This window comes from Durio zibethinus, chromosome 9, assembly GCF_047325235.1.
Source record: "Durio zibethinus cultivar Kanyao isolate XHJ-2024 chromosome 9, ASM4732523v1, whole genome shotgun sequence".
Classification (NCBI taxonomy): domain Eukaryota; kingdom Viridiplantae; phylum Streptophyta; class Magnoliopsida; order Malvales; family Malvaceae; genus Durio; species Durio zibethinus.
In genome coordinates this window covers 18,886,842-19,017,428 of record NC_143170.1, presented here as the reverse complement: position 1 = coordinate 19,017,428, position 130,587 = coordinate 18,886,842, and the positions used below count along the sequence as shown (strand labels likewise).

Here is a 130,587-nt window from a genome sequence, read left to right as displayed (position 1 = left end):
CTAGCATCACTAACATATGTATTCATCCATGCATCATAATGTGACACGTCAATACATACATTCATACATTTTTTATGCATTCATTCGTTCATGCATATAGGATTCTTAAAAAAAGTTAGATTAGTAACATGAGCATCCTAATTATGGTACATAAGGTTCATGGATAGCTTGATACTTTAAGAATCCTATTTAAACAACCCACTATCAATATAATACTAAAGCTTGAGCTAGACAAATGGAATAGAAAAATGCAAATCATATGGAAAAAATAGAGAAAGCCTAAGAAAAACATGAGGGGGAGTTAAGGAAAATTTTAAAAGCCCTAAATAAGTTGAACAAAGGGAAGGCCATAGAAGAATATGCTAGCCAGTAGGACCATCCATCACAAGATGTGGCTAACCCTCTATACCCTCCTAGTTATGGACTGCATCAAGCCCAGTCCAAACAAGATGCACCATCATAGTAGGTCACATACCCTATAAGGTATACATACACCAGAATGCCATTGGCTTCAAACTTAAGGCATTACCAGAGTTATGTAAATCCTATCTTTACTAAGAAGGTAGTAGAATCAATACCAGTCGCTAACTTGGATGATCCAAAAAAGAAAGAGAAGCCAAGGCTAAATGTGGTAGAGACTTTAGAGGGTTCAAAAGCTAAATAGAATATGAACTTGTTAGAGGAGAAATTATGAGCAATTGAGGGAATCAGTTTTTATGGTTCCATGGATGCTGTTGGGCTTTATTTAGTCTCAGATGTTGTTATTCCTCAAAATTTTAAAGTTTTAGAGTTTGAGAAATATGATGGTACAAAGTTTCCATTAACTCATGTTACCATATACTGTCGAAAAATTGCTACCATACTAGTGATGAAAAGCCATTGATGTTTGTAGTCCAAGATAGCCTTACTAGTTCTAGGACAAAATGGTATGTCTAGCTTGATTAATCATGCATTCACTCTTTGAAGGAGCTAGCCAGTGACTTTATCAATCAGTACTAGCATATTAGTGATTTGGCTCCAGATTGCCTCTCGTTGCAAAACATGAAGAAAAAGGTCACCAAGTCCTTTAAAGAGTATCCCTAAAGGTGGAGAGATGTAGCTGCCCAAGTTCAGCTATTTTTTACTAAAAAAAGGACTATGGTGCTATTTGTAAGTACTCTAAAATCTCTTTACTATGAAAAGATGATAGGGAATGCAATAAAGAACTTCACTGATATGGTGATTTTAGGAGAGATTATTAAAAATGCTATCAAGAGTGGCAAGCTTTAGCAAGAAGAGATCCCCAGCACTAAAAAAGGATGGTTGCCTAAAAAGAAAGAAATCAAAGCCCAAGCTATGAATTTCGAAGGGTAACAATTTAAAGCTATTCTTCTTATCTGCACCTATTCATCCTGCTTATTACCCCACAGTTAATGGTTGCAAGCCCCTTACCAACCGTATCCATAACTAGCTTACCCATAAGCCTACCAACCAACCTTTCAAATACCTGCATATAGGTCTAGTTATATCACTACATCAGCTTTAAGGCCTAACAACCAAGCAAGCGGTTTAAAGAGATCATGGAACAACCAAAAAAAAGGCCCACATTAATCCTATCCCCATGACTTGCACTGGATATTCCTAAAACTAGTTAAGAACGACTTGGTATCTTCAATTATTCTAGAACCATTAAAGTCACCCTATCTCAAATAGCATGATGCTAAAGTCACATGTGATTACCATAATAGGAATGTGGATCACTCTATAAAAATTTGCCCTTATTTCAAGCACATGGTGCAAAGTTTGATCTAAAAATGCTTGGTGGGCTTTGACGAATCAAGGGGGTCAAATGTCTTAACCCATCCCCTGATCACACAAAGGCATAATTTTGAAAAGGACAAAGATGTTAAGGTTGATTGGAAGTTGCTTATCATTTTAGGATTTCTTTTAGAATAATGTTAGGATATCTATATGCAATAAGATTTCATTTTTTATTATTTTAATAAAAGGTAAGTTGATGCATTTCATCACATTTACTCTTTCATTCAAACCATTATTCCATGCTTTGTTTTTTCCATTTCTTTTTATTCTCATTCTTAAATTCCAAATGATGAATGTTTAGACAATGATAACAATAATTCTAGGATTTAATTTCAGAAACTCATTCGCATTGAAAAAGTTCAATTTGTGGAGACCATTTAAGCAAAAGTAGTAAGCTGCTAGTAGATGTAAAATAGATATATCTTGAAGATATGCAATCATTTGTAATGATCTATGAGTTTGTCTTTGTTCAATAAATGGTTTTCAAAGAAAGCATTCATGTTTAAGATGAAAAATGATAGTTTTTCTTTTACCATTCATAAAATCATCCATTGTTACCCTTTTTGAGCCTATCATGGTTTTCTTTCTAAAAAACCCTAACCAAGGATCACTCTCCATATTGGGGGGTAAATTTTTGGAAAAACATACTTGACAAAGGAAAAGGCAAAAGATTGCAAAAGGTCTCAAAGATATAGTAAAAAAAAAAAAACCCTTTTAGACAAAAAAAAGCCTCAAATGATTTGGGGCAAAGTAATAAAATTCCTTTTGTGAGAAATAAAATAAATTAAAAAAGAAAGAAAAGTATTGAAATGATGTGGAATGGGGCAATGTGCTAAGTTAAATCAAATAATGAGTAATGATCCTTTGGTTTAAACCCTTTAAACATATGTTTTGAGCCTATTTTATCCTTTTCTTTCTTGACCACTCACCATAGCCTATATTACAACCCTTAAAAGTCAATTTGATTAAATGTGAATACTCGGATTGAATGATCATGTATTAAGCTAAGGCATGCTTGTAATGAAATCATGCTATGTTCTCATATTTTAAAGATTGATATATAGGAGATATCGATAATAGATGAAGTAAAAAATTTGAAAAATGAAAAATAATGAAAAATAAAAAAAATGAAAAAGTAAAAAAACTGAAATGTGGAAAAAAAAAAAGAGAAAGAAGACTCAAATTGAAAACCTGAAAAGGCAATTTAAATAGAAAAACATTTGAGCTAAGAGTTGGATGGACAGTTCAATACATGGAAGATCAATGTCATTTGAAGATCCCCTGAAGCTAGGGTAAAGTTTGATAAGTTTAAAATGATTTTGAAAGTCAATGGAATGAGTTTTTGAAAAAGAACTTTGGATTAATGTTAAGAATTGTTTCAATATTATTATGTCATTCACATACTTATCCCAATGACATACTATGAATTTATTCCTTCGCCTATTTGTTTTTATGCTAGACTCATTCTTATAATGATTAGCTTTCCCCCTAATCACCTTGCACTCTCTTATTATTGCATCCTTAGAATAAATCAAGGAAATATATGATTGCATTATATTTGTCAATAATTGAAATGATAATGAATGAATGATAATGTTGATAAAAGATTTCTGCATTCCTTTAAAAAGAAATCCAGAATGTTAGGGGCAAAAAAAATGAAAACTGGAAGAAAATTGAGATGAAAATATGATGAATATGGTAATGGATTAGTTGACATAACTTATGTGTTATGATCAGATGATGGAAATAATGTGGCTTAATGGATGGAATTTGTTTTGAAATTGTTAGTGCTAAGAAACTGAAAAGGGAAAATATGAGATGGTGGAGTCTTGAGATCTATTTTACCATAATTAATTAGAATTTCATGATATTAATGTTAGTGACATCTGCATTACATGCATTGCATTTGCATTGTTATTTGAACAATACATGTATATAATTTGGTGAATAATTGAATCTTGGTTGGCCATGCATTTGCATCATGTAAGGAACATTTGAATCATGGTTTAAAGTATGGCATTTGCATTATTATGAGAATCAAGACTGTTGCATTTGCATCATTAAGAAAACATTTGCTTCATTATCATGACATTCTTTATATACAAAATTTTGACTTTGATGAAAGAATGAGAATTTTCATGACAATAATTTTGAACTTTTTGAGGAAAGCTTTTTAAGATAAGGTTGGGAATCCTTGAATTGAAAAATGTTTTATGAGAAAAACATTTAGAATTTTAAAGTTGTGAAGCCTTTTAAAATAGCATTATTAATGTTAAAAATAATGTGAATCTTTAAAGTTTTAAATGAGAATCTTTAAGAAATTTTAGAGAAGAATCTTTCAATTTTGAATAAGAGTCTTTAAGAAGTTTTAAGTGAGAATTTTTTCTTTAAGTTTTAAATGGAAATCTTGAAAATTTGTGTGAATCTCCAAAATTTTTAAATCTAAATCTTTGAAGTATCGGATGTGAATCACCAAAAGCTTTTGAATGAGAAGCTATGAAATTTTGGATACAAACCCTTAAATTTTTTGAATAAGAACCTTTGAATTTAGATGTGAAACTCTAAAATTTATCAAATGTGAATCTTTGAACTCAAATGAGAAGATATGGAATTTTGTGAATCTGAATTTTTGTGAATCTTTGAACTAAACTTTGATGTGAATTGCTTAAATGCAAAATTGAAAATCTTGCAAATCTGAGTTCTAACAAATCTCTAAATTAAACTTTGGATTTGAATCTCTCAAGTGTGAATCTAAGTTCTTGCAAATCTTTGTGCCTTGCAAACCTAGAAATTTTTGTGAAATTGAGTTTTTGTGAATCTAAAATTTTGTGAATCAAATTCTTGCAAAACTAAAATCTTGAGAATTTAAATTGTTGCGAAACTGAAATTCTTGTGAATCTTTAATGTTTTTGAATTTGAAAATTTTTGCAGAACTAAAAATTCTTATGAATTTGAAAGTCTTACAAATCTTTGAACCTTGCGAATCTATGAATTACAAACCTTTGAATTTCAAAATGGTTATTCTTTGAACTTAAATTGTAAATATTTGAGCTTCTACCCATATTACTAATTGTTAGATTGTGAAGTTCTTGAATATTTCAAATTACAAATGTTTAGAGTTTCAAGATTTTGTAATTGTTGTTAAGCTACACCCGGACGTAATGGATACCTATATCTTTGCACAAGTCTTGTTTCATAGAAAATGTGCAAAGAGGGGAATTGTGGACACCCCATTTTGTCCAAGTTTAAAATTCATTTATCATTTCAAAAAAAAAAAAGAATCATAATTGGCTAGAAGATTGACTGGTGATGAGGTTGAGTTGAACTACTGTCCTAAGATGTTAAGTTAATTTGAATGGAAAGGATTTTTATTTAGTTTCAATCTGGTGAAAGGATAAACAAGATTTGAAGATTTTAATCACAGGCAAAACTCTATTCAAGTGAGGGAACTCTATTATAAAAGGACATGCAAGCACACACAGGAGAAAATGGTGAACAAAAATAGGCAATACACAAAGATAACCACCAGCAGTCGTTTGCTGAGACCACCCACCATCATTTCATCTTTTCTCTCTCCTAAGACCACTATCCTTATCTCTACTTCTATACTACACCAGTATAAGCCAAAAATCCAAATTGAACCCTATAATCCAATTCCACAACATTAAATTCACCAAAAGAATAATATACACAATGAAAAAGGTAGTAACTTTGATTTAAAAGGCCACCACAAGCTATCGAGTAATTGAGTCCCCATTAACACTGTGGTAGTGAGATAGCTACATTGCAAGCACTATGAAACCCTCCACTATCAACACCAAGACCTACTACTATTACCGATTTCTCATCAAATAAGTGCCTTCTATTAGTAAGCACAACCAACACAGTGATTGTCAAGAAACATACAAAGAAACCAAGCATTAGAAAAATAGCCATGATACATAGAAAGCACAATCAGTAACAATAAAAAGAGAGATTTTTTTCTTAGTGGCAGTATCGATGATAGTTTACAGTGGCCTAAGATTTTTAAGATCAAAAATAGTGAAAGTGTAGAATGGAGGAAGTTGAGCAACATACCTAATGAATGGTGAGATTAGACAATGAAAAAAGGTTAAAAAGGTGGTGAAATCTTATGATTTTGACTTCAGATCTAAGACATTAGAGGCTGAGTTTCAAAATCTTAAGCCACTTTTTTTTAACATCTTATGATTTCAAAATCAAAATCTTATGATTTTGCCAAGCCGCTCCAACCAGTTCGTGGGTTTATAGCCGAGCCGAGATATCAGTCAAGCCAAGCTTTTTTTTTTTGGTATTTTCTTTTCATTTTCATTTATTTATTTAATTTGTTTACTTGATTTTGAAATGTTTTACATGATTAAATTTCTGGAAGAATTAAAGGAAGTTATTTTAGAAAATATAATTATAAAAAATATAAAATAAAACTTTAATAAATTTTTGAAATGAATTAAAAATAATCCAATGATGAGATTCTTAAAAATTAGAAATGGTAAATTTTCTAAGAAATCTCTTGGAGAGGAATTTCTCTATATTTTACCCAAATGGTAGAATAATTTAGATGAAGTTTTAGTAAAATTGTATTCTTTTCCAAAGAAAAAAATTAAAAATTAAAAGAAAAACTTAAAAATTTGGTTGAAAATATTTGGCAATTACTAAAGGATGAAATCTTTAGAAAAATCACAAATGGTTGAATTTTAAGGATTTCTAGGTGAACAATTTTTTTTCTAAATTCAACCTAAATGGTAGAAGAATTTAGGGTAGACTAAAAAAATAATTGTCATATTATTTCCTTTCCAAAAATTAAGAAACTAACAAGAGATTAGATTCTAAATAGATCTAAATGGTGAAAAGTTTAAAAATAAATTAAAAATAAAAATAAATCCCAAGGATGAAATTCTTAATAGTCACAAATGGATGATTATTTAAGAGATTTTTAGGTGAGGAAATATCTCTAATTTAAGACCAAATGGTGGAAGAATTAGATGTATTTCCAATATAAATAAAAATGATTTAGCTTTCCAACAATGGAGCCTCTTTAAGAAAACAAATAAGATTTTTGAATACTCTCAAGGTGAGAAAGTATTTTTAAGAGTTCTACCAGATTGATGGAGAATCTAAAAGTTGTTTCCAATATCAAATTTAAGACCATTAGAACTATAAATTTTTAGGATAATTTAAAATTAAATCATATCGTCTTTTACCATGGGCATTATAGGGGTATTATAACCTTTCATAAATGTAATCAAACTCTAAATCGAGTTCTGTTCAGAAGCTCAAAACCTGTTCTTTAGGGACCCTTAGTCAAACTTAGGAGCTCTTTAAAAGGATAGATTCATTAGTTGACCAATCATAACTAGATAAAAGATTGGTGGCAACTCTTTAGTTCATTTCTAGCTATAGGTCTATAGATCTATACGTTATAGCACCATTCATCCCTAACCCCAGAAGGTTATTATGTAAAAAAAATGAAGTGAGAGGACTTTATGGGTGTAAGGGGAAGGGATGAATCAAAGTGACAAAAGGCTGAATCTTAGTGGATCATGGTAGCAAGGCCACTCAACCACTTACAATACCACTCAACTGAGAATGGTTGGGGTCGATAGGCCTCGTATCATGCTTTTGCATTGAACCATGAGGTTAGATGATAGCATTCACTATAACCTCAATTTCCTCTCATTGGGCCTATTCAATCAATAACCAAAGATCATGAAATGGTGTTATGTAGGAGGGGCACCATTGAGCCTAAGAGATGAGTAGACTAGCAAGTAGGCATACTACTAAACCCTTGTGGCCAATCGATAGAGGTGCACAGTGGGTAGATAGCACACTGAGTTCCATAAACTAGGTTGAGCATGATGTTGGGTGTCCATCATGCTTGTAGGTAGCCTAAAATGAGGCTAAGGGCTGTGGCCTTGAGATATGAGTTTTATAGGATGAGATGCACCTAGTATGGCTTTGGGTTGGCTGCTGACTAACAATTTTGTTGTGCCTTTAGGTTTGAAGCATGAGAACTTGCATAAGATGAAGCAACATGGTGTTGGGTTCTCACCATGCCAGAATGAGATAATATTATGTGAACTAGGGCAATGCACCCTTATGAGAAAGGCAGTTTTAAGCTAGGAAGAGCTCATTAGTATATGGCTTAAAGGATCTATATCGAGCTATCCATGGAGAAATGGACTCGAGAAGGGAAGACCTCAACTATGAGTAGTCTTAAAGCAACATGGATGCATGGTTTTGGTCTAAGAAACATGCATCCCATGACATCTAGCATGTGCTGATGGTGTTTGAGGTAACTGTCCATAGAAAAAGCTAGCATATGCCTATAGTGTTCGAGTTAACTACCCACACCAAGGGCCATCTTCTACCAATGCTTATTAAGACATGTGCTCACACTTGGTCCAAATTGTACTGATGTTAATCGAGGTATGTACCTTCATTAAGGGCAAGCATATGCTGATGGTGGTCAAGGCAAGTGCCCATACTAAAGGCCAGCCTGTGCTGATGGTGGTCGAGGCAAGTGCTTATACCAAAGGCCAACTTATGCTGATTATGGTTGAGGTGTGCGCCCACACCATACACTAGCATGTGCCAATGATGGTCAAGGCCTTGGCTGAAGTTTGATTCTAGGCCCCAATGCATATGATAAGCTGGGGCATGTGCTAGTGCTATATTGTTTTACCGAGAACTTGATCGAAGGCATTAGGGGTTCCAAGATTAGGGAAGGGGCTGAGGGGTTTGTGCACATCATGTGTGATGGGTGCTAGTCCTTAGACCTTATATTGGCCTCTTATCCCCTAAGGAACCTTGACAACTTACACCCCCTTAAAGAGCATAAAAGCTTTTATAGGTACGTAACTAGTTGACATTCAAATGTCTGAAATAGGGATGCTTTTTCCAAAATGCCACAAAATCTTCTACACTTTGATTTTTCAGTTGAATTTTTTTACGGATGTCAACAAAAATACAAGGATCAAGTATACCAAATTTGGGGCCAAAACCCCTTCTAAAAAAATTTAAAAAATCATGAACCATAAAAAAAGTCTAAAAATCATGAAAAATAGAAATCAAATCATCTTGCCATGAAACTTCACATGAAGGCTTAGGAGTTACTCTTTTACCCGTAAATGCAATATAGGCATTGGGTTCAGCAATAATGATATCCCTCAACATACCAAAACTCGCGATCACTCCACCAATAGTAGGAGATGTAAGAATTGATACATAAAATAACTTTTTATTTGATTGATAATCATATAAAGCAGAAGATATTTTAGCCATTTGCATCAAGCTCAAACTTCCTTCTTACATGCATGCTCCTCCGAAAGCACACACTAGAATAAGAGGCAAAAAATTATTAGTAGCATATTCGATCAAACGGGTGATTTTCTTGCCTACTGCGGATCCCATACTACCTTTCATAAACTGAAAATCCATAACCCTGATTGCTATAGGAATACCATTTAGTTGACCCGTACCTATTTGAATAGCCTCAGTTAATCCTGTCTCTCTTTGATAAGAATCAAGATGATCTTTATAGGGCCCTTCATCATACTTAAACGGATCAGAATCAATACCATCTTCGTCATACTCAAACGGATTAGAATCAATACCATCTTCGTCATACAAAAATGGATCAGAATCAATACCATATTTATTTTTGTCAAACTGAAATGGATCATAATCAATACCATCTTTATCTTTATCTTTGTCAAACTGAACTTTATCTTTGTCATGCTGAACTTTATCTTTGTCATATTGAAATGGATCAGAATCAATACCATCTTTATCTTCATCAAACTTAACTTTATCTGTCATACTGAACTTTATCTTTGTCATACTGAACTTTATCTTTGTCATATTGAACTTTATCTTCGTCATACTAAAATGGATCATAATCAATACCACTTTTATCTTTGTTAAACTAAAATGGATCATAATCAATACCATCTTTATCTTTATCTTTGTCAAATTGAACTTTATCTTTGTCATACTGAACTTTATCTTCATCATACTGAACTTTATCTTCATCATACTAAAATGGATCAAAATCAATACCATCTATATAAGGCTCTTCTTGGTCAGACTGAAATGGATCATAATCAATACCATCTTCGTCAGAACCATCTTCGTCAGCTTCATCAGAACCATCTTCGTCAGACTAAAATGGATCATAATCAATACCATCTTCATCAAACTGAAATGGATCATAATCAATACCATCTTCGTTATACTGAAATTCAATGAGATCCAGAGAGATCATGTCTTCATCCATAGGATCCCAAGTACTTGGATCAATCAAAAGTTCGATTCTATCTGAACTACTCATTTTCAAATGATATCCACAGTATTGACAAATATTCATTTTTGGCTTAAGAAATTTCTTATAATTTAATCCATAACAATCTTCATCTTCGCATAGAACCCACAAATGCTTGAAATCTTTAGGCCTTTCTAAATCATTACCATTTGCGCAACTTTCTTTTAGAGTTAAACTATTGCCTTCACTACTATTTCCACCTTCAACACAAATGTAACCATAAATGCAATTATAAATATAACTATCATTGTAATTGTCACTACCACTTAAAATGGAACTATCAACATAGGTTTGAGAACGAAGATAAGAGTTAATACAACTCTTAATGTGATTATTCCAACTATAGTTAGTATCATACAAGTTAAAATCATAGTGGGGATCGTCATTGTCAATCTCAAAAATTTGATTTTCACTATTAAAATATAGAGACTAATTATCCTAATTACTATCATTATCTTGATTACTATCCCTAATTGAAACCCTAATTCGGGTGTCATCAGAAATGAAATTTTGAATGTCTTTGACGCCAACTAAATGATCAACCTTACTATAATAACTAGAGCTGTCACTACAGCCATTAATGTTTTTATCCATATCATTTCTAACCGGGTCTTCGTTTACACTAGTATTTTCAATAGGACCAAGGCTATCCATTGATTTACTTAGCCCACATTTGTATTCTAATTCCCCCTTAGACAAGATCAAATTGAACCATAATTTTTCCTTAGAGTTTTCTTGCCTCTATTTAGATGTAAAGTATAATAGATGAATAGTTATTTGATGAAAAAAAAATCATTTATTTCCTATCGGAATACGCATAGTGGATACAATCATTAAACTAATAATGAGTGAATATTGAAGTAAAGGATTCTCGTTTGTGAGAACCTGGAGTATCAATTCATTATATATGATATATGATACTTTACTTTTTTCTTTTCAATTAGAAATAGCGATTTCCCTATGTTGTGTAAAATTCACACTGAAAAAATTGAAAAAAGAAAATTTTCTCCTATCAAGAACCTTTTTCATAAAATCTCGTCTACTAATACAATAAGTTTCTATTCCAACACAGAACGAATAAGATAGAAAAGAATACACCAATCTTAAGGATCCATACATAGGATTAATTATGGACCCAAGAAAAAATTTAAGTTGTGTTTAATCTTTTATTTTTGTATTTAAGATCTTGTATATCTAGATAAAAATATATCTATCCAAAATATAGACAATGGGATCAGCTCAATCCTTTTAGTAAAAGATTGGGCCGAGTTTAATTGAAATGCAACAAACCAACAGTAATTACTAGATTACAAAGTATCTATTGCTTTGAATTCAAATTTTATTTATCTAAAGTATCCATTGCTTCGAATTCAAATTTGATCTCCTTCCATACTTCACAAGCAGTAGCTAGTTCCATACTCAATTTGCCAGCCTCGTGGATAATTTCATTACCCTGGTGGGCAAGGTCACGTCCCTCATTACGAGCTTTTACACATGCTTCTAAAGCTACTTGATTAGCTATGGCACCTGGTGCATTTCCCCAAGGGTGTCCTAAAGTTCCTCCACCGAATTATAGTATGAAATCATCTCCAAAGATCTCGGTCAAAGCAGGCATATGCCAAACGTGAATACCCCCTAAAGCTACGGGCAGAACACCTGGTATAGAAACCCAATCTTAAGTGAAATAAATACCACGGCTTCGATCTTTTTCAATAAAACCATCACGTAGTAAATCAACAAAGCCCAAAGTTATGTCCCTTTCTCCTTCAAGTTTACCTACTACTATACCAGCATAAATATGATCTCTACCAGACAGACGTAAAGCTTTAGCTAGTACATGAAAGTGCATACCATGATTCTTCTGTCTATCAATAACTGCGTGCATTGCGTGATGGATGTGAAAAAGTAGACCATTATCTCGACAATAATGAGCCAAGCTAGTATTTGCAGTGAACCCACCTGTTAAGTAGTCATGCATTACGATGGGAACTCCCAATTCTCTGGTAAATATGGCCCTTTTAATCATTTCTTCACATGTACCCGCTGTAGCATTCAAGTAATGCCTTTGATTTCACCTATTTCAGCCTGTGCTTTAAAAATCGCTTCGGCACAAAATAAGAAACAGTCTCTCCAACGCATAAATGGTTGGGAGTTCACATTCTCATCATCTTTGGTAAAATCAAGTCCACCACGTAGACATTCATAAACTGCTCTACCATAGTTCTTAGTGGATAACCCTAATTTAAGTTTAATAGTACATCCTAATAGGGGGAGACCGTACTTGTTCAATTTATCTCTTTCAACTTGGATGCCATGAGGCAGGCTTTAGAAAGTTTTAGTATAAGCATAAGGGATTTGCAGATCTTTTAGACCTAGAACACGCAGGGCTTTGAACCTAAATACATTACCCATAATGGAAGTAAACATGTTAGTAATAGAACCTTCTTCAAAAAGGTCTAAGGGGTAAGCTACATAACATATATATTGATTTTCTTCTCCAGCAATGGGCTCAATATGGTAGCATCGCCCTTTGTAATGATCAAGGCTGGTAAGCCTATCGGTCCACACGGTTGTCCATGTACCAGTAGAAGATTCAGCAGCTACTGCTACCCCTGCTTCCTCGGGCGGAACTCCGGGTTGAGGAGTTACTTGGAAGGCTGCCAAGATATCAATATCTTTGACTTCATATTCATGAGTATAATAAGTCAATTTATACTCTTTAACACCAGCTTTGAATCCAACACTTGCTTTAGTCTCTGTTTATGGTGACATAAGCCCCTCCCTACAACTTATGAATTGAAAATTTTTGTAACAACAAGGTCTGCTCACCATAAATTAGGAGTTAATGAAACCTTTTTGAAGAAATCTTTCAAAAAATTATCAACTAATCTGAAAGGTTCCTTATTAGACCATGGTATTTGATTCACCAAATACATCATTATTCTATATTCTTTCATATGTATGGCGCAACCCAATTCGTGTTTTTCAAGTTTAGAATTCCTTACTTTTTTTTTGAATCGAAATGAAAATGAAATAAATGAAATAGAAATATTATGAATATATAATTATAAATATAAAATATATAAATTCAATAATAAGTCAATAGTCAATAATAAGATAATACTATAATAATATAAATTCAATAATAAGTCAATAGTCAATAATAATCAATAATAAGATGATAAGAAATAATATAAATTCAATAATAAGAAATAAGAAAGAATAAGAAATAAGAAATTCAGTCTTGACAGTAATATATGTTGTATATGTAAATCCTAGATGTGAAAATATGATGTGAAAATATGCATAATTCGTTTATGAAATGAAAAAAAAGGAATATAGATGGAAAAAGGGGGGATAGGTTGGACGTAAAAAAAAATCGATATGCTAAAATAAAATACGAAATGAAATAAGGCAATAGAAATAAGGAATCATAAATAGAGTTCGGGTTTGAATTCCATAGATAATATGGATGGTATTGCCTATAATGATAGACAAAGATAGAAAAATGAAGGACTCTCTCAAAATTGTTATTTATTTATCCACTTGATATTTTGCAAATAGGTTGGTTGAACTTAAAAATTCCTTCATTGAATAAGGAAACAATCCAATTGAATTGCATTCAATTGGATGGTACCAACGAAATCGAGTGCTAATCCCCATTTTTTATTGAATTAACCGATCAACTTGCTGTCGAAGATTTTTTTTATTAGAAAATATTTGAAAAAAAAATTGACATATTTCACTTTATTTTATTATGAGAATAAATCCTACTACTTCTGTTCCTGGAGTTTCCATGCTTGAAAAAGAAAATCTAGGACGTATTTCTCAAATCATCAATCCAGTACTAGATGTAGCCTTTCCCCCAGGCAAAATGCCTAATATTTACAACGAGATCCGAAGTATTTGTCTTATTGGGTAGAATGCCTTTCGTTGTGGGTTATCAACCCATCCTTAGTACCGAAATGGGTTCTTTACAAGAAAGAATTACTTCTACCAAGGAAGGATCCATAACTTCTATTCAAGCAGTTTATGTACCCATGGATGATTTGACCGACCCTGCCCCTGCCACAACATTTGCGCATTTAGATGCTAATACCGCACTATCAAGAGGATTAGCTGCCTAAGGTATCTATCTAGCGGTAGATCCTTTAGACTCAACGTCAACTATGCTTCAACCTCGAATCGTTGGAAAGGAACATTATGAAACTGCGCAAAGGGTTAAGCAAACCTTACAACATTACAAAGAACTTCAGGACATTATAGCTATCCTTGGGTTGGATGAAGTGTCCAAAGAGGATCGCTTAACCGTAGCAAGAGCGTGAAAATTTGAGCATTTCTTATCACAACCCTTTTTTGTAGCGAAAGTATTTACTGGTTCCTCGGGGAAATATGTTGGCCTAGCAGAAACAATTAGAGGATTTCAATTGATCTTTTTCGAAGAATTAGACGGTCTTCCTGAACAGGCTTTTTATTTGGTAGGTAACATCGATGAAGCTACTGCGAAGGCTACGAACTTAGAAATGGAGAGCAAATTGAAAAAATGACCTTAAATCTTTGTATACTTACCCATAATCGAATTGTTTTGGATTCAGAAGTAAAAGAAATCATTTTATCTACTAATAGCGGAGAAATTGGCGTATTACCAAATCACGCGCCTATTGCCACAGTTGTAGATATAGGTATTTTGAGAATACGCCTTAACGACAAATGGTTAACGATGGCTCTGATGGATGGTTTTGCTAGAATAGTCAATAATGAAATCACTATTTTTGGAAAGGATGCGGAAAAGGGTAGTGACATTGATCCACAAGAAGCTCAACAAGCTCTTGAAATAGCGGAAGCTAACTTGAGGAAAGCTGAAGGCAAGAGGCAAACAATTGAGGCAAATCTAGCTCTCAGATGGGCTAGGACATGAGTAAACGCTATCAACGTGATTTCATAACTAGTTGGTTAATCGAAAGAATTTTCGTATAAACAGAACTTTCGTTTCTACATCCCATTTTGATTCTGCTGATTAAATAGAATCAAATACAATCAAAAGTGAAATAGTGAAATCAAATTTTGATCTAACGAAAAATTTGAAAATTGAAAACGAAAATAGAATAGGATGAAAAAGATAAAAAATAAATAAAAGAAAGTGGGTAGAAAAACTTATTAGACACCGGGATCAATGGTATCTAATAAGTTCTACCTACTATTGGATTTGAACCAATGACTCCCGCCGTATGAAAGCAATACTCTAACCACTGAGTTAAGTAGGTCATTTATTATCATAAGGAATCATAAAGAGAAAGAAAAGGGACCTATCACATCGATGGATTATAAATCCGATATTACTTCTAAGCAATACCAATCAAACCAACCAAAAAGGTATGATTATGATGTTGGATCATGTAATATTCATCTTAACAAGAAATTATCTAAATAATATGATAAAATATGTATCACAAACACAAGGGCTATAGCTCAGTTAGGTAGAGCACCTCATTTACATGTGGGCCAATGTTTTTCAAGGGAGTCTATCATGCAATAAAAAAAAATTGATCCTTTTGAGAAATCGATGTCTTACTCTATTACTTTGAAGGAACAAAACAAGAGAACAATAGCCTGACAAATGGTTCGGTTCGATTCGGGTGCCGTTTAGGTAGGAGCAGGATTCGAATAACCTATCATTGATTTGAGCTATTGATAGGGCGAATACCCAATTTATTCAATGCTAGGCATAATGAGTATAAGGACCTCAAAAATTCTCTTTTTGTCCTATGAATCTTAAGGTGTATGAAGTTTCATCTTTGATTTTTTAATCAGGATGATAGAGACTTCATTTAACTTAGGTTGATCTAGGCCAGAAGTAGACCTACGTCAAGATAAACTTTTCCTTTTTTGAAACACTTTGATAGTACTCCTGTATCAGTAATGAATCAGAGCACATGGAACCATCTTTTTTTTTTCTAAGAGAAAAAATATATATGAAAAATATATATATGGTAGACTAACTGATATTTCTATCAGTTAATGAAAGAGCCCAGTATGTGCTAATGGTGGTCAAAGCATGTGTCAAGACCAAAGGCCAACATGTCCCAATGGTGGTTGAGGCATGAGCATGTGCCATAATTGGCAGGCTGGTCCTAGCCTAAGGGTTCTTTTTGAGTCAAAGAGTAATTCCAGTTCTAGCAAGATAGATTTTGACAACTAGGTGGACCATTCTTTAAGGCATACTAGAGGTGTAGGTCATGAGGAACTAGCCCAAAATAGTTGGTAGTGATCAAGACTCTAGTGACTAAGGCATGGCATTCAGGTTTGGCAAAATTGAGCCAAGCCTTAGTGCAGGTATTGGTGAGCACTTAAGTAAATTTACAAGCCATAAAAATGCATTGGCATGGCAAAAATATAAAGATGTTCCTAAACCCATCTATTACCCGATCATGGTGTGTATTATGCACGATTTGGTCTTAGGATAGCCACGTGTGGTATGCAGCCCAGCATGTGTCGATGGTGTTTAAGAGAATTGCCTACATAAAAGGCCAGAATGTACCGATGGTGGTCAAAACATGTGTCAAGACCAAGGGCTAACATGTCTTGATGGTGGTTGAGGCATGTGTTTGTGTCATGGTCCACAGGTTGGTCCACGCATAAGGGTTCTCTTTGAGTCAAGAAATAATTCTAATTCTAGTGGGAAAGGATCTGACTGCTAGAAGGATAAGGCCATAAGGCCTAATAGAGGCCCAAGTCATAGGGCACTAACCTAGAATGGTGGTGCAATGTCATAGGCAGCGCGTTCCTTGTGCCAAAACCACACATCTGCATTGCACTAGGACTATTCTTAGTTGAGATCAACCTTTTTCAAGTCCATTTTTCCTTGGATAGATCATTACTGATCCTTTAAGCTACGTACTAATGAGTTCTTCCATGTGCTGACCTCGTAAGGTCACACTTATCATTCCCAAACTTGATATGGAGAAAACCAACTCCCATCATCTCATTAGCCTACAATTCTCAAGGTGGTCCTAAGCACCCATCTTTACCTATAGGCATCAAGGTTCCAAGCACCGACCCATCTTACTCATAAAGGTGCACTACCTAGTTCTTATGTTATTATCCCATTCTAGCATGGTGAAAATCCAACACTATGCCCGAATGCATCATATGAAAGCTTTTATGCCTAGAACCTAAAGGTACAACTCCAATGCTGGTCAATAGCCAACCCAAAGCCACACTAGGCTCATCTTGTCCCATAAAACTCATATCTCAGGGCCTCAGGCCTTAGCCTCATTCTAGGCTACCTTTACGCATGGTAGACACTCGACATCATGCCTATGCCACCTCAAGAACTTGGATGTGCTACCTCGCTCTAGCACACCTTTATCAATTGGCCATAAGGGTCTAACAGCAAGCCTGCCTACTAGCTTACTCATCTTTTAGGCTTAATGGTGCCTTTCCTACACAAACACCATCTCATGATCCTTGGTTATTAATCAAATCGGCTAAAGGAGGGGAAACCAAGGAGCATAGTGAATATTATCATCTAACCCTATGGTTTAACATAAAGGCATGATGCAAGGCCTACTAGTCCTAACTGTCCTTGAGTTTATGATGACCCAATGAGACACCATGCCATACTTATGACCTGACGATGTCCGCTCACCTAGACACCACATGTGCCTAGGAGTAGCTCACTATAGACTAGCCAAGCCTCTGTTTGCCTGCTAGCCAAAGGGGTGGTGGAGAGGTGACACCATTCATTCCTTATAAAGAGTGTAAGAGATTTCCTAGCCATCCTACCAAAAATTGTAAAACTATTTAAAATGGGGACACTTTTCTTCCCAACCATCTAAATGCCTTTCTTCCCTCAACTCAGGGCCTAATGACCTTACTCTTAGTCATCATAATTCTCAAATTTAGCTTGTTACTCTACCAACCCACTCGATAGTGCCCGTGTATAGCTTCAACTAACAATATTTGACTAGCTACCTAGCTCTAAGGCACCTGCTCATTGGCTTGCACTTATCTGTGCACCTTTGAGAACTAGGGCACACACTACCTATACACTCCATCAACATCATGTTTCAAGGCTTACATTGCTCATGCACTACTCTAGGACTATTGTCTTTACCATAAGGCCTTAATCACTACTTAGTTTAGGATCAGTCATTGTAGGACCAAGGCACACCAAGGCTTAACCATAACATATGGGTAGTGATTAAGACTCTAGAAGCTCAAGCATAATGTTTATGTTTGGCGAAATTGAGCCATTCTAAGTGCGGGCACTGGTAAGCGATAAGATGAATTGATAAGCTAAAAAAATGGCATTGGCATGGAAAAAATATGAAGATATGCCTGAACCCACCAACTACATGGCCCCGACTAAGGATATCCATGCATGGAAAAAATATGAAGATATGCTTGAACCCACCAACTACATGGCTCCGACCAAGGATATCCATGCAAGCCAACGTGTGTCGATGGTGTTCGAGGGAATTGCTCACACAAAGGGCCACCATATGCCAATGGTGGTCAAAGCACATGCTGAGACAAAGCGCCAACTGTCTCGATGGTGGTTGAGGCATGTGCATGTGTCATGATCAGCAAGCTGGTCTAGGCCCAAGGGTTCTTTTTGAGTCGAGGAACAATTTCAATTCTAATAGGACAGAGTTCGTCTATAAAAAGGACTAGGCCTTAAAGCCTACTGGAAGCTGAGGTCATAAGGAACTAGCCCAAAATAGTGGTTCAAGCAGTGATAAAGACTCTAGAGGCTTAGACATAGTGTTTAAGTTTGGGAAAATTAAGCTAGTGCTAGATACAAGCGCTGGTGAGCACTTATATGAAGTTACAAACCATAAAATGGCATTGGCATGGTAGAAATATAAAAATGTGGTTGAACCCACCTACTGCATAGTGATGGTGCACATTGTGCATGGCCTAGGCCAAGGATACCCGTGCATGATGTGTGACCTAGCATGTGCTAATGGTGTTTGAAGAAACTGCCTCTATAAAGGGCCAGCATGTGTCGATAGTGGTCAAAGCATATGCTAAGACAAGGGCTAACATCTCCTGACAGTGGCCAAGGCATGTACATGTGTCATGATCCATAAGCTGGTATAAGCTTAGGGGTGAGTTAAGGAACAATTCCAGTTATAAGAGAACAAGATCTGATGATAGGTGGACTAGGCCTACTAGAGGCCAAGGTCATGAGGAACTTGCCCAAAATAGTGGTATGGGTAGTGATCAAGACTCTAGAGACTTAGGTGAGGTGTTCAAATTTGGTAAAATTAAGCTAGGCCTAGGTACAAATACAGGTGAGAGATGCATAGGCACACAGTCAAACCCAAGTGTAGACATTAATGATTGAGGTGTGGGTGCATAGTCAAACTTAAGCACCCAACTCAAGGCCCAACGACCTTACTCTTGGTCATCATAATTCTTAGATTCAGCTCGTTGCTCCACCAACCTGCTCGAGGGTGCTTGTGTATAACTTCGACTGACAGCATCTGATTGGCTACCTAGCTCCAAAGCACTTACCCACTGGCTTCCACTTGCCTATGCACCTTTGGGAACTAGGGCACGCACTACCCATACACTTCATCAACATCATGTTTTAGGGCTTACATTGCTCATACACTACTCTAGGACTATTGCCCAATCATAAGGCCTCAATCGCTGCTTAGCTCAGGGTTAGCCATTGTAGGACTAAGGCACACCAGGGCCTGACCATGACATATGGATAATGATTAAGATTTAAAAAGCTCAAGCATAGTGTTCAGGTTTAGAGAAATTGAGCCAAGCCTAGGTGTAGGCACTGGTAAGCGATGAAATGAATTGATAAGCCAAAAAAATGGCATTGGTATGAAAAAAATATAAAGATGTGCCTGAACCCACCAACTACACAGCCCTAACCCAGGATACCCATGCATGGTGCACAAGCTAGCATGTGTCAATGGTGTTCAAGGGAATTGCACACACAAAAGGCCACCATGTGCCAATGGTGCTCAAAGCACATGCTTAGACAAAGGGCCAACATGTCTTGATGGTGGTCGAGGAATGTGCATGTGTCATGGTCCGCAAGCTAGTCCAAGCCCAAGGGTTCTCTTTGAGTCAAAGATTAGTTTCAATTCTAATGGGATAGAGTTTGACTACAAAGAGGACCAAGCGATGAGGCTTACTGAAAGCCCAACTCATAGGGAACTAGCCTAGAATAATGGTTCAAGCAATGATAAAGAATCTAGAGGCTTAAGCACAGTGTTCAAGTTTGGCAAAATTAAGCTAGTCTTAGATGTAGGCATTAGTGAGCACTTATATGAATTTACAAGCCATAAAAATGGCATTGGCATGGCAAAAATATAAAAATGTGCCTAAACCCACCTATTGCCCAGTCATGGCACACATTGTGCATGGCATAGGCCTTGGATACTCATGCATGGTGTATGACCCAGCATATGATGATGGTGTTTGAACGAATTGCTTGCACAAAAGACCAGCATGTGTCGATGGTAGTCGAAGCATGTGCTAAGACCAAAGGCCAACATGTCCTAATGGTGGTCGAGGCATGTGCATATGTCATGGTCTACAAGCTTGTACAAGCTTAAGGGTTTTCTTTGAGTCAAGGAATAGTTCTAGTTCTAACAAGACAAGATCTGACAGCAAGTGGACTAGGCCTTTTAGAGGCTAAGGTCATGAGGAACTAGCCTAAAATAGTGGTATGGGTAGGGATCAAGACTTTAGAGACTCAGGCAAGGTGTTCAGGTTCAGTAGAATTGAGCTAAACCTAGGTGCAAATGCAAGTGAGAGATGCATAGGCACATGATCAGACCTAGGTGTGGACACTAATGATTGAGGTGTTGACACATGGTCAAACTCAAGTGTGAACATGCCTGAACATAATCTCGGGAGGGTTAGATTCATAGGCTTCTAAAAGGCCTAGTACTATAGCACAATGTTTGACAAGCTAGAATTATACTGAGCACCTAAGTTTCGTAGGTTAACTTAGGCAGACAGAGTTAATTCTTTATTTAAGGCTGCATGGAGTTTGTCTTAAGTTCAGAGCCCATGACACATGCATTGAGTGCCATTTGGTGTTGATGGCAATCATGGGGTAGACAAATGCCTTGGGTGGGAAGGTCATAATACACATACTACACCAAGTGCCAACATCTACCAAAAATGTTTCTAAGGCAACAACCCACCTTAAGTGCTAGCATCTGCTAAAGAGGTTTCCAAGGCAACAATCTTCACCAAAGGCCAACTTATGCCGACAGTGGTCAAGGTAAGTGCCCATACCAAGTGCTAGCATCTAACGATGGTGTTCGAGGTAACATCCCAAACCAATGGGCTAAATAGTGTTTGAGGCAACAATAGGTTAGCATCTGCCAATGGTGTTGGATGCGATTGCTCATAGGAATCAAGGGTTGGTGCTATCAATGGCATGTAGGTAGAACTGATCCAAGGGCCAGTGTATGCAAATGGAGTTTGAGGGAAGTGCCTAAACCAAGGGTAAGCCCATCCCAATAACAATTGCCAAGGGCATTTAGTTGTTGTTTACTTGGATGCTCGAGAGTGGGATGTCATCCCCTGATCAAATCGGTTATAATGGAGAACACCATTCATCCCTAACCCCAGAGGTATGCAATGTAAAAAAATGAAGTGAGAGGACTTTGGTGGGTGTAGAGAGGGAGGGATGAATGAAATCGACAACGGGCTAAATCTTAGTGGATCATGGCGACAATGCCACTCTGCCACCTACAGTACCCCATCAGATATTTAAGTCATCTGTAAAGGATTCTACCCATTGCTCGCTGGGAATTAAGCTCTAAGAAGGCTTGTACTGCTTATCCTTTTGGGGGTAGTACCTATGAAATGTGCCCTTAAGGGCCATGGGCCCCTACTATGGGTTAGCAATTAGGAGATGAGTATGTGCCTCACTTCTAGCCCATATTCTAACTTAGAGGCATTCAATCATGATCTAATGTATAGTAGCTTTTTGCCATGGCTTTTCAACCAAGCGCGATGACCAATTATGCAAATCAATAGTTCCTCTCGTATTAGGTTGAATTACTATTGTGACCTACCATCAATAGGGTAAAACTAACTTGTCTCATGATGGTCTAAACCTAGCACACGTTCCCTATTGGTGGGTGAACAATCCAACACTTGGTGAATTTTGCTTCACAATGATAAGAAGTGCTAACATCAAAGGATGAAAAAGCAATGTTGCTAGGAATGCTTGGCTTTTACAAGCTAGTTATCCTTGCGATAATTTTTTGACACCTTTAGCTTCAAATTCTGAAGGTCTAAAAGATCAATAGGCCATGCTTTTATGGTTCATATTTGTATTGGAAATTAGAAACAAATGAACTTTTACCCATTTATTCCACATTAGATTTTTATTCTCATTGAGCTCATCTTAGGGCACTTGCATTATCTTTTAATAGATGTGTTACCCTAACTAAACTCTCCACCTAACAATGTCTTTCACTCAGATCAATCGATCGAAGCCAGCCCTGGGTCTAAAAATAGGGTTTTGCCTTGCCTCTTATTCAGGGAATAAGCAAAATAATGTTAAAAGTAGTGATATTTTAATTTTGCTCTAGGACTCCCACTTATCCTATAGCTCTCAAGTCATTTCATAAAGTCAAACTAGAGTCAAGCTTAATAAGGTCTTCTTTCCCTATTGATTCTACCAAGCTCATTCCTTTGGTTATAGTTTTGCTAGATAGTAGATAGGGATAATGAGAATCTCATTAATCTATTCATGCATGTCACTAATTTAGATGATGAGGCATTTGGCTAATTTAAGAGAGTCATTGTTATTTTTACTATTTACCTAAGCTTGGTTGAATTTCTTCACTTTGACATTTAGATCACTGCACAAAAATCACATTGCATGAGCATTTGTAAGAACCATCACAATGCTTTGTTTTAATTAAATAATTAGATTGCCCCCATCCATACCAATTTTGAGTTGACTATTCATTACCTAAGGAAGGCCCCTTAGGGAGCCTGTGGAGACCTATACCGAACTTATAAGGTATTGTCCACTTTGACCCAAAGGTCTTATAATTTTGCCCTAAAAAAGGTCCCTTAGAAGTTGGGGTTTAGATCTTTACAAATATATCATATCATATCCATACATTTTTTCAATGTGGAATTGCTACGTTACAATCTCCCCACCTTTAAAGCTTAATGTCCTTCTCAAGCCAAGTCTAACCATAGGACCAAGATCACACTAGACATTGAGATTCTAGAGGTGGCTCCCTACCATGTAGCAGTTAGTGACACCTATGATGTAGCACTTACTTCTCGCTGACTAGTGACCACTCTAATACCATTTGTGGAGACCTACACCTAACTTGCAAGGTATTTTTTACTTTGACCTAAATATTTTATGGTCTACCCCTACAAAAGGTGCCTCATAAGTTTGGGTTTAGATCTCTACATATAAATCATATCATATCCATACATTATTCCAAAGTGGGATTGGGGTATTACAAAGCTGTTTCTAGTTTATCCCTCGACTAGCACATGATGACCCACTCTCACCACTGAAAGAACTCGAGTAGTGCATTGACAGTTGATGGGTTTGTGACTGGTACCCTCGTGCTTAACCCTAAAAGCGAATTCTTTTCCTGCCAATTTCCCTTGCCTACATTTTTCCATCGACCAGAAGCTATTCACCTTGGAAACCTAATACGGTTATAAGTATGACCAGGCATGGATGGTACTCAGTCCTTCTGATTTCAAAGGCCACTAGGGATGAACCAAACACCATGCGACATGTGTTGCTCTTTTAGTCACTGGACCCTTCCTTCAGTTGAGCCATTTTCGAGGTAGGCAAACCATTAAACAAAAAGAAAACTCTTCTTGAGGCCTCCGCCTATGTCTCTAAACTCCCTAACATTGCCATCAGCTGTTGTATCCTAGTTCAAGAATTTTAACCTAATTCCCTTTTGAAGCTTGCACTAGATGCACTATCGGATTGATTTCCCCTATCTCTTGGGATTGACTAACCCTTGTCCAAGTGCCGTTCACATGGAACCTTTCCCCTATTTAGCCTTCAAAGTTCTCATTTGAATATTTGCTACTATCACCAAGATCTGTATCGATAGTCGCTTCACCCAAGCTCATGCCTTGATTTTGCTATGATTGTTATATCCTTTACTCATCAAGGCCTGCCTTTACCCCTATGGTCAAGAATAGGTCATGCACTTAAGTGCCAACCATTTTTAGGGCCAGTTGTTTGGTAGGTAAGTTGTTACACACTCCTTAGTAGATTTTGACTTCCATGACTATCGCCTTGCTATCTTAATTCACCAACACTTTTTATAGGTTCTAGGTTAGTGTGCAGTTGGGCACCATAACTTGACTTTTGGTTCATCCTACATTACCAATTTTGCTTACCAAAAATGACCCACTCAGAGTTTTTGATTTTGTGGCATGGCTCAACGAAGCAGCTGCACCATCCTACCTATTTAAAGTTTGAGAATAGGTTAAGGGCATTGTGCCCCTTATACCTCTAATCATTGCCTTTACCTAATAAAACTCACTAAGTACTCTAGTTATCCTAAGGGAAACTTTGGAAAGAACCAGTTACTAGAGAGTTTAATTAGTTATTTGCCCCTATACCCTAGTTAAACGAATAATTTGCATACCAGTATTGTTAAGGGCCTCCACAAGAATTTCCTTTGGCTTTGCCCTGCACAGGCATAGTTCACCATATTTTGAATCCTGATAAGCATGCTCACACTTAAACCTTTCTTAAAAGATCAAGGTCAATCGGTGGTGCACCCATAAAGGATCCCACCAATTAGCTTTTTTACACCTTACGGGTGTTTTTTAGCCCATTGACTTGCACACATGTCAGACTCCTTGGTTTGTGTTTCAAGACGGGCCAAATAAAGAGCCTACTGGTAAAATTGAGAGCACAAAGGTGTCAAGGCTTGCCAAGATAGCACATGATGCATTCCATGATCATGAAGATAACAACTATATTAACATATCAAAAACCCGAGCTTGGTCCACTACCATGACTTGTATTAGTCTATGCCCCAAATCGATTAACAGACTAGCTCTCACTATTGCATATTTGATCGACGTGCATCACTAGCCCCTATTTGCTTCCCTCCCAACAATTTCAAGCACGCTTTTACTTTCTTTTCAAAGTCTTTTTCATCTTTCCCTTGTAGTACTTGTTCGTATTATTCTCTCACTCGTATTTAGCTTGAGATGGAATTTATCACTTGATTAGGGCTGTATTCCCAAATAACCTAACTCATAAACAATGCTTTATGGTGCAATAAGGTCCGAGCACATTGGGGCTCTCACCCTATCTAGCACCCCTTTCCAGGGGACTTGGGCCCAATCTACCATTGAGGATGTTTCTACATAATACAATTTAGATGTTGAGGTGCTCGATTCTCAAGCTGCGTTATTCTTGGTTTGATTGCTATTACTAGGGGAATCTTGGTAAGTTTTTTTCCTCTACTTATTAGTATGGTTAAACCCAGAGTGTAATCTTGCTTTACTTAAGGTTGTGATGTGAGCATTGATCGAGTGATGTGAGGGGTTCAATGGGGTTTGGATGGACAATAAGCATGCATCATCAGATACAAGGCACGTTAGGAGCGTTACCACTGGCAATCGTGGAACTATCATTGCCAGAGACTCATTTTTGGACCATCCATAACTGACAAGATCACAAGAGGCCATCTTCTACCCCTCTCACCTAGAGTTTAATTGGGGGGTTGGAGGGGGTGACGTTGCGTGACACCCAAGCAAGTGTGCCTTCAACCTAATGGCTTGGGGTGCGACTTTCATTCACAAACTCGATGGTTCATGGGATTTTGTGATTCATACCAAGTATTGTATTTTGCTATATTTTTGTTGTTGAAAGTCATTTTGGCTTTTCACGACAAAAGAAGTCACGATGCCATCGATGCATGCGTAGTGAATGGGATGGTGATGGCACATGCTCTTTTTTTCATTTTGATTCCTTAGCATGATTTACACCGATGGATAAGTTATTTGATTATGGGTGGTAGTACCGATCATATTGCCTACCCAAGAGATGGAATGAAGTGATCATCATGCTTGCCTAGGGTTAAAGTGACTAATAACTGGAATGATCTATCTCCATCACAATGAAATTTGAAAGATTACCTAGGCCTATTGGCCAAGGCTATAGAGTCATTGAATACGTAAATATAGTGCACAAGCAACCTATAACATATATGGGCATCACAGACTTGTTATTACCTCAAACTTCCTTGGCATGAGTGGTCAAAGTCTTCTAAGAATCTAGCCATGGAGGATCACCTCCATGTAGTTAGTTAGCAGGCTAACATCTTATTCATTAATCAAATTAACTAGACAAATTGCTTCACCAACTAAGAATAGCCATGTGCTACCACCCATAAAATCAAGAAAGAGCTCCCATTCTATTAATCCTTACTATGTCTAGACTTAGTAAATTTCCCTATGTTAAGTCAAATTAAAATGTAGGCTCCACTCCTAGTGGTGTCCTTCCATCAATTCTTTTAAGTTTCAGCCTTGCGACCATACTCCTCTTGAAACCCAAAGACTTTGATTTCTCATAATGCACTGGTAGAGTCTTAATCCACTGATCCCTAATCAGCATTGTTTATGGTTAAGACTAGGATGGTATCTGATCATCTTCAAGCCCTTACCTTTTGTTCTTGATTAATGAAAACATCCTTGGCAATTGCTTTTGTAGTTGATCATTTTTCGTAAATCCAAGAATTTCACCTTTGACTACGAAATACAAATACCTCTGACTGTCGTTGTTAATCATTACTCTAATCCTGAAGGCCAACACATTAGGATAAAAATCCTATGATGTTATCCCATGCTAATGTATACAAGTATAGGCCAACTTTGAGCACTCTAATTTATTTAAAGTAATAGTGCCAGAGGAATGACCCAGCTAATTAAAGCTAAGAAAGCATCATTGGTAGTAGGGACAAGTAGATCAGTGCTCACTATGAGGTGGACCAAATGACCCAACCTTAGTTCTAACTACGAGCTTTTTAACTACAACAACTTAAATATAACTATTGGAGCTAGAATTACTGTAGCTAGTAGATCAGTGCTCACCATGAGGTGGACTAAATGACCCAGCCTTAGTTCTAACTACGAGCTTTTTAACTACAACAACTTAAATATAACTATTGGAGCTAGAATTACTGCAGCTACTGGCATTAGACTTGTCTTCCAATGGATCTTTTTTAGGGGATTTAGATTGTACTCATTCCAATTACCATACTCATAAAGCCATACACTATTATTTACTGTCACTAGCTCCTCATGTCAGGATTGGGTCATTTGTGCACTTGCTACCTTCCTTAGATGTGGTAGCCATTTCTCAGGCTCTTACTCCGTAATCAAACCCTAACTCTTTGTCACTTGTCACCATCATAGTAGGCCATTATCCTACCATCGAAAGCTAATAGGGCAAAAATTTGAATGATGCATTGCCAACATAAAAGTTGTATGATTCGTCAAGTTATCGTGAATCATCAGAGCAATAAGCAAAACCTGCATTGACCTTTTATCTAATAAATACATCCCTTTTAGAAGTTGAGGTTTGTTGTAAGTATTAGCTTTAGAATTACTATCATTATCTAAGTAGTAGATACCATCAAACAAACTATAATGCATTTAATGAGCCATTTGTAGTTTCATAGTCTAAATTAGTTCATACTTACACATGCATGGCTTAATCTTTGAGACAAGCATATGATTACTAGTAGGGTCAAATAGGTAGCACTGCTTTTAGACATTAGCATCACATAGGTCTCAACACACTGACTGAGTAGTTAAGTAAGCCAACACAAAGCACAAGCATCATACGTGTGGAGTAAGTAAAATACATAGCATTAGATGAACAAAGGTGGAGAGCCCGTGCCTACAAAATGTTATACATTTGAAGCATAATTGAATACTAGTGCACTAATGTAGCCATGGAGGTTCGAGTCACTCACTTTGGACATGAGGCATAATTAAGGTCTAACCCATAGCCTCTAAAGACATAAAATGGATGAAAGATAGCAAGACATCCAATTTTCATCGATTTAGGTATGCAACACTGGATCCTAATTGTGCCCCTAAGGTATGATGACCATGGGGGAGATTTGAAAAGGATTGTGGGTGGATAGTTCGATGCATCGAGCATAAAGCCTGCCAACACAAATAATCATAGCACCACTCATATGCCTATGTGTACAAGTGGCAACATTTATGCACATTGGTCCATAATCCACCTAATCGTTTACTCAATGAGCAAGTGGAAGAAATGATGTACAAGGCCATGCCACAATCACTTAGCATAGGAAAAACACAAGCAAGTGCCACGAGACTACCCCTACCATCCAATAGGCAACAATGGCATGACACCTTCAATGTGTGGTCTAGCTAGAACCGTACTTACAAACTTTACTGTCACCACCCCAGGGGGATCTTGCCAAATTCAAAGACTTGTTCCTAGGGCTTTAAGTAGCATTAGCTGCATGTACAAGCTTGGCCAGGCCTCGACATTTTTTTGATTGATGAGAAGAGGCCATGAAACTACTAAATACTTGAAGTACTTGGCCAAAGCAAGCCCATGATTGCAGCTTTTGCTTGCACTAAACCAAGGGCTATTACCTAATTTAGGGACTTAGTCTAGGATATAAGGTAGCATTAGTTTAGGCACGAGCTTGAGCTCTACACTATCAACTTCTTTTTTTATGCACTTCAACTCATCGAGGCCATGGGCTCCTACAAGTCACCAGAGCAACCAGACATAAGACAACATGACTAAAAGGCATGCATGGCTTAGATTTTGCTCTGGGGACATTGTCGTGGATGTACATAATGATAGGCCCATCACACATACCTAATCCTTTTATAAGGAGAGAGGGGGGCTAAACAACCACACTTTAAAGAGCATGAGAGATTTTACAAATATGCTAGTAGTAGACATTAATGTGTCTGTAATGCAAACACTTTTTTCAAATAGGTATATCTTGTACGAAAGTTTTATAGGTGCTAATGGTGGTTGAAGCATGTGTCGTAGCAAGTCCCAATGTCATGGTTAGGCCCTTGTATGCCTTGGTCCTATCATGATTGACCCTGAGCTAAGTAATAGATGAGACTTTGTGGTCATAGGAGTTGTCTTGGAGTTGTGCACATATAGTGTAAGCCCTGGAACATGTTGCTGACAATGTGTGCAGATGGTGTAAGCCCTAGGCCCCAAGATACATGAGCAAGTGGGTAGGCGCCCTAGTGTCAAGTAGCCAATCAGGTGCTATCGATTGAAGCCATGCATGCACATCATTGAGTGGGTTGGTGGAGCAACGAGTGGAATTCTAAAATTATGATGCCCAAAAGATAGGTCACTAGCCTTGAGTTGGTTAAAGAAAGGCCCTAAGGTGGTTAAGGTGAAAAGTGTCTCTATTTTAAATAGTCTTATGATTTCTAGTAGGATGGCTAAGAAATCTCATATGCTCCTTATAGAGGGATGACTAGTTTTAGCTCTCTACTACCTCTTTGGCTAATGAGCAAGTAGGGGCCTAGCTAGTATGAAGTGAGTCACTCTTAGGCATATGTGGCATCTAAATAGGTAGGCATCATTAGGTCATGAGTGTGGCATGGTGTCTCCTTAGGTCATGATAAACCTGAGGATAATCAGGGCCAACAAGCTTCATATTATGCCTTTGCATTGAACATGGGGTTAGACAATAGCATATGCTATGCCTTTTAGTTTTCTTTTCTTAAGCCAGTTCAATTAGTAACCAAAGATCATGAGATGGTATTGTGTAGGAGGGGCACCATTGAGCTTGAGGGATGAATGGGCAACTAGGTAGGCATGCCACTAGACCCTTATGGCCAATCAATAGAGATGTGCTAGAGCAGATAGCGCACTCCAGTTCCTGAAGATGTGATGAGTATAATGTCGAGTGTCCCTAATGTGTGTAGGTAGCCTAGAATGAAACTAAGGCCTGAGGCCTTAAGATATGAGTTTCCTAGGATAAGATAAGCCTAGTGAGGCTTCAAACTAGCTACTAACCAGTATTTATGTCGTGCCTTTAGATTTGAGGCATGAAGGCTTGCTTAAGATACAGGTGGGCATGGTGTTTGGTTCTCACTATGCCAAAATGAGATAATATTATGAGAACTAAGGCTATGTGTCCCTATGAGCAAGGTGGGTTGATACTTAAGATCTTGATGCCTGCAAGTAGAGATGGGTGCTTAGGGCCACTTTGAGAATTATAAGTTGATGAGATGATGAGAGTTGGGTTTCTCCCTATTATGATGGCTTAAAGGATCGATATCAAGCTATCCATGAAGAAATGGACTTAGAAATGATTGACCTCAACTATGAGTAGTCTTGGTGCTACACAGTCAGTGGTTTTGGTCTAAGGAACATGTATCCCATAACACCCAACATGTGCCAATGGTGTTCAAGGCAAGTGCCATAGCAAAGGGCAACATGTGCTGATGGTGTTCAAGGCAACTACCAAGGGCCATCTTCTATCAGTGTTGATTGAGGTATACGCTCATTCTAGGTCAAGATTATGTCGATGCTAATTGAAACATGTGCCCTCACCAAGGGCTAGCATGTGTCGATGGTGGTCTAAATAGATGCCTATACCAAAGGCTAAATTATGCCAATGGTGATCAAGGCATGTGCACAAACCAAAAGCCAGATTGTACCAATGATGGTCTAGGTCTTGGCCAAAGTTTGATTCTAGGCTTGGGCATGTGCTGGTGCCGTATTTTTTTACGTAGTGCACCATCATCAGAGAACTTGACCGATGGCATTGGGGGTTTCAGCAATTGAGGTAGGGGGTCCAAAGCTATGCACACATGATGTGCAATGGGTGTTGGTCCTTGATCCTTATATTAGCCCTCTATCCTCTAAGGAACCCTAACAACTCACACCCCCTTAAAAAGCATTAAAGCTTTATAGGTTCATAGCCAGTAGCCATTTAAGTATCTAAAATGAGGATGCTTTTTTCAACTGGCCACAAAATCTTCTACACTTCAATTTTTTAGTTCAATTTTTTATGGATGCCAACAAAAATACAAGGATCATGTATATACCAAATTTAAGGCCAAAACTTCATCTAAAAAAATTTTAAAAAATCTTGAACTGTGAAAAAATCTAAATATCATGAAAAATAAAAAATGAGTCATCTTGCTATGAAACTTCACATAAAGGCTTAGGGGACCATTATATGAATATTCAAGCCATAACAATGGCATTGGCATAGCAAAAATATGAAGATGTGCTTAAATTGACCAACTACATGATTATAGTGCTCATAGTGCATGATCGAGGTCTAAAATACCATGTATGGTGCATGGCCTAGCATGTGTCAATGGTGTTTAAAGGAATTGCCTGCACTAAGAGCTAGTATGTGTCGATGGTAATTAAAGCATGTGTAGAAACCAAGGGCCAATGTGTCTTGATAGTAGTCAAGGCATGCGTATGTGTCATGATTCGTAAGCTAGTTCAGGCTTAACGATTCTCTTCAAGTCAAGAAGCAATTCTAGTTCTAGAAAGATAAGCTCTAACTTCTAGGAAGACTAGGCCTTGAGGCATACTAGAGGTCCAAAGCATGGGAACTACTTCATAATAGTGGTATAGGCAATGATCAAGACTCTAGAGGCTCAGGCCTAATGTTCAAGTTTAGCAAATTTTAGCCAAGCCAAGGTGCGAGCACTGATGAGCGTTACATGAATTTACAAGCCATAAAAATGGCATGGCATGGCATAAATATGGAGATGTGCCTAAACCCACATACTACTCAATTGTAATATGTAAGGTATGTAGCCCAAGCCTAAAATTCCCATGCTTGGTGCATGGCTTAGATGTGTCAATAGTGTTTGAGGGAATTGCCAGCACAATGGGCCAACATGTGCTGATGGTGGTCAAAACATGTGCTGAAACCAAGGGCCAACATGTATTGACGGCGATTAAGGCATGTGCATGTGCCATAATTTGAAAGTTGGTATAGGCCTAGGGGTTCATTTTGAGTCAAAGAGTAGTTCCAGCTATAGCAGGACAAAGTCTGAGAGCTAGAGGGACTAGGCCTTGAGGCATACTGGAGGTTCAGGTCATAGGGAACTAGACTAGAGCAGTGGTACGGGCAGTGATCAAGATTCCAGCAGCACAAGCATGGTGTTTACATTTGATGGAATTGAGCCAAGCCCTAGTATGAGCATTGGTGAGTGTTATATGAGTTTACAAGCCATGAAAATGGCATTGGCATAGTTAAAATAAAAAGATGTGCCTAAACAAATCTACTGCCCGACCATGGTGCGTATAGTGCATGACCCAGCCTAGGATACGCATGCTTGGTGCATAACCTAGAATGTACCAATGGTGTCTAAGAGAACTGCCTGCATAAAGACCAATATGTGTTGATGGTGGCTGAAACATGTGTGGAGACCAACGGCTAACATGTCTCAATTGTGATCGAGGAATATGAATATGTCATGGTACGTAAGCTGGTCCAAGCTCTAAGGTTCTCTCTAAGTCAAGGAGCAATTCTAATTCTAGTAAAAATGGGTTTGATTGTTAGGGGACCAGGCTTTGAGGCCTATTGGAGACCTAAGTCATGAGGAACTAGCCTAGATCAATGGTATGGGTAGTGATCAAGATTCCAATGCTTATGTAAATTTATAGATCATAAAAATGGTATTGGCATGGTAGAAATATGAAAATGTGCCTAAGTCATGTACTGCCTAGTTGTGGTGTATATTGTGTGCAGCTTGGGTGTAGGATACCTGTGTATGGTGAGCGGCCCAACATATGTCATTAGTGTTCGAGGGAACTGCCCATACAGAGGGCTAGCATTTGCCAATGGTGGTTGAAGTATGTGTTAAGACCAAAGCTCAACATTTCTTGATTCTAGTCGAGGCATGTACTAGTGTCTCAGCTTATAAGTTGGTTTAGGCTTAGGGGTTTTCTCTAAGTCAAGAAACAATTCTAGTTTTAAAGAGAAAGGGTCCAACTGCTAGGGGTACTAGGCTTTGAGGCCAACTAGTGACCCAGGTTATAGGGCACTAGCCCAAAATAATGGTCATAGTAATGGTCATGGTCAACATATGCCGATTGTCATGGTCACGCTCTTTATAAAAGGATGACTGGTGTTAGGTCTCTATAACTTTTTTGGCTAGCGGGTAGGTGGAAACCGAGCAACTCTAAAATGAGCTATTCCTAGGCACATGTAGTGTCTAAGTGGGTGAGCATTGTCGAGTCATGAGTGTGGCACGATGTTTTCTTAGGTCATGGTAAGCCCAGGGATAGTTAGGGCTGGCAGGCCTCATATCGTGCCTTTATGTTAAACCATGGGCTTAGATGATAGCATTTGCTACACCCTTCAATTTCCCCTCTTTATGCTAGTTTGATCTGTAACCAAAGATCATGGGATGGTGTTTGCATAAGAAAGGCACCATTGAGCCTTAGGGATGAGTAAGCTAGCAAACAGGCATGATGCTAGACCCTTATGGCCAATCGATAGAGGTATGCTATGACTAAGGTAGCACACCCAAGTCTCTTAAGGTGGGTAAGCATGATGTCAAGTGTCTATCATACGTGCGGGTAGCCTAGAATGAGGCTATGGGCTAAGGCATTGAGATATGAATTTCATGGGATTAGATGAGCTTAGTGTGGCACTAGACTGGTGGCTAACTAGCAACTGTGCTATGTTTTCAGGATTTAGGCACAAGAGCTTGTAGATGATCCAAACAGGCATGGTACTGGGTTCTCACCATGCCATAATAAGATAATATCATGAAAAGTAGGGCTGTATGCCTTTATGAGTAAGGCGGATCGGTGTTGAGGACCTTGATGCCAACTGGCCGAGATGGATGCTTATGGCCACCCTAAGAATCATGGGCTGATGAGATGATAGGAGTTGGTTCTCCCTATTAAGTTTGGGAATGTTACATGTGACCGTACAAGGTTTAAGTTAGGAAGAGCTCAAGAGTATACGACTCGAAGGATTGGTAATGATTTGTCCATGGAAAAATGGACTCGAGAAAGGCTGACCTCGACTAAGAGTAGTCTAGTGTCGCATGGTTGGGTCATGGCATGTGATGAGTGGTATCAATGCCTATTTCAGCTTAGCAATGGGACTAACGTAGTCCAAGTGTGAGCATGAGATTGAGAAATCAAGGTGGTACTATGCTCAAAAAGAGCTATCATGGTGTAATTGTGATAATGTGGCTATGTGGACTAAAAAATGAGCCATCAAGGTGATACATGGGAAAATGTGGCCTAAGTGAAAGGCCCTCAAGTAGGCTCTTGGATGCCAAATGAAAGGGCATAGGAATCTAGCTTCACCTAGCAAAAAGTGTTAGCTTGTGCTGGTATGTGTAGCCTTTTGGATGGAAAAACTATGTTAAGACCAAAATGCAAAAAAAGGCTACACCTTGAAATGGTATTTAAGTAAGGCTATGTAGGCTGAATGTGTTTTGACCTGAGGGATAGAAGTCATACATATTGAGATTAGTTACTAACATGTTCAGTTATTGTATGGTACAGGTGTTGTAGTGGAAGTATAAGCTGAGTATTTAGGTCCAAGAGTGGAGCCATTTAGTAGAGGCAGAGGAGTTTGAATTGATTGTTAATTAAAGCCTTAAGTTTGTAACAGTTTACAGACCATGAGTTCTAATGGTTAAAAGATCACGAGAATGTGTTGGTTAGTAGACTGTGCTTTATGTTAGCTAAGAGAGAAGGCCTTATGAGATGCGGTGGTTAACAGACCATGACAATGTGTAGTTCAATGAAATGAGTAAGCGAAATTTGGCCAGTTGACAAGGCCTTGAGTTATGTGGGTTAGAGGACTAATTGAGTTGAGCAAAGCCAATGGTATTGGCATTCAAGTTTGCTTTCGGTCAGTAGACCATATGAGTTTGAACAAGGTGGAGAAAAGCTTATTGAGTTGAGCCAAATATAGAGTCTTTGAGTAAATGTTGGCCAATGGGATGGCCATGAGTTTGAATAGGTCAATGAACTTTAAGTATCGATTAGGTTGGTGAACCCAGAGATAGAGTAGTTAATGAACAGTGTGATCGAGTGGATTGATGGATCCTTGCACTTTGTGTGGGCTTTGAGATGCCCTTTAAGATTTGCCAAAGTTAAGGCAGACGAGTTGTGGAACCATTATAGAGACATGGTTACATGTAGAGTCGAGCTAAGTTTAAGTAAAAATAAGGGAGACTTAAGATTTTTAGTGGTACTGAGCCAAGGCAGTGGAGCCTACAATTTTATTGAGTTTGATAGCAAGCATTAATGTATCACCACAAGAGTGGTTGGCTAGAGGGCCACACCTAACAATGTGACCTTTAAGGGGCTGAGAGGACCCAAGTTATGAGATGACCAAAGTGTTTGAATGCCACCATGCTAAGGTCTATTATGAGTGGTGCTGTATGAGTGCAGTTGACCTAAGCATTTTGTCTAGAGTGGTGCATTAAAAATTTAGTGCCATATATGTACAGCTGGTGTGATAGTTCAGTCTAGTGGGGCACACCAATGTCTAGCAAAGTAGGTGGTCATTCAGTCGAGTAAGGGTCATGTTTAATAAGGGTGCCTCAAAGTTGAACATGATGTGATCATGGTTGAAGTAGTGCAGTGCACTTATCGAGCAACTGTTTAAGTTTAGTGGTCAAATGTGAAGATAGCAATAAGGTGCAACGGAGTTAGGATGATCCCTTTCTATTAACAATGGATGAATAGGAAGTGCCTTATATGATGGGATCTCAACCAAATCCTTGAGGGCACAAGTGTGAAACATTTGAAAAAATGTCAACTATGTGCAACAAGAGAGTTGGGTGTGGTCTTGGCATTGTTGAGGGCATCAACATATTAAGTAAGGAAAAGTGTCATGGTCAGGCCTTGGTGTGCCTTGGCCCAACCATGATTAACCCTAAGCTAAGCAACAGAAGAGACCTTATCGTTAGGACAGTGGTTTTGGACTTGTGCATAGGCAGTTTAAGTCTTAGAACATTTTACTAATAGTGGGTGTGGACGGTGTGAGCCAAAAGGTGGGTACCTTGGAGCTTGGTAGCCAATTGGGTGCTATCAATCAAAGTCATGTGCAGGGGCCCTTAAGTGAGTTAGTGGAGCAATGAATGGAATGTTAAAATTATGGTGACCAAGAAGAAGGTCACTAGGCCCTGAGTTAGGTGAAGAAAGGCCCTAAGATGGCTAAGGAGAAAAGTGTCCCCATTTTAAGCATTCTTACAATTCTATTAGGATGGTTAGGAAAGCTTTTACGCTATCTATAGGGGGATAACTAGTGTTAGCTCTTTACCACCCCTTTGGCTAGCAGGCAGGTAGGGGCATAGCTCATTTGAAGTGAGCTACTCCTAGGCATATATGGTGTCTAAGTGGATGGTCATGGTCAAGTCATGAATGTGTCATAGTATCTCCTCAGGTCATGGTAAACCCGAGGACAATTAGGGCCAGTTGGCTTCATATCACACCTTTATGTTAAACCATATGGTTAGACGATAACATTTGCTATGCCTTTTAGTTTCCCCTCTTTGAGCCAGTTCAATCAGTAACCAATGATCATGGGATGGTTTTTGCATAGAAAGGGCACCATCAAGCCTAAAGGTTAAGTGGGCTAATAAGCAAGCATGATGCTAGACCCTTATAGCCAATCAATAGTGCATATTATGGCTAGGGTAACACACTTAAGTCCCTTGAGGTGGGAGGGGCATGATGTAAAGTGCCCAACATGCATGTTGGTAGCTTAGAGTGAGGCTAAAGTCTAAGACCCTGAGATATAAGTTTTGTGGCACGAGATGAGCCTAGTGTAGTCTTGAGTTGGCTACTAACCAGTATCATTATTGTGCCTTTAGAATCTAGCATAAGAGCTTGCAGATGATCTGAGCAGGCTTGGTGTTGGGTTTTCACCATGCCACAATGAGATAATATCATGAGAACTAATGCCACAATGAGATTATATCATGAGAACTAGGGCTATATGCCCTTATGAGCAAAGCAGGTCGGTGCTCAGGACCTTGATACTTGCAGCTGTGACATCGATGGTGTTTGAAGGAACTGCCCACATAAAGGGCCAACATGTGCCATTGGTGGTCAAAGCATGTGCTGAGACCAAAAGGCCAACATGTCTCAATGTTGGTTGAGGCATGTGCTTGTGTCATGGTTTGCAAGCTTGTCTAGGCCTAGGGGTGCTCTTCGAGTCAAAGAGTGGTTCTAGTTCTAGCATGATAGGGTTTGACTACCAAGGTGACCAAGCTTAATGCTTACTAGAGGCCTAGGTCATGGGGAACTAGCCTAAAACAGTGGTATAAGCAGTGATTAAAACTCCAAAGGCTTAGACACAATGTTCAGTTAGGCAAAATTGAGCTAGGCCCAGGTGTGGGCACTGGTGAACGCTTATATGAATTTACAAGCCATAAAAATAGCATTAGCATGGCAGAAATGTGAAGATGTGCCTAAACCCACCTACTACCTAGTTGTGTTGCATATTGTGCATGACCCTAGCCTAGGATGCCCAAGTATGGTGTGCAACCCAATATGTATCGACGGTATTCGAGGGAACTACTTGCACAAAGGGCCAGCATATACAGATGGTGTTCGAAACATTTGCCAAGACTAGAGGCTAAATGTCTTAATGGTGGTCGGGGCATGTGCATGTGTCACAGTCCATAAGCTAGTCTAAGTCCAAGGGTTCTATTTGAGTTGAAAAGTAGCTCCAAGTTTAGTGAGACATGGTCTGATAGCTAAAGGGACTAGGCTTTGAGTTCTATTAAAAGGCTAGGTCTTGGGGAACTAGCCCAAAGTAGTGGTATGGGTAATGATCAAGACTCCAGGCACTCAAGCAAGGTGTTCAGGTTTGGCAAAATTGAGTTAGGCCCAAGTGTCGTCATTGGTGAGTGATGGGTGGGCACACAGTCAAACCCAAATATGGGCATGCCTAAACACAATCCTAGGAGAATTAGATTTATGGGCTTCTAGAAGGCCCAGTATTATGACATAATCTTTGATGAGCTAGAATTAGATTGAGCACTTGAGTTTCTAGGCCGACTTAGGTACACTGAGTTAATTCCCGATCCAAGGGCATACAAAATTCAACTTAAGATAAGAGTTTGTGACACATGCATAGGGCATCATTTGGTGCCGATGGAGATTAAAGGGTGAACAAGTGCCTTGGGTTGGTGGGTCATGGACACATGCCACTCCTAGTGCTAGCATCTACCAAAGACGTGTCTAGGCAACAACCCACACCAAGGGCCCGTTTATGTCAACGATGGTCGAGGCATGTGCTTGCACCAATAGTTAGCATTTGGTGATGGTGTCCAAGGTAACATCCAAAAACAAGGGGCCAGCATCTGCTGATGGTGTCTAAGGCAAAAATGGGCCAACATCTATTGATGGTGTTGGATGCAATTGCCTACATGAACCAAGGGCCAGGTGCTATTGATGGTGTACGGACAGACCCAAACCAAGGGCTAATATGTGCTAATAGAGTTTAAGGCAAGTGCCCACACCAAAGGTGAGCCTATCCTTGTAAAAAACACCAACTGCATTTGGTTATTATTTACTTGGATGCTTGAGGCAGGGTTGTCATCCCCTGACTAAATCTATTAGAATGGAGAACACCATTCATCCCCAACCTTAAAGGAGCATAGTGAGGGATGAATCAAAGCAACAAAGGGCTAAATCTTAGTGGATCATCACAGCAAGGCCATTCTGCCATTTATAATACCTTGTCTCAAATTTAAGTCATTTGCAAAGGATTCTACCTATGGCTTGGTGGGAATTGAGCTCTAAAGAAGTCGATGTAGCTTGTTTACCTTAAGGGCTACACCTACGACATGTGCCCATGAGGTCCATGGGCCCCTATGCGGTTAGTAATTAGGCAATGGGCACATGCTTCACTTCTAGCCTGGACTATGAATTAGAGGTGTTCAATCATAATCTAACATACAATAGCTTCATGCCACTAGATTTTCAGCCAAGTGCGATGACCAATTATGCAAATTAATGGTTCCTCTCATACTAGGTTGAATTACTATTGCAACACTACCATCAGTAAGGTAAAACTAACTTATCTCATGATAGTCTAAACATACCTTACGTTTCCTATTGGTTGGTGAACAATTCAACACTTGGTGAATTGTACTTCACATTGATAGGAAAAGCCATATCGAAGGATCAAAAAGTAATGTCACTATAACGCTTGGCTGCCACAGGCCAATTATCCCTATGGTAACTTTTTTAACACCTTTTGCTTCAAATTTCAAAGGCTTAAAGGATTAATTGGCCACACTTTCATGATTCATATTTGTATTAGAAATTAGATTTGAATGAGCTTTTACCTTTTTGTTCCACACAAGATCTTTGTTCTCGTTAAGCTCATCTTAGAATGCAAGTGTTATCTTTTAACAAATATACCTCCCCAACCAAACTCCCCACTTGACAATGTCTTCCACCTATATCGACTGACTAAGGCTCACCTTAGGTCCAAAAGAAGGGCATGTGCCTTGTCTCTGATTCACAGAATAAGTAAAATAATGTTAAAAATAGTGGTATTTCAATTTCGTCCTAGAGTTCCCACTTATCCTACTTCTCTAAAGTCATTTCACAAAGTCAAATTAGAGTCAAGCTCAATAGGGTCTTCTTTCCCCTTGATTTTACCAAGCTCATTCCCTTGGCTATGGTTTCACTGGATAGTAGAAAGGGATAATAGGAATCTTGTTAATCCATTCATTTGCATTACTAATTAGAAAATGAGGCATTTGGCTCTTCTAAAAGAGTCATAGTTACTTTCGCCGTTTGCCCATGTTTGGTTGAATTTCTTCACTTTGACATTCAAAGCACTGGGCAGAAATCGCATTACGTGAGCATCCATAAGGACCATCATATGCTTTACTTTAATTAAATAGTTGGATTCCCCCTGTCCATACTAATTTTAAGTTAATTGTTTGATGTCCAATGAAGGCCACCAAGGTAGCCATTCCCAGTTCATTCTTTGGCCAGCATGTGGTGACCCACTCTCACTATGGGAGTAGCTCAAGTAATGCATCAGTAGTCAATAGGTTTGGGACAGGGACCCTTATTCCCAGCCCATAGAGCCAATCTTTTTCCTGAGGTTATGGATATAATTTGTCAGCTTGCCTTGCCTACATTGTTCCATTGACCAGAGGCTTTTCACCTTAGAGACTTGATGCAATTATGAGTAAAACCAAGGGTAGTAAGCATTTAATCCTTTAGATTTTCAAGAGCCATTGGGGACACACTAAACACTATGCAACATACAATGCTCTTCTGACCACTGGACCCTACCTCCTGCTGAGTTATTTTTAGGGTGGGTAGGTCATTAAATAGAAAAGATAACTCTTTTTGAGACCCTTACTAACGTCTCTGGACTCCCTAACATTGTCATCAGCTATTGCATCCTAGTTCAAAAATTTTAACTCGATTCCCTTTCAATGCTCTTGTTGGACATGTTATTGGATGGGTTTCCCTAGTGAGCTGTTGCTTAATTTAAGGACTTGGGTCTAAGGTTTGGGGTAACATCAACTACAAGCATAGGCTTGAGCTCGACATTGTCAAGACCTTTTTCTACATGTACTTCAATTGATTGAGCCCATGGGCTTTTACAGGTCACCAAAGCAACCAGTCACCAGACAACATGGCTAGAAGGCGTGCATGGCCTAGATTTTACTCTAAGAACATTGCTATGGATGTATGTGATAATAGGCCTATCACGTACACCTACTCCTCTTATAGGGGTGAAGGGGGCCAAAAACCACACCCTCAAGAGCATGAGAGATTTTACAAATATACTAGCAATAAACATTAATGTGTCTATAATGGAGACACTTTTTTCAAATGGCCATATCCTATACCAAGGGTTTGCATGTGCCAATGTTGGTTAAGGCATGTACCCACACTAAGACCTAGTGTCATCATCAAGCCCTTGTATGCCTCGATCCTACCTTGACTGACCCTGAGCTAAGCAGTAGACAAGGTAGTTGTGATAAAGGTCTTAGAGCTATGTGTTGGTAGGGAAAGCCCTAGAACATGTTGTTAACAATATGTGCTGGGAATATGAGACCTAGGCCCCAATATGTGTGAGCAAGTAAGAGCCAGTGGGCAGGCACCTTAGAGCCAAGTAGCTAGTTAGGTGCTGTAGGTCAAAGCCATGCATGAGCACCCTTAAATGGGTTAGTGGAGCAATGAGTTGAATGCCAAAATTATGGTGGCTAAGAGATAGGTCACTGGGCCCTAAATTGGCTGAAGAAAAGTCCTAAGGTGGTTGGGGTGAAAAGTGTCCGCATTTCAGATAGTCTTATAGTTCTTGGTAGAATGGCTAGGAAATCTCTTATGTCTTTTATAAGGGATGACTGGTGTTAGCTTTCCACCACATCTTTGGCTAGCAGGTAGGCAGAGGCCTAGCTAGTCTAAAGTAAGCTACTCATAGGTATATATGGTGTCTAAATGGGTAGGCATCATCAGGTTATAAGTGTGGCATGATGTCTCTTTAGGTCATGGTTTACCAAGGGACGATTAAGGGCTATAAGCCTCATATCGAACCTTTGTGTTAAACCATGGGGTTAGACAATAGCATTTACTATGCCTTTTGGTTTCCCCTCCCTAGGTCAATTTGATCAGTGATGAAGGATCATGAGATGGTGTTGTGTTGGAGGGTCACTATCGAACCAAGCTAGCAGGTAAGCATGCCACTAGACCCTTGTGACCAATTGATAGAGGTGTGCTGCAAGTGGATAGCACACTCGAGTTCCACAAGATGGGTTAAGCATGATTTTGGGGGTCCATCATGCATACAGCCAGCTTAGAATAAAGCTAAAGGCTAAGGCATCGAGATATGAGTTTTATAGGACAAGATAAGCCTGTTGTAGCTTCAAGCTAGCTGCTGACTAGCCTCTACTATGCATTTAGGTTTGAGGCATAAGAGCTTGTGTAAGATACAAGAAGGCATAGTGTTGGGTTCTCACCATGCTAGAAAAAGATAATATTATGAGAATTAGGGTTCTGCCCTTATGAGAAAAGTGGGTTATTGCTTAGGACCTTAATGCCTGTAGGCAAAGATGTGTGCTCGATGCCACTCTAAAAATCATGGGCTGATGAGATGATGAGAGTTGAGTACCTCCCTTTTGAGTTTAAAAATGTTGTGTGCAACCCTATGGGGTCTAAGCTAGGAAGAGCTCATGAGTATGCGGCTTGAAGGATCAATATCAAGCTATCCATGGAGAAATGGACTAAAGAAAGGCTGACATTGACTATGACTAATTTTGGTGCTACACTAACGTGTGGTTTTGGTTTAAGGAATGCTCATCCCATGACACATGGTATCAAAGCCTAGTTTGACTTAGCAGTGGGACTAAAGTAGCAAAAGTATGGCCATAAGATTGAGAAATCAAGGCAGTGCTAAGCTCAAAAAGAGCTATCAAGGCACGATTGTGTTAATGTGGCTATATGAGCTCGAGAATGAGCTTTAGAGGTGATACATGGGAAAAAGTTGCCTAGGTGAAACGCTTTTGAGTAGGCTCTTGGATGCCAAGCAAATAGGCTTGGGAGTCTAGCCTTATCTAACAAAAAGTGATGGCAAATACAGGCATGTGATGCCATTATAGTGGGAAAATGGTGTTGAAAGCATGATGTGAAAGAGGCTACACCATGAAAGGGTGTTGTGTTAAGCCATGTGGGCTAAAAGAGTTCTATCCCGAGGGCCTTGAGTTAAGCTTGCTAAGATTAGTTACTAACTAGCGTGCACTTGTTAAATGGTGTAGAGGACTTAAAAGGGGTACGAACTAAGTATTTTAGGTCCAAGCATAGAGCCATTTTGCAAAGGTAGACGAGTTTAAATTGGTTGAGGATTGAATCTATGAGTTCTTATGGTCAAAGGATTATGAGATTGTGCTGGTCAGCAGACCATGCTTGTGTTGGCCAAAAGAGAAAGCCTTACGAGATGTGGTGGTTAGTAGATCATGATAGTGTATAGTTTAACGAAATGAGCAAATAAGGAGTTGGCCAGTTGACAAAGCCTAATGAATTATGTGGGTTAGAAGACTAATCAAATTAAACAAAGTTGATGGCATTGGTATTCGAGTTTACTTCCAATCAGTAGATTGGACAAGTTTGAGCATGGCAAAATTGAATTGATAGGGGTTGAGCAACATTCTGGCCAGTTGAATGGCCAAAAGTTTGAGTAGGTCAACGGACCTTGAGTATAGAGTGGGTTGGTGAACCATAAGATAGAGCCACTTAGAAGACCTTAAGTTTAGAGTGGATTAGTGGATCCTTAGGCTATGTGTGGGCTTTGGGTTGCCTTTTTGAGATATGCCATGGTCAAGGTAGATAAGTTATGAAACCATCATGGAGACATGGTTAAGTGTAGAGATAAGTTAGGTTTGAGTAAAAATGTGGGAGACTTGTGATTCCTTGTGTAACTAAGCCAAGGCAGTGGAGCCTACGAGATTACTGAGCATAAGAATAAGTTTAAGATGGCATGCGTTAAGGTGCCACTATGAGGGTTGTCAACTAGAGGGCCATACTTAGAAAGGTGACCTTGAAAGGGCCAAAAAGACCTAAGTTGTGAGATGATCGAAGTGTTTGAATGTTGCCATGCTAGGGTTTATTATGGGTGATGCCATATGAGTTTGGTTAACCTAAGCACCATGTCCAGAGGGGCACATCAAAGAATCGATGCCATAGGCATGTGGTTAGTGTGATGGGTCACGTCTAGCAGGGCACACCAATGTGTGGCAAAGTAGCTGGTCATTTATTCTACTCAAGGTCATGATCAAAAAGGGTACCTCAAGGTCACAACATTAAGAGATCATGGAGGAGCCATGTAGTGGCACATATGAGTAATTGAGATAGGGTCTAGTGGTGAAACTTGGAGATAGTATAAGGTGCAAAAGAGCTGGGATTATCCCTCTACATTGACAATGAGTGAGTATTATGGGTGATGCCTCATTTGACGGGATCATGACTCAATCCTTGAAGGCACAAGTGAGGGACATGAGAAAATGTCAACTATGTACAATAAGAGAGTTGGTTGTGGTCTTCGCATTGATGAAGGCATCAACATAGTAAGTGGGGGAAAATGTCATGGTCAGGCTCTGGTGTGCCTAAATCCTACCTTGACTGACCTTGAGTTGAGTAACAAATGAGTCCTTATGGTCATGACAGTGGTTTTAAAGCTATGCACAGGCAGTGTAAACCCTAGAACGTGTTGATAATGTTTGCAGGTAGTGTGAGCCCTAGGCCCTAAGATGTGCAGCAAGTGTAAACCAATGGGTGGGCACTTTAAAGTTGCGTAGCCAATTAGGTGTTGTCAGTCAAAGCCATGTGAAGGCACTTTTGAGTGGGTTGGTAGAGCAATGAGTGGAATGCCAAAATTATGGTGGCCAAGAGACAAGTCATTGGGCCATGTATTGGTTGAACAAAGGCCTTGAGGTGGCTGGGGAGAAAAGTGTCCCCATTTTAAATAGTTTTACAGTTCCTGATAGGATGGCTAGGAATTCTCCTACATTCTTTGTAGGGCACGACTGGTGTTAGCTCTTCACCTACCCCTTGGCTAGTGGGCAAGTAAGGGCCTGGCTAGTCTGAAGTGAGCTACTTTTAGGCATATGTGGTGTCTAGGTGGCTAAGTATCATTGGGTCATAAGTGTGGCATGGTGTCTCCTTGGGTCATGGCATACCGAAGGACAATTAAGGCTGATGGGCCTCATATCATGCCTTTACATTGAACCATAAGGTTAGACGATAGCATTTGCTATGTGCATTAGTTTCCCTTCCTTTGGCCAGTTTCATCAGTAACGAAGGATCTTGAAATGGTGTTGTGTAGGAAGGGCACCATTGAGCTTGAAGGATAAGTGAGCTGGCAGACAGCCACATTACTAGACCCTTGTGGCCAATTGGTAGAGGTACATTACAAGCATATAGCACATTTAAGTTCCATGAAGTGGGCCAAGCATGATGTTGGGTGTCCATCATGCGTGTGAGTAGCCTAGAATAAGGCTAAAGGTTAAGGCCTTGAGTTATAAGTTTCATTGGACAAGACGAGCTTGCTATGGCTTTGGGCTAGTTGTTAACTAGCATTTATGCTTTGCCTTTAGGTTTGATGCACAAGAGCTTACGTAAGATGCAAGTGGGCATGATGCGTTCTCACTATGCCAAAATGAGATAATATTATGGGAACTAGAGCTGTGCACCCTTATAAGCAAGGCTGGTCAATGCTCGAGACCTTAATACTTGTGGACAAAGATGGATGCTTAGGGCCACTCCGAGAATTTTTTGTTGATGATATGATGGGAGTTAGGTTCTCCCTATTGAGTTTGGGAATGTTGTGTGCGACCCTATAGGGTATGAGCTAGGAAGAGCTCATGAGTATGTGGCTTGAAGGATCAATATCGAGCTGTCCATGGAGAAATAGCTCGAGAAAAGCTAACCTCGACTATGAGTAGTCTTAGAGCCACATGGATGCATGGTTTCAATATAAGGAACATGCATCTTATGACACCTAGCATGTGCTGATAGTGTTTGAGGCAACTACCCATGGCAAAGGTCAGCATGTGCCTATGGTGTTCGAGGCAACTACTTGCAGCAACGGCCATCTTTTGCCAATGCTGATCGAGGCATATGCCTACACCTGTTCTAGATTGTGCTGATGCTAATCAAGGATGTGCCTTCACCAAATGCTAGCATGTACTAATAGTGGTTAAGGTAAGTGCCCGTACCAAAGGCTAGCTTGTGCCAATGGTGGTCGAGGTAGGTGCCTATGCCAAAGGCCAACTTATGCTGATTATGGTTGAGGCATGTGCCTGCACCATGTGCCAGGATGTGCCGATGATGGTTGAGGCCTTAGCCAAAGTTTGATTATAGGCCCCAGTGCACATGCTAGGCTAGGGAATGTCCTATGCCGCACTTTTTTGCCTAAGGAACCATCACTAGAGCATTACCGAAGAACCTGATTGGAAGCATTGAGGGTTCCAGTGATTAAAAGAGAAGGGTTAGGGCATGTGCACACGTGATGTGCAATGGGTCTTGGTTCTTGGACCTTATATTGGCCTCTTATCCTCAAAGGAACCTCGACAACTCATACCTTCTTAAAGAGCATAAGAACTTTTATAGGTACACAGCCAGTAGCCATTCAAATATCTAAAATGGGGATGCTTTTTCCAAATGGCCACAAAATCTTAGACATTTTGATTTTTCAGCCGATTTTTTTTGGATGCCAACAAAAGCACAGGGATCAAGTATACCAAATTTGGGGCCAAAACTCTTAAAAAAATTTCAAAAAATCTTAAACTGCAAAAAATTTTGAAAATCGTGAAAAATATAAAACAAATATCTTGCCATGAAACTTCACATAAAGGTTTAGGAGATCATTATATGAATTTACAAGCCATAAAAATGGCATTGGCAAGGTAAAGGTCTGAAGATGTGCTTGAACCGACCTACATCCCAGTCGTGGTGTAAATAGTGTATGGCCCAAGGTTAGGATACCACACATGGTGCATGACCTAGCATGTACAGATGGTGTTCAAGTGAACTGCTTACACCAAGGGCCAGTATGTGCTAAGACCAAGGACCAACATGTCCCATTGGTGGTTGAGGCATGTGCATATGTCATAGTTTGTAAGCTTGTCTAAGCCCAAGGGTTCTCTCTGACTCAAGGAATAGTTCCAATTCTAACAGGATAGGGTTTGACTACTAGGGGGACTAGGCTTTGAGGTGTACCAAAGGTCTAGGTCGTAGAGAACTAGCACAAAACAATATTATAGGCAGTGATCAAGACTTTAGAGGCTCAATCTCGGTATTCAAGTCCAGTAGATTTGAGCAAGGTCTAGGTGTAGGCACTGGTGAGCATTATTTGAATTTAAAAGCCATAAAAATAACATTAGCATAGCAAAAATATGAAGATGTGCTTGAACCCACCTACTACCCAGTCATGGTGCATGGTCTAGCCCCAGGATACCCTCACTTGGTGCGTGGCCTAGGATATGCCAATTGTGTTCAAAGGAAGTACCTACACAATGAGATAACATGTGTCGATAGTGGTCGAAGCATGTGCCGAGACCAAGGGCCAACAAGTTTCGATAGTGGTCAAGGCATGTGCATGTACCACGATCTGCAAGCTAGTCCCAGCCCAGAAGTTTTTTCCAAGTTAAAGAGCAATTCTAGTTCTAGTGGGACAGATTCTGTCAACTAGGTGTACCAAGCCTTAAGGCATACTAGAGGTCCAGGTTATGAGGAACTAGCCCAAAATAGTGGTATAGGCAGTGATTAAGACTCTAATAGCTTAGGCATGGTTTTTAGGTTTGATAGAATTGAGCCAAGCCTAAGTCCAGGAACTGGTGAGTGCTTATGTGAATTTACAGGCCATAAAAATGGCATTGGCATGGAAAAATATAAAGATGTGCTTGAACCCACCTATTGCCCGATCGTGGTGAGAATTATGAGTGGCTAAGCCAAGGATACCTGTGCGTGGTGATGGCTCAACATGTGTCGATGGTGTTCAAGAATTGCATGGACAAAGGGCCAACATGTGCCGATGGTGGTTGAAACATATCTTGAGACCAAGGGCCAACATGTTCTGATAGTGGTTGAGGCATGTGCTTGTGTCACGGTTCATAAGTTGGTCCAAGGCCAGGTTTTTCTTCGAGTTGAGAAGCAATTCCAATTCTAGCAAGAAAGGGTCTGACTACCAAAGGGACAAGGCCTTGAGTGCTATTGAGGCCCATAACAGTGGTGTGGTGTCATGGGTTGCATGTTCCTTGTACCAAAACCACACATCTGTGTAGTACTAGGGCTACTCTTTGTTGAGGTCAACCTTTCTTGAGTCAATTTTTCCATGGATAGATCATTACCAATTGTTCAAGCTACATACTCGTAAGCACTTCCATGCTCTGACCCTATAAGGTCTCATGCAACATTCCTAAACTCAATAAGGTGGAACCCAACTTCTATCATCTTATTTGCCCATGATTCTCAAGGTGGTCCTAAGCATCCATCTCTGCCCATAGGCATTAAGGTCCCGAGCACCGACCTACCTTGCTCATAAGGGCATACAACCCCAATTCTCATGTTATTATCTCATTTTGGCATGGTCAAAACCCAACACTATGCCCACCAGCATCATACACAATCTCTCATGCCTAGAACCCGAAGGCATAACTCCAATGTTGGTCAATAGCTAGCCTAGAGCCACAGTAGGCTCATTTTTTCTGACAAATCTCATATCTCAGAGCCTCAGTCCTTAGCTTCGTTCTAGGCTACCCTTACACATGATGGACTTTCAACATCATGCTTATCTAGACTTAGGGAACTTATATGTGCTACCCCATCACAGCACACCTCTACCAATTGGCCATAAGGGTCTAGCAACATGACTACTTGCTAGCCTGCTCATCCATCGGCTCGATGGTGCCTCTTTTACACAAACACCATCTCATGATCCTTGGTTACTGATCGAACTACCTCAATGAGGGGAACTTTATGGGCATAGCAAATACTATCGTCTAACCTCATGGTTTAACACAAAGGCGTGATATAAGGCCCACTAGCCTTAACCATCCTTGAGCTTACCATAACCCAAGGAGACACTATGCCATACTCATGACCTAATGATGCTCACCCAACTAGACACCACATATGCCCAAGAATAGTTCACTTAAGACTAGCCAAGCCCTTGTTGCCTACTAGCCAAGGGGGGTGGTGGACAGCTAACACCATTCGTCCCCTTATAAAAAGCCTAAAAGATTTCCCAATGATCCTACTAGGAATAGTAAGACTATACAAAATGGGGACACTTTTTTCCTTAGCCATCTGAGGGCCTTTCTTCACCTAAATCAAGGCCTAGTGATTTACTCTTAGTCACCATAATTCTTAGATTCAGCTTATTGCTTCACCAACCCATTCGAGGGTGCTCACACATAGCTTCAACTGATAGCATGTAACTGGCTACCTAGCTCTAAGGTGCTCACCCATTGGCTCACACTTGCTTACGCATGTTAGGGAACTAGGGTACACATTACTCGGATATTCCATCAGCATCATGTTTCAGAGCTTACACTGCTTGTTCATTGCTCTAGAACAACTGTCCCAACCACAAGGCCTCAACTGTTGCTCAGCTCAAGGTTAATCATTGTAGGACTGAGGCACACCAAGGCCTAACCATGGAATATAAGTAGTGATTAAACTCCAAAAGCTTAGGCACAGTGTTCAGGCTAGGCAGAATTGAGCTAGGCCTAGGTGCAGGCACTGGAGAGTGATAAGATGAATTAATAAGCCAGAAAAATGGCATTGGCATGGCAGAAATATGAATACATGCCTGAACCCACCTACTGCCCTATCATGGTCCACATGGTGTATGACCCCGACCTAAGGCACCTAACTATATGCATGGCCCAGCATGTGCAGATGGCATTCAAGGGAATTGCTCACACAAAGGGCCACCATGTGCTAATAGTGGTCAAAGCATGTGCCAAGATTGAGGGCCAACATGTCTCATTGGTGGTTATGGCAGTTGCATGTGTCATAGTCCATAAGTTGGTCTAGGACCAAAGGTTCTCTCTAAGTTAAGGAGCAGTTCCAATTCTAGCGGGATAAAGTTTGATTGCCAGAAGGACTAAACTTCAAGGCCTACTGAAGGCCCAGGTTGTGGGGAACTAGCCCAGAATAATGCTTTCGGCAATGATACAGATTTTAGAAGCTTAGGCATGATGTTCATGTTTAGCAAAATTGAGTCAGGCCTAGGTGCTGGTGAGCACTTATTTGAATTTAAAAGCCATAAAAATGGTATTGGCATAGTTAAAATACAAAGATGTGCTTAAACCCACCTATTACTTGATCGTGGTGCACATGGTGCATGGCCTGGGCCTAGGATACCCATGCATTGTGTATGGCCTAACATTTGTTGATGGTGTTCGAGGGAACTGCCCGCATAAAGGGCCAGCATATGTTGATGGTGGTCAAAGCATGCGTTTAGACTAGGGCCTAACATGTCCCAATAGTGGTTAAGGCATGTGCATGTGTCACAATCTGTGAGCTAGTACAGGCCCAAGGGTTCTCTCTGAGTCATTGAATAATTCTAGTTCTAGCAAGATACGATCTAGTAGGTAGGTTGACTAGGCTTACTAGAAGCCAAGGTCAAGGGAACTAGCCCAAAATAATGGTATGGGCTATGATCAAGACTCTAGAGACTCAAGCATGGTGTTTAAGTTCAATAGAATTGAGCTAAGCCTAGATGCAAATGCTGGTGAGAAATGCACGAGCACACGATCAGACCCAGGTGTGGGCACTAATGATTGAGTTGCAAGTTAATGATCAGGCCTAAGTGTAGGCATGCATAAACACAGTATTGGGAGGATCAAATTTGTAGGCTTCTAGAAGGTCCAATACTATAGCATAATCTTTGACAGGCTAGAATTATTCTAAGCACTTGAGTTTTGTAGGCAGACAGAGTTAGTTCCTTGTCCAAGCTTAAGTGGAGTTTGGTTTAAGACTAGAGCTCGTGATATATGCACTAAGTGCCATTTGGTGCTGATGGCGATCAAAGGCAAACAAGTGCCTTAGGCGGGAGGCTCATGTTACACATTCCACACCAAGTGCCAACATCTACCAAAGAGATATCTAAGCTAATAACCTACCCCAAGTGCTGGCATCTACTAAAAAGGTGTCCAAGGCAATAATCTAGCCCACTTATGCTGACGATGGTTGAGGTATGTGCCCACACTAAGTGCTAGCATCTAGCAATAGTGATTGAGGTAACATTTTGAACCAAGGGGTCAATATCTACTAATGGTGTTCAAGGCAAAAATAAGCCAACATCTGCCAATGGTGTTGGATGTGATTAACTGCATAAACCAAGGGCTAAGTGTTGTCAATGGTGTGCAGGCAGAACAGATCTAAGGGCTAACTTGTGCAAATAGAGTTCGAGGCAAGTGGCCGTACCAAGGGCAAGCCCATCCTTATAATAAATTCCAAGGGCATCTGGTTGTCATTTACTTGGATGCTTGAGAGAAGGATGTCATCCCTTGGCTAAATCAATAGCAATAGAGAACACCATTCATCCCTAAACCCAGAAAAGGTGCATTATAAACAAATAAAGTGAGAGAACTTCAGTAGGTGTGGGAAGGAGGGATGAATCAAAGAGACAAAGGGCTGAATCTTAATAGATCATGGCAATAGGGCCACTCTACCACTTATAGTACCCCATTACCTATTTAAGTTGTCTACAGAGGATTCTACCCATCACTTTGTGGGATTGGGCTCTAAGGAGGCCTTCAAGGCTTGTCCGCCTTGGGGGTTGCATCTATGACACATGCCTTTAGGGACCATGGGCCTCTACTATGGGTCAGCAATTGGGAGATAGGCACACTTCTAGCCTAGATTCTAACTTAGAGGTGTTTAGTCATGATCCAATGTACGATAGCTTTATGCCATTAACTTTTCAACCAGGCACGATGGCCAATTGTAAAAATCAACAGTTCTTTTCATACTAAGTGGAAGTACTATTATGATACTACTATTAATAGGGTAAAACTAACCTATCTCATGATGGTCTAAACCCATCTCACATTCCTAATTAGTGGGTGAACAATCCAACACTTAGTGAATTCTATTTCATAATGATAGGCAAAGCTGATATCAAAGGATGAAAAAGCAATGTCGTTATGAATGCTTGGCTACTACAAGCTAATTATCTTTGTGGTAACTTTTTTGACACCTCTAGCTTCAATTCTGAAGGTCTAAAAGATCGATAGGCCATGCTTTCATGGTTTATATTGATATTGGAAATCTAAAACAAATGAGTTTTTACCCTTTGTTCTATATGAGATTTCTATTCTCATTGAGCTTATCTTAAGACACTTACGTTATCTTGTAATAGATGTGCTACCCTAGCCAAACTTCACACCTGATAATGTTTTCCACTCAGATCAATCAACCAAGGTTAGCCTTGGGTCTAAAAGAAGGGGTTGTGCCCTACCTCTAATTTATGGAATAAGTAAAATAACATTAAAAAGTAGTGGTATTTTCAATTTTATCGAAGGCTCCCACTTATCTGACACCTCACAAGTCATTTCACAAAGTTGGACTATAGTCAAGCTCAATATGGTCTTCTTTCCCTATTGATTTTACCAAGCTCATTCCCATGGCTGTGGTTTTGCTAGATAGTAGATAGGGATAATGGGAATCTCGTTAATCCATTCATGTGCATCACTAATTAGATTGTGAGGCATTTGGCTATCTTAAGAGAGCAATAGTTACTCTCACTATTTACCCATGCTTGGTTGAATTTTTTCACCTTGACATTCAAAGCACTGGGAAAAATCACATTATGTGAGCATCTATAGGAACCATCATAATGCTTTGTTTGAATTAAATAATCGGATTCCCCTTGTCCATACCAGTTTTGTGTTAATTGTTCATTGCTTGAGAAGGGCCCATTAAGGAGCCATTCCAAGTTTGTTCCTTGGTTAGTACATGGTGACCTATTCTCATTATGAGATTAGCTTGAGCAATGCATCGACAACCGATGGGTTTGGGATTAGGACCCCCATGCCCAGCCTTCAGAGTTAATCTTTTTTTGAAAGTTACAGATCAATTTTGCCAATTTCCCTTGCCTACATTATTCTGCTAACTAAAGGTTGTTCACCTTAAAGACTTGATGCAGTTATGAGTATGACTAGGCTTAGATGGCACTCAATCTTCTAGATTTTCAAGGGCCATAAGAGATAAATCAAACACCACGTGATGTGTGGTGCTCTTCAAGCTATTGGACCCTACCTTCTACTGAACCTTTTCCAGGGCATGTAGGCCATTAAATAGAATAGATAACTCTTATCGAGGCCTCTGCTGATGTCTCTAGACTCCTTAATGTTGCCATTTGCCATTGTTTCTCAGTTTAAGAATTTTAACCTAATTCCCTTTTGAAGCTTGCACTAGAGACACTATCAAACTAGCTCCCCTATCACTTAGGATTGACTAACCCTCGTGTAAGTGCCGTTCAAATGGAAACTTTGCATTCTTTAACCTTTAAATTTCTCAATTAAATATTTGTTACTACCAGCAAGATCTACATTGATGGTTGCTCCACTTGAGCTTGTGCCCAGATTTTATGGTGACTACTATGCCCCTGCTCATCCAGCCTGACCTTACCCTAATGCTGGGTATAGGTTACGCTCTTAAGCGTCATCTATTTTTGGGGCTAGTTGATTTCGTAGGTGAGTTGTTACACACTCCTTAACAGATTTCAATTTTCGTGACCACTATCCTATTGTTTTAATCGACCAACTCCTTTTGTGGGTTCTAGGTTAACATGTAATTGGGCAAGGTAACTTGGTTTCCAGCTCATCCCACATTGCTAGTTTTGCTTACCAAAAATGGCCCACTTTGAGCTTTTGATTCTATGGCATGGCTGAATAAAGTAGTCGCACCATCCTACCTATTTAAAGTTTGAGAATAGGTTGAGGGCATTGCACCCCCAATGCCTCTAATCATTGGCTTTACCTGATAAAACTTGCTAAAGGCTCAGCTATCCTAAGGAAAACTTAGGTGGGAACCTACTGATAAATAGTTCGATTAGTCTTTTACCCTTATACCCCAGTCAAATAAATGATTTACATGCCAGTATCACTATGGTTCTCCATCAGAATTTTCTCTGGCCTTACCCTGCTCAGGCATAGTTCACATCTTTTGAGTCCTAACAAGCATTTCACACTCAAACCCTTCTCAAAAGACCAAAGTTGATCAACGGTGCACCCATGATGGATCCCACCAATCAACTTGCACTTTATGGGTGTTTTCTAGCCCATTGACTCGTACGCATGTTACACTCCTTGGTCCATGTTTCAAGATAGGTCGAGTGGTAAGCTTACAGGCAGACATCAAAAGCACGCTAGTGCTAAAAGCATGTCGATGCTAAGGCATGATGAGATTAACACTAAGGCATAATAAGATGGCATGTGCTACATTCCATAATCATGGTGATGACATCTCCATTGGCATATTAAAAGTTTAAGCTTAGGTCACTGCCACGACCCACATCAGTCCATGCCCTAAACTAGTTGGTGGACTGGCTCTCACCATTCCACATCTGACCAATGCATATCACTGGCCCCCATCTGCTTCCCTCCTAACAATTTCAAGCACTCTTTGAATTTCTTTTCAAAGTTCTTTTCACCTTTTCCTTGTGGTACTTATTTGCTATAAGTCTCTCACCCGTATTCAGCCTTAGATAGAATTTACCAACCGACTGAGGTTGTATTCCCAAACAACTCGACTCACAAACAATGCCTTATGTGTGATAGGGTCCAAGCACAATAGGGCTCTCACCCTCTTTGGCACCCCTTTCTAGGGGACTTAGGCTCAGTCCGTTGCTAAAGATGCTTCTCTAGACTATAATTTAGACATCAATGGCACCTAATTCTTAAGCTAGGTTATTATTGGTTCAATTGCCATTACTAGGGGAATCTTAGTAAGTTTCTTTTCCTTTACTTATTGGTATGCTTAAACTCAATGGGTAATCATGCTTTACATGGAGTCATGATGTGAACATCAACCTAGTGATGCGAGGGGTCTGATGGGGTCTAAATGTAAAACAATCATGTGTCACTAGAGATTAGGCATGCCAGGAGCTTTACCATCGACGGTCATGGTGCTATCATTGTCGAAGACTCACTTTTAGGCTAACCTCAATCAATAAGATCATGGGAGGCCATCTTCTACCCCCTCACCTAGAGTCTAATGGGTGGGAGGTTAGAGGGGGCAATAATGCATGACACCAAGGCAGGCGTGCCCTCGGCCTAATGGCTTGGGATACAACTTTTATTCATAAACTCGATGGTTCACAAGATTTTACGATTCACACCATGTATCGCTTTTCGCTACATTTTTGTTGCTAAAAGTCATTTTGGTTTTTTATGATAAAAGGAGTCATGATGCCACCGATGCGTGCATAATGAATGTGATGGTGATGGCATATGTGCTCTTTTTCATTCTGAATCCTTAGGGTGATTTGCATTGGTGGTTTGTTATTTGGCCGTGGGTGGTGATACCAATCATTCCGCCCACTTGAAAGGTAGTATGAAGTGATTACCATGCCTGTTCGAGGTCAAAAAGGGCTTAAGCCATAGAGAAACCCTTACCCCTTTGGTGTCTCGTTAACGCATTCATAGGTCATTCATTAAGTGGGTTTCGACAATGATCCATCCATAGGTTCACCTACAAAAAACCTTGTTACAGCTTCTCCTTCCTCTAAATGATAAGGTTTAATGGATTTCTTATGATGTTACAGGCAGTGAACCATTTACATCACTACAATTAGAACACTTCAATAGACCATTCAATCGGCAAGAGTGATAGGTAGTGTGTACAAAAGGTAGAGACATAGTCAACATGAATTGATGACTCACACTTACTTGGAAGTCCTTATTAAAGACCAATAATTAGAATGATCTATCGCCATCATAATGAAATTTGAAAGGTTACTTGGCCTGTCGATCAAGGCTATAGACTTGTTGAATACATTAGTGTAGTACATATGGGGCCTAGAACATCTCAAGGCATCATAGACTTATTATTACCTCAGACTTCCTTGGCATAAGTGATTATAGTCCCTTTAAGAAGCTAGCCATGAAGGATCACCTCTACTTAGCTAGTTAGCAAGCAAATGTCTTGTTCGTTAATGGAAATAACTAGACAAATTGCTTCGCCAACTAAGAATGGACATGTGCCACCCACCCATAGAATCAAGAAAGAGCTTTTAGTCTATCAATCCTTACTATGTCTAAACTTGATAAGTTTCCTTATGTTGAGTCAAATTAAATTGTAGGCTTCACTCTTGGTGGTGCCCTTCCATCAATTCCTTTAAGTTTTAGCCTTGTGACCATATTCCCCTTGGAACTTAAAGACTTTGATTTGTCATAAGGTGTTGGTGGAGTCCTAAAAATAACATCCATTAATCCCAGGTTGTCATTATTTATGGTTGAGACTAGGATGGTATCTAATCATCTTTAAGCCCCTAATTTTCATTCTTGATTAATGAAAACATCCTTGGCAAAACAAATGCAGGCCTACTTTAAGCACTCTAATTTTTGCAAAGTAATAGTGTCGAAGGAATAACTTGACCAATTAAGGTTAGGAGTACATCTTTGGTTATAAGGATGAGTAGATTGGTACTTACTATGAGATGGACCGGATGACCCAACCCAAGTTTCAACTACAAGGTTTTTAACTGCAACAACTTAAATATATACTATTGGAGTTGGAAATACCATAGCTATTGGCACTAGACTTGCCCTCTAATGGATTCTTGTTAAGGAATTTAGATTATACTCATTCTAATTACTAGATTCATAAAGCCCAGTTCATGTACCACATGTCAAGATTGGGTCATTTGTGTGGTTGCCACCTTCCTTAGATGTGGTAGCCATTTCTCAAGCTCTCTTTCCAAAATCAAACCCTTGTTTTTTGTCAGCTGTCACCACCATAGTAAGCCACTATCCTACCACCAAAAGTTGATAGGATAAAAATTTGAATGATGCATTGTTGCACAAAAGCCATTTAATTTGATGAGTTATCATGAATCATTTGAGCAAAGAGCATAGCCCACTTCAACCTTTTATTTAATAAATACATCCCTTCCAAAAGTTAGGGTTTGTTACACTTATTAGCTCTAAAGTTATTATGGTTATCTGAGTAGTAGATACCATTAAACAAACTATTATAGATTTAATGAGTCATTCATAGTTCATAGTCTAAATTAGTTCATACTTACACATGCATGGCTTAATATTGGAGACAAGTATATGACTACAGGTAGGATCAACCAGGGAGCATTCTTTCAGGATGTTGGCAATGCATGGACTTTAACATACCAACTGAGCAATAGAGAGAGCTAACATGAAGCACAAGCATCATGCATGTGGAGCATGTAAAATGCATAGCACCAAATAAACAAAGGCTAAGAGCCCATGCCATGCACCAATGCAGCCATGAAGGTTTGGATGGCTCGGTTGGGATACAAGACACAATTAAGGTTTGACTTGTAGCCTCTAAGGACACAAAATGGATGAGGGATGGTAAGACATCTAGTTTTCATCGATTTAAGTATACAACTCGAATCTTGATTGCACCTTTAAGGTACGATAACTACATGGTGAAAGATTGAAGAGGATGATGGGTCAATAGTTTGATGCATCGAACATGGAGTATGGAGCCTGCCAACACACACCACTATAGCACCACTCATATGCTTATTACATACAAGTGGTAGCATCCATACACACCAGTCCATAACCCACCTAATCAATTACTCAATGAACAAGTGGAGGAAATGACATACAATGCCATGCCACAATAGCTTGGCATAAGAAAAACAAAAGCAAAGGCCATGAGACTGCCCTTACCATCTAATAGGCAACAATGGCACAACACCTCCAATGCTTGTTTTGGCCAGAATCGCATATGTAAATGCCTTTATCACCACCAAAGGGGATGTTGCTCAATTTAGGGACTTTTTCTTACGGTTTTTGGTAGCATCAGCTACATGCATGGGCTTGGCCAAGCCTAGGCATTTTGTTGGTCATTGAAAAAGGACCACGAGACTACCGAATACCTAAGAGACTTGGCCAAACCAAGCCTACAACTGTAGCTTCTGCTTACACTAACCTAAAGAGCTGTTGCCTAATTTAGGGACTTAGTCTAAGGTGTGGGGCAACGTCATTATAGGCATAGGCTTGAGCTTGACACCATCAAACCCTTTTTTTTCATGCATTTCAACTAATCAAAGCCATGGGCTTTTGTGAGTTATTGGAGCAACCAGTCACTAGACAACATGGCCAAAAAGCATGCACACCCTAGATTTTGCTCTAGAGACATTGCCATTGATGTACGTAATGACAGGCCCATCATGCATACCTATTACGCTATGAAAGGAGAGAGGGGCTGGATAGCCACACCCTACAAAGCATGGGAGATTTTACAAATATGCTAGTAGTAGATGTTAATATGTCTGTAATGGGGACATTTTTTTAGATAAGCATATCCTATACCAAGGGTTTGCAAGTGCTAATAGTGGTTGAGGCATGTGCTTGCACTAAGACCCAATGTCATGGTCAAGCCCTTGTATGTGTTGGTCCTACCATGATAGACCTTAAACTAGGTAGTAGATGAGGTCTTATGGTTGTGACGGTTGTCTTAGAGCTGTGCATAAGTAGTGTAAGCCCTAGAACATGTTACTGATAGTGTGTGTAGGTAATGTGAGCCCTAGGCCCTAAAATGCATAGGCAAGAGTGAGGTAGTAGGTAGGTGCCCTGGAGTCGATTAGCCAATCGAGTGTTATCGATTGAAGCTATGTGTAAGCACCCTCGAGTAGATTGGTCGAGCAATAAGTGGAATGCTAAAATCATGGTGGCCAAGAGACAGGTCACTAGGCCTTAAGTTAGTTAAAGAAAAGCCTTAAAGTGGTTAGGAAGAAAAGTGTCTCCATTTCAAATAATCTTATGATTCTTGGTAGGATAGTTGGGAAATCTCTTATTCTCCTTATAAGGGGATGATTAGTGTTAGCTTTCTACCAATCTTTTGGCTAGTAAGTAGGTAGGGGCCTAGCTAGTTTAAAGTGAGATACTTTTAGGCACATGTGGTGTCTGTAGGTAAGCATCGTCAAATCATGAGTATGGCATAATTTCTCCTTGGGTCATGATAAACTCGAGGATGGTTAGGGTCGACGAGCCTCATATCACACCTTTGCTTTGAACTATAGGGTTAGATAATAGCATTCACTATGTCACTTGGTTTTCTCTCTTTGTATTAGTTCAATCAGTAACCAAGGATGATGAGATGGTGTTATGTAACAGGGGCACCATTAAGCTTGAAAGATGAGTAGGCAAGTAGACAGGCACACCATTAGACCCTTGTGGCCAATTAGCAAAGGTATACTATGAACAGGTAGTGCACCTAGGTTCCCTAAGGTAGGACAGGCATGATGTTAGGTGTCCATCATACGTGTAGGTAGCCTAGAATGAGGCTAAGGCCTGAGTCCCTGAGATATGAGTTTCATGGGAAAAGATGAGCCTAGTGTCATTTTAAGTTGGCTATTAACTAACATTTATGCTATGCCTTTAGATTTAAGGCATGAGAGCTTGCTTATGATACGAGTGGGCATGGTGTTGGGTTCTCATCATGCCAGAATGAGATAACATTACGAGAATCAAGGTTGTGTGCCTTTATGAGCAAGGCAGGTTGATGCTTAGGACCTTGATGCCTATGGGCAGACATGTGTACTTAAGGCCACCTTGAGAATCATGGGTTGATGAGATGATGGGAATTAGGTTCCTCCTTATCATGTTTGGGAATGTTGCGTATGACCTTATGAGGTTTAAGCTATGAATAGCTTATGAGCATTTAGCTTGAAAGATTGATATTGAGCTGTCCATAGAGAAATGTACTCGAGAATGGTTGACCTTGACTATGAGAAGTTTGATCCAAGGAACGTGCATCCCATGACACCTAGCATGTGCCAAGTGTTCGAGGTAAGTACCTGTAACAAGAGCCAACACATGTCAATGGTGTTAAAAGCAACTACCCATACCAAGGGCCATTTTCTACCAATACTGGTCAAGGTATGTGCTTGCACTCAGTCCAAATTGTGTTAATGCTGATCGAGGCATGTGCCCTCACCAAGAGCTAGTGTATGGTGATGATGGTCAAGATAGGTTCCCATACCAATTATAGCTAATGACGATGATGATCAAGGTTATGCCCATACCATGCACTAGCATGTGCTGATGATGGTCAAAGCCTTGGCCAAAGTTTGATTCTAAGACCTGGTGTACATGCTGGGATCAGACATGTGCTAGTGCTACATTTTTTTATCTAGGGCATCATCACCAGAGAACCTGAAAGGTAGTATTGGGGGCTCCAATGATTGGGGAAAGAGGTCGGGGGCTATGCACACTAGATGTGTGATGGGTGCTGGTCTTTAACCCTTATATTGGTCCACTATCTCCCAAGGAACCTTGACAACCCCTTTAAAGAGCATTAGAGCTTTTACAAGTTCATAGCCAGTAACTATTCAAGTGTTTGAAATGATGATGCTTTTTTCAAAAAGCCACAAAATCTTTTACACTTTGATTTTTTTAGCTGAATTTTTTTGTGGATGCCAGCAAAATTACAAGGATCATGTATATACCAAATTTGGGGCCAAAACTTTATCTAAAAAAATTTTAAAAAATCCCAAATTGTGAAAAATTTTAAAAATCACGAAAAATAATGAATGAGTCATTTTGCCATGAAACTTCACATAAAGGCTTAGGGGATCATTAGGTGAATTACAAGCCAACAAAATGGCATTAGCATGGTAAAAATATGAAGACATACTTAAACTAACCTCCTACCCGATTGTGGTACACATGGTGCTCAACCAAGGCTCAGGATACAGCATGTGATGCATGGCCTTGAATGTGCCAATGGTGTTCGAGGGAATTGCCCACACCAAGGGCTAGCATGTGTCGATGGTGGTTAGCATATGCTAAGACCAAGGGCCAATATGTCTCGATGGTAGTCAAGCCATGTGTATGTGTCACAATTGCAACCTGATCTAAGCCTAGAAGTTCTCTTTGAGTTAAGGAATAGTTCCAATTCTAGTGGGACAAGGTCTGACAGCCAAAGGGAATAGGCTTTGAGGCACACTAGATGTCCAAGTCATGGGGACTAGCTCAAAATAGCGGTACAAAATGTGATCAAAACTCTAGAGGCTCAAGTCTAGTGCTTAGGTTTGACAGAATTGAGCCAGGGCAAGGTGCGAGCGATGGTGAGCATTATATGAATTTATAATGCATAAAAATGGCATGGCATGGCAAAAATATGAAGATGTGCTTGAATCTATCTATTGCCTAATAGTAGTGTACATGGTACATAACTTGAGTTTAGGATACCCGTGCTTGGTGCATGTCTTAGATGTGCTAATGGTGTTTGAGGGAATTGCCTACACAAAGGGCCAGTATGTGTCGATGGTGGTTGAAACATGTGTTGAGACCAAAGGCCAACATGTCTTGATGGTGGTCTAGGCATGTACATGTGCCACAATCTGAAAGTTAGTCCAGACCTAAGGGTTTTTTCTAAGTTGAAGAGCAGTTCCAATTTTAATGGGATAAAGTTTAAAAGCTAGGGGGCCAAACTTGAAGCATGCTAGAGATCCAGGTCATAAAGAACTAGCCCAGAGTAGTGGTACGAGTAATGATTAAGACTTTAGTGGCACAAGCATGGTGTTCAAGTTCAATGGAATTAAGCCAGGCCCATGTGCTGGTGCTATTGAGTATTTTATGAATTTACTAGCCATAAAAATGACATTGGCATAGCAAAAATATGAAAATGTGCTTAAACCCATCTACTGCCCGATCATGGTGAAGATAGTGCACAGCCTAGGCCTAGGACACCCATTCTTGGTGTGTAGCCCAGCATATGTTGATGGTGTCCAAGGGAACTGCTTGCACAAAAGGTCAGCATGTGCTAATGGTGGTCAAAGCATGTACGAAGAGCAAGGGCCAACATGTCATGAAGGTGGTAAAGGCATATGAATATGTCATAGTCCGCAAGCTAGTCTAAGCTCTATGGTTCTTTTTGAGTTGAGGAACAGTTCCAATTCTAGTGAAAAAGGGTCTGATTGCTAAGGGGACCAAGCTTTAAGGTGAACAGGAGGCCCAAATGATGAGAAACTAGCCCAAAATAGTGGTACGGGCATTGATCAAGACTCTAGCACTTATGTGAATTTACAAGCCATAAAAACGATAGTGACATGGCAGAAATATGAAAATGTACCTAAACCTACCTACTACCCGATTGTGGTGCACATTGTACATACCCTAGGCATAGGATAACTACCCATAGTGAACGGCCCAACATGTGTCGATGGTGTTCGGAGGAACTACCCACACAAAAGGCTAGCATATGCCGATAGTGGTCAAAGCATGTGCCAAGAACAAGACCCAACATGTCCTAATGGTGGTTTAGAAATGTGAATGTGTCACACTATACAAGCTGGTCTAGGTTCCAAAGTTCTTTTCAAGTCGAGGAGTATATCTAGTTATAGCAGAAAAAGGGTCCAATTGCTAAGAAAACTAGGCCTTGAGGCCTATTGGAGGTGCAAGTCTTAAGGAACTAGCCCAGAATAGTGGTATGGGTAATGATCAAGACTTCGGTGCTTATGTGAATTTATAGGCCATAAAAATGGCATTAGCACGACAAAAATATGAAATTGTACCAAAGCCCACCTACTACCCGATCGTGGTGTGCATTGTGATAGGTCGAGCACAAGTTAACTGTGCGTTGTGAGCAACCCAGCATGTGTCGATGGTGTTCGAGGGAACTAGTTATACAAAAGAGCCAGCATGTGCTGGTAGTGGCTAAAGCATGTGTGGAGATGAAAGGCCAACATGCCCCGATAGTGGTTAAGGCATGTGCAAGAGTCACAATTTGCAAGCTAGTTTAGGCTCTAAGGTTCTCTCCGAGTTGAAGAATAGTTCTAGTTGTAGTTGGAAAGGGTCAATTACTAAAGACCCAAGTCATGGGGAACTAGCCCAAAATAGTGGCATAGGGAGTGATCAAGACTCCAACACTTTTGTGAATTTACAGGCCATAAAAATGGTATTGGCACGGCAAAAGTATGAAAATGTTCCTAAACCCACCTATTGCCCAATCATGGTGCGTATTGTGCATAGCTTGAGAGCAAGATAACTACACGTGGCGAGTAGCCCAACATATGTCAATGGTGCTTAAGAGAACTGCCCACACAAAGGGCTAGCTTGTACCGATAGTAGTCGAAGCATGTGCCAAGACCAAGGCCTAACATGTCCTGATAGTAGTCAAGGCATGTGCTTATGTCATGGTCCACAAGCTGGTCTAGGCTTAAGGGTTTTCTCGAAGTTGAGGAACAATTCTAGTTTAAGTGCGAAAGGGTTTAACTACTTTAAGGACCAAGCCTTGGGGCCTATTGAAGGCCTAGGTATTGGTGCACTAGCTCGGATTAGTGGTCATGGTCATGGTTATGGTTAGAATATGCTAATTGTCATGGTTACACTCTTTATAAAGGGTCAACTGGTGTTAGCTCTCTACTACCCCTTGGCTAGCTGGCAAATAGGGGCCTAGCTAGTTGAAAATAAGCTACTTCTAGGCACATATGGTGTCTAGGCGGGCAAGCATTATCGAGTCATGAGTGTGGCATGGTGTCTCTTCAGGTCATCATAAACTTGAGGACGATTAGGACTAGTGGGCCTCGTATCTTGCCTTTGCATTAAACTATAAGATAAGATGATATTATTCGGTATGCCCTTCGATTTCCCCTCTTTGCACCAGTTTGATTAGTAACCAAGGATCATGGGATGGTGTTTGCATAGGAGGGGCACCGTCAAGGCTAAGGGATGAATGGGCTAGCAAGTAGGCACAATACTAGACCCTTGTGGCCAATTGGTAAAGGTATGTTGCAGTTGTTATAGCACACCTAAGTCTCTTGAGGTGGGACAAGCATGATGTTAAGAATCCATCACGTATGTGGGTAGCCTAGAATAAGGCTAAGGGCTAAGGCCTTGAGATGTGAGTTTCATGGGACGAGATGAGCCTAGTGTGGTCCGAGTTGGCTACTGACCAACAACTATGTTGTGCTTTCAGGATCTAGGCACAAGAGCTTGAGAATGATCTGGGCAGCCATAGTGTTGGGTTTTCACTATGCCATAATGAGATAATATCATGAAAACTAGGGCTATACACCATTTTGAGCAAGGCTCGAGACCTTGATGCCTGTGAGCAAGATGGGTGCTGAAAGCCACCATGAGAATCTTGGGCTGATGAAATGATAGGAGTTAGGTTTTTTCCTATTAGTTTAGGAATGTTGCATGTGACCCTACTAGTTTTAAGCTAGGAAAAGCTCACGAGTATGTGGCTTGAAGGATCGGTAATGATCTGGTCATGGATGAATGACTCAAGAAAGGCTGACCTCGACTAAGATTAGTCCTAGTGCTACATAGTTATGTGGTTTTAGTTTGTGTGGTTTCGATACAACAAATGTGCAGCCCATGACAAGTGGTATTAAAGCCTAGTTCAGCTTAACAATGGGACTCAAATAGTCCAAGTATGAGCATGAGATTGAGAAATTGAGGTAATGATATACTCAAAGAGAGCTATCGTGGTGCAATTGTGATAATGTGGCTATGTGGGCTTGAAAATAAGCCATCAAGGAGATACATGGGAAAAAGTGGCCTAGGTGAAAGGCCCTCAAGTGGGCCCTTAATGCCAAGTGAGAGGGCACTAGAGTCTAGCCTCACCTAGTGCAACATTTTAGCCTGTGTTGGCATTATTGCCCTTTGGATGGAAAAATCGTGTTGAGACCAAAATATGAAAAGGGGTTACACTTTGAAATGGTGTTTGAGTAAGGCCATGTAGGCTGAATGATTTTTTCCAAAGGGACATAAGTCATGCATAGTAAGATCAGTTACTAATATGTGAACTTGTTTTATAGTACAAGTGCCTTAGCATGGGTATGAGTCGAGTTTTTAGGTCCAATAGTATAGCCATTTTACAGAGGCTAAGGAGTTTGAATTGGTTAATGATTGAAGCCTTGAGTTTGTAATGGTCAGTAGACCATGAGTTCGTATGGTTAGAGGATCATGAGAGTGTGCTGGTTAGTGGATCATGGTTTGTGTTGGCCAAGAGAGTAGGTCTTATGAGATGTGGTGGTCAGCAAACCACGATAATGTGTAGTTTAATGAAATGAGTAAGTAAGAATTAGTCAATTAACAAGGCCTTGAGTTGTGTAGGCTAGAGGACCGATTGAGTTGAGTAAAGCCAATGGTGCAGGCATTCGCGTTTGCTTTCAGTCAACAGACTAGATGAGTTTGAGCAAGGTAGAGAAAATCAAATTGAGTTGAGCCAAATATGAAGTCTTTGAGTAGATGTTGGCCAATGGGACGGCCATGAGTTTGAGTAGGTCAACGGACCTAGACTATCAAGTAGGTTGGTGAACTCTGAGATGAAGCAATCAATGAATAGTGTGATCGAAATGGATCCTTAAGCTTTGTGTTGGCTTTGAGATGCCTTTTAAGATATGTTAGAGTCAAGACAGATGAGTTGTGGAACCATCATGGAGGCATGGTTGCATGCACAGTTGAGTTGAGTTTGAGTAAAAGTGAATAAAACTTGTGATTTTTAGTGGTACTAAGCTGAGGCAATGGAACCTACAAGTTTATTGAGTTTGAGATAGCAAGCATTAATGTGCTACCATGAAGGCCATTACCTAGAGGGCCATACCTAAAGAGGTGACCTTGGAGGGGCTAAGAGGACACAAGTTGTGAGATGATCGAAGTGTTTGAATGCCAACATGCTAGGGTCTATTATGGATGGTGTTGTATAAGTGTGGTTGACCTATGCATTATGTCTAGAGTGACACATCGAAGAGTCAGTGCAATAGGTGTGCAGCTATTGTGATAGGTCACATCCAGTGGGGTGCACCAATATCTAGTAAAGCAGTGGTCATTCATTTAACTAAGGGTCATGATCAATGAGGGTGCCTCAGAGTTACAACATGGTGTGATCATAGGTGTAGTAGTGCAATGGCACTTATCAAGCAACAAGTTGAATCTAGTGGTCAAATGTTAAGATAGCATTGAAATGCAATGGAGCTGGGATAATCCTTCTATATTGGCAATGAAGAAGTACTATGGGCGGTGCCTCATGTGATGGGAACTCGACCTAATCCTTCAAGGCACAAGTGTGAGACATATGAGAAAATGTCAACTATGTGCAACAAGAGAGTTCAGTGTGGTCTTGGCATTGATGAGGGCATCGACATAGTAAGTGGGGGTGAGTGTCATAGTCAGGCCTTGGTGTGCCTTGGTCTTACCATGACTGACCTTAAGCTGAGTAGCAAAAAAGGCCTTATGCTCAAGACAGTGGTCTTAGAGTGATGCACGGGCAGTTTAAGTCCTAAAACATGTTGCTAATAGTGAGTGTAGGTTATGTGAGCCCTAGGTCCCAAAATGCATAGGCAAGTGTAAGCTAGTGGGTGGGCACCTTAGAGCTTGATAGCTAGTTAGGTTCTATTAGTCAAAGTTGTACATGGGGACCCTTGAGTGGGTTGGTGAAGCAACAAGTGGAATGTTGGAATTATGGTGACCAAGAGAAAGGTCATTGGGTCCCGAGTTGGGTGAAGAAAGTCCATGAGATGGCTAGGGAGAAAGTTGTCTTTATTTTAGACAGTCTTATGGTTCCTGATAAGATGGTTGGGAAAGCTCTTACGCTCTTTATAAGGGGACAACCAGTGTCATCTCTCCACCACCCCTATGGCTAGTAGGTAGGTAGGAGCCTGGCTAGTTTGAAGTGAGTTACTCCTAGGCATATATGATGTCTAGGTAGGCGGGCATGGTTAGGTCATGAATGTGGCACAATATCTCCTTGGGTCATGGTATACCTGGAGATAGTTAGGGTCAGCAGGCCGTGTATCACACCTTTGTGTTGAACCATAGGGTTAGATGATAGCATTTGCTATGCCCTCGATTTCCCATTCTTAAGCCAGGTTAATTAGTAACTAAGGATTATGGGATAATGTTTACGTAGGAAGGACACCATCGAGCCTGAGGGATGAGTGGGCTAACAGGCAGGCATGATGCTAGACTTTTATGGCCAATCGATAGAGGTGTGCTACAGTTAGGGTAGCACACCTGAGTCCCTTGAGATGGGACAAGCATGATGTAAGGTGGCCATCATACATGTAGGCAGCCTAGAATGAGGCTAAGGGCTAAGGTCGTGAGATATGAGTTTCATGGCATGAAATGAGCCTAGTGTGGCTCGAGGTTGGCGTTGACCAATATCGGTGTTATGCCTTTGGAATCTAGGCACAAAAGCTTGCGGATGATCCAAGCAAGCATGTTGTTTGGTTCTTAGAATCCATAATGAGATAGTATCATGAGAACTAACTCCAAAATAAGATAATATCACAAAAATCAAGGTTGTATGCCCTTATGAGCAAAATGGGCTAGTTTTCAGGACCTTGATGCCTATAGGCTATCACACTAATGGTGTTCGAAAGAACTGGCCATACAAAAGTCCAACATGTCTTGATGATGGTTGAAACATATGCTGAGACCAAAGGCCAGCATTTCTCAATAGTGGCTAAGGCATGCGCATTGTCATGGTTCGTAAGCTTATCTAAGCCCAAGGGTTCTTTCCCAGTTAAAAAGTAGCTCTAGTTCTAGCGGGATAAGGTCTAACTGCTAAGGAGACTAGGCTTAGGGGCTTACTAGAGGCCCAGGTCATAAGGAACTAGCCTAAAACAGTGATACAAGTAGTGATTAAGACTAAAGAGGCTTAAACATGATGTTTGAGTTCAATAGAATTGAGGTAGGCCAAGGTGCGAGCATTGGTGAGCACTTATATGAATTTACAAGCCATAAAAATGGCATTGGCATGTCAAAAAGATGAAAATGTGCTTGAACCCACCTATTGCCTGATCATGTTGTGCATTGTATGTGGCCCAAGCTCAAGATACCTACATGTGGTGTATGGCCAAGCATGTGCTGATGGTGTTTGAAGGAACTGGTCAAACAAAGGCCCAACATATGCTAATGGTGGTTATAGCATGTGCCAAGACTAAGGGCTAACATATCCTGATGGTGGTTGAGGAATTTGCATATATCACAGTCCACAAGTTGGTTTAGGCCTAAGGGTTCTCTTTGAGTTGAGGAGTAGTTTTACTACTAGTGAGACAGGGTTAATAGCTAGAGAGAGTAGGCCTTAAGGCTTACTAGAAACCCAAGTCATAGGGAAATAGCCCAAAACAGTGGTATGGGTAGTGATCAAGACTCCAAACACTCAGACCAAGTGTTCAGGTTTGGTAGAATTGAGTGAGGCCTAGGTGTGATCGTGGGTGAGGAATGCATGGGTATGCGGTCAAACATAGGTGTGGGCACCGATGATCGAGGTAGGGGCACATGGTCAAACCTAATTGTGGGCATGCCTGAATATAGTCCTAGGACAATCAAATTTGTGGGCTTTCAGAAGGCTCAGTACCATAGCACAATCTTTAACGAGTTAGAATTAGGCTGAGCACTTCAGTTTTGTAAGCTAACTTAGGCAAATGGAGTGAATTCCCTATCCAAGGCCACATAGAGTTTAGCTTAATACAAGAGCCGACAATCGTAGGGCAGACAAGTGCCTTGAGTGGAAGGGTCATGGTAAACATGCCACTCCCATTGCCAGCATCTACCAAAGAAGTGTTCGAGGCAACAACCCACACCGAGGGCCCACTTATGCCAATGATGGTCAAGGTAAGTGCTGGTGCTACTATCATTTTGGTAATGGTGTCCAAGGTAACATTTCAATCCAAGGGGCCAGCATCTGTTAATGGTATCTAAGGTAACAATAGGCCAACATTTGCCAATGGTGTTGATTGAGATTGCCCACATGAACCAATGGCCAGGTGTTGTCTATGGCATATGAGCAGAACCAATCCAGAGGTCAGTGTGTGCCAATGGAGTTTAAGGCAAGTTCCCACACCAAGGGCGAGCCTGTCCTTATAAGAAACACCGAGGGCATTTGGTTATCATTTACTTGGAACTTAAGGGAAGGATGTCATCCCCCAATCGAATCAGTTGCAATGGAGAACACCATTCATCCCCAACCTTAGAGGGGTATGGTGTAAAAAAATAAAGTGAAAGGATTTTGATAGGTGTGGGGGAGAGGGATGAATTGAAGTGACAAAGGGCTGAATCTCAATGGATCATGGTAGCAAGGCCATTCTACCACTTACAATACCTTGCTGCATATTTAAGTCATCTACAAAGGATTCTACCCATTGCTTGATGGGAATTGAGCTCCAATGATGCCTATACGGCTTATCCACCTTGGGGGTTGTACCTACAACATGTACCTTTGGGGGCCATGGGCCCCTACTATGGTCAGCAATTGGGCAATGGGTGTGTACTTCACTTTTAGCCTAGATTTTAACTTAGAGGTATTTAGTCATAATCCAACACATGATAGCTTCATGCCACTAGCTTTTCAACCAAGTGCAATGACCAATTGTGCTAATCAATGGTTCATCCTATACTAGGTTGAATTACTGTTGTGACGCTACCATTAGTAGGGTAAAACTAACCTATCTCATGATGGTCTAAACTTAGCTCATGTTCCCCATTTGTGGGTAAACAATCCAACACTTGGTGAATTCTACTTCACAATGATAGGAATAGCTAACATTGAGGGATCAAAAAGCAGTGTCACTATAACGCTTGGCTGCCATAAGCTAGTTATCCCTATTGTAACTTTTCTGACACCTCTAGCTTCAAATTTTAAAGGTTTAAAAGATCAATAGGCCACACTTTTATGGTTTGTATTCGTATTGGAAATTAGAATCAAACAAGCATTTTCCCTTTTGTTCCACATGAGATTTTTGTTCTCATTGAGCTTAATTTAGAATGCCTGTGTTATCTTTTAACAAATGTGCCACCCCAACCAATCTCCTCACCTGACAATGTCTTCTGCCCATATTGACTGACTGAGGTCGGTCTTGGGACCAAAAGAAGGGGTTGTGTCTTACCTTCAATTCATGGAATAAGTAAAATAATGTTAAAAGTAGTTGTATTTCAATTGCTCCCTACAGCTCCCACCTATTGTACTCTTCTCAAGTCATTTCACAAAGTCGAACTAGAGTTAAGCTCAACAAGGTCTCATTTCCAAACTAATTCTGCTAAGCTCATTCCCTTGGTTGTGGTTTTGCTAGATAGTAAATAGGGATAGTGAGAATCTCGTTAATTTATTCATGCGTAACACTAATTTGATGATGAGGCATTTGGCTCCTTTAAGAGAGTTATAGTTACTCCCACTGTTTGCCAGTGCTTGGTTGAATTTTTTCACTTTGACATTCAAACCACTAGGTAAAAATCACATTGTGTGAGCATTTGTAAGGACCATCACAATGCTTTTGTTTTAATTAAATAGTTAGATTCCCCTCATCCATACCAGTTTTGAGTTGACTATTCGATGCTTGGGGAAGGCCCCCGAATAAGTCGTTTCCAGTCCATCCCTCGATTGGCATGCAGTGACTCACTCTTATTATGGGAGTAGCTCAAGCAGTGCATCAACAACCAATGGGTTCAAGATGGGAAACCCCATGCCAATCCATAGAGCCAATCCTTTTCTCAAGGTTATGGATCCATTTTTGTCGACTTCCTTTACCTACATTGTTCCATCAACTAGAGGTTGTTCACCATGGAGACGTTATGTAGTTATAAGTATGATTAGGTATGGTCAACACCTAATCCTCCAAATTTTCAAGAGCAGTCAAGCGTGCACTAAACACCATGTGACGTGCAGTGCTCTTCTGGCAACTAGACCCTACTTTCGATTGAGCTATTTTTAGGGTGGGTAGGCTATTAAACAAAAAAGATAACTCTTCTTGAGGCCCCCATCGATGTCTTTGGACTTCCTAATGTTGCTATTAGCTGATGCATCCTAGTTCATGAATTTTAACCCAACTCCCTTTCAAAGCTTGCGCTAGACATGCTGTTGAATGGGTTTTACTTGTCTCTTAGGATAGACTAACCCATGTGTAAGTGCCATTCACATGGAATCTTTCCCCTCATTGGCCCTTAAAGTTCTCATTTGAATATTTGCTACTACCACCAAGGTCTGGACTAATGGCTGCTCTACTCAAGCTTATGCCCTAGGTTTTACGGCAACTGATACACTTTCATACTCATTAGGGCCTGGCCCTTACCTCAACAACCAAGAATAAGTTGTGCGTTTAAACACCATCTATTTTCAAGGCTAGTTGATTCGGTAGGTGAGTTGTTAAAACTCCTTAGTGGATTTCGACTTCCATGACCATCATCCTGGTGTCTTCATTGACCAACACCCTTTTGTGGGTTCAAGGTTAGCAATGTAATTGGGCACAGTAACCTAGTTTTTGATTCATCTTGCATTGACAATTTCGCATACCAAAAATGGCCCACTTGGAGCTCTTGATTCCATGGCATAGCTTAACAAAACAGTCACGCCATCCTACCTATTTAAAGTTTGAGAATAGGTCAAGGGCATTGTGCCCTCGATACCTCTAATCATTGGCTTTACCCAATAAAACTCACTAAGGGCTCCAACTATCTTTAGAGAACTTCAAAGGGAGCCAGCTACTAGATGATTCAATTAGTCTTTTGCCCCTATACCCAATTCACATGAATGATTTGCATGTCAATATTGTTGTAGGCCTTTACTAGAGTTTCCTTTAGCTTTGACCCATTTAGGCATTGTTCACCATCTTTCGAGTCCCAATAAGCATGCAAACACTTAAAACCTTCTCAAAAGATCAAGGTTATCCAATGGTGCACTTGTAAGAGATCCTGCCAATCAACTTCCTTGCGCCTTACTAGTTTTCTAGCTTGTTGACTTATACACATGTCAACTCCTTGGTCTGTGTTTCAAGATAGGCTAGATAGGGAGCTTACAGGCCAATGCTAAGAGCATGCTGGTGCTGAGGCATGCCGAGATGGCACATGTGCATTCCATGATCATGGCGATGATGTCTCTATGGGCATAACAAAAGCTTAGGCTTGGATCGCTACTATGACCTGTGTTAATCCATTCCTTGAGCTGATCAATAAACCAGCTCTCATTATACCACATTTAATCAGGGTGCATCACCGGCCCCTATCTACTTCCCTCTTGACAATTTCAAGTACTCATTGACTCTCTTTCCAAAGTCCATTTCATCTTTCCCTTGCGATATTTGTTCACTATTGGGTTCTCACTTGTATTTAGCCTTGGATAGAATTTACTACCCATTTAGGACTCTCACCCTCTCTGTCTCCCCTTTTTAGGGTACTTTGGCTTTGATCCATCACTAAGGACACTTTTCCAAGCAATAATTCAAATGCTATGGGCACCTGATTATCAAGTTTGATTATTCTTGGTTCGTTTACCATTACTAGGGGAAACCTAGTAAGTTTATTTTTCTCTACTTATTAATATGCTTAAACTCAGTAGGTAATCTCGCCTAACCTGGGGTTATTATGCGAGCATCAAATGAGTGATATAGGGGGTTTGATGGCGTTTGGATAGACAATGAGCATGCATCACCAGAGACAAGGCACGTTGAGAGCTTTACCACCAATGGTCATGGTGCTATCATTGCCAGAGACTCACTTTTAGGCCAATAATGATCGACGAGATCACGGGAGGCCATCTTCCCCTCTCACTCAAGCTCGATAGGTAGGGGGTTGGAGGGTATGACGATGCATGACACCTAAGTAGGTGTGCCTTTGGCCTAATGGCTTGGGTGCAACTTGTGTTCTAAGACTCAATGGTTCATGGGATTCTACAATTCACACCAAGTATCACATTTCACTACATTCTTCATCGATGCATGAGTTTAGATATCCATTGCCAAGAGTTGTTTTGGTTTTTCATGACAAAAGGAATCATGATGCCACCTGTGCACGCATAGCGAATGGGATGGACACACATTCTTTTTCATTATGGTTCCTTGTTATGATTCACATCAGGGGTTTGTTATTCAGCCGTAGATGGTAATACCAATCATTTTACCCACCCGAAAGGTGGAATAAAGCCACCATCACACCCACCTAGGGCCAAAAGGGGCTCAGGGCATAGAGGCACCATTGCCCCCTTAGTGTTTCTTTAACACATTTTTGGGTCATTCATTGAGTGAGTTTCGATAATGATCCTTGCATAGGTTCACCTATAGAAACCTTGTTACCAGTTCTCCTTCCTCTAAATAATAAGGCTCAGTGGATTTCTCATAATGTCATAGGCAGAAACTATCCATGTCGCCACAATATGAACACTTCATCAGACTATTCAATCAGTAGGAGCGATGGTGGTGTCTACAAAGGGCAGAGACATAGTCAACATGAGCTGATGACTCATGCTTGCTAGGAATTCTTCATTGAAGACCAACAATTGCAATGACCTACCCCATCATGACAAAATTTCAAAGATAACTTGAGCCTGTCGACCAAGGCTACAGACTCATTGAATATGTCAGTGTATTATGCATGCAGCTCAGAACATCTAACGGCATCACAGACCTGTTATTACCTTAAACTTACTTGGCCTAAGCGGTCATAGTCCCACTAAAAAGCTAGCCAAAAAGGATTACCTCCATGTATTTAGCTGGCTGAGGTCTCATTCATTAATGGAATTAACTAGACAAATCGCTCTAGCAACTAAGAACAACCATGCATCACCACCCATAAAATCAAGAAAGAGCTCTCAATCTATCAATCCTTGCTATGTTTGGACTAGGAAAGTTTCCCATGTTGAGTCAAATTAAGTCATAGGCTCCACTCCTGATGGTGCCTTTTTGTCAACTTTTTTAAGTTTTAGCCTTGCAACCATACTCCGCCCGAAACCCAAAAACATTGGTTTCTCATAAGGTGCTAGCATAGTCCTAAAAGTAACATCTGTCGATCCCTGGTCAGCATCATTTATGGTAAAGACTAAGATGGTATCTGATCATCTTCAAGCCCTCAACATTTATTCTTGATTAATTAAAACATCCTTGGCATATGCTTTCGTAGTTTTTCATCTTTCATAAATCTAAGAATTTCACCTCTGACTATGAAATATGAATGCTTCCGACTATCCTTGATAATCATTACTCATATCCCAAAAGCCAACACAATAGGACTAAAATCCTATGTTGTTATCCCATGCTAATTTATATAAGGATAGGCCTGCTTTGAGCACTCTAATTCATTCAAAGCAATAGCACCATAGGAACAACCCAATCAATTAATACCATGAGTCCATCATCAGTAGTAAGGATGAGTAGATTGGTTCTCATCGTCAAACAAATAGGATGACCCACCCCTAGTTCTAACTATGAGCTTTTTAATTGAAACAACTTAAATACATGCTATTGGAGATGGGATTACCATGGCTACTGGCACTAGACTTGCCCTTCAATGGATCCTCATTAAGGGATTTAGATTGTAATTATTTGAATTACCAGACTCATAGAGCTCAATATTGTTATTTATTGTCATTACCTCTCAATGTCAAGATTGGGTAATTTGCACACCTGCTGCCTTCCTTGGATGTGGTAGGATCAACCAAGTAGAATTTTTTTAGGATGTTGGCACTGCATGGTCCTTAATGCACCAACTGAGCAGTGGAGAGACCCAACATGGAGCACAAATATCATGTGTGTAGAGCATGTAAAATGCATAACATTGAACAAACAAGTGTTAAGAGGTTGTGCCCATAAAATGTTCTTCATCTAATGGCATAATTGAACACTAATGCACCAATGCACCAATGTGGCCACAGAGGTTTAGGTGCCACACTTGGGACATGGGGCACAATTGAGGTCCAACCTATAGCCTCTAAAGATATAAGATGGATGAGGGATGGTAAGACATTCGATTTCCATTGATTTAGGTATGCAACACAGGATCTTGATTATGCCTCTAAGGTATAATGACCACATGGAGAGAGATTGAAGAGGATGATGGGTCAACAATTCGATGCATCAAGCATAGAGCTTGCCAAAATACACAACCATAGAACCACTCATATGCCCATTGCTTAGAAGTAGTAGCATCCATGGACATGGTCCATAATCCACCCAATCAATTACTCGATAAATGAGTGAAAAAAATGATAGACAAGGCCATGCCACAAGAGAGGGCCACGAGATTGCCACTACCATTCAACAGGTAATAATGGCATGACACCACCAATGCTTGGTTTGGCTAAGACTACTTGTGCAAACTCTGCTTCATCACCCCATGAAGATGTTTCCTAATTTAAGGACTTGTTCTTGGGGTCTTGCGTAGCATCGGTTGCATCCATAGGCTTGGCTAGGTCGAGGCATTTTTATGGTCGATGAGAAGGGACCACAAGACTACCAAATACCCAAGAGACTTGGCTAGACCAAGTCTGTGACTAGCTCAATATAGCTAAGCCCCATTTTTACTTATATGCCAATTGGTCAAGGCCATAGGCTCTTGTAGGTCATCGGAGCAACCAGTCACAAGACAACATGGCTAGAAGGCATGCACAACTTGGATTTTGCTCTAAAGAAGTTGCTATGGATGTATGCAATGACAGGCCCATCACACACACCTACTCCCCCCTTTGGGGGGAAAGGGGATGTGAACAACCACCCCTTAAAGAGCACGAAAGATTTTATAAATAAGCTAGCAATCGACATTAAAGTGTCTATAATGGGGATAATTTTTTCAAATAAGTATATCCTACACTAAGGGTTTGCAAGTGCCGATGGTGGTCAAGGCATGTGCCCATTTTATGGCTCAACATATGCCAATGGTGTTCAAAGCTAGTGCCCATATCAAGGACCAACATATACTAATGGTGTTCAAGGTAACTGCCCATACCAAAGGCCATCTTTTGTTGGCATTGATCGAGGTATTAGCCACACCAGGTCTGGATTGTGCCAATGTTAATCAAGGTATATGCCCTCACCAAGGGCCAGCATGGGCCAATAGTGATCGAGGCAGGGGTTTATACCAAAAGCCGACTAGTGTTGATGATGGTTAAGACTTTGGTCGAAGTTCAATTCTTGGCCCCAAAGCATATCCTAGGCTCAGGCATGTGTTGGTTGTACATTTTTTGGCATAGGGTACCATAGCCGGAGAACTTGACTGACCATATTAGTGGTTCCAGTGATTGGGGAAGGGTAGCAAGGGGTATGCACACGTGATATGCAATGGGTGCTAGTCCTTAGACCTTACATTGGCCGTCTATCCCCCAAGGAACCTCAATAACTCACACCCTCTTTAAAAGCGTAAGAGTTTTTATAGGTTGGCAGCTAGTAGCCATTCAAGTTTTTGAAATAGGGATGCTTTTTTGAAATGGCCACAAAATCTTCTACACTTTGATTTTTTAGCTGAATTTTTTATGGATGCCAAAAAAAAATATAAGGATCACTTATACCAAATTTGGGCAAAAATCCTTTTTAAAAAATTATAAAAATCATGAAAAATAGAAAATGAGTTATCTTGCCATAAAACTTCACATGAAGGCTTACGGGATCATTATATGAATTTACAAGCCATAAAAATACAGCTAGCATGGTAAAAATATTAAGATGTGCGTGAACCCACCTACTTCTCGATCGTGGTGCACATTATGCATAACCTGGGCCTAGGATACCCATGCATGGTGAGTGGCCCAACATATACTGATGGTGTTTGAGGGAACTGCCTATACAAAGAGCCAGCATATGCCGATGGTGGTCGAAGCATGTGCCAAGACCAAAGGCCAACATATCCCAGTAGTAGTGGAGGCATGTGCATATGCCACAGTCTGCAAGTTAGTTTAGGCTCAAGGGTTCTTTTCAAGTGAAAGAGCAATTCTAGTTCTAGTAGGATAGAGTCTGATAGCTAAGGGGACTAAGCCTTAAGGCATATTGGATGTCCATGTTGTGAAAAAGTAGCCTAAAATAGTGGTATGAGCAATGATCAACATTCTAGCAACTCAAGTATAGTGTTAAGGTTTGGTGGAATTTAGCCAGGCCTAGGTGTGGGCACTGGTGAATGTTTATTTGAATTTACAGGCCATAAAAAAGGCATTAGCATCACAGAAATATGAAGATATGCTTGAACCAACCTATTAATCGATCGTGGTACACATTGTGTATAGCCCAAGCCAAAAATACCTCAAGCTCAATGGTGCCCCTCATCCCCCAAGCTCAATGTTGCCCCTCCTACACAATATCATCTCATGATCCTTGGTTATTGATCAAATCAGCACAATGAGGGGAAATAAAAAGGTATAGTGAATGCTATCGTCTAACCCCATGGTTTAATGCAAAGGTGCAATACGAGGCCCATTGGCCCCCAACCATCCTCGGGTTTACCTTAACCTAAGAAGACATTATGCCACACTCGTGACCTAACGATGCCTGCTAATCTAGACACCACATGTACCTAGGAGTAGCTCACTTTAGACTAGCTAGGCCCTTACCTATTTGCTAACCAAAAGGATGGTGAGAAGCAAACACCAATCATCCCTTAGAAAGAATGTAGGAATTTCCCAGCCATCTTACCAAGAATTGTAAGACTGTTTGAAATGGGGACATTTTTCTCTCCAGCCACTTCAGGGCCTTTCTTTAACAAACTTAAGACCCAGTGACTTGTCTCTTGACCACCACAATTTCCCATTCCCTTTATTGCTCCACCAACCCATTCAAGGGTGCCTATGCATGGTTTTGACCAATAGCACTCGACTGGCTACCTGGCTTCAAAGTGCCCACCCACTAACTTGCACTTGCCCATGCATCTTAGGGACTAGGGCTCACATTGCCCACACACACTGTCAGTAACATGTTTCAGGACTTACACTACCTGTGTATAGTTTTAAGACAACTATCACAACCATAAGCCCTTATCTGCTACTCAACTTAAGGTTAGTCATGGCAGGATAAAGGCACACTAGGGCCTTAGTGTAGGCAAAAGCCTCAACCACCATTGGTTCTTACAAACCCTTGGTTTAGGATATGCTTGTTTGAAAAAAATGCCCCTAATATAGACACTTTAATGTCTATTGGTAGTATATCTATAAAATCTCTCATGCTCTTTAAAAGGTGGTTATCCAAGCCCTTTCCCTCCCATAAGGGGGGTAGGTGTGCGTGATGGGCTTGTCATTGAATGTATCATGGCAATGTCCCTAAAGCAAAATCTAAGCCTTGCATGCCTTCTAGCCATGTTGTCCGATGACTAGCTACTTTGATGACTCAAAAAAGCCTATGGCTTTAACTAGTTGGCATCCATGTAAAAAATACATGTGGCTGATGCTGCTTCAGACCCTAGACCAAGTCCTTAAATTTGGCAATGACTCCTTATGGTGGTGCAAGTAGAAGCTAGGTTCACGAGCTTAGTAGGGCCAAGTCTTTTAGGTATTTGGTAGTCTCTTGGTCATTTCTCATCGACCATAAAAATGCTTTGGCTTAGCCAAGCCCGTGCATGCAACCAATGCTGCCCAAGATCCCAGGAACAAGTCTTTGAATCAAGCAATGTCCCTTTAGGGTGCTAATAGCAAAGTTTGCATATGCGATCCTAGCTACACCAAGCATTGGTGGTGTCATGTCATTGTTGCTTGTTGGATGGCAAGGGTAATCTTGTGGCCCTTGCTTGTGTTTTTCTTATTTTAAGTAGTTGTGGTGTGGCATTGTACATCATTTTCTTTGCTCATTCATCGAGTAATCGATTGGGTAGATTATGGACTGGTGTATATGGATGTTGCCACTTGTACGCAATTAGCATTTGAGTGGTGCTATAGTTATGTGTTGGTAGGCTCCATGCTTGATACATTGAACTATCTACCCATCATCCTCTTCAATATCCCCTTATGCGATCATCGTACCTTGAAGGTGTAATTTGGATCTTGTGGTACATACCAAAATTGATGGAAACTGGATATCTTGCCATCCCTCACCTGTCTTGTGTCCTTAAGGATCATAAGTTAAACCTCAATCATGCCTTATATCCCAAGCATGCCACCCAAACCTCTATTCTCGTATTGGTGGTTGGTGTTTGATCGAGCTCTCGGATGTATAACGTTTATGGGTATGGGCTCTTAACCCTTGTTCATTCGATGTTATGCATTTTATGTGCTTGACATGCACAATGCTTGTGCTCCATGTTGGTTCTCTTTGCCATTCAATTAGTGCATTGAGGCCTATGTAATGCCAATGCCTTAAAGGAATGCTACCTACTTGATCCTGCAAGTAGTCAAATGCTTATCGCAAAGGTTAAGCCATGTATATCTAAGTATGAACTAATTTAGATTATGAAACTATAAATGGCTTATTAAATTAGTTATAATTTGTTTGATGGTATCTATTACTTGGAGAGCCATAGTAATTTTAGAGCTAATATGTGCAACAAACCCCTACTTCTGGAAGGGATGCATTTATTAGATAAAATATCAATACAGGCTTTGCTCATTGCTCTCATGATTCATGATAACTTGATGGATTGCATGGCCTTTATGCCAGCAATGCATTATTCAAAATTTTTCCCTATCAACCTTCGATGGTAGGATAGTGGCCTACTATGGTGGTGATAAGTGACAAAGAATTAGGGTCAATTCTAAAGAGGGAGCTTGAGAAATGGTGACCACATCGAAAGAAGGCAGCAGGCATGCAAATTACCCAATCCTAACATAAGGAGGTAGTGACAATAAATAACAATACCAACCTTTATGAGTCTGGTAATTAAAATGAGTGCAATCTAAATCTTTTAACAAGGATCCATTGAAGGGCAAGTTTGGTGCCAGTAGTGATGGTAATTCCAGCTCAAATAGCATATATTTAAGTTTTCATAGTTAAAAAGCTCATAGTTAGAGCTAGGGTTAGGTTATCCAGTCTATCTTACGATGAGCATCGATATACTCATCCCTACTATTACCAATGCATTTTGGCCTTAATTGGTTGGGTCATTCCTTCAGCACTGTTACTTTAAAAAAATTAGAGTGTTCTAAGTAGGCCTACGCTTGTATACATTAACGTGGAATAACATCATAGGATTTTGGTATTATTATGTTGGCCTTTGGGATTGGAGTAATGATTAACAAAGATAGTCAGAGGCATTTGTATTTCATAGTTAGAGGTGAAATTCTTGGATTTATGAAAGATGAACAGCTACAAAAGCAATTGCGAATGATGTTTTCCTTAGTCAAGAATGAAAGTTAAGGGCTAAAAAATGATCAGATATCATTCTAGTCTAAACCATAAACGATGTTGACTAAGGATTGATAGATGTTACTTTTAGGACTCCACCAACACCTTATGACAAATCAAAGTCTTTGACGGAAAAGCACCACCAAGAGTGGAGGCTACAGCTTAATTTAACTTAACATGAGAAAACTTACCAGGTCTAGACATAGTAAAGATTGACAAACTAAAAGCTCTTTCTTGATTCTATGGGTGGTGGTGCATGGTTTTTCTTATTTTGAGGAACGATTTGTCTGGTTAATTTCATTAGCAAATGAGACCTTAGCATGCTAACTAGCTACATAAAGGTGATCCTTTATGGCTGGCCATTTAGAGGAACTATGGCCACTTAGGCCAAGAAAGTTTGAAGTAATAACAAATTTGTGATGCCTTTAGATGTTCTAGGCCTCATGCTTGCTACACTAATGTATTCAACAAGTTTATAGCCTTGGCTGATAAGCCTAGGTAATCTTTGAAATTTTATCATGATGGGGATAGATCATTGCAATTGTTGGTCTTCAATAAGGAATTTCTAGTACGCATGAGTCATCAGCTTACATTGACTATGTCACTACCCGTTGTACACTCCACCCATCACTCCTACTAAATGAATGGTCTGATGAAGTGTTTGGATCATGGTGATATGGATGGTTCACTGCGTATGATGTCATCAAAAGTCTATTGAACCTTATCATTTAGAGGAAGGATCATTGTCAAAACCTACTCAACAAATGACCCATGAATGCGTTAATGAAACACCAAGGGGGCAAGGCTGCCTCTATGCCCTAAGCCCCATTTAGCCTTGGGCAGACATGATGGTTGCTATGTTTCACCTTTAGGGTAGGGAAAACAATCATTATGACCCCCATGGTTGAATAATGAACCCCTGGCATGAATTGCATAAGGAATCAAAATGAAAAAGAGAATGTGTACCATCACCATCTTATTCACGATACGTGTATGGGTGGCATTATGACTCCTTTTGTCAAGAACAACTAAAACTACTATTAGCAAAGGATATCTCAGCTCTTGCCTTAATGAAGAACGTAGCGAAATGCAATACTTGGTGTGAATTGTAGAATCTCGTGGACCATTAAGTTTTTGAATGCAAGTTGCACCCCAAGCCATTAGGTGAGGGCACACTTACTTGGGTGTCATGCACTATAGCCCAGCTTGAGAATTAGGTGCCTTCAGCATCTGAATTATAGTCTAGAGAATTGTCCTCAACAGTGGATCAGGCCTAAGTCCCCTAGAAAAGGGCATTGGAAATTGTGAAAGCCCTATTGTGCCTTGTCACACCATAAGACGCTGTCTATGAGTCAGGTTGTTTGGGAAAGTAACCCCAATAAGGTGATAAATTCCATCCAAAGGCCAAATATGGGTAAGAGACTGATAGCAAACAAGTACCACAAGGGAAAGATGGAAAGGACTTTGAAAAGAGAGATAAAGAGTGCTTGAAATTGTTGAGAGGAAAGTGGATGGCAGCTGGTGATGTGCCCTAGTTGAAGTGGAACAACAAGAGCCAGTCCATTGATTGGCTTCGTACGTGGATCGATACGGGTCATGGTGGTGGCCAAATCTCAGGCTTTTGATATGCCTTCAACTTTGATGTGCTCTTAGCATCAACCTACAAGCTCCCCATTTAGCTTGTCTTGAAACACGAACCAAGGAGTCTAACATCTATGTGAGTCAATAGGCTAACAAACCTGTAAGGCACAAGGAAACAGATTGGTAGGATCCCTTATAGGTGCACCACCAATCGACCTTGATATTTTGAAAAAAGTTTGAGTGTGAGCATGCCTGTTAAGACCCAAATGATGGTGAACTATGCTTGAGCAGGTTAAAGCTAGAGGAAACTCTTGTAGAGGCCCATAGTGTACTGATTTGCAAATCATTTGTCTGACATAGGTATATGGGTTAAAGACTAATCAAACCATCTATTAGCTAGTTCCCTCTAAAGTTTCCTTCAGGATAGCTAGAGCCCTTAACAAGTTTTATCAGGTAAAGCAAATAATTAGAGGCATCGTGGATGCAATGCCATTGACCTATTCTTAAAGAATCGAGAGCTCTAAGTGAGCCATTTTTGGCAAGCAGAAAAAAAGTGTAAGATTTTGATTTCTAGTATGAATACAAACTATGAAAGCATGGCCTATCGATCTTTTAGACCATCAAAATTTGAAGCTAGAGGTGTACAAAAAGTTACCACAAGGATAATTAGCTTGTGGCAGCTAAGAATTCATAGTGACATTGCTTTTTTATCCTTCGATGTTGGCTCTTCCTATCATTGTGAATCAAAATTCACCAAGTGTTGGATTGTTCACCCACTAATAAGGAACATAAGCTAGGTTTCACCCATCACCAGATAGGTTAGTTTTACCCTATTAATGGTAGTGTCACAATAGTAATTTAACCTAGTATGAGTTGAACTATTGATTTGCATAATCGGTCATCACATTTAGTTGAAAAGCCGGTGGTGTGAAGCCACTGTGGGTTGAATTATGACTGAATGCCTCTAAGTCAAAATTCAGGCTAGAAGTGATGCATGTGCCCATTGCCCAATTGTTGACTTGTATAAGGGCTTATGGCCCCCAAAGACACATGTCGTAGGTGTAGCCCTAGGCAGACAAGCTGTGTAGGCCTCCTTGGAGCTTAATGTCCATCGAGCAATGAGTAGAATCCTTTGCAAATGACTTAAATATGTGATAAGGTATTGTAAATGGCAAAGTGACCTTACTGCTCTCATCCACTGAGACTCAACCCTTTGTCGCTTTGATTCATCCCTCCCCTCTACACCCATCAAAGTCCTCTCACTTCAATTTTTTTACACTATACCCCACTAGGGTTAGGGATAAATGGTGTTTTCCATTACAACTGATTTAGCTGGGGGATGACATCCCTCCCTCAAGTGTCCAAGTCAATGACAACCAAATGCCCTTGGTATTTGTTACAAGGACAGGCTCACCCTTGGTATGGGCATTTACCTTGAACTCTATTGGCACTTGCTAGCCCCTAGATCGACTATTTTTGCATGCCATCAATAGCACCTAGCCTTTGGTTCATGTAGGCAATAGCATCCAACACCATCAGTAGATGCTGGCTTATTGTAGCCTCAGACACCATCGCCAAATGCTAACACTTGGTGAAGGCACTAGCCTTGATAACCATCGGCACAAGTGTGCCCTTGGTGCAGGTTGTTGCCTTGGACACCTCTTTGGCAGATGTTGGCACTTGTAGTGGGTTGTTACTTTAGACACCTCTTTGGTAGATGCTGGCACTTGGTGTGTCATGTGTACTATGACCTTCCTACCTAATGCACTTGTTTGCCCCTCAATTGCCATCATCACCAAATGGCACTCGGTGTATGTGTCACAAGCTTTGGTCTTAAGTTAAACTCCATGTGGCCTTGGATAGGGAATTGACTCTATCTATAGCCTATGAAACTCAAGTTCTTGGAATAATTCTAGCTTGTCAAAGATTGTGTTACAATACTTGGCCTTCTAGAAGCCTATAAATCTTATTCTCTTAGGATAGTGTTCAAGCATGCCTGCACCTTGGTGTGACCATACACCCACACTTTGATAATTAGTGCCTGCACTTGGGTTTGATTGTGTGCTTATGCATCACTCGTAGGCACCAATAGGTGTAACTCAATTTTGTTGAACCTGAATAACTTGCATGAGTCTCTAGAGTCTTGATCACTACCTATACCACTATTATGGGCTACGTCCTAGTAACTTAGGCCTTTTGTAGGCCTCAAGGCCTAGTTCTCTTTGTTGTCAAATGTTGTCTCACTAGCGCTAGAATTGCTCCTTTACACGAAGAGAACCCCTGGGCCTAGACCAGCTTATGGATTGTGACACATGTACATGCCTGGACCACCATCGGGACATGTTGAACCTTGGTTTTGGCACATGCTTCAACTTGCTCCTTGACTCAGAGAGAACCTTTAGGCCTGGACCAGCTTGTAGATTATGACGCATACACATGGCTCAACCACCATTGAGACATGTTGAACCTTGGTCTTGGCACAAGCTTCGAACACCATTAGCACATGCTAGCCCATCGTGCAGTCAGTTTCTTTAAGCACCATCAATACATGCTGGGCCACTTAGCACATATAAGTATCATGCCCCTGGCCATAAACCATGTGCACCATGATCAGGCTTTAATTGAGTTCAAGCACATCTTTATTTTCTGTCATGCTAATGCTATTTTTATGGCTTATAAATTCATATAAGCACTCATCAGCTCTTACATTTAGGTCTGGCTTAATTCTTCTGAACTTGAACACCATGCATAAGCCTCTAGAGTCTTGATCACTACCCGTACTACCATTTTGGGCTAGTTCCACTCAACATAGGCCTCTAATAGGCCCAAGGCCTGGTCTTTTTGTCAGTCTAACCCTATCCTGGTAGAAATAGAACTTCTCAACTCGAAAAAAACCATTAGGCTTGGACCAGCTCGTGGATTATGACACATGCACATGCCTTGACCACTATCAGGACATGTTGGCCCTTGGTCTCGATACATGCATCACCCATCAATAGCACATTTTGGCCTTTTATGTGGGTAATTCCCTCAAACACCATCGACACATGTTAGGCCACACACCATACATAGTTATCCTGGGCTAGGCCATGCACTATGCACACTATGATTGGGTAGTAGGTGAGTTTAGGCACATTTTCATATTTCTACCATGCCAATGCCATTTTTATGGCTTGTCAATTCATCAAAGCACTCACTAGAACTGGCACTTGAGCCTAGCTCTATTCCACCAAACCTAAACATCATGCTTGAGTCTCTAGAGTCTTGATCATTGCCTTTACCACTATTATGGGCTAGTGCCCTATGACCTGGGCCTTCAATAGGCCTACAGGCCTGGTCTTTCTGGCAGTTGGACCTTTTCTTACTAGAACTGCTTCTTGGCTAGGAGAGAACCCCTAAGCCTAGACCAGCTTGTAGACTATGACAGAAGCATATGCCTCAATCACCATTAGGACATGTTGTCCCTTGGTTTGTCATATGCTTCGACCACTGTCGACACATTCTAGCCCTTTATGCGGGCAATTCCCTTAAACATCAGCAACATAAGCTATGCAATGCACCATACACAGGTATCTTGGACCTAGGCTATACACAATGTGCACTACAACTAGGAAGTAGGTGGATTTTAGCACATCTTCATAATAATTGTTGCATTGATGCCATTTTCATGGCCTATAATTCACATAAGCACTCACTAGTGCCTATATCTGGGTTTGACTCAATTTTGCTGACCTTAAACACTGTGCCTAAGCATTTGGAGCCTTGATCATTGCCTGTACCACTATTTTAGGTTATTTTCTTATGACCTGGGCCTTCAGTAGGCCTCAAGGCCTAGTTCCCCTAGTAGTTAGGCCCTTTTCTATTAGAACTGAAACTGCTACTTGACTTAGAAAGAACCCTTAGGCTTGGACTAACTTGTGGACTATGACACATACACTTGCCTCAACCACCTTCGGGATATGTTGGCCCTTGGTCTCTATACATGCTTCGACCATCATCGACACATGCTAGCCCTTTGTGCTAGTAGTTGCCATAAACACCATCAGCACAAGCTAGGCCATGTACCAAGTAGGTGTATTCTAAGCTCAAGCCATGCACCATGCATACCATGATCGGGTAATAGGTGAGTTCAGGCACATCTTTATATTTTTGCCATGCCAATGCCATTTCTATGGCTTGTAAATTCATATAATGCTCACAGTACCCGCACTTGGGCCTAGCTCAATCCACCAAACCTAAACGCCATGCTTGAGCCACTGGAGTCTTGATCACTGCTTGTACCACTATTGTGAGCTAGTTCCCTGTCACCTAGACCTCTAATACGCCTCAAGGCTAGCCCCTTAGCTATTAGACTTTATCTTGCTACAACTAAAACAGCTCTTCAACTAAAGAAAAACCTTTAAGCCTAGACTAGCTTATAGATTATGGCACATGCAAATGCCTAAACCATTATCGAGACTTGTTGGGCCTTGGTCTCGACACATGCTTTGACAACCATCGGTACATATTGGCCTTTTGTGCAGGTAGTTTCCTTACACACCATCAGCATGTGCTAAGCCACACACCAAGTGTGGGTATCCTAGGCTCAAGCCTCTACCATGTGTACCATAATCAGGTAGTACGTGGGTTTAGGCACATCTTCATATTTTTACCATGCCAATGCCATTTTTATGGCTTGTAAATTCATATAACACTCACCAGTGTCTGCACCTAGGCCTTGCTCAATTCTACTAAACCTAAATATTGGCCTTGAGCCTTTAGAGTCTTAAGCACTACCCATACCACTATTCTAGGCTATTTCCCCTGACCTAGACCTCCAATATGCCTCAAGGCTTGGTCCTCCTAGTTGTCAAACCCAGTATGCCATTCTACCCATACCTAGTGTCTTTTAGAGACTTTCCCATCTTAATGTTATAGTACCCGTATACCTGGCTTGCCTTAAGGCTTCTGTAAAGTCTTCTATGCCTATGTACCTAGCTTGACTCCAAGTAGTTTTAGGCTTTTTTATGCCTAATTACCCATGCCACTCTTCTAGGGTGTTCTAGATCTTTCCAACGAGTAGTCCTCATGCCTAGCACCATGCAGCTTAACATGAGTGGACTCTTACACTCCGATCTTAGCCTTGGCTTGTACACTTGGGTAAAATATGTGCCTTTAGAACTTTGGTCTTAATCCATCCTAGTGTTTCACGCATGCCATCTTGAGCAAGACCTATCACGTGACTCTCTTGGTCTAGCACATGTGCATGGATTGTGACACATACGATTAATGCTACCCTAAGCCCCAGACAAGTCCTTGAGCCAGGTAACGACTCCTTGGGGTGGTGTAAGTGTCACACCCCGTATGAGCACCATCAAGGCCAAAACTTGAGTGTCGGTGCATGAGTGCTAGACCTTGCTTAAACACCAAGTAGCAAGAATGAGTCCCTGTAAGAGTTACTTGATGCTGAGACTGAAGACCATTTGGGAGAAGCTTTAAGAAAGCCCTAAAAAGGTTGTGTAGGCACTATACATGTGAAGGTGAACATAGAACTTTCTAGAAGAGCCAGATTTAAAAATGGCATAGGTACTATATCACCTCAGGCAAGGAAGCTTTTGAAAGGCTTAAGGCATGGACACTTTGTGAGAGGGCTTGGAACCTTCTGGACCCAATGCACCATAGTGTCTAAAACCAACTCCTTTCTAGAAACTCCCTAACTGATCTTGTATGTGTCTAGCCCTTTAAAATGCAAATAAGAGCCACACACTTCACTCCGTTATGACCACATAGGCCATGGGGGCTCAAGTATAAATAGGGGTGCCCCCTTCCGCCATAGGACCACCTCATGAGCTAGTAAACTTATGAACCCACAAAGCAATTCAAGCACATTTGTACATAAGTCACATTATTCTAGTAATAGAAAAGATCTAGTATTCTTTCACCAGTGCCTTCTTAGTGTGCTATAGTGTTTGATTGTCTTTAGGGTTTGACTAGTCCTTAGTGAGTGGCACACTCACTCAACTCGATTAAAGGCTAACTTAGGCATACATATATGGTAGTTTCTCGCCTAAGGCCATATGGTTGCAAGGCTAAAGATCATAGCCAATGATAGTTGGTATCAGAGCACAATTTGGTGTGCAACCGTAATCCAAGATAATGCCAACTTTCGAGATGAGCCACCAGCACGCTAAAGGCAAAGGCTCATAAGACACACTACTAAAAGGGGTAAGAAAGGCACTTGTAGGGACATGATGCTAGCCTTTGATGCCTAGTTAGTGAAGGTGGAGTTGGTCGTGGCTGAAATATGAGATAAATATGAAAACCAAATGGAGGAATTAGTCTTAGTAAGAAAGGAGATCACAGTAGAGTTAAGGCAAACTCTTTTCAAAAGATTGAAAGCTTTGCCTATAAGAACTCTATCTTAAAGGCTCTAACGGAAGCCATGAGGGAAGAGATGGAGTAACTTAATAGGATGCTCTTCGCATACGAGGTAGTCATAAGGGAAGGCATACTCACAATAGCTCCTAAACTAGTGTAGAGGTTCCCAACCTAAAGCAATTCAAAGGGACAAGGTTTGTAAAGGACATAGATAACTTTTGATGGGCATGGAGTAGTATTTCAGTGCAATGGGCATCGAGGATGGTGCTACTAAGGTATGCATCACCTTTATATATCTTGTAGACATCAAACTTCTATGGTGGCATTGTAAGTCTGAGGAGGATAACGTAAGGGCGCTACCATTGGAACATGGGAAGAGCTCTAAAAGGAGTTTAGGTAGCAATTTTACACATAATATACCATAAAAAAGGCACGTGCCAAGCAATAGTTGCTCACCAAATATGGAAAAATGAGAGAATATGTTTAGAAGTTCTTAGATGCTCCAAATTCCCAACCTTGGGGAGGACAAGGCACTTTTCACATTCGTGGACAGGCTCAAGCCATGGGCTAAGCAAGAACTAAGGAATATGGGTGTCTAAGACCTCATCGGAGCTATAACCACTACTGAATCCTTAGTGGAATTCAAGAAAGGGGACAAGTCTGAGTCTTCCAACCCCAAAGGCAAAAGAAAAGGTAAGGGAGACAAGGACAAGAGTAGTAGTGGTAGGACACCAACCCATAAATGGAAGTCCTTCAAGGAGGGAGACAAGAAAAAAGACAAATGGCTAGTGATTTGGGATGGACCCATGACTTAGTTTTGGTGCATGATCAAAAACAAGCGAGTAACTATCCTAATAGAGCCAAACTCATGGCCATTATCAAGGAGTATGAAGAACAAACTGAGAAGGGGGGACTAAAGCTTGGTTCAATCGTGCTAAGTTCTATCTTAGCAAAAAATGGGCTTAAGAGAAAAGGGCTCATGTTTGTTGAAATCTTTGTTGCAAGCAAGCAGTTAAATGCCTTAGTGGACATAGGTGCATCTGATATGATCATGTTCAAAAGAGTGCTTAAGAGATAGGGATCAAGGTTAATAAAAAGGTGGCATGGATCAAGACTATCAACTCTAAAGAGGTTCTAATAATGTGCATAGCACAAGGAGTTGAGCTACGACTTGGAGCATGGAAAAACAAGGAATCTATTAAGGTAATCTTCTCGATGACAATGACTTTGTTATCGATTTAAATCTCTTTGATAGGATCAATTCACCAATTGCATTTGCATCTAGGACCATTGGTGCCTATGCATTGTCCTAGTGAAATAAGGGCAAGGGACTAGAACCAAGGCACTATTCGTCATCTAGCTCACCAAGGGTGTGCGATAGAAGGAAACCACCTTTCTAATGGCCTTAAAAGAGGATGAGCCTCAGGAATTGAAGGAAAACACCCCCTTAGAGTTGCTGGAGTCCTTCACGAATGTCATGCCCATAAAACTACCTAAGAGACTACCACTCAAGAAAGAGGTAAACCACAAGATTGACCTGGTGCCCAATGCCAAGCCACTAGCTTAAGCCTCATATAGGATGTCACTTGTAGAGCTAGAAGAGCAAAAGAGATAGTTCAAGGAAATTTTAGACATAGGGTTCATCAGGCCCTCTAAAGCTCTATATGGTGCACTAGTACTATTTTAGCGAAAGCATGATGGGTCCTTATAAATGTGCATCAACTATCGAGTGCTAAACAAGCTTACAGTGAAAAACAAGTATCCCATTCCCCTTATTGCCAATTTGTTTGACCAACTAAGAGGAGACAGTGGTTCACCGAGCTAGATTTAAGATAGAGTTACTATCAACTAAGGATTGCTAAAAGTGACAATCCAAAAATGGCATGTGTGACTTGCTATGGTTCATACAAGTTTCTAGTCATGCCTTTTGGTCCTATGAATGCACCCGTGACATTTTGCACCCTGATGAACAAGGTATTGCAACCCTTCCTTGACTGATTTGTTCTAGTATACCTTGATGGTATTGTCATCTATAGCTAAACACTCAATGAGCATATGGATCACTTGCAACAAGTGTTCCAAGTACTAAGGGAGAATAAATTGTATATAAAGAAATAGAAATGTTCATTTACCTAGCATAAGGTATCATTCTTAAGCCATATTATAGAGAATGGCTAGATCTAGATGAATGGTGACAAGGTTTGTACAATCTAAAAGTGGAAACTAGCAACCAAGGTCATAGAGTTATAGTTATTCCTTGGTTTGGCAAACTACCATTGACATTTCATAAAGGGTTACTCCACATTTATAGTGCCCTTAACCGACATGCTCAAGAAAAGAAGAGTATAAGAATGGAGTCCCAAGAGCCAAGAAGCCTTTGACTACCTAAAACAAGCTATCATAAAAAAGCTAGTCCTAGCTCTCACCGACTACACCAAGCCATTTGAGGTACACGTTGATGCATCCAACTTTGCTATTGGCAATGTGTTGATGCAGGACTGACATCTAATTGCCTTTAAAAGTAAAAAGCTCAATGACTCCAAGTGTTAATATATGGTCCAGGAGAAAGAGATTACTGCTATGGTACATTGCCTATGTACATTAAGGCATTACTTGTTAGGAAGTAAGTTTACGGTGATGATTGACAACACGACAACTAGCTTACTCCCAAAGCCAGAAAAAGCTTACTCTCAAACAAGCATGTTGGCAAAACTTCCTAGCCTAGTTTGATTTTACCATGGAGTATAAGCTAGGAAGGGCCAATGTTGTGGCTGATGCACTTAACCACAAGGCTAAACTAGTAGTAATTAGTAGGCCAAAAGATTTCTTGGTGGCACACATCAAAGAGGGGCTGACCTAAAACCCCACAGCTAAAACCCTGATCGAGTATGAGAAGCAAAAAAAGACTAGATGGTTTTGGCTCAAACATAATCAACTCTACACTAAGGGAAATTGACTTTTTGTCTTACAGTTTGGCAAGCTATGAAAAAAAGTCATGGAAGGCTGTCATAACTTGCAATTGGTAGGCTATCCAAGTGTGCATCGTATCTTAACCCTTATTAAGGATTGATACATTAGCCTAGGATATGGTACAATGTGGAGGCCTATGTCAAAACTTGTCTTGTGTGCCAATAAGACAAGATAGAACAAAAGTCCCTAGATAGCCTCCTAGAATCACTCTCGGTTCCTAAATGCCTATGGGAAAGTGTCTTCATAGAATTCATTATTAGACTACCCAAGGTGGATAGGTATGGTAGCATCATTGTAATACATCTAGTTTTTCATGTAAGTATGCTCAAACCTTACCATGAAGACTTGGATGATCCTTCTTAAAGCTAAACAAAAAGAGCACCAGTAGGCATTAAGGCCTCTTATGATTGAAAGGTTGAGCACATCTTAGCTGACTTATAGTATACAATGGCAACACTTACCTAAGCACGAGTATTTGGTATAATGGAAAGGCTAGTCAGATAGTGAGATAAGTTAGGAGCCAACTAAGGGATTGTGATAGTTCCATGATTAGATTAACAAGTTTTACAAAGAAAATGTGATGAGGGCATCGATGGAATAGGTGGGGAAGAATGTGACACCCCATGTGAACACCAATGAGGCCAAGGCCTGAGTGCTAGTGTATGGAAGCCAGATCCTAGCTTAAGTGCTAGGTCATGAGAAGAAGCCCCAATGAGAGTTACCTAATGCTGAGCTTGAGGGCCATTTAAGAAAAGCTTTCCATAGAACCTTTTAGAAAAGCCAGATGCAAAAATGGGCATGGGTATTGTATCACTTAGGCAAAAAAGCTTTTGGAAGGCCTAAGGCATGGGCACTCTGTAAAAGAGCCTAGAACCTTTTGGACCTAGTGTGTCATAGAGTGTCTAGAGCTAGCTTCTTTTTAGAAACTTCCTAAGTAACCTTGATTGTGTTTAGGGGCCTTGAAACCCTTTAGAATGCAAATAAGAGCCATACACTTGTGTCTTTAGTGACCACATAAGCCATGGAGGCTCAAACATAAATAGGGGTGCCTTCTACCCTATAGGATCAACTCATGAGCCAGTGAACTTGTGAACCCATAAAGCTATTCAAGAACATTTATACATAAGCCATATTGTTCTAGAAATAGAAAAGATCTTGTGTTCTTTCACCAGTGCCTTCTTAATGTGCTATAGTGTTAGATTGTCTCTAAGGTCTGAATAGTCTTTGGTGAGTGGCATAATCACTCAACTTAGTTAAAGGCTAACTTAGGCATACATGAACGGTAGTCTCCTACCTAAAGCTATATGGTTGTAACGGTTAAGACTAAAGCCCATAACATAAGTAGAAGCTATGATCACGAGCTTGGTCTAGCCAAGTGTCCCAGGTATTTGGCATTCTCATGGTCCCTTCTTATCAACCATAAAAATGCCTTGGCCTACCCAAGCCCTTACATGTAGTCAATGCTATTACCCAAGACTCTAGGAACAAGTACTTCAATTAGGTAACTTTTTACTAGGGTGGTGATAGTAGAGTTTGTGTATATGGTCTCAGCCAGAGCAAACATTGGTAGAGTCATGCCGTTGTTGCTTGTTGGATGGCAGGGGTAGTTTCATGGCCCTTGCTTGTGTTTTTTCAACGCAAGCGATTGTGGCGTAGCCTCATATGTCATTTTCTTAACTCACTCATTGAGTAATCAATTGGGTGGGTTGTAGCTCGATGTGCATGGATGTTGCCACTTGTATGCAACGAGCTTATGAGTGGTGCTATGGTTATGTATGTTAGCAAGCTCTATGCTCGATGCATCAAACTATCGACACATCAACCTTTTCAATCTCCCCTATGTGGTCATCATACCATGGGGGCGTAATTAAGATCCTATGCTGCATACCTAAATTGATGGAAATTGGATGTCTTGCCATCTCTTATCCATCTTATGTCCTTATGGGTTACAGGTCAAACCTTAATCATGCCACATGTCCTAAGCATGCTACCCAAACCTCCATGGCCATATTGGTGCACTGGTGTTTGATCGGGCTCTCAAATGCATAATATTTTATGGGTGTAAGATCTCAGCCTTTATTCATCTAATGCTATGTATTTTAGTGCTTGACATGTATGACACTTGAGCTCCATGTTGGCTCTCTTCGCTACTCAGTCAGTGCATTTTGGTCCATGCAATTCAACTTTCTCGAAAGAATGCTACCTAGTTGATCCTAGTAGTAGTCATATGCTTGTCTCAAAGATTAAGCCATACATGTGTAAGTATGAACTAATTTAGATTATGAAATTGCAAATGGATTATTATATCAGTTATAGTTTGTTTAATGGTATCTATTACTTGGATAACTGTAGCAATTTTAGAGCTAATATATGCAACAAATAATAACTTATGGAAGGGATGCATTTATTAGATAAAAGGTTAATGTGAGCCTTACCCATTGCTCTGATGATTCTTGATAACTTGATAGATTGCATGGCCTTTGTGTCAATGATGCATCATTCAAATTTCTACCCTATAAATTTTTTATGGTAGGATAGTGACCTATTATGGTGGTGACGGGTGATAGAGAATTAGGGTTTGATTTCAAATAGAGAGCCTGAGAAATAGCTACGGCATTTAAGGAGGCAATAGGCATGCAAATTATTTAATCCTAACACAAGGAGGTAGTGACAATAAATAACAATACCAAGCTATATGAGTTAGGCAATTGGAATGAGCACAATCTAAACCCTTAACGAGGATCCATTAGAAGGCAAGTCTAGTGCCAGTAGCCACAGTAATTCTAACTCTAATAGCATATATTTAAGTTGTTGTTGTTAAAAAGCTCATAGGTAGAACTAGAGTTAGGTTATCTAGTCTACCTCATAGTGACCACCAGTCTACTTATCCCTATTACCGACGATGTGCTTCAAGCCTTAACTGGCCATGTCATTCTTTCAGCATTGTTACTTTAAAGATATTAGAGTGCTCTAAGCAAGCCTGCAATTGTATACATTAGCATGGGATAACATTATAGGATTTCAGTCATATTATGTTGGTCTTTGAGATCAGGGTAATGATCAAAAGGGATAGTCAAGGGCATTCGTATTTCATAGTCAAAGGTGAAATTCTTAGATTAATGAAAGATGACCAGCTATAAAAGCATTTACTAAGGCTATTTTCATTAATCAAGAATGAAAGTTAGGGGCTTGAAGATGATCAGTTATTGTTCTAGTCTTAACCATAAATGATGTTGACTAGGGATTGACGAAGGTTACTTTTAGGACTTCACTAGCATCTTAGGAGAAATCAAAGTCTATGGTTCCAAGGGGAGTAAAGTCATAAGGCTAAAACTTAAAGGGTTTGAAGGAAGGGCATCACTAGTAGTGGAAAATGTGGCTTAATTTGACTCAATATGGAGAAACTTAATAGGTCTAAACATAGTAAAGATTGATAGAATGAAAGCTCTTTCTTGATTCTATGGGTGGTGGTACACGGTCATTCTTAGTTGGTGGAGCGATTTAACTGGTTAAATCCATTAACGAATAAGACCTCAACCTGCTAAATAGCTATGTAGAGGTGATCCTTCATGGCTAGCTTCTTAGATGGACTATGGCTGTTTAGGCCAAGAAAGCTTGAGACAATAACAAGTTTATAATGCCCTTAGATGTTTTGGGCCACACACACGCTACATTGATGTATTCAATGAGTTTATAGCCTGGGCTAATAGGCTTGGGTAATCTTTGAAATTTTATCATGATAGGGATAGATAATTACAATTATTGGTCTTCAACAAGGAATTCCTAGTAAGTGTAAGTCATTAGCTTACGTTAACTATGTCCTTGCCCATTGTACACACCACTCATCACTCCTATTAATTGAATGGTCTAATGAAGTGTTCAAATCATGGTGATGTGAATGGTTCACTACCCATGATATCATGAGAAGTCCATTGAACCTTATCATTTAAAGGAAAAAGAAGTCATAACAAGGTTTCCATAGGTGAACCTACAAAATAATAATTGTCAAACTTGCTCAACAAATGGCCCATGAATGCATTAATGAAACATCGAGGGAGTGAGGGTGCCTCTATGCCTTGAGCCCCCTTTTGATCTTAGGTGGGCATGACAGTCACTTCATTAAACCTTTCAGGCAAGTGAAATGATCAGTATCACCACCCACGACCAAATAATGAACCCCTAGCATGAATCATGCCAAGTGGTGCATGTACAGGTGGCATCGTGACTCTTTTTGTCATGAAAAACCAAAATGACTCTCAACAACAGATATCTTGGTTCTCACATTGATGAAGAATGTAGTAAAATGTGATACTTGGTGTGAATTGTAAAATCCCGTGAACCATTAAGTCTTTGAATGCAAGTTACGCCCCAAGCCATTAGGTCGAGGGCACGCCTATCAGAGTGTCATGCGCTATCACTCCTTCTAATATACCACCCATTAGGCTCTAGTGAAGGGGGTGAAAGATGGCCTTCCATGATCTTATTAGCCATGGTTGGCCCAAAAGTGAGTCCCTAACAATGATAGCACCATGACCATTAGTGGTAAAGCTTCTAGCATGCCTCACCTTCGGTGATGCATGCTCATTGTCCATCTGAACCCCATCAAACCCCTTGTATTGCTTGGTTGATGCTTTTTATGTGACTCTAGGTCAAGTGGGATTACCAGCTGAGTTTAAGCATATCAATAAGTCAAGGAAAAGAAACTTACTAGGATTCTCCTAGTAATGACAAATGAACCAAGAATAGCCCAGCTTGAGAATTGGGTGCCCTTGACATCTGAATTGTAGTCTAGAAAAGCATTTTCAGTGATGAACTAGGCCTAAATGCCCTAGAAATAGGTGCCAGAGTAGGTGAGGGCCTCGTTATTCCTAGACCCTGTAGCACCATAAGGCATTGTTTACAATTTGGGTTGTTTGGGAATACAACACCTAATCGAGGGATAAATTTTATCCAAGGCTGAATACGAGTGAGAGACCAATACTGAACAAGTACTATGAGGGAAAGATAAAAATGACTTTGGAAAGGAGTTAAAGAGTGCTTGAAATTGTTATGAGGGAAGCATATGGGGGCTGGCGCTGTGCCCTTATTAGATGTGAAACTGTAAAAGTTGATTCGTTAATCAATGCAAAAGTGAACTGACGCTAGTCATAATGGTTGCCTAAGCTTAGGCTTTTGATATGCCTATAGAGACATCATCATTGCAATCTTAGAATGTAGCATGTGTCATCTCTGCATGCCTTAGCATCGACGTGCTCTCAACGTCGACCTATGAACTCCCTATTTGACCCATCTTGAAAGACAAACCAAAAGGTCTGACAAGTGTACGAGTTAATGGGCTAGAAAACCCATAAGGTGCAAAGAAGCTAATTGGTAGGATCCCTCATAGGTGTACTATTGGCCAGCCTTGATCTTCTGAGAAGGGTGTGACCATGCCTATTGGGACCCAAAAGATGGTGAACCATGCCTGACCAAGGCAAAGCTAGAGGAAACTCTGGTGGAGTCCCATAGTGATAATGATGTGCAAATCATTCATTTGACTTGGGTATAAGGGTGAAAGACTAACTAAAGCATCTACTACTAGTTCCTTCTAAAGTTTCCCTTAGGATAGCTGGAGCCTTTAACGAATTCTATATGATAAAGCCAATGATTAGAGGCATTGAGGGCACAATGCCGTTAACCTATTCTCAAACTTTAAATACGTAGGATGGCATAGCTGCTTCATTAAGCCACACCATGGAATCGAGAGCTCCAAGTAGGCCATTTTTGGTAAGCAAAACTAGCGATGTGGGATGAACTAAAAGCTAGGTTATGATGCACAACTGTGCACTAACCTAAAACCCATAAAAGTGTGTTGGTTGATTAAGATAGCAAGATAGTGGTCATGGAAGTTAAAATCAGCTAAAGAGTATGTAACAACTCGCTGAGTCAACTAGCCCAAAAAATGGATAGCCCTTGAGTATATAACCTACATCTAACTGTCAAGGCAAGGGCCAAGCCACAATGAGTAAGAGGGTATGGCAATCATCACAAAACATGGGACATGAGCCCAAGCTAAGCTGCCATCAGTGCAAATCTTGGTGGTAGTAGCAAATATTGAAATGAAAACTTTGAAGGCCAAAGAGGAGAAAGGTTCCATGTGAATGGTATTTGCGCAAAGGTCAATCAATCCTCAAAGATGAGGGAAGCTAATCTGGCAACGTGATAATAAAAAGAGAATCAAGTTAAAATTCTTAAACTAGGACAGACGGCTAACGTTAACGTTAGAGAATCTAGAGATGCTAATGGAGGCCTTAAAAAGAGTTATCTTTTCTATTTAATAGCTTGACCACCTTGGAAACTGCTTAGAAAGAGGTAGGGTCCAGTGGTTAGAAGAGCACCACACATCACATGTTGTTCGATGCACTCCTAATGGCCTTTGAAAATCTAGAGGACCAAGTGCATCTGTGACCATTCATCCTCATAACTGCATCAAGTCTCTGAGGTTAATAACCTCTAGTCAATGGAATAATATAGGCAAAAGAAGTTGGCAAAATGGATTTATAACCTCAAGAAAAGGATTGGTTTTGAGGGCTAGGCACAGGGTACCAGTCTTGAACTTGTGGCTATCAGTGCATTGTTCAAGCTATTCTCACAGTGAGAATGGGTCACCATATGCCATCCAAGGGACAAACTAGGAATAAATCCCTTGAAGACCTTCATTGGGCAATGAACGGTTGATTAAGAACTAGTAAAAACAACGGGAATCCAACTATTTAATTAAAACAAAGCATTCTAATGGTCCCTGTAGATGCTCATGCAAAGTGATTTTTTGCCTAATGCTCTAAATGTCAAAGTGAAGAAAATCAACCCATCATGGTTAAATAGCAAAAGTAACTATGACTCTCTTAAGTTAGCTAAATGCCTCGTCATCTAATTAGTGACACACATCAATGGATTAACGGGATTCCTACTTTCCCTACCTACTAACTAGCAAAACCATAGCTAATAGGAATAGGCTTGGTAGAATCAGTGGGGAAAGAAGACCCTATTAACTTAACTCTAGTCTGACTTTGTGAAATGACTTGAGAGGTGTAGGATAAGTGGAAGCCTTAGGGAAAAATTGAAATACCATTACTTTTAACGTTATTTTAATTATTTTGTGAATCAGAGGTGGGGCATGACCCTTTCTTTTTTACCCAAGGCCAGCTTCGATTAGTCAATCAAGGTAGAAGACATTATCAGGTGAGAAGTTTGGCTGTGGTAGCATATCTATTAAAAGATAACACAAATGTCCTAAGATGAGTTTAATAAGAAAAAAAATCTCATATGGAGCAAAAGCGTAAAAGCTCATTTCATTTTGATTTCTATTACAAATACAAACTGTGAAAGTATGGCCTATTGATCCTTTAGATTGCTAGAATTTGAAGCTAGAGGTGTTAGAAAAGTTACCACATGAATAATTGGCTTAGGTAACCAAGCTTTCATAGCGACATTACTTTTTGATCCTTTGATGTTGGCTTTTCCTATCATTATGAAGCATAATTCACCAAGTGTTGGATTTTTCACCCACCAATAGGGAATGTGAGTTAGGTTTAGACTATCATAAGACAAGTTAGTTTTACCCTACTGACGGCAGTATTGCAATATTAATTCAACCAAGTATGAGAGGAACCATTGATTTGCATAATTAATCATCAAATTTGGTTGAAAAGCCAGTGGCACGAAGCTACATGTGCTAGATTATAACTGAATGCCTCTAAGTCTAAATCCAAGCTAGAAGTGATACATATGCTTGTTGCCTAATTGTCAACCTACAGGCCCATGGCCCCCAAGGGCGCATGTCATAGGTGTAACCTCTAAGGCAGACGAGCCACATAGGCCTCTTTGGAGCTTAATTCCCATTAAGCTATAGGTGAAATCCTTTATAAATGACTTCAATATGTGATAGGGTATTATAAGTGGCAAAGTGGACTTGCTGCCATGATCCACTAAGATTCAGCCCTTTGTTGTTTTGATTCGTCCCTCCCCTTCTAACCACTGAAGTCATCTTACTTCATTTTTTGACATTGCACCCTTCTGGGGTTAGGGATGAATGGTGTTCTCCATTGCAATTGATATGGCTAGGGGATGACATCCTTCCCTTCAGCACCAAAGCAAATGTCAACTAAATGCCCTTGGCATTTGTTATATGGATAGGCTCCCCCTTGGTGTAAGCATTTGCCTTAAACTAAAATGGCACACGTTGGCCCCTGGATTGGTTTTGCCAACACACCAGTGACAAAACTTGGCCCTTGATTCATGTAGGCAATTGCATCCAACACCATTAGTAAATGCTAGCCCTTGTTACCTCAAACACCATCAACAATTGTTGGCCCATTGGTTTGGAATGTTGCCTCAGACACCATTTCCAGATGATAACACTTGGTTCAAGTGCTTGCCTTAACCATCATTGGCACAAATAGGCCTTTATTGTGGGTTCTTACCTTAGACACCTATTTGGAAGATGCTGGCATTTGGGGTAGTTTGTTGCTTCGAACACCTTTTTGGTAGATGCTAGCACTTGGTATGGCATGTATACCATAACCCTTCCACACAAGGCACTTGTTTACCTTTTGATTGTCATTGGCACGAAATGACAGTTGGTGCATATGTCATAGGCTCCAGTCTTAAGCCAAACTTCATGCAGCCTTAGATAAGGAATTGACTCTTTTTACCTAAGTTAGCCTATAAAACTCAAGTGCTCTACATAATTTCAGCTTATCAAATATTATGTTATAGTACTGGGCCTTTTAGAAGCCCATAAATCTGATCATCCCAAGACTATGTTTAGAAGTGCTTACATCTAGGTTTAACCATGTACCTATACCTTGATCATTAATGCCTGCACCTAGGTCTGACTGTGTGCCTGTGCATCACTTACTAGTGCCCACACCTAGGCTTGGCTTAATTTTGCCAGACCTAAACACCTTGCTCAAGTCTCTAGAGTCTTGATCACTACCCATACCACTATTCTGGGATACTTCCTTATGACTTGGGCCTCTAGTAGGCCTTAAGGCCTAGTCTTCTAGCAATCAGACCCTTTCCCACTAGAACTAAAACTACCTTTCAACTAAAAAAAAACCCCTAGGCTTGGACCAACTTGTAGACCATGACACATGCATATGCCTCAACCACCATTGAGACATGTTGGCCCTCGATCTTTGCACATGCTTTGACCGCCATTAGCACATGTTGGCCCATTGTGTAGGCATGTCCCTTTAACACCATTCGTATATATTGGGTTGTGCATCAAGCATGGGTATCCTAGGCCCAGGCTACGCACCATATACACCATGATCAAGTAGTAGGTGGGTTCAAGCACATCTTTATATTTTTGTCATGCCAATGCCATTTTTATGGCTTGTAAATTCATATAACGCTCACCAGCACCTGTACCTAGGCTTAGCTTAATTCTGCCAAACCTAAATATCATGCTTAAGCTACTGGAGTCAACACTGCTTGTACCACTATTTTGGGCTAGTTCCCTATGAATTGGACCTCCAATACTCCTTAAGGCTTGGTCCCACTGGCTATCAAATTCTATCCCACTAGAATTAGAGTTGCTCATTAACTTGAAGAGAACCCTCAGCCCAAACCAACTTATGGACTAAGACACAAGCACATACCTTGACCATTATCAGGACATGTTGGCCCTTGGTCTCAGCACATGCTTCAACCACCATTGACACATGCTAGCCCTTTGTGTGAGTAGTTCCTTTGAACACCATTGACACTTGCTAGGCCATACACCATGCATTGGTATCCTGTGCTCGAGATATGCACAATGCACACCATGATTGGTTAGTAGGTGGGTTTAGGTAAATCTTTAAATTTTTGTCATGCAAATGCCATTTTTACGATCTGATAATTCACATAAGGGCTCACCAACCTCCGTACCTGGGCCTAGCTCAATTTTACTGAACTTGAATGCTATGCATGAGCCTCTAGTGTCTTGATCACTACTCGTACCACTATTTTGGGCTAATTCCTTTGACTTGGGCCTTTAGAAAGCCTCAAGGTCTCCCAGCATTTAAACCCTTTTTCTTTATAACTGGAATTGCTACTCGACTGGGAGAGAGCCCTTGGTCTAGACCAATTTACTGACCATGACACATGCACATGCCTCTACAGCCATTAGGACATGTTAACCCTTGGTCTTGGCACATGTTTCGACCACCATTAGCACATGTTGGCCTTTTATGCAGGCAATTCCCTTGAACACTAACGATAAATGCTAGGCCGTGCACCAAGCATGGGTATCTTAGGCCCAAGTCACTCATTATGTGTACCACGATTGGGCAATAGGTGGGTTCAGGTACATCTTTATATTTTTCCCATGCTTTTGCCATTTTTATGTCTTGTAAATTCATATAACACTCACCAGCACTAGCACCTAGGCCTGGCTTAATTTTATTAAACCTAAACACTAGACCTGAGCCTTTAGAGTCATTATCACTGCCCATACCCCTATTCTAGGCTAGTTCCCTATGACCTAGACCTCCAGTATGCCTCAAGGCCTAGTCCTTCTAGCTGATAGACCCTATTCTACTAGAACTAGAATTGCTACTTGACTCAAAGAGAACCTCTTATCTTGGTCTAGTTTGATTACCATTACACATGTACATCTCAAGGCCTAGTCCTTCTGGCTGATAGACCCTATCCTACTAGAACTAGAATTGCTACTTGACTAAAAAAGAACCTCTTATCTTGGTCTAGCTTGATTACCATTACACATGTACATGCTTTAACCACCATCGGGACATGTTGGCCTATGGTCTTAGCACTTGCTTTGACCACCATTGGCCCTTGGTATAGGGAGTTTCCTTAAACAACATTGGCACATGCTAGGCCATGCACCATGCATGGGTATCTTAGGGCCAAGCCATGCACCATATGCACCACCACCGAGCAATAGGTGGGCTTAGGCACATCTTCATATTTCTTCCCTACCAATGCCATTTTTATGGCTTGTAAATTCATAAAACAGTCTCCTAAGCCTTCATGTGAAGTTTCATGGCAAGATTTTTGGAATTTTTCATGGTTTGGGATTGTTTGAAAATTTTTTATAAGTTTTTGGCTCCAAATTTGGTATACATGATCCTTGTATTTTTGTTGGCATCCATAAAAAAAATTTAGCTAAAAAATCAAAGTGTAGAAGATTTTGTGGCCATTTGAAAAAATTATCCCCATTTCAACACTTGAATGCTTGCTAGCTACAAACCTATAAAAGCTCTTATGCTCTTTAAAGAGGTGTGAGATGTTGAGGTTCCTTAGGGGATAGGGAGCCAATATAAAGGCTAAAAACTAGCACCCATCACACATCATGTAAGCATAACCCTTGGCCCTTTTCCCTCAATCATCAGAACTCTTAATGCCATTAATTAGGCTCTCTGATGATGGTGCCTTGGGCAAAAAATATACAGCACCAGCACATGCTTGAGCCAAACATGTGCACCGAGTCTCAGAATTGAACTTTGACTAAGGCCTCGACCATTATTGGCATAAGCTAACGCATGGTACAGGCACATGCTTATGCATAGTGAAAGCACATGCCTCAACCATCATTAGCGTAAGCTAGCCTTTGGTATGGGCACCTACCTTGCCACCATAGCACTAGCTAGCCTTTGGTATAGACACTTACCTTGACCACCATTGGTGCATGCTGGCCTTTGGTGATAGCACATACCTTGATCAACATTGACACAATTTAGACCTAGTATAGATGTCATAGTTGTGGGAAGGACTAGGCCTAGTGGTTTTTGCTAAGATAGGGAGCGATTCTAAGGCAATAAGACCAAGTCAAAATGCAAGAAAGACTAAGCCTAGAGGTGTATTAAAGGTCCTGAAGGTAGGACCATGACTCAAAATGGATGCATATGAGCTAAAATGAGCTTAAAAAGCTTAAGCTAAGAGATCCAATTCGACAACTTTCAGATAGACCCAACCGTAAGCCTAGGGAAGGGCCCTATGTGGGCATTATTGAAGAAGGAGTCCAAGTTAGTTCAAACTCCTTTCTAATAGAGTCCATGTAAAATTAGAACTCTCTAGTGTAATCCTATTGCAATGTCTTATATATATTGGACTTTTTGTGAGCCCTAGTATAAGAGCTATGTCAGCCATTAATTCAAGGGTGCCTTAACTATAAATAAGAGGTGCCTCCACCCTTGTTGTACATATACCATGACTTGAGTAATACAAGTTTACTCATGTCTATCTCTATTGTTCTTTTTGGCTTTTCATCAAATAGTTTATGTGTAGCCTTGTCTAGCAGTAGCTTGGGGTAGCTAGACCTGGTGGTTTGAGTGTCTATGCACTAGTCTAGTTGAAGGCTTATCTGAGATGTTAGATGAGTCCATTTCTAGGTCATAGAGTTGTATGAGTAAGATTATGAGTCTTAAGCTATGACATATGGTATCAGAGCAAGTTTGAAGCTAGTTCAAAGTTAACAAAAATAGGTCTAAAAAAGGTGATCAGTGTCAGATGCTACTGGAACCAGAATAAGCCTTAAGAGAGGTTTGAACATGTTGGTGCAGGCATTCAATTATGTGGTGTGGGCATCTTAGGTTATTTCTATGCTCCTGTACCATTAATACACCCCTTAGTGCATAAGATACAAGCATGCAGAAGTGCAAGCTAGTTGTTTAGCAAAATACTATTATGGTGCTATAAAAGTGCTAGGCATGTTGAGCAGGCATACAAACTGGTGCTTAACTAAGAGTGCAGGGTATGCTGAGCTAGTGTGCATATTAGTGTCTAATATAGGGTGTGCTATGCAAGTGTATGACTGGTGCCTAGTGCAAGGCATGCTGAGCTAGTGTGTAGATTGGTGCCTAATAAAGGGTATGTTATACAGGTGTACAACTGGTGCTTGATTGGAAGGGTTAGAAGTGTAAAGCCAATGTGTAGATTTGTGCTTAAAGGTGTGTATGCTAGTGTTTAGTGTCGATAGATAGGTGTACTATTTCATTAAGACCAAGACTGGCTCATTGAAGTGTGAAAAAGGTTGAGGTAATCATTTTGTTTTTGTGCATTCGTGATTGATAGTGTGTTTTTAGGCTGTGGCATGGCTAGGGAAAGCTAGACCAAAGGCCAGACCAAGGGTTTTGATGAGTGCTCACTTACAAACAAATGAAGGGAGGCTGATCGAGAGACATGGTGATATCTCTAGACACCTGATTGTAGAAGTACGAGGTGACCATTGCTGAATTGAGGGATAGGTTTGAGGATGGGGAAGGATATTTGAATAAGGCATTAGAGGTGCTCACATAATGAAAAAAGGCTTTGGATGTTACAGTGTCAACCTTGCAAGAGAGCTGATGAGGCTCAAGCTTGATCACAATGCATCGAGTTTCCATAGTTGTTGATGTGGGCTTAGAACCTAGGGTGGTGGCACCTAAGCATTTCTTAGATGGTCGAAACCCAAGGTTAAAGATTATGCTACAATAGAGTGGCACACAGGAGTTGAATCGGGCCAATGTTGTCACAGAATTGAAGACTTAGGTTAAGTGCACTAAGTCTCCAAGACCTAAAGGAAAAGTCCAGAGTGAGGGAGACATTGGTGTGTGTTCCTCAGGGAAGAAAGGGGCTATAAAAAAGCCCAAAGTTTATAAGGCTAACAAAGATACTAGCAATGGCATAGAGATGAAGCCCTTCAGTTGTTTTTTGTGTGGTGGTCTACATGGGTCAAGTAGTGCTCAAGGTGTGCAAGGCTTTCAACCATTATCCGAGCAAAGAGACTATCTGTAGGCAAGAGTAGTAGTGAGGATTAGCACAAGGAAAAACCTAAGGTGATGTAGCTTAGTGCTTTTTAATTCTATAGAGAGGGGGGAACCTCTCTATGAAATGAGAGAAAAATGGCAATCGAGTGCCATAGCATGAGTCTAGAGTTATAGCAAGATCCTTCTAAAAAGAGTATGTAGCAGACAATTCAAAGGAAGTAGAAGAAACATTAGGCATGCAGGCAAAAAAGACCAGTGCAACATAGGGCTGATAGTACTCGAGCTAACAACTAGTAGCATACTTGTTTGGGTATGGGACCAAAGCATGAGAAATCTGATTTAAGAGGTAAAAAATGAAGCTAATGTGCACAAGAGCATACAATCTAGGTGTAGCATCCTTTTTGTAATAAAGGCATTGCTAGAATGAATGGGGGATAATAACAAGGTCTGCGGGAAAGACTAGGCCCAATGGTTCTCACTAAGACATGAAATGGTTCAAAGGCAATCGAGACCAAGTCAAAATGCAATGAAGACCTAGCCTAGAGGCATAATGGAGTTCCTAAGGGCAAGACCATGACAAAGAATGGGTGCATTGGAGTTGAAATAAGCTTAGGGAGTTTAGGCCAAGGGATCTAGTTTAGCAACTTTTAGATAAACCCAGGCATGGGTGTGAAAGTAAGCCTAGGCATGGGTAGAGCTAAACCAGGCATGGGCCCAGAGAAGGGTCTTATGTAGGCACTATTGAAGAATGAGTGCAAGCTGGTTTAAACTACTTTTTAATAGAGTCCATGCAAAATTAGAACTCTCTAATGTAATCCTATTGTAATGTCTTATATATATTAGACTTTTTATAAGCCCTAAGATAAGAACTACATCAACCGTTGATTTAAAGGGATGTTAGCTATAAATTGGAGGTGTCCCACCCTCATTGTAGACACACCACAAGTTGAGTAATAAAGTTTACTCTTGCCTATCTCTATTGTTCTCTTTAGCTTTCCATCAAATAGTTTATGTGTAGTGTTGTCTAACAGTAGATTGGGTGGTTGACCTTGGTGGTTTGAGTGTCCTTACATTGATCTAATTGAAGGCTAATCTAGGATGCCAGTTGGGTCCATTCATAGGTCCTAGAGCTACATGAGTCAAATTATAAGTCTCAGCCTATGACACAAGCACATGCCTCGATCAACATCGATAAAAGATGGCCCTTGGTGCAGGGCAGTTACCTTGAACACCATTGGCACATGTTGGCCCTTGCTATGGGTACTTGCCTTGAATGCCATTAACACATGTTGGGCCTTGGTGCAGACACATGTCTTGACTACCATCGGCACCAGCAAACCTTTGGTGCAGGATATGCCAATTCGAAAAAAGTATCCCCATTACAAACACTTTAATGTCTACAGCTAGCATACCTGTAAAATGTCTCATGCTCTTTAGGGCGTAGTTGTATCAGCCTTTTTCTCCCCCTATAGGGGAAGTAGGTATGAGTGATGTGCCTATTATTGCATACATCCATGACAACATCTCTAGAGTACAATCCAAGTTGTGCATGGCATTTATCCATGTTGTTCAACAATTGGTTGCTTTCATGACCTGCAGGAACCCATGGCCTCAATCAGTTGGTGTGCATGTGGAAAAGAGCTTAGCTATACTGAGGTCAAGCCTATGCCTGTGGCTAATGCTGGCCCAGACCCCATACCAAGTCTCTAAATTAGGTAATGGCTCCCTAAGATGGTACAAGTAGAAGCTATGATTGTGGACTAGGTTCGATCAAGTCTTTCAGGTATTTGGCAATCTCAGGGTCCTATCTCATCGACCATAAAAATGCCTTGGCCTAGCCAAGCGTATGCTTGCAGTCGATGCCACCTAAGACCATAGGAACAAGTCCCTAAATCAAGCAACATCCATTTGGGATGGTGATAGTGGAGTTAGTGTGTGTGGTCTTGTCCAGACTATGCACTGGTGGTGTCATGTTGTTGTTGCATGTTGGATAATAGGGGTAGTTTCATGGCTCTTGCTTATGTTTTTTCCATACTAAGTGGTTTGTGGCATGGCCTTATATTTCATTTCCTCCACTCACTCATCGAGTAATCAATCGAGTGGTTTATAGACCGATGTGCGTGGATGTTACCACTTATCTGTAATGGGCATATGAGTGGTTCTATGGTTGTGTGTGTTAACAAGCTCCATGCTTGATGCATCGAACTATCAACCTATCATCCTCTTCAATCTCCCTTTCATATGGTCATCATACCTTTGGGGTCTAATCGGGATCTTATGCTACATACCCAAATCAATGAAAATTGAATGTCTTGCCATCCCTCATCCATCTTGTGTCCTTAAGGGCTATTGGTCGCATTAGTGCACTAGTGTTTGATCATGCTCTTGGATGTAGAACATTTTATGGATGCAAGCTTTCGGCCCTTATTCATTCAATGCTATGCATTTTACGTGCTTAACATGAATGGTGCTTGTGATTTGTGTTGGCTCTCACTGCAACTCAGTTGGTGCATTGAGGCCCAAGTAGTGCTAACATCCCAAAAGAATGCTACTTGGTTGATCCTACCAATAGTCATATGCTTGTCTCAAAGATTAAGCCATGCATGTGTAATTATGAACTAATTTAGATTGTGAAACTGTGAATGGCTCATTAAATCAGTTATAGTTTGTTTGATGGTATCTACTACTCGGATAACCATAGTAATTTTAGAGTTAATACGTGTAACAAACCTTGACTTTTGGAAAGGATGCATTTATTAGATAAAAGGTCAATGTTGGCTTTGCTCATTTCTCTAATGATTCATGATAACTTGATGGATAGCACAGGCTTTATGTCAGTGACACATCATTTAAATTTTTGCCTATCAACTTTCAATGGCAAGATAGTGGCCTACTATGGTGGTGATGGGTGACAAAGAATTAGGGTTTGATTTTAGAGAGGAAGCCTAAGAAATGGCTACCACATCCAAGGAAGGCAGTAGGTGCGCAAATTACCCAATTTTGACATAAGGAGGTAGTGACCATAAATAACAATTATGGGCTCTATAAGTTTGGTAATTCGAATGAGTACAATCTAAATCCCTTAATGAAGATCCATTAGAGGGCATGTTTGGTGCCAATAGCTATGGTAATTCCAGCTCCAATAGTATATATTTAAGTTGTTGCAATTAGAAAACTTGTAGTTGGAACTAGGGTTAGGTCATCTGGTTTACCTCATGGTAAGCACCTATCTTCTCATCCATACTACCGATGATATGCTCCTTGCCTTAATTAGCCTTGTTGTTCTTTAGCATTGTTACTTAAAGGATTTAGAGTGCTCAAAGCAAGCCTATGCTTGTATACATTAGCATGGGATAACATCATTGGATTTTAGTCCTATTGTGTTGGCTTTCAAGATTTGAGTGATGATTAATAGGGATAGTCGAGGGCATTCATATTTCATAGTTACAGGTGAAATTCTTTAATTTATGAAAAATGAACAACTATGAAAGCATTTGCCAAGGATGTTTTCATTAATTAAGAGTGAAAGTCGGTGGCTTGAAGATGATCAGATACCATCCTAGTCTCAATCATCATGATAGGGATATATCATTGCAATTATTGCTCTTCATTCAGGAAATTCTAGTAAGTGCAAGTCATCAGCTCACATTGACTACATTCCTACCCTTTCTACACAGTGCTTGTCGCTCCTACCAATTGAAAGGTCTAATGAAGTGTTCGGATTACCATGATGTGGATGGTTCACTACCCAAGACATCTTAAGAAGTCCATTGAATCTTATCATTTAGAGAAAGGAAAAGTCGTAATGAGATTTTTGTAGGTGAAATTATAGAAAGATCATTGTCAAAACCTACTCAACGAATGACTTGTAATTGCATTAACAAAACACTGAGGGGATGCTGGTGCCTTTATGCCGAGAGACCCTTCCAGCCTAGGGTAGGTGTGACAGTCGCTTTGTTCCACCTTTAAGGTGAGTGAAACAATCAATATTACCACCTGTGGCTAAATAATGAACCCCTAGCGTGAATCACACCAAGGAACTGGAATGAAAAAGCATGCATATACTGTATCCATCCTATATGCAATGCGTGCATGGGTGGCATCGTGACTCTCTTTGTCATGAAAAACCAAAACAACTATCAGCAACAAATATCTTAACTCTCGCATTGATGAAAAACATAGCAAAATGCAATACTGTGTGTGAATTGTAGAATCCCATAAACCATCGAGTCTTTGAATGCAAGTTGCACACCAAGCCATTAGGTTGAGTGCACACTTGCCTTGGTGTCATCCACCATCGCCCTATCCAACCCCCTACCCATCAGGCTCTTGGTGAGGGGGTGGAAGATGGCCTCTCATGATCTCATCGATCATGGTTGGCCCTTTTCAATAATGACATCACCATGACCATCAGCGGTAAAGCTCCTAGCATGCCTAGTCTTTGGTGACAAGTGTTTGTTCTCCATCTAGACCCCACTGATCCCCCGTATCGCTCAGTCAATGGTCACATCATAACCTTGGGTTAGGCATGATTACCCACTGAGTTTAAGCATATCATTCAGCATAGGAAACAAAAGTTACCAGGATTCCTCTAGTAATGACAAGTGAAATGAAAATAGAATAACTTGAGAATTAGGTGCCCTCAAAGTCTAAATTGTAGTTTGAAGAAACATCTTCACCAGCAGACAAGGCCTAAGTCCTCTAGAAAGGGGTATTGGAAAAGGTGAGAGCCCTATTGTGCCTAGACCTTATCACACCATGAGGTGCTATATGAGAGTTGGTTTGTTTGGGAATGTAGCTCCAATCAAGTGGTAAATTCTATCCAAGGTTGAATGTGGGTGAGAGATCGATGAACAAGTACTACAAGGGAAAGAGTAAAAGGACTTTGAAATGAGAGCAAAGAGTGCATGAAATTGTCAGAGTTAAGTGGATAGGGGCTGATGATACACCCCAGTTAGATATGGAATGGTGAGAGCTAGTTTAATGATCAGTTCAAGGCAGGGACCTTTGTGGGTCATAGTGGTGGTCCAAGCTTGAGCTTTCAATATGCCCACAGAGATGTCATCATTATGATCATGGAATGCAGCATGCACCATCTCAACGTGTCTCAGCACTAACATGCTTTTGGTGTCAACCTATGGGCTCTCCATCTAGCCTGTCTTAAAACATAGACCAAGGAGTCAAACATGTGTGCAAGTCAATAAGCTAGAAAACTCGTAAGGTGTAAGGAAGTTGATCGGCAGGATCCCTCATGGATGCATTACCGACTAACCTTGATCTTTTGAGAAGGGTTCAAGTGTGAACATGGTTGTTGGGACCCAAATGATGCTGAACTATCACTAAGCAGGGTAAAGCCAAAGAAAACTCTGGTAGAGGCCTACAATAATACTAACATGCAAATCATTCGTCTGACTTGAATGTAGGGGCCAAAGACTAATCAAACCATCTAGTAGCTAGTTCCTTTCAAAGTTTCCCTTAAGATAGCTAGAGCCCTTACCGAGTTCTATCAGGTAAAGCCAATGATTAGATCTATCGAGGGCACAATGCCCTCAACCTATTCTCAAACTTTAAATACGTAGGATGGTGCAGCTACTTTGTTAAGCCACTCTATTGAATCAAGAGCTTTAAGTGGGCCATTTCTGGTAAGCAGAACTGATGATGTGGGATGAACTAAAAGCCAGGTTATAGTGCCTAATTGCATGGTAACCTAGAGCCCACAAAGGGTGTTGGTTGATTAAGATAGCAGAATGGTGGTAATGGAAGTCAAATCTGCTAAAGAGTGCATAACAACTCACCCATCAATTCAACTAGCCCCAAAAATGTATGGCACTTAAGCATGCGACCTATACCCAATCATTATGGCAAAGGCCAAACCTTGATGAGTAAACAGGCAAAGTGGTCACCGTAAAACCTGGGGTGTGAGCCTAGACAGAGCGACCATCGATGTAGATCTTGGTAATAGTAGCAAATATTCAAATGAGAAATTTAAAGGCCAATGAGGGGAAATGTTCCATGTGATTGGCACTTGCACATGGGTTAGTCAATCCTAAGAGATGGGGAAGCTCATCTGACAGCATCTCTAGCATGAGTTTCGAAAGGGAATCAGGTTAAAATTCCTAAATCGAGACATGGAGGTTAATGACAATGTTAGAGAATCTAAAGACATCAGTGAGGGCATTAGGAAGAGTTATTTATTTTGTTTAATAGCCTACCCAACTTAGAAACAGCTCAACTAGAGGTAGAGTCCAGGCCCTAAAAGAGCATCGCATGTCACTTGGTGTTCAGTGCGCCACTGATGACCCTTGAAAATCTAGAAAACCAAGTGCCATCTTTGTCCAATCATACACATAACCACATCAAGTCTCCAAGATGAATAGCCTTTGGTTGATGGAACAATGTAGGCAAGGGAAGTCAGCAAAATGTGTCCATAACCTTAAGAAAAGGATTAGCTTTGAGGGCCAAGCACAAGAGTCCCAGTCTCGAACCCATCAACTACTGTGCACTACTCGAGTTGCTCTTATGATAAGAACAGGTTACCACATGCTAACTAGGGGATGGACTGGGTATAACTCCCTTGGATGCCTTTTTCGAGTGATGAACAGTTGATTTAGAATTACTACAAATAAGGAAATCCAACCATTTAATTAAAACAAAGCATTGCGATGGACCCTATGGATGCTTACATAATGTGATTTTTGCCCAGAGCTCTGAATGTCAAAGTGAAAAAATTCAACCAAGTGTGGGTAAATAGTGAGAGTAACTGTGACTCTCTTAAGGTAGTAAAATGCCATGTCATCTAATTGGTGTCGCACATGAATGGATTAATGAGGTTCCTACTATCCCCATCTACTATCCCACGTAACCATAGCTAATGGAATAAGCTTGGTAGAATCAGTGGGCAATGAAGACCCTATAAAGCTTGACTCTAGTCCAACTATGTTAAATGACTTACGAGGGGTAGGATAAGTAGAAGCCCTTGGGTGAAATTCAAATACCACTACTTTTAACGTTAGTTTACTTATTTTGTGAATCGAAGGTAAGGCACGACCTCCTTTTTTGGACCCAAGGTCAACCTCAGTCAGTTGATTTGAGTAGAAGACATTATTAGGTGGGAAGTTTGGCTAGGGTGGCACATTTATTAAAAGATAACATAGGTTTCCTAAGTTGAGCTCAATGAGATCAGAAATCTCATGTGGAACAAAGGGGTAAAAGCTCATTTGATTCTAATTTCCAATATCAATACAAACCATGAAAGCATGGCTTATCGATCCTTTAAACCTTCAAAATTTGAAGCAAAAGGTGTCAAAAAAGTTACCAAAGGGATAACTAGCTTATGTCAACTAACCATTCATAGCGACATTGCTTTTTGATCTTTTGATATCAGCTCTTCCTATCATTGTGAAGCAAAATTCATCAAGTGTTGGATTGTTCACCCATTAATAAGGAACATGAGCTAGGTTTAGACCATCATAAGATTGTTACTTTTACCCTACCAATGGTAGCGTCGTAATATTAATTCAACCTAATACAAGAAGAACCATTAATTCACACATTTAGGCATCATGATTGGCTGAAAAGCCAATGGTGTGAAGTTACTATGTGCAAGATTATGATTGAATGCCTCTGAGTTGGAATCCAGACAATAAGGGATGCACATACCACTCACCCGATTGCTGACTCATAGTAGAGGCTTATTGCCCCTAAGAACACGTGTCATAGGTGTAGTCCCTAAGGTGGACAAGCCACGTGGGCCTTTTTTGGAGCTCAATTCCCACTAAGCAAAAGAGTAAAATCCTTTGCAGATGGCTTATATACATGATGGGGTATTGTAAGGGGTAAAGTGGCCTTGCTACTATGATCCACTGAGATTCAACCTTTTCTCGCATTGATTCATTCTTCTCCCCTCCATACCTACCAAAGTCCTCTCACTTTATTCTTTTACACCACACCCCTCTAGGGTTAGGGATGAATGGTGTTCTTCATTGCTACCAATTTAGCTAGAGGATGACATTTTTCCCTTGAATGTCCAACTAAATGATAACCAAATGCCTTTGGTATTTGTCATAGGGATGGGCTCACCCTTGATATAGGCACTTCCCTTAAACTCTATTGGCATACGTTAGCCATTGGATTGATTCTGTCCATACACCATCAACAACACTTGACTCTTAGTTCATTAAAGCAATCACATCTAACACTATCAGCAGATGCTGGCCTATTGTTGCCTCAGACACTATCAGCAGATATTGGCCCTTTTGGTTTAGGACATTGCCTTAGACACCATCACCAGTTGTTGGCACTTGGTGTAGGCATTTTCCTTAACCACTATCAGCACAAAAGGGCCTTTGGTGTGGATTGTTGCCTTAGACACCTCTTTCTCAAATGCCAGCACTTGGGATAGGTTGTTGCCTTAGACAACTCTTCGATAGATGCTAGCACTTGGTGTAACATGTGTATCGTGACCCTCCCACCCAAGTTAGTTGTTTGCCCATCGATCACTATTAGCACCAAATGGCACTTGAAACATATGTCACGGGCTCTGGTCTTAGCCAAACTTCATGTGAACTTGGATACTCAATTGACTTCATCTACCTAAGTTAACCTATGAAACTCAAGTGCTTAACATAATTCTAGCTTGTCAAAGATTGTGCTATTGTACTAAGCCTTCTACAAACCCGTAACTCTAATCCTTCCAAGATTGTGTTTAGGTGTGCCCACATCTAGGTTTGACCATGTGCCTACACTTGGGTATGACTGTCTAGCCACTGCCTACATATCACTCAGCAACAGCCACACCTAGGCATGGCTCAACTTTGTGAAACCTGAACACTTTGCTTAAGTCTCTAGAGTTTTGATCACTACCTATACCATTGTTTTAGGCTAGTTACTTATGACCTGGGCCTTTAGTAGGTATCAAGGTTTTGTCTCTCTGGTTGTCAGATGCTATCTCACTGGAACTAGAATTACTCTTCGATTTGAAGAGAACCTTTGGGCTTGGACTAGCTTATGGACCTTGACACATGCACATGCCTCAACCATCATTTAGACATGTTGGCCTTTGGTCTCAACACATGTTTCAACCACCATAGGCACATTCTAGCCCTTTGTGCATATAGTTCCCTCAAACACCATCGGCATAAGCCATGTCGCACACCATGCACTGGCATCCAAGGCCTGGGTTGTGAACCATATGCACATCTTCATATTTTGCCATGCCAATGCCATTTTTATGGCTTGTAAATTCATATAACTGCTCATTAGCATCCGCACCTGGGTCTGGCTCAATTTTTCCAAACATGAACACCTTGCCTAAGCCTCTAGAGTATTGATCACTATCTGTACCACTATTCTAGGCTAGCTCCCCATTACTTGGGCCTCCAGTAGGCCTCAAGGCTTGGTCCCCTAATAGCTGGACCCCCAGTCTTGCTAGAATTAAAACTACTCCTTGACTTTGATAAAACCCTTAAGTTGGGACCGGCTTGCAAATTGTGACACATGCACATGCCTTAACCATCATTAGGACATGTTGGCCCTTAGTCTTAGCACATGCTTTGACCACCATCAGCATATACTGGCCCTTTGTGTGGGTAGTTCCCTAGAACACCATTGGCACATGCTAGGCCGCCTATGAGGTATGGGGTATACTAGGCCCAAGCCATGCACCATGTGCACCACGACTAGGTAATAGGTGGGTTCAAGCACATCTTCATATGTTTGCTATGCCAATGCCATTTTTATGGCTTGTCGTTTCATCTAAGTGCTCACCAGTGCCTGCATTTGGGCCTAGCTCAATTTTGCCAATCCTGAATAGTATGCCTAAGCCATTGGAGTGTTGAACACTGCCTGTACACTATTTTAGACTAGTATCCAACAACTTGGGCCTCCAATTAGGGGAGTAAATGAATAGAGCTTTTGATGAATTGTTTGTGAACATGTTCGGTTTTTGTTTGTTTATATTTGTTTATTAAGCTTAACAAATGATCTTCAATAGCATTTTTATGTTTGTTTGTTAAATGAACTGAACATGAATAGAGGTCTGTTCGGTTCATTTATGTTCATGAACAAGCTCGTTTAATGTTCATGAACAAATTTTATTATAATTTGTTTTAAACATTAAAAGTTGATTACTTTGAGATTTAATATCTTTTACCAATCTACAAATTATCATATAAAATTTATATCATTAAAAATTATATGACAGAGATCAAAATAATTTTAAACTTTTTAAAAATATTATTACTAATTAACTTTTTTTAATCCTTAAAAATTGGATAAAAATTAGATAATAACTTTGAAAGGGTGTTTGGTTCGTGGAATCATAGATTCCGGGAGAAAGTGTGATCCCTGGGAAAATACAATACTTAGGGTTTTCTTCCTTTTTTAGGACATCTAATTTTTAGATTCACTCGTTTGGTTGGGAGGAATCCACATATATTAAATCTTGAATAATTACTAAAATTTCCTTAGCATATATGATAGTAGCTTAAATAATCTAATTTTTAATTAAAAGGGATTATTCAAGGCATTTTTGGCCAGAAAATGCCTTGAATAATCCCTTATAAAAAATTGAAATAGGTTATTCAAGGTATTTTTGGTCAAAAATGCCTTGAATAATCCCCTCCAAATTTTTTTTGGGGATTATTCAAGGCATTTTTGGCCAGAAAACACCTTGAATAATCCTTTAAACCACAAACCCTAAAAATTGGAGATTATTCAAGGTGTTTTTACCAAAAACGCAATGAATAATCACTTCATAAAAATTGAAGTGGATTATTGAAGGTACTTTTCATCATAAACACCTTAAATAACCCCATTAAATTTTTTGTAAGGGATTATTCAAGGCATTTTTGGCCAAAAGTGTCTTGAATAATCCTTTTTAATTTTTTACTATGGGATTATTTAAGGTGTTTTTGGCCAAAAATGCCTTGAATAATCCCCTCCAATTTTGTTTTTAGATTATTCAAGGCATTTTTGCTTAGAAAATGCATTGAATAATCACTTAAACCTTAAGCTCTAAACCTTAAAAATTGAAAATTATTCAAGGTATTTTTTGCCATAAACAACTTGAACAACCCCATTAAATTTTTTAAAAGGATTCCCCTCCAAAATTTTTTTTGGGGATTATTCAAAGTGTTTTTGCTCAAAAAACAATAATCCCTTAAACCCTAAACCCGAAACCCTAAAAATTAGAGATTATTGAAGGGATTTTTGGTAAAAATGCCTTGAATAATCACCTCATAAAATTTGAAGTGGATTATTGAAGGTGTTTTTGGCTATAAATGCCTTGAATAACCCCATTAAATTTTTGTAAGGAATTATTCAAGGCATTTTTTAAGGAGATTATTGAAGGTATTTTTGGCTTGAAAATGCCTTGAATAGCCTCATTTAATTTGTTGTCAGGAATTATTTAAGGCATTTTCTAGCAAAAACACCTTAAATAATCTAAAAAAAAAAAAAAGGGGATTATTCAAGGCATTTTTGGCTAGAAAACACCTTGAATAACCTCATTCAATTAATTGAATAGGGTTATTTAAATTACCATCATACATGTTTGTTTATATATATTCATGAACATGTCCGTTGATGTTCACGAACAAGCTCATTTAATTTAAATGAACGAAACACAAACAAACAAGAATATCATATTATTTAAATGAATTGAGCTTGAACACAATTAACAAATTTCTTACCAAACACGAGCCAAGTGCGAACAGCTTTAAAGATAAACAAACAAATCATAAACATATGTTAGCTTGTTCATTTTTAGTTCATTTATAGCCCTACCTTTAGTAGGCCTCAAGGCTTGGTCCCCCTAGCAGTCAGACCTTTTCTTGTGTGAACTGAAACTACTCATCGACTTAGAGAGAACCCCTAGGCTTGGACCAACATGCAGACAGTGACACAAGCACATGCCTCGACCACAATCAGGACATGTTGGCCCCTGGTCTTGGCACATGCTTTGGCCACCATTGACACATGCTAGCCTTTTGTGTGAGTAGTTCCCTCGAACACCATTGACACATGCTTAGCCATGCACCATGTTCAGGTATCCTGGGCCCAGGCCATGCACAATGCTCACCATGACCAGGCAGTAGTGGGTTTAGGAACATCTTTATATTTTTATCATGCCAGTGCCATTTTTATGGCCTGTAAATTCACATAAGCACTCACTAGTGCCAGCACCTAGGTGTAGATCAATTTTGCCAAACCTAAACATCATGCTCGAGCCTCTAGAGTTTTGCTCACTACTTGTACCATTGTTTTGGGCTAGTTCCCCATGATTTGGGCCTATCTAGTCCCCCTATCATTCGATTCTTGTCAGAACTAAAACTTTTCCTCAACTCGAAGTGAGCCACTAGACTTGCACGAGCTTACAAACCATGAAACATGCACATGCCTCGACCTCCATCAAGACATGTTGGCCCTTGGTCTTGGCATGTGCATCGACCACCATTGGGACATGTTGGCCCTTGGTACAAGCAGTTCTTTTAAACACCATTGGCATATATTGCATGTCATGGGCCATGTGTTCCTTAGACCGAAACCACATGTTCTTGCAGCACCAAAGCTACTCATAGTTGAGGTTAGCCTTTCACAAGTCCATTTTCCCATAGACAGCATGATATCAATCCTTCAAGCTGCATACTCATGAACCTTTCTTGGCTCTGACCCATAGAGTTGCACATTCCCAAACTCAGTAGGGAAGAACCCACTCCTATCACCATTGGTAGCACATAAGTATCAAGGTATCCCCATGCACCCATCTCTACTCACAAGCATCAAGGTCTCGAGCACCAACCTATCTTGTACATAAAGATATGCAGCCCCAATTCTCATAATATTATCTCATTTTGCCATGGTGAGAACCTAATAGGATTCTTACCTGCATCTTATGCAAGCTCTTTTGCCTCAATCCTAAAGGTGTAACATAGATGCTAGTCAGTAGCCAACTCAGAGCCATACTAGGCTCAATTGAGGGTGCCTATACACCATGGTGATCAATGGTGCTCAACTGGCTATTAGGCTTTATGGTGCCCATACACCACTTACATACTGGCTCACACTTGTCCACCCATCTTGGGACAAAGGCACACACTACCAGCACATTCTATCAGCATCATGTTCACATGCTTACACTATATGCCCACTGCTCTAGGACCACTATCCCACTAAGAATGCCTCAACCACTACTCAACTTGATAGGATCGTAGCACACCAAAGACTGACCATGACAATCTCCCTCACTTACTATGTTGATACACTCATTGACACCAAGACCACACCGAACTCGTTGCACACAGTTGACATTTTCCCATATGTGCCCACACTTATGCCCTTAAGGATTATGTGGAGATCCTATCACATGAAACATCACTTATAGTACTTGTTCATTGTCGATGTAGATGGGTCTCATCCCAACTCCATAGCACCTCAGTGCTATTGCCACATATTACTACTAAACTCAAACTATTGTTTGATAAGTGCTATTGCACTACTTCACCCATGATCACATAATGTTATGACCTTGAGGCACTCTCGTTAATCATGACCCTTAGTCGAATGAAGGACCACCTGCTTTGCCACACATTGGTACACCCTGTTGGATGTGACCCATCACATCAATCGCATGTCTATGGCACTAACTTTTCAATGTGCCCTTTTGGATAAGGTGCTTATGTCATGGGCTCTGACTTTTGACTCAGAATCTGTGAGACCTTAGGGTTGGAATTAACTCTGTATGCTTAAGTTAGAGAACATAACAGAATGCTGGAATATGCTTTGTGTATTACTACAATAGAACGTGAAGATGTGTCTAATGATGTACAATTAAGGGTAGGGTGACACTCTATTTATAGTTGAAGCCTCTAGCTTTACTTATTACTATCTCTTAAAATAAAGAGACTTATAAGATTCTTAAAAATTAAGGATTACACATTAATACAAAAGGCTTCTCTTGATTTTTAGGGTCAACCAAATCCTACTACTAAATGTTGCTAATCCTAGATGCTCTTAGAAGATTCTAGATTGACCCAGCTACTTTGGGTCACCTGGTGTTGTATGGGCATGTTGTGTGCCTGGTTCTAGCTATGTGGGTAAGCCTGCATGCTGTGTTGGGGTCTAGACACTTCTCCCATGCTTATTGTGCCATCCCCCATAACTATCCCTGGTGTTTGAGCCTTGGTCTCTGATGCTTAGGCTGTGTGCCGAGTGCACCTGTCTGAGGTGTGACATTTTCCCCCTTCTTGAGTGTGTGATGTCCTTGTTGCATCTTCTACATGCAATTGCTTGATCTGGTCCTAGAACTACCATAAGTCCTTTGCTAGTTCCTAGCTTGTCTTACTATCTAGAAATCCCTTCCAATGCACCAAGTACTCTTGTCTTGGCTTGTAGCTCTTCTATCTTACCTCTCGGTCAGCAAGAATGCTATGGACCTCCCGCTTATATAAAGCCCTGGCTCCCAATGGTGCACGTTTTGACTTTGCTCATCTTGGATCTCCCTCATCCTCACGAAATGGCTTGACTATGCTAACATGGAACACTGAGTGTACTTTCAGCTTGGGTGGCATATCTAGCCTACAAGTAACTTTGCCTACCCTTTTCAAAACTCTAAAAGGTCACTCATACCTCCTGATTAAGCCTTTGTGCTACCCTTTATGGTGTACAATATGGTGTAGCTTCACCAAAACCAAGTCCCCTATTTGGAATTGCACATCCCACCTGTTTTGATCTACCCACTTCTTCAACCTCTTTGCGACTTTATGTAGACAAACTCTGGCCAAGTCAGCTTGCTCCTACCAAGCCTTGGCAAACTTGTATGCTACTAGATTGGGACTTGTAAAACCTACAGAAATTGAATTAGGCGTTAGCAATTGCTAACCTATCATAATCTTAAATGGACTCTGGTTCATTGCTTCACTCCTCTGCAAGTTATGGGAAAACTGGGCTACATCTAACAACTTCGACCAGTCCTTTTGCATGGCACTCACATAGTGCCTAAGGTAGACCTTCAATAGTCCATTTACTCACTTAGTCTACCCATCGATCTATGAATGCATGCTAGTGGAAAATTTTAAGTCTGACCCCAATAACTTGAACAACTTAGTCTAGAATCGCCCTATAAAATGCCCATCTCATTACTAACAATGGTCCTCAATACTCCCCAGTACTTCACCATATTTTTTAGGAACAATCGAGCTACCTCCTCGATTGGGCATTCCTTGGTTGTTGGAATGAAAATCCCATACTTGGAAAACCTATCCACCACTACCATGATGCTTCTAAACACCTCTACTTTTGGTAGACTAACTATGAAATCTAAAGTGATGCTCTCCCATGGTCACTCTGGTATAGGCAATGGCTTCAGGAGACTGCTTAGTTTGTTGAGCTCCACCTTATCCTATTGGCACACAAGATAAGTCTTCACATAGGCCTCAACATCATCCCTTATGTGCGGCTAGTAATATCGGCCCTCTCATAAGGCTAAGGTACGTCTCACTTTCAAGTGACCAACCCACTGCAAATCATGGCACTCTTGTAAAACTTCCTTACGAAGCTTCCCATGCCATGGAACAAATAGCCTACTGCCCTTGGTGTACAACAAACCATCTTGCAACCAAAACTGCCTAGTCTTACCTTACTAGGCATATTAGATAAGAGGCTTAGCTATAGGATCATGTGTGAGCCTTACCTTAATGTACGACACCAAAAACCCCTCTGGTTGGCTAATGGTAGAAAGGTTCACCTTTCTGCTCAAGGTATTAGCCACTATGTTCACCCACCTTGGCTTATACTAAAACCTGTAATCAAATTCTGTAAAAGAATCCTACCAATAGGCTTGTTTGGTGGATAGCTTCTTCTGCATCTAGAAGTAGCTAGTTACCACATTGTCCATTCTAACCATGAAGCTTAGCCCCAACAGGTAATTTCACCAACTGCACAAATAGTGCACCACTGCTGTTATCTCTTTCTCCTAGATTGTGTACTTGTACTCGATCTTTTTGAGCTTTCTACTCTCGAATACGACCAAATGGTTCTTTTTTATTAGCATTCTTTCTATCACAAAGTCTGATGCATCCGTATGCACCTTATATGGCTTGGCATGGTCTAGCAAGGCCAACACTACCTCTTTGATTACTACTTGTTTCAACCTATCAAAGGCATCCTAGCACTTGGTGTTCCACTCCCACGTTATTCTTTTCCTGAGCAAATCTATCAATGGTGTGGCTATGCTTGAATGGCCTTTGAAGAAGTGTTTGCAGTAGTTGACCAGCTTAAGGAATGACCTCAACTTAGTAACCTTGGCTGGTGACTCCCATTCTAGAATGTAATGGACCTTGCTTGCATCCATGCATATCTTGCCACCTTCCACTATGTGGCTTAAAAATGGTACCTCTCGTTGGGCAAATAAGCAATTATCTTTCTTCACATACAGTTGATGCACCTATAACACCTTAAACACCTATCTTAAGTGGTTTACATGCCCTCTTAATGTCTAGCTATAGATCACAATATCATCAAGATAAATCACAATAAAACAATCAAGGAATAATAAAAGTACCTTGTTTATAAGTGTATAGAATGTTGCTGGGGCATTGGTGAGTTCAAATGGCATGACCAAGAACTTATATGAACCATACCGAGTGGCATACACTATCTTGTGCTCATTTCCCTCCATAATCTTAACTTGGTAATAACCTGATCTTAAATCTAGCTTGGTAAACCACCTTGTGTTTCCAAGTTGGTCGAACAAGTTCATAATGAGTGGGATAGGATACTTGTTTTTGATGGTCAGCTTATTGAAAGCCTGGTAGTCAATACAAAACTGCAAGGACCCATTATGCTTGTAGTGAAATAGAACCGAAGCACTATATGGCACCTTAGATGGCCTGATGAAGGTAGCACCAATCAACTTTTTGAGTTGCTTCCTCAACTCTTTCAACTCTAATGGGGACATTCGATATGGGGCTTTAGCTAGTGGCTTAACCTTAGGCACCAGCTCGATCTTATGGTCCATCCCCTCATGGGTGGCAGCTTGCTACATAACTTTGTAAGCATCACATCACTAAAGGTCTCTAGCACCTCTAATGGGGTGTCCGTCTCATTTTCCCTTGGTTCTTCATACTTTAGGGTAGCCAAGAAGATGTCTTCACCTTTGCTTACTACCTTGGCAAATTGAATGGCTGATAGCACCTTGGACCTAATCTCGTACCATTCTCGTACCCTTGCCTCAATGGTACAAGGCATATACAATTTGCATCTATAATGCATCTACAATTTGCAAAACACACAATCATAAACTCATAATCATCCAAGGGTATTACCTCGATGGTTTCCTTGCCCTTCCAAGCTCCAAGTTGTATCTCCACTCCCCGTGCTACTTTAATGGCTAGAACCTCCTTGGAGTTCATCATTATAATGGAACTAGTCCATTTTTCCACCTTTATTCTGAGTTTTTGGGCTCCATCACCTAAAATAAATAAATGTGAGGCACATGTGTCCACTAGTGCGCTCACTTTCTTACTCACAACCAATAGATCTACAAACATCAAGCCCTTTGGCTTGCTGCTCCCTTTACTTTAGACAACATTGAGCATTAATGACCTAAGCTTTGCTATCCCAGCTTCTGGCTCTTCATCTGACTCCTTGTTTATGGTAGCCAGCTTGCCTTTTAGTGGGTAGTTTCATGCTAGGGACCTCCTCTACATAGGTAGTGTGAGACCAGCTCTCGGTCACCTTAGCTTTCCAATTCCCTGCTAGTGGCTTGCCTTGGATGCCCTTGTTCGAATGGTCTCGATCTTTATCCTTAGACTATTAGTCATGGTCCTTTCCTTTGGACTACTTATCTTGGTCCCTCTATCCTTACCCTTCCCCTTAGGCTTGGTAGACTCTTACTTGTTCTACGGCTTGAACTCCACCAAGGACTCAGTGATGGTCATGGCCTTGGCTAACTCACGAACTCCCCCTTTTTGTAGCTTATGCTTCACCCATGGCTTGAGCCCAATCATGAAGGCGAATAAAACCTTAGTCTCACTTAGATATAAAATTTGAAGCAGTAATTCAGATAACTTTTGGACATACTCCCTTATGTCCCTCTACTCAGTAAGTTGGTGTAACTTTGCTCATGCCTCATCATTGGCATACTCTAAGTAGAACTACTTTCTGAACTCTTTTTAGAACTCTTTCTAGGTTCCAATCATGGTGCCTCCATACCACCCATCATCACACCTGTGCCTCCACCATAATAAGGCAACATCAGAAAGATACATTGAAGTGGTGCTTACCTTGGTAGCATTGTCTTGCATGCCCATAGCTAGGAAGTACTATTTCATCCTCTATAGATTGTTGTTTACTTCCTTGGCCACCGTAGTCCCCTTGAACTCCTTAGGCTTGGGAATCTCCATATGAGTCTTAGACATTCTAGTGAACATGCCATTCCTAATGGCAGTCTTGGAAGCAGTGAGCTCTCCCTTCAGCTCTTCTATCTCATTACACAAGGTTTCCACCTGGGCCTCCAAGGTTGGATTCTACTGGATGATCATGTCAATACCCTTATTCAGAGTAGCTTGCAACTCCCTTTGTGCTTTTCCTCTATGGAATCTAATGCCTTAAAGTGAGCATCTACCTCATCAAGCTTCTCCTTCACATCACCTATGGTCTTTTCCACCTTGGCTATATATCCCTCTAAGGTAGACCAAATGTCCCTCGAACTAGCTTTCTTGCCCTTTTTGTGGCCTTATTCTTACACCTCTAGTTGTTGGCTAACAACATCACTCTGGGATGCCATTTCAGTAAATGCCTTGTGTGCAATCTGAACACCATCGAATAGAACCTGCACAAAACCTACTCTAATACCAACTATCATGGGTTTTGACTATTGACTTAGAATCCGTGCAACCTTAGGGCTTGGAATTAACTCCGTATGCCTAAGTTTAGCCTTTGCAACTAGCGTTCAAGTAAACAAGAACAAGAAAGCGTGAAATACACAGGTTGGAAAACATAACAAAATGCTAAAATATGCTCTATGTATTACTAAAATAGAATGTAAGGATGTGTTTGATGCTGTACAATTGAGGGTGGGCAACCTTCTATTTATAGTTGAGGCCCCTAGCTCTACTTATGGCTATCTCTTAAAATAAAAAGATTTACAAGATTCCTAAAAATCAAGGATTACACATTAATACAAAAGGCTCTTCTTGATTCTCAGGGTCAACTAGATCCTGCTACTAAATGCTACTGATCTTGGATGCTTTTAGAAGATTCTAGATCAGCCTAGCTTCCTTGGGTCCAACTAGATGTGGTGTGGGCATGTTATGGGCCTAGTCCTAGCTATGAATGTGGGCCTACATGCTATACGGGTGGCCTGGACACTTTTCCCATGCTTATTGTGCCAACCTCAGCAACTATCCCTGATGCTCGAGCCTTGGTCCCTGATGCTCGGACCTATATACCTGGTGTGCCCACGTAGGGCATGACACTTAGGTCCACCCATAATAAACCCAGGGATGGTGACATTCAAACACTTCGGTCATCTCAAAACTTGGGTCCCCTCGACCCTTTCCAAGTTGCCTCTCTAGGTGTGTTCTTTTGGCCAAATGCTTTCATAGTGGCACCTTAACTTTCTCTATCGCAAACTTAATAAACTCATATGCTCCATTGCTTTGGCTCGATACCACCAAAAATCATGTCTCCCCTATTTTTACTCAAACTTAATTTAGCTCAGTACGTAACCATGTCTCCATGATGGTTCTACAACTTATTTGCCTTAACTTTGGCATATCATAAAGGGCAACTCCAAGCCCACACAGAGCTTAAGGATCCACTAATCCACTCGATAACATTGTTCACTTACTGCTCCATCTCAGGGTTCACCAACTCAATACTCAAGATCCACAAACCTACTCAAACTCATGGCCATCCCATTGGCCAACTTCTACTCAAAGACTCTAGAGTTGGCTCAACTCAATTGGCTTTTCTCTGCCTTTCTCATACTCATCCAATCCATTGACTAGAAGCAAATTTGAATGCCAATACCATTAGCATACTCCACTCAATTAGTCCTCTGATGCACACAACTCAAGGCCTTGTCAACTGGCCAACTCTTGCTTAGTCATTCCACCGAATTGCACATTATTATGGTCTATTGACCACCACATCTTATAAGGCCTTCTCTCTTAGCCAACACAAGCACAATCAACTAATTGACAAAATGTCATGATCTTCTGACCATAAGAACTCATCATTTGTTGACCATCACAAACTCATGGCTTTAATCCTCAGCCAACTCAAACTCATTTGCCTCTATAAAATGGCTTTACGCTTGGACCCCAAATAGTCAACTTATATCCCTGCTAGGGTTTTTGCACCACACAATGAGTGCACATGTTAGTAACTTCATCTTAATATGCATAACTTGTGTCTCTTAAGACAAAACTCATTTAACCCACATGGCCTCACATAACACCATTTCAAGGTGTATGTCCTTTTCAAATTTTGGTCTTAACATGGTTTTTTGGTCCAAAGGGCATTGTATACCCGTACAAGCCAATACCTATGCTAGGTGAGGCTAGACTCTTATGCCCTTTCATAATGCATCCTAGAGGCTACTTGAGGGCCTTTCACCTAGACCAATTTTTTTGACATATCACCATGATGGCTTGTTTTCAAACCACATAGCCACTATATCATGATCTTGCCTTAATAGCTTTCTTTGAGCCAAACATGGTTTTGATACCAAACTGTCATGGGCCATATGTTTTTTAGACTAAAACCATGTGTTTGTGCAACATCACGACAACTCGTAGTTAAGGTTAGCCTTTTACGAGTCCATTTTCCTATGGACAGCTTAATATCGATCCTTCAGGCTACATACCTTGAGCCTTTCCTGGCTCTAAGCCTATATGGTTGTATATTCCTAAACTCAACAAGGAGGAACCCAACTCTCATCACCATCAGTAGCATACAAATCTTAGGGTGGCCTTGAGCACTGATCTCTACTTACAAGCATAAAGGTCTTGAACACCAACCTACCTTGCACATAAGAGCACACAGCCTTAGTTCTCATAATATCATCCCATTTTGGCATGGAGAGAACCCAACACCATGCCTACTTGTATCTTATGTAAGCTTTCATGCCTCGATCCTAAAGGCATAACATAGATGCTGGTCAGTAGCTAGCCTGGAGTTACACTAGGCTTATCTCATCCCATGAAACTTATATCTGAGGGCCTTAGCCCTTAGCCTCATTCTAGGCTTCCTGCATAAATGGTATGCTTGTCTCACCTTAGGGAACTCAGGTGTGCTACCTGCCTGTAGCATACCTATATTGATTGGCCACAAGGGTCTTGTTCATCTCTCAACCTTGATGGTGCTCCTCTTACGTATACACCATTTTATGATCCTTCCAACTTAAGGAAGGGAAATCAAAGGGCATAGTGAATGTTTCACCTAACCCTATAATTCAATTTGCAAAGGTGAGATACAAGGCCCATCGACCCCAACTATCCTCGAGTTTACCATGGCCTAAGAAAATATTATGCCACACTCATGGCTTGATGATGCCTGCCCACCTAGACACCATATGTGCCTAGGAGTAGCTTTGTTCAGACTAGTAAGGCCCCCATTTGTTGATTAGCCAAAGGGCTGGTAGAGAGCTAACACTAGTCATCCTCCTATAAAAAGCGTAAGAGATTTTCTAACCATCCTACTAGAAAACGTAAGACTATCTAAAATAGGGACGCTTTTCTCCTTCACCATCTCAAGGCCTTTTTTCAACTAACTTAAGGCTGAGTGACCTTTTTCTTAGTTACCAAGATTGTTAGATTTTGCTCATTACTCCACTAACCCACTTGAGTGTGCCCGCTCATGGCTACGGTCGATAGCACGTGATTGGCTACCAGGCTCCAAAGTTACCACACACTGCCTGTACATTGGCTCACACTTGTCTACCCATATTGGGACTAGGGCAGACACTACTCACACATTTTATCAGCATCATGTTCCTATGCTTACACTACATGCCCACTACTTTAAGATCGTTATCTCACCAACAAGGCCTCGACCACTACATAGCTTAAGGTCAATCATAGTAGGATCGAGGCATGCCAAGGCCAGACCATGACACTGGGCTGTATACCAAGCAAAGGTATCCTAGGCTTGGGTTATGCACCACGATCAGACAGTAAGTGGGTTTAAGCATATCTTTATATTTTTGCCATGCCAATGCCATTTTTATTTCTTGTAAATTCATACAATGCTCACCTGGGCCTAGCCCAATTCATCCTAACTTAAACACTGTGCCTGAACTGTTGGAGTCTTGATCATTACTCATACCACTGTTCTAGGCTAGTTCCCCATGACCTAAACCTCTGGTATGCCTCAAGGCCTAGTCCCCCTAGCTATCAAACTCTATCTTGCTAGAATTGGAACTACTTTTATACTAAAAAAAACCTTTTAGCTTAGACAAGCTTACGGACTATAGCACATACACATGCCTTGACAACTATTGAAACAAGTTAGCCCTTGATCTCAGCACATGCTTTAACCAACATTGGAACATGCTAGGCCATGCACCAAGTGTGGGTATCCTTGGGCCAGATCGTGCACCATGTGCACCATGATCGAGTAGTAGGTGAGTTTAGGTAGATCTTTATATTTTTGCCATGCTAATGCCATTTTTATGCCTTGTAAATGCATATAACGCTTACCAGTGCCTGTACTTGGGCTTAGCTTAATTCTGCTGAACTTAAACACTAGGCTTGAGCCTCTATAGTCTTGATCATTTCTCGTACCAATGTTTTGGGCTAGTTCCCCATGACTTGGACCTCTAGTATGCCTCAAGGCCTAGTCTTTCTAGCTGTTAGACCTTATCCCACTAGAACTGAAACCATTTCTTGACTGAAAAAGAACCTTTAAGCCTGGTCTAACTTGCAAACCATGACACATGCACAAGCCTTGACCACCATTAAGACATTTGTTGACCCTTGGTCTTGGCACATGCTTTGACCACTATCAGTACATGCTGGCCGTTGGAGTAGATAGTTCTCTCAAACACCATTGGTACATGCTAGGTTGTCCACCACACACATGTATTTAGGACATGGCCATGCACCATGCACACCATGGCTAGGCAATAGGTGGGTTCAGGCACATCTTCATATTTGTAACATGCCAATGCCATTTTTCATACTTGTAATTTCATATAACAATCCCCTAAGCCTTCATGTGAAGTTTCATGGCAAGATGACTCTTTTTTCATTTTTCACAATTTTCCAAATTTTTCATAGTTAGAGATTTTTTGAAAAGTTTTTAAGAGTTTTGACTCCAAATTTGGTATGCATGATCCTTGTATTTTGTTGGCATCTGTAAAAAAATTTAGCTAAAACATCAAAGTGTAAAAGATATTGTGGCCATTTGAAAAAAGCATCCCTATTTAAAACACTTGAATGGCTACTAGCTATGAACCTATAAAAGCTTTTATGCTTTGTAAAGGGGTGTGAGTTGTCAAGGTTTTTTAGAGGATAGGGGGCCAATTTAAGGGCCAAAGACCAGCACCCATCGTACATCATGTACGCACACCCCCTGACCTTTCCCTAATCACTGGAGCCTTCAATACCATTGGTCAGGTTATCCGATGATGCTCTGATGATTGTGCCCTGGGTAAAAATATATGGCACTAGCACATATACAAGCTCAGTGTCATGGACTAAGCTTTCTCTCAACAAGCAATAGACCGTGCGACACTTGAATGGGCGTTCCCACCCAAGTCAACCTTCAATAGATCGATATCGAACAAATAACCATAAGCCATTGTTAGTCCCAAGCATTCACAATAAGACACAATATATCGAGATCAATTTCAAGCACACACACAAGAAGGCACATTCACATCGAGAAAAAAAACACATCGAGGCAACATTCGAGACATTCAATCGGGTGAATTTTATTATAATCGAGAATCATACATCAAGACTTCCCTCCATCACCACAGCCAGGGGGTACCCTGCATAGCAACCGATGAGACAGCCCAACACTACGCTGCCGGCTCACCCCCTAAAGAGCTTTAGAGATTTTAGAGCTATGCTACCACTAAATGAGGACACTTTTCCTAGCACAAGAGATCTACCCGACCATGGCCCTATACATGGGTGGCTCATGGCAACCTAAGTCCTGGTCATGGCCCTATACAAGGTTGGCTCATGACATCTTCCCCCACTTATTCTATCGACGTCCTCATCGACTTGCTAGCTTAAAATTCTTTAATCTTCCTTTTGAATCTCTGGAGGTCGTGTTCTCTTTCTCAGCTAGTTTTTTCTAGTCCTAATCCCTCCCATTTCACTAAGTATTCCTGAACTAGTCTTTGAGATATCTTGGTTTCCCTGTCGGCTAAGATCTCTTTGACTCGATGCTCTGAGAGTGGCTTTATGGTGATGGTGGCTCTGGTTGGCTCTCTTCGACTAGCATCTGTAGGATCTATAAGAAACATGAAATACTGGGTACACTTTCATCCACTTTGATGGGTCAATTTTGTAAGAAGCATTCCCTACCTTAGAAAGGATCTTCACTGGACCCTCATATTTGTGCACCAGTCTACGATCTCTCTTTTTCAAGAACCTAGTTTGTTCAAAGACTAGTCGAACAAGAACCAAATCACCAACTTGGAATTGTTGAGCCCTGCGACCTTTGTCTGCCCATTTCTTCATCCACTTTGACGCTTTCTCCAGGTAGGGATGTGCAATCTCTGTGTTTTGTTTCCACTCCTTGCCGAGGTTGAAGGCTTTTAGATTCTTTCCTCCATATTGGTCCAAAGAAGTGTGGGGTAGCCTTAGTAATTGTCCGATGACCACCTCAAATGGGCTCTTATTGGTGGAAAAGCTTTTGTTGGAATTAAAATAGAGTTGAGCAACGCCTAATAATGAAGGCTAGTCCTTTTGATTGGCTTGAACAAAGTGCCTTAAGTATTCCTCTTGTGATCTGTTGAACCGTTTCATTTGACCATCGATTTGAGGGTGATAGCTTAAGGAGATGTTGAGTTGGGACCCTAAGATTTTGAAAAGTTCTCTCCAAAAAGACCCCGTGAATCTCAGATCTCTATCGCTGACAATGTTTTGAGGGAAGCCCCAGTATTTACCACATGTTTGAACAATAGTCAAGCAGTGTCCTCCGCTGTACAATACTTGTGAGCGGGAATGAATGTGGCATACTTAGAGAACCGATCAATCACTACCAAAATAGCTCTAAGGTCACCAACCTTGGGTAAGCTTGAAATGAAATTAAAAGAGATGCTTTCCCACAATTTGGCGGGTATCGATAGTGGTTCAAGCATGCCTATAGGTTTCCTCTTTTCAACTTTGTCTTATTGGCAAATGAGGCAAGTCTTCGTATAGTCCATCACATCTTGTCGCATGTGAGGACAATAGTATCCTTGTTTCAATAACACTAAAGTGCGTTGCTAGCCCGGATGTCCGACCCATGGTGTGTCATGACATTCCCTCATCAACATCTGTCTCAGACCTCTTGCTCTCGACAGCAACAATCGAGGCCCCTTGGTCCACGAGACCCCATTTTCTTGCCAGAAGTACCTAGACTTCCCTTATTCCACTAGCTTCAAGATGGCACAAGCTTGCGGGTCCTTCCCTAAATGATCTTCAATCAACTTGTGAATGTCTGTAGTGACTCTACTAATCGCCATTGAGGTAATTCTTCTAAAGGCGATTAAATCTGTTCGCCTGCTCAATGCATCAGCCACTTGATTGGTCTTTCTAGCGGTGTGCTCAAAACAAAAGTCAAACTCCACTAAAAATTCTTGCCAGCTAGCTTGTTTCGTTGTAAGTCTTAGTTGGGTGAAGAAATGGCTAACGACCTCATTGTCTGTCTTCACGACAAAGTGTGAACCCAACAAATAATGTCACCAAGCCCTCAAGAAGTGAACTACCACCAGGAGCTCTTTTTCTTAGGCTGTATATTTCCTCTCAGCTTTGCTTAGCTTGCTACTTTCAAATGCTATTGGGTGATGTTGTTGTAAAAGCACTCCTCCAATAGCAAAATCAAATGCATCCATCTGAACTTCGAAAGGCTTTTC

The 130,587-nt window shown here is 40.5% G+C and overlaps 3 non-coding genes and 13 pseudogenes across 3 annotated transcripts; 8 read left to right on the top strand and 8 right to left on the bottom strand.

Annotated features, from left to right (window-relative positions):
• Positions 1-21,812: 21,812 nt before the first annotated feature.
• On the bottom strand, positions 21,813-25,665 carry LOC149516847 (25S ribosomal RNA; annotated as a pseudogene).
• Positions 25,666-26,698: 1,033 nt separating this feature from the next.
• LOC149516846 (18S ribosomal RNA) lies at positions 26,699-27,910 on the bottom strand (annotated as a pseudogene).
• Positions 27,911-38,814: 10,904 nt separating this feature from the next.
• LOC149516845 (25S ribosomal RNA) lies at positions 38,815-40,314 on the bottom strand (annotated as a pseudogene).
• Positions 40,315-51,296: 10,982 nt separating this feature from the next.
• LOC149516844 (25S ribosomal RNA) lies at positions 51,297-54,702 on the bottom strand. Its single transcript, XR_016345427.1, has one exon. It is a non-coding gene; the product is annotated as a 25S ribosomal RNA (ribosomal RNA).
• A 654-nt stretch (positions 54,703-55,356) lies between these two features.
• Positions 55,357-56,992, bottom strand: LOC149516843 (18S ribosomal RNA; annotated as a pseudogene).
• An 11,894-nt stretch (positions 56,993-68,886) lies between these two features.
• Positions 68,887-72,206, bottom strand: LOC149516842 (25S ribosomal RNA). The gene has a single exon (XR_016345424.1). It is a non-coding gene; the product is annotated as a 25S ribosomal RNA (ribosomal RNA).
• A 229-nt stretch (positions 72,207-72,435) lies between these two features.
• LOC149516841 (5.8S ribosomal RNA) lies at positions 72,436-72,590 on the bottom strand (annotated as a pseudogene).
• Positions 72,591-72,874: 284 nt separating this feature from the next.
• On the bottom strand, positions 72,875-74,348 carry LOC149516840 (18S ribosomal RNA; annotated as a pseudogene).
• A 4,545-nt stretch (positions 74,349-78,893) lies between these two features.
• Positions 78,894-80,641, top strand: LOC149516839 (18S ribosomal RNA; annotated as a pseudogene).
• A 375-nt stretch (positions 80,642-81,016) lies between these two features.
• On the top strand, positions 81,017-82,677 carry LOC149516838 (25S ribosomal RNA; annotated as a pseudogene).
• A 10,297-nt stretch (positions 82,678-92,974) lies between these two features.
• On the top strand, positions 92,975-94,779 carry LOC149516837 (18S ribosomal RNA; annotated as a pseudogene).
• A 246-nt stretch (positions 94,780-95,025) lies between these two features.
• On the top strand, positions 95,026-95,181 carry LOC149516836 (5.8S ribosomal RNA). The gene has a single exon (XR_016345414.1). It is a non-coding gene; the product is annotated as a 5.8S ribosomal RNA (ribosomal RNA).
• Positions 95,182-95,413: 232 nt separating this feature from the next.
• Positions 95,414-98,773, top strand: LOC149516835 (25S ribosomal RNA; annotated as a pseudogene).
• Positions 98,774-107,059: 8,286 nt separating this feature from the next.
• On the top strand, positions 107,060-108,353 carry LOC149516834 (18S ribosomal RNA; annotated as a pseudogene).
• Positions 108,354-108,644: 291 nt separating this feature from the next.
• On the top strand, positions 108,645-108,800 carry LOC149516833 (5.8S ribosomal RNA; annotated as a pseudogene).
• Positions 108,801-109,022: 222 nt separating this feature from the next.
• LOC149516832 (25S ribosomal RNA) lies at positions 109,023-112,404 on the top strand (annotated as a pseudogene).
• Positions 112,405-130,587: the final 18,183 nt, after the last annotated feature.